Source organism: Lissotriton vulgaris, chromosome 5, assembly GCF_964263255.1.
Source record: "Lissotriton vulgaris chromosome 5, aLisVul1.2, whole genome shotgun sequence".
Taxonomy (NCBI): Eukaryota; Metazoa; Chordata; class Amphibia; order Caudata; family Salamandridae; genus Lissotriton; species Lissotriton vulgaris.
In genome coordinates this window covers 286,976,392-287,120,570 of record NC_141693.1, presented here as the reverse complement: position 1 = coordinate 287,120,570, position 144,179 = coordinate 286,976,392, and the positions used below count along the sequence as shown (strand labels likewise).

Sequence of the window (144,179 nt, the reverse complement as noted above, 5' to 3'; positions counted from 1 at the left end):
CTTGGTTTCCGGTGGCAATGAGCTTATCATGTGCTCCCCCGGTTCGGATCAGGTCATTCCCAGGGTTGTTGACGGATCCAGTGGGCCTTCATCCTCCCTTAGTCCTGCAGGGTCAGTTGCATCTCATGGCATGGAGACTTTCCGGCGACACTGGCAAGTGCCGGGAATTTCACAGGACACTCTCTTTATTAGGTCTCGTCCTATTCCATTTCGCAATAATTCAAATTCTTTGTCGCGTTAGCTAGAATTTTTTTTATTCCACAGACACTTTCTGGCTCTATGGTGGACTCCACAAGCTGCTCAAGTGCAGTAAGGGCAGGTGCCCTGTTCCTTCCTCCTCCTCCTGTCTGGCTGGCTTGTTTTTTGTTCTCCACCATCTTCTTTTTGGTGATGCTCCTGATTTCATACCACCTTTTCTTAAGCACTTCAATGTCCCCGGGGGGTCACTCCGATGGCATTCACCTGTGCCTGAATTCCCTTCCAGATCTTCCTTTTTTCTGAATCAGCCACTTGCAGGGACTGCTTCCCAAACAACATGGTATGTTGTTTTACCACCTCCTCAACCAGCACCTGCAGCACCCTTTCGCTGAATTTCAGCTTCCTCTTTCCTTCACCTCCTTCTCTTTCTGTGTCCCGGCAAGCCGTTGTGCAGGTTTTGCAGGAAAAGTTCACCCAGTGGCTCAGTTGTTCTCTTCTGCACTCCCAGTCTCTCCAGAAGGTTCTGATTGAGTGCACCTGCATGGGTGTTGCCACTTCCTGGTTGGGAAGGGTGGTGGATGCACAGGATTGGCTGTTTTGAATTTCCGATTCGGTAATATTTACCGAATCGGTAATACAGATTCGGAAATACCGATCGGTATTGAGGATTTAGTAAATGTTTTCCGATTATTACCGATTCGGTAAATATTACCGAATTTTTACGTATATCGGAAATACCGAATTCTTAATACCAAATCGGTAACATTCGGTATTAAGAATTCGGTATTTGGAAATTACCTACATATGGCCCTATATGTCATGTCACTAGCACAAGAAATTAATTTCTGGCCACCTTGAGTACAAATCTATGGCAACAAACAAATCCGGAGTAGATCCTCCACCCTGCCAAAGGACCCAATAAAGTATATCTTTAGACCTGAAGTATAAGTTTAAACCTGAAGTTGCACAAAGGCAAGCTTGTCTGCGCCCATCTGTACCAGGCCAGCCTCCAGCGCCAGTACCCCTAGTCATTTCACCTCCAAACATACAGAGTTAATTACCGACTTCCTGCAGGAACTTTATGCCTGCCGCAAACATGGTACGTGTTCCACTGCTACTTAATCTTTCACATAGCAATCATTCATCTTGGATGGCCCATCCTCTCGTTGGTGTTGGAGGCAAAGTTTGAGATTCTTATCAATATCTCTACTCGGTGCCTAGGAAGGAGTCTATTGCTATCTCATGGATGGTATATCCTTGCCTAAGCACTGTCTGAATATTTTTGGTTTTACCACCCATAATCCAGATGTGATATTTGTTGTGATCTTTCAAAGTCATACTGCATGCGCTGGTAATTCCATCTCCATGGCAGCATCCGAGTTAGTCAGTTTAACTCCAGGAGCATAGCAGGCTGGAAGCAGGAGTTGGTGGTCTGCACTACAAAACAAAATAAAAGTCTTAAACCTCACCTGATTGCGTCTTTGTAACACTGGCGACGGAGGAAAACTTATAGCTGCCTTATTGCCTGCGCTGGAACTACGTTTTATTACTTTATATTTTCCTCACCGGAATTGTCATCAGTCCTTCAAATACTCGGACTTTGGAAACAACGAACTGTGCTCTCTTCTATTTGTGCAACAATTTCGCCGTGCTCTCTACTATTAGCGCAACAATTTCGCCACCTAGTGACCTTTTTGAGAATTGCATTTATTCAAACTACAACTCATCTTTTATTGTTTTCACCACGTTTCTTTCTGTAATTTTCACAGCTTTGGATTTACCTTAATAATAATAACAGAATACAACTTGACTTTGCAACTAGTTCATCAACTCTGTTATATAATAACATTATGGAAGAGTGTTTTGCCTAACTATCTTATACACATACTTCAATGTTAGAAACTTTACAACTGTTTTCCTGCATTTTACCTGTTATCATTTGATCTTCTGCACTGTTTTCGCTATACAATTCATAATACAATTTTATTGTTGTCATGTCTTCAACCAGCATGAGTCAACCACCTCCTTTCCTTTGTGAAAAGGGTAACTGCTTTTACCCTGGAAGCGGTGGAAATTGTTATTTGACTCGTACCTTGTAGCGATGGGTGGCGAAACATTCTCAGCTATCAGAAAACAAGCAATTCTTCTCCATAACCTAGGGATTGAAGGACACAATATCTTTGAAAGCATTGATGTAATTCCCATTGGTGATGCTTCAGATGTTTTTGATATGTCCATGAAAATGTTAGAAAAATATTTTGGACCTCGCATTAACGTCGTTTTAGAAAGACAAATTCTTCATGAGAGTCCAAGAACGCAACGAAAAAGCGGACAACTACGCAACATCACTCAAAACTCCTGCTCGCACTTGCGAATTTGGTGATTTAACTGATTCATGAATTTGTGACCAACTTGTTAGATGCAATAATAGCTCCAGAGTGCAAGAGAAACTTCTTTCAAAAAATCCTTCTCTCAAAGAAGCTGTAGCTATTGTCGAAGGAATAGAAAATACGTCTGGTTGCGTCAAAGAAATGAAATCCCAAAAATCTACTCCTGATGACACTCCGACACCTAGTAGTATTCACGAAGTTACCCAAAAAGAATCTTGGTTTTGTCCCAATCATTCTCATGAATCTGTTGAAAATGTATCCAGAATTGTCCATGGTCCCAAACCAAAGACATTTTCGGATTCTTCAAAAATGAAATGTTACGATGTAGGATGTAGTAGTAACAATCATTCTTCTAATTATACCCAATGCTATGCTAGAAATACTACTTGCCTTAAATATGGTATCAAGGGTCATTATGCAAGAGTATGCAAGTCTGGAGGAAGGGTGTGCACTATCGATGTCACGCATGAGAATATTGGCACTAATGTTTCAACTAAAACGGCAAAGTTAAGTGTAAGAAATGATGGTGCAGTAGATGCTGAATATATTCACATGCCAGAATGTGACGTACTGATTGGGGATATATTGATTGTTGTTTTAGCTGATTCGGGTACTCCATTTACTATGATTGGGAATGACATTTGGGACAAGACATTTCCTGATCTTGAACTGTTTCTTCCTGATATAAATCCTGTGAGTTATGGAGGTTATCTCATAGATGTAACAGGGTATGTCATTTTGAAAATCCATTTTAACGGTAGAGAGACAATAGGGAAGATTTATGTAGCTAAACGTGGTGACAACCTCCTAGGTTGGAGGCACCAAAGAGATTTGGGCATAATCTTAAACCCCAATGCTAGATGTCCTTCAGAACAAGTCATGCTGGTAGACCACAACTTATCATCCAGTAAGTTTTTTGATGAATTTCCTCAAGTTTTTTCTGATAACTTAGGTCTACTTAAAAACTTTGAGCACCAAATTATACTTAAGGAAAGAGCTTTACCTGTAGTACATAAAGCCAGGAAGGTTCCCAATATGATGTTGAAACCTCTTGAGTGTGAACTCAATAGATTAATTTCCCACAATATTATTGAGGAAATTGAATCATCAGAATGGTTGGCCCCGGTGGTTTTGGCCCCTAAGGATGGAGGGAAGAGTATTCAGATGTGTGTTGACTGGAGAAGCCTAATTAAATAGATATGGGTGGATCACCAATCACTTCCCAATATCTCCGAATCGATTGCCATACTTGATGGTGCAAAAGTTTTTAGAGTCTTAGATTTATCTTCAGCGTACCATCAAGTTCCTCTCCATCCAGATTCTAAACACATAACATCGTTCGTCACACCACTTGGGGCCTTCCGATTTATCAGAATGCCATTTGGACTAGCCTCTGCGGCTGCTTGTTTTCAACGCATAATGAAGCTGGTTTAGAAAGATGTTCCCAATGTCATGTTTTTTCAAGATGACATTTTAATATACGGCAAGGATGATCTTGAACATGATAAGACTCTGAGAAGCACTTGTAGCGTTCTAATCTAGGACCCTGATCGATATTGTGACCTTATGCCCCTATTCGGCTATAAATCCATTTATTCCCTATATTGGCATAACCGTTCAAGTGCAATATTCAGAAACTCATCTCTGGCCTCACACGAACAGAGCCACATTCCAGAATAGCTTTCTCTGCCACTTCCTTTGCAACCAATTAGTGCAATGACAGAGCAGAAGTCACTATCTGAGATTCCTAGATTAACACTCCGAGTTCTTCAACAAGATAAAAACTCAGCAAACCTGGAAATCCCTGCTTGCTGTGTTTTGATTAGTAATAGAACTCTAATGAGCACTGATAAACGATCACTTCCTAGTGACATCTTTATTGACGTCTTATGTCCAAAAACTTACGTCAAACAAGGCACCTTTCAGGTATAAATATTACCAACGTTGCCTTAAGCAAACGCTGAAGCTATCACTGCCATAGCTGCTGTGTTGCTGTCTCATTGCTGTTGGTGAAGCTGATGCTGCCAGCTATCTCGCTGCTGCTGAAGAAGCTGTCATGCTGATGATACCATAGCTGCTATCGCTACTGCTATCGCTGCTAACTAGCGAACGATGGTGTGGTGAACTTAGGAGCTGAACAGCCGTCCCCTGCAAGAGCCCAGCAGATGCAAGCTGCCTGCAGACGCTGCCCCTCCTCCTCGACGCGCTGAGAAGAGACGCTGCCTTTCTCCTGCAGAGAAATCCAGCTCCGGCGTTTCTAGTCTACCCTTGCGGCTGACTGGGATATCGAGCCCTGAGGGAGATACCAGACCTCCATCATTCTATTCCAGAGGTATGGTGTTGACTAAACCCTTAGAAGAGAATTCTTGAAGCAAACCTTGGCAAAACCAACTTAACTTAAAGCTACTTACTTACTCCCCTCCCAAGTATTAGGCTTAGGTCAGGTACACTGGGGTAGGCGTAGTTAGAAGCACCAGTTGAGTATTTTAGCCTAATGTATATATGAATGTATATATGTTTTATTCCTTTTAAACCATTGTATGGCTAAGAAACCATGTCAATGCTTTTACAGTATTATTTCGCAATACTTATCTTACTGTACGTACTTTTTATAATAACAAGTCTTGCAATTGTGGCAATTCATTTCTCTTGTACGAGAAGAAAGACTGTTCAATAAATGTTACCTTTTATTGACAAACGCCCGTCTCTCTATTCTCTACATATTGTGAAAGTAAACTGCACCAACCTGACTGAGTAAAATAACTGTCTATTGTGTCACACGACCCTAGAGATTGACTCTTGATCTGAGGAGCAAAGTTGTCATGTTGCACGGTTGTTGGAAAACTGAATCCCTTCTTGTCTGTGCCAGGGAAGCTGATCACTTCCTATTTCAGTCAAGAAAGTTTCCAGTGACCTCTGAGCTAGTTGGTAACAGACCCAATTAAGTTTAGCATAGTCAGTGGAGGCCTGGAAGATCCGCACTTCTACGTCGATACTACTGTTTATGTTATTCCAATGCGCAGGGCCTATTGGGAAAATAGGAACTACGCTACATGGCGCCCAACGTTTGGTAAGGCGATAAACTAACGCAAGACGTTAGAGTAACTCAGTCGTGCATATTTCACACAGACCCCTTTCTCCCGTAAATACTCCAATAGACGTCTGGAGTGGGTGAAAGGTTAAAATCCGCCCAAACTCAGTAGGAAGAGATTCCTATGTAAAGCTCTGGTTTATTCAACGTTGAAGGATACAGTGTTCCAAAATATTGTGCACCTAATCTTTGTCTCCTTGGAGACCTACTCTGCAAAGCCTGCATTTATAAAATGTCAGACTTAGAAAACGGAACCACTGGGGGCGCAGCAGATGCGACGCAGCAGGGTCCCGACGACACAGACCCGGATGCAATTCTCATCCCGGCACACTTAAGAAAGTCTATAACTTTAAAACTTATAGAAAACGGACTGACACCACAAGGTGGTACAGTAATTTTCGTGATAGAGGCACACGAATATCGTCAGACAGAGGTATTCTATTCATGGATAAACTTTCCAGCAGCAAACGCTAGAACAAAAGAGTTTCACTATTACAAAATAGAGAAACCTCCGGAAGAGTACGCTCCTTTCGAGGAGACTGAAATCCCACTAAAATTCCAAGAGCACCTGCTCTGGTTTAATGGCGCCCTAAAACATAATGATCATATTACCAGGCTCGGTCCACTAGGTAGACCAGGAGCAACGTGGCCGGTTCTAGCCAGCTACACACCACATCCGGATATTGGAAAAATGTCTAGAGAAGAGCTGTTAGTACAGCTAAAAACCCTTATAAAAATACATAGGCAATTAGTCCAATATGTAATGCGGACTGCAACAGTCCAACCAGCTGTTAATGTACCACAGCTGACCCCTCATCAGGGGAACACTAATAAAATTACACCACAGAACATACAGTCATGTCTTGGTAAAAAACACCCATAAAACGGGAACAAATTCCTTTCTGGTTAGCACAGAAAATCACTCAAATAGAGGCAGTATTTCCGGATACTACCCCTATTGGTAAACACAGAATCTTGACCATCTGCCTTCCTATGGGAATCGCACCACACGTGGAGGACTGTGACACTTGGGGTACAGTCTTTGCTTCCATTTACACAAAAACACGCGGTGTTCCGTCTATGGCGGTAACACCAGAAGTGCTAAAACAGATTCAAAATGAATACGGTCCAGAGCCCGCTTTAAATCTTGGTATGAAATTACTGAAAGACTTCAAGCAGGTCTCGGCTATATTATTAGCCAACATCAAGGGAGAAGCAGCATCTGTGGCGATCCGCCAGAAGTTGAAGGAAACAGATATAACAGATCAGCCAATTGAGCTTGCCAGAATCATAGAAAAATGCTATGAAGAATTAGGTAGAGACAGCTTGGGTGGGAAACCAGTAAAGCCCCAACTGCTCGAAAATCCTGAAAAATTATTTATTAAAAATAATTCAAACGCTCCTAAAAAGAGCTGGGATGGAAATAAACAATCCACTCCCAAGGAAAAAGTTTTCCAGTCCAGAGGAAGGTCTCCTCGACGGAGGGAAAGAACTCCAACTCGAGAACACCAGTCTCCCCAGAGGGAGCCCTCTGAGAAAAGATACAACCTTAGAAATAGGGATAATTTGAAAAAACCTGATAGATATCAAAGTATTGATACACGTCCCTCTCGATCTTTTTCGCAGAAATCGGAAAGAAGAGGACGGTCAGACCCAGGAGAGCACACCAAGTCCAAAGACAAGGAACCTGCTCAGAGTCAAAAATCTCAATTTCCAAAAAAGAAGGTAGCCAGTATTAGAGTAATCAACCATGCCGAGAATACTGAGGACACAGTTGAAAAACGGGGAGTGGGCATTGACAATGTTGGACAGTGCAGCAGAAATCAGTATAGCCTGCAAGATCCTGATGAGTCATCTGGAGACAGTGGACACAAATGAATACATTCAGGTTGAAACTGCCGACACCAGACTTAGCGAGCCCCATAAAATATACGAAATAACATTGCGTATAGAGGGTGATAAGACTAGGAAAATAAAGGGTCTATTTTGGGATAAACTCTCAAAAGGCTATGATATTCTGTTAGCTGAAAAAGATTGGCCCCCAGAGTTTGTCAGGAAGTGCCCTCGTGGCGAAGAAATGATTATGCCTGCCTTCTCGAATCACATTCCGATTCACAAAAAATATACATATGCAAGGAAATGGGCAGTAGCCCAGGCACCGGCATTATATAAAAATCATGTAGGATGGGATGAGGACTCACCTCCCCACAAAATACAGTTAAAAAGTGAACCAACTGCCCAACGGCAGTATCCAATTAAGCAAGAAGCTAAAAAACAAGTCAGGGAGATCTTAGATCAACTTGAATACCAGGGGGTGATTGAAACGTGCACCTCTCAAATGAACAATCCTTTGTTTCCTGTCTCCAAGCCAGACAATTCATATCGTCTAGTTTTGGACTACAGACACCTTAATACATGTTGCAAAACTTTTGCAGTACAAAACTCGCATAGTGCAGCCCTAATGAATAACATAGTTAGGAAAAAATATAAAACAACATTAGACATATCTAATGGTTTCTTTTGTCAAAACATTGCACCAGAAAGCAGATACTTGACCGCTTTCTCAGCATTTGGGTCGCAGAAAAAATTCTGTCGACTCCCACAGGGGTTCAAGAACAGCCCAGGACTATTCTCAGCTAGGGTAACAGAGTTACTACAAATATATGATGATGAGGCATTATCCTACGTAGATGATATTTATCTCACAGACGACGACTTGGATACTCACTTGAAAAGAGTGAACACCATTATACTTGGGTTCGCAGCAGAGGGTTACAAATTCAACTTTAAAAAGTCTCGAATTGCCCATCTGACAGTACTATTTTTAGGGTACGAATTATCAAGTGAAGGAAAAAGCCTAGCGGACAACTTCTTAGAGAAGTGCGCTGTACTCCAAGCTCCAAAAACGCTGAAGAATTTACACTCCAGACTAGGTTTTCTGAATTTCGGAAGAACATACATTCTAAATTACGCAGAGAGGGTTAAACCTCTCTACGAACTAATTAAACCTGATTTTAAACAAATCAATTGGACTCAAAAACACACAGAAATTTTGAGATCACTGCAAACAGACATGTTAGCTAAAACTAAATTAGATACATGTGACAATACACGCGATCTTGTAATCCGAATCATCCCAGGAAGATGCGGATTCACGTACCTAACCTCTAATGAGGGAGAAAAGGTACCAATTTCAATCAAATCTGACTTGTACACACAAGCAGAAAAAACATTAAGTCACACAGAAAGAACTGTGAGAACAGTGCAAATTGCATTACCAAATGAAAGAGAACTAGCACATGGTAAAAGGATTAATATCCTCACAGCGGAATCCGCCTTTGAGGCGCTATTCAGCCCAGTAAACCTGCCTACAGTGTCACTGGATCCGAAATGGATACAGTATGTAGATTCTCTAGGAGCGGAAGATGTGAAATACTATTTCGCCCCGCAATTCGAAGAACTGAATGATTTAGAATATGAAGAAGAATATCCTCTGCCAATCGAACTTCTGCCTCTCCCACAATACGCCTGTATAATCTATACAGATAGATTTGTACAGCATTACAACGTAGAGAGCAAATCCTACGATGCAGCATGTGCGATTGTTAAAGGTCGTTGGCTGTGCGGTAAATTCAGACCGAAAGTAACAAAAACTGAATCAGTAAGAAACTGTTCGGCTCAGAGAGCTGAAATCAGATCTTTAAAGATGGTGCTTGAAAATGCAGAACGTGAATTCCCCACACTTATCGTGTGCGATTCTCATTTTTGCGTCAACTCTTACAATAATAAACTGCAGAGCTGGATTGAAAACGATTACAAAGATGACACAGGTGCCACAATAAAGCATAAATTGCTCTGGAAACAGGTAGCTCTTTTACAGAAAGAACTACAAAAGACTCACGTGATGCATGCACAGAGTCTTCAACGTGATGGCGTTCACGTTGCAGGGAATTCATTGGCTAATACACCCATAGCGGAAGCAACTAAACCGGCTTCCGTAGCCACAAAAAAGCGTACAGAAAAATACATAGACGGGGAAACTATGCTGGCAGTAAAAACGACCATAAAAGGCGACTGTGCAGCACTACCCGTGAACTATCCACTCAATTATGCATACGTAATTGATGCAAACTCCGTTCCTTTTGCTCGAATCCCTGGAGTGGGGGATAGGGTAATTCCAAACACGAACAGGAGAATATTTTTAATAGCAGACGCACACATGGGTTTGAGTCCTAGGCACAGAAAGATCAAGGAATCCCTGACTGAATTACAATCAGTATACTGGTGGCCGGGAATGAGTGTACAACACCAAATATATGCAAACAATTGTGAAAACTGCAACAGGGATCGCAGTAGTGAACCATGCTACCGGCTACTAATCAGAAACAGCGTGACGCTGTCTACACCCCATCCTGCGTCCTATTAATCGTTAAGGCTAAACACACCTAAAAAATGTGGCCTCCAGCGCTCGGCTGACGCTAGAACAGTTATAAAAGATCTGCGAGTCTTTATCGGCACATACGCAATTACCACGTTCTATTCTGACCAGGGTCCTGCTTTTAGCTCTCGAGCTTATAAGGAGGCCATGGACAGCATGGGAATTGGGTTGCGGTATTCTTGTCCGTCGCACCCCGAAGGGAATCGTGTGGTAGAAAGAATAAAACTGGACATAAAGCTATCTATAACAGCGAAGGTATTAGGTTCAGGCGCTGGGTGGGTCAAACATTTAATAAGTGTCCAGACCAGTCTTAACAATTTGCCAAGAAAATCTCTAAAAGGTTTCAGCCCATACGAACTATTGTTCGGAATTAGAATGACAATTCAGGACTTTGATAGTCAGGTATCAGTGGGACAAGATAAGAAAACAGACTTTGACATCAAAGATCGTTTGGCTGTTTTACAGGAACTGAATGAAACAAGAAAATCCTTAAGCAACATAAAGTTAAAGCAACAGCCAGATACCACTGACGAGGCACCACAAGCAACAGCCCCAGCAAGGCCTGTCTGGATTCCAAAGATTGGGGATCTAGTCAGAGAAAAAAACGCGGTGAAGAAGGAATTTGGGCCTTCTTACAGAAAAGCAGTACCTGTCTTGGCAGTCACCGGAACAAGATCAGCAGTACTACCGCCCCTTGCTGGTAAAAAGGAGAACAGAGTCGTATCTATCGACCTGGTAAAACCACAACCATGTGGCCTATAATCAACAGTAGACCCAGTGGACTCCCAAGAAACAACAGAATACCCAAACTTGCAACAATCCAAGAGGTTCAAACTGAAAGACTAATCACATTCGATCAGCCTGCAGTGCACAGAGAAGGACTATGCAATAATGCCATGGAACTCGTGCCTCTTGAGACACAGATTGAAACAGATCGTCAAGAAACACCAGTCTACAATAATGTGGCATCAGAAAGTGCTACCGAAAGACAGATTGAAAGAACAATCCCAACAATTGACAGAACTGCCTCTGGTTATTTCATCGACTTCGACAACTTTTCCGAGGATCAAAGTAACCCCGAAGTTATGCCAGAAATAAAAAAGTATTCTAAAGAAACTACAACGGAACTCTTTCAACAAACCAAAGAATTATATCTGGATTCACCGTTGATTGAGCATTGGATTATTTCAGGAGTATTCATACTCCTACTATGCCTAATTTTAATTTTAATTTTAGGAAAGTTTATTACAATTGAATGGACACAGCAAGTCAAAACATCAACTTAGTCCTGAAACCACACAGATCATCCCACGTGAAGAAAAGGGAACTGTCAACAGTAAATGTCACAGCCATTCCAATACCTGGTGGGGTAGTATGGGAGAAAACTGACTATGAGATCTATGGTCCGGTCGAGATCCTGAAGTATCCTCATCAACTGAAGGTTTCCTTAAGTGACTTTGTAAAACCTAGTACATTCTCTGATGATTGGGACTTTAACAGTATTAATGACATGATGTCTGATTTAGTAATGTCAGCTAGATTCACAGAACATGATTATTTACAAGGTTCATCTAGTTATGAGCAGACATTCTGCTACACACATTATGGCGATCAGTATTTGCATAAATCTGCACAGCCTAGAATTTTTTTTAAGTATAATCAATGGGAACATTGTGCTACACCACCTAAAAGCAGTTCTAGAACATTTTTTGAGAAATTCAAGTACTTCTCAGGGTTTAACACCAGTGATGCAGAAACGTTTTATTACAAACTGTTAGATAAAACAGGAATGAAAACAATGCTAACAAATTCTAAATTGATATATTCAGAAGCATTTTATGACAAAATGATGACATTTGGTTTTGATTATTGGAAAAATAACATTGAAACAAAAACCATTTGGGGTACAAAATATTGGCAGGTACAAGGCCTTGAAGCACTATTCAGAACCTGCATGATACCAGAACAAATGATGTTTTTAAATGACACAATTCACCAAACATCCTGTCTTGGCCTAGCTAAGATCAAAGACCTAAACAACCCGTCTATTCCGAAGCCAATACCTGATAATGCAACAACAGATATTGAGATAGACGTAACTAAAATTTTACATTTTAACAGAACACATCCTGATTGGAAAAAGTGGTTAATCTGGCCTACTGACACAAACAGCTGTCAAGATAGATTCCTGAACAAAACACAGGGGTTAAAAATGACCAGACAAGACCCTAGATACTCCCAGAGACAACATCCAGGGATAGTAACAACATACAGTGTAGGGAAACTCTGCCTCGAATGGCTAGGATCATCCACACTGGCTGAAATTAAGCAACACTTGTCTTTACTAAAAGATGGTGCTGATTTGCGCGATTTCATTCTTGGACCACGCAAGCAGCGTCAAAAGCGTTTCATAGCGGCCAGCATCTATGCTGCGTACAACGAGGCTTGGAAAGTCACACAAATTGAAACAGCAGAAAAACTACGAGAAATTGATTGTATTAATTTGGAAAAATCACTTTCTGTAGTGGACAATGGGTTAATGACTCTGTCCTCCAGAATATATTTGTTGGACAATATTGTATCTTCTGCCTTTGACATAATAGACAGAGACTTGCTAATGTTACAGCATGGCCAATCTCAATTACGTTCTATTGTACAATTAGGCTGGACGCTGCAAAATCTTCGTTCAGGCTATGTGCCTTGGCGTTTAATCAACACAACGTCATTGTTTTCTATCTTTAACCTTACTGATAAACAAATCAGTTTGGCACAGAAAGGAGCAGACTATACAATCCTGAGCATCGAAAAACTTGAGAGATTACCATTGACAATGTCAGAGAGTCCTGTCATTGAATGGATAATACACGGAATTATCACTATTCCGATAACAACTTTCCGATTTAAAAAGTGCCTTGAATACATACCTACTGGCCAGTATGAACGATTGGGTAAAGGTTATATAAAATCAGAATGGAAATTACCATACACACATTCATGCTAGAGTGACAGCGACAAAAATGTATTTCTTAGTGGTGAAAACTGTAAACATTCACTAAGCGGTATACTTTTGTGTCAGGGTATTAATTTACACGGAGCCTGTGAAGGTAATTCTAACAACCTTTCATGCCACCAGCTTGTCACACCTGCAACGCAGATAGAGCCCTTCTTTATGCAACTTTCGAATGGGAGTTACATTCTTAGAACGGATCACAGATGTTGTGGCCTTGTTCCAGGGAGAAGTTATCTCGTAAGCGTAACATCCATGGTCAAATGCTGTATGCAAGCATTGTTCCCTAGCGGGCCTGGAGACACAGAGACTCCCATATGGCCTCATCTGCATTTCTCTTCTATACAAATTGATACTTTAAGCAAAATGAAATCTGTGCTTTTACAGACAACAGTGCCCATAACGTCATCAAAAGAGACGTATGATCTTCTAGTTGCAAGGACAGCTACGGAGGTTCATGACCTTTTATCAACAAATTGCCCCGTGCATTTCGTAGAAATGTTGAGCCAACTCCTTAACATGTCTAGTGCCACAGGCATCCCAGGCATATTTAAGATGATTTTTACGGGACTGCTAACACCATTTCAAGCAATTCTGGGAATCGTTCCAAATTTTGTCCACTCTGTTTTTGGCGGCATACCCCTATTTTTGGGACTTGTAGCAGGGATTTTATTTTTGACCCTCCTGCTTCGTTATGTCAAGCCTCAGCTCAGACATAACTCCTATGGGAATGGAAGAGACAATCCTAGCAATCCGCTACCGGGACAGAATAACTAGAGTCCTTGGATTGGCCAGGCTGAGAGATCTAAACATGACCTGGTTCCTTTCATTCAGACCGATATGGCAATCCTGCATCTTACCTGTACTACGATGTATGCTATGCGGAGATGAGTGCGTGTTGGACATCTGTCTTTCACTTCCATCAGCAGTACCAATGGATATCGATACTTTGCTCAGTCCGATAACGGCTCACGCATTGTGTTGTCCCCAGCGGCTACCAATCCTGATGACGGCATTCGTTGAGACTCCTGTGCTACGACTAGGTGGTAACAGTGGAGCGAGTGACAAAAGCAGCATCACCCAGGTACGACCATCTGTGAGCATTGCTTATCCCGACTATGATGACAGCAATCATTCTCACACTTGCCAAGTTACAGCACTATCAAATTTGGTCGAACTGTCACCTGATTTTGTAGACCAATTCTTTGAGAGCCTGTCTGATATGATGTTTTCACCCGAACAGAAATAATAACTTTAGAGAAGCATTCCGACACACAGCGTTCCCATGAACTCTGAATTCGGCCTTCAGTTTTGAACAACAAAAACTGCTAAAAGCGTTGGAACTCTAATTTCCCCGTTCAAACATTAATTCTTTTGAATTGAACACTTTTTAATATTCACCCTTCTTTGGCACGTAAAATTGTTTGCTTAAAGTAAAACTATTCATAGAGAACAGAAGCTTCTACTTCTATTTCTACATACATCTAGAGACATAATAACTTTATACCAGCCTCTAGCACATTTTATTGCAATGCCTTTATATGTGATGAAATTATCTCGCCCTTCTTCTGTTTCAGAGATATTTCATGTGTAATTCTTTTTGCATAATCGTTCATTGATTTCATATGCTATAATTTTTGAATGATTTCTATGCTTGAAAAACGTACAGTACCTAAATTTTCACGTATTACAATATACGCCTATTTCAAATGCATATATGTATTTTGGGGTGGGCAACGTTACACATGCATCTTATTGCTCTAGTTTTAGTAATTTGATGGACATGAATTCGTGGAGTGGGTGTAGCGTTCTAATCTAGGACCCTGATCGATACTGTGACCTTATGCCCCTATTCGGCTATAAATCCATTTATTCCCTATATTGGCATAACCGTTCAAGTGCAATATTCAGAAACTCATCTCTGGCCTCACACGAACAGAGCCACATTCCAGAATAGCTTTCTCTGCCACTTCCTTTGCAACCAATTAGTGCAATGACAGAGCAGAAGTCACTATCTGAGATTCCTAGATTAACACTCCGAGTTCTTCAACAAGATAAAAACTCAGCAAACCTGGAAATCCCCGCTTGCTGTGTTTTGATTAGTAATAGAACTCTAATGAGCACGGATAAACGATCACTTCCTAGTGACATCTTTATTGACGTCTTATGTCCAAAAACTTACGTCAAACAAGGCACCTTTCAGGTATAAATATTACCAACGTTGCCTTAAGCAAACGCTGAAGCTATCAATGCCATAGCTGCTGTGTTGCTGTCTCGTTGCTGTTGGTGAAGCTGATGCTGCCAGCTATCTCGCTGCTGCTGAAGAAGCTGTCATGCTGATGATACCATAGCTGCTATCGCTGCTGCTATCGCTGCTAACTAGCGAACGATGGTGTGGTGAACTTAGGAGCTGAACAGGCGTCCCCTGCAAGAGCCCAGCAGATGCAAGCTGCCAGCGGACGCTGCCTCTCCTCCTCCTCCTCGACGCGCTGAGAAGAGACGCTGCCTTTCTCCTGCAGAGAAATCCAGCTCCGGCGTTTCTAGTCTACCCTTGCGGGTGACTGGGATATTGAGCCCTGAGGGAGATACCGGACCTCCATCATTCTATTCCAGAGGTATGGTGTTGACTAAACCCTTAGAAGAGAATTCTTGAAGCAAACCTTGGCAAAACCAACTTAACTTAAAGCTACTTACTTACTCCCCTCCCAAGTATTAGGCTTAGGTCAGGTACACTGGGGTAGGCGTAGTTAGAAGCACCAGTTGAGTATTTTAGCCTAATGTATATATGAATGTATATATGTTTTATTCCTTTTAAACCATTGTATGGCTAAGAAACCATATCAATGCTTTTACAGTATTATTTCGCAATACTTATCTTACTGTACGTACTTTTTATAATAACAAGTCTTGCAATTGTGGCAATTCATTTCTCTTGTACGAGAAGAAAGACTGTTCAATAAATGTTACCTTTTATTGACAAACGCCCGTCTCTCTATTCTCTACATATTGTGAAAGTAAACTGCACCAACCTGACTGAGTAAAATAACTGTCTATTGTTTCACACGACCCTAGAGATTGACTCTTGATCTGAGGAGCAAAGTTGTCATGTTGCACGGTTGTTGGAAAACTGAATCCCTTCTTGTCTGTGCCAGGGAAGCTGATCACTTCCTATTTCAGTCAAGAAAGTTTTCAGTGACCTCTGAGCAAGTTGGTAACAAACCCAATTAAGTTTAGCATAGTCAGTGGAGGCCTGGAAGATCCGCACTTCTACGTCGATACTACTGTTTATGTTATTCTAATGCGCAGGGCCTATTGGGAAAATAGGAACTACGCTACACACTCTTCATAGATTAGCCGACAGTGGTCTAACTGTCAATCGTAAGAAATGTAAAATAGGTGTGTCTTCTGTAACATACTTAGGGCATGTGATTTCGGGAGAGGTATTCAACCAAAATTAGACTTAGCAAAAAGTATCGTTGATGCTCCTGCTCCAACCGACAAAGATCCTTCCTAGGGCTTGCAGAATTTTATTCGAAATTCATTCAGGGTTTTGCCTCCATTGTGGGACCCTTAAGAGTTTTACTGAGAAAGGGTTACATTTTTATTGGTCTGCTGAGTGTGTTTCTGCTTTCAATCTTATCAAACAAACTATTGCTAAAATGCCGACCTTGGGTCATTTTGACTCCAGAGAAAAAACTATCCTTCCTACTGACGCAAGTCTGAGTGGTCTTGGGGCTGTGCTGTCACATGTGGAGAGTGCTGAGGGAAAAGTTGTAGCATTTGCCTCCAGGGCATTAAAGAAACCAGAACAGTACTCTTGCATCGAGAGGGCAGCCTTAGTCATAGTGTGGGCCATCAAACACTTTAGATTTTACTTGTGGGGCATTTCTTTTGTGGTTAGATCTGACCATCGACCCTTGGTGCTAGTGTTCTCCTCTACGGAAAGTAAAAGACTTACTCCAAGATTAAAACGTTGGAGTGAAGTTCTTGAAGAGTATACCTTTTCTGTGGAGTACCTCCCTGGCAAGGCTAACAAGATGGCAGATTGCTTGTCGAGATTACCTGTTGAGTGCACTGAGAATTTGGTTGACAATGAAACCTTCAGTGTTGCTTGGGTTAAGGAGTCCACCATACCTGAAGGTGAATGGGAGAGTTTCAAGTTGGAAGATCCTTTGTTTCTAACATTAACACGTTTAGTGGTTGAAGGTTGGCAGGACAGCAAAAGTGAAGATTCTGATCTGCTTCCTTATTGGGCAGTCAGGTCTGAACTCACTCTTTCTCATGGACAACTCATGCGTGGTGAAAGAGTAATTCCTCCTGATGGAATTAGACCTAAGCTAATTAACCTAGTTCATGAAGGACACCTGGGAAGAAGTTTTACTAAGTCTCGGTTACAAGAAAGGTATTGGTGGCCAAGAATGGATGGACAAGTTTGGTTAAAGAGTGCAGTGAGTGTAGCTCTTGTGACAAATCTAGGATTGTCAGCAATGGCCCACTTTCTCCTGTTGATGTTCCCAAGAAACCATGGGTAAAATTAGGTTTAGATCTGATGGGTCCTTTTGAGCTGTTAAGCCCTGGAGATAAATTTGTAATTTTATTAGTGGATTATTCATCAAAATGGGTTTCTACCAGGTGTGTCAGTTCAGTGAACACGAGAACAGTGATTGATTTTCTTAAAGACGAGTTTGTTACTGAAGGAGTTCCTAAGTACATTGTCACTGACAATGGCCTTCAATTTGTTTCTCAGGAAATGCATGAATTTTTGAATGGTTATAGCATAATACATCAGAGAACTGCTCTGTGTTCGCCTCAAGCCAATGGATTGGCTGAACACATGAACAGAGTAGTCAAGGCATGAGTGCAAAGAGCTGTGGTGTCGAGACTTCCTTTAAAGGGAATTTTAAGGGACACATGGTGGGCTCATTGTACTGCTGTATACAAAGGTCCCCATTTCAGATATTACGTGGCAGAGTTGCTTCTTCTAAACTTAGCCCAAGTTGGTTACCTCCAATTGAAGGTCCCATTTTGAGTGAAGAGGTGATGGGTGGTAAAATCAAAATGCATCAAGACTCGTATAAACAAAGGTTTGATGTAAAAAAAAATCCACCAGGACTGTAAAATGGGAAATTGGAGATTGGGTTTGGATCAAAAGACCACGATGGCACAAGAAAGGTAACTCAGATTACATGGGACCTTTTGTTATCACTGCTGTTTTCAGAAATGTAGTCACAGTGCATAATGGTGGTAAGTGGAGTATGTCTCAGTTGGTAAAGTTTCAAGGTGACAGATCTGTTTCCATCATTCCCAGATGCTTCACCAACTTCTGAGACTCTCCACCTCACCCTTCTAGAATGCATTGTCTTCCAAAAAGGTATGAGGATTATGAAATGTCCTCATTTCTTTATTTATTTGCTTTGTATGAAATTACATTTAAACTGCATTATCTTCTTCAATTGTACAACCCATTACATGTATTATGCATACTGTTGTTTTAGTTAAATTGTTTTTATTGTTTCCTCTGTAAGGGGGATGTGTTGTGATCTTTCAAAGTCATACTGCATGCGCTGGTAATTCCATCTCCATGGCAGCATGGGAGTTAGTCAGTTTAACTCCAGGAGCATAGCAGGCTGGCAGCAGGAGTTGGTGGTCTGTACTACAAGACTAAATAAAACTCTTAAACCTTACCTGATTGCGTCTTTGTAACAATGTTCTTCACCTAAGTTTAAATAAAGGACTCTTCGCTACTGGTCTTTGCCATGGCAGTTACCTTAGGCTACAGTACTGTGTATTATGTCTACCTACTGCATGCAGGCATTGGGGGGGGGGGGGTAACCGTCATTTACCAATCACACTTCAGATGCATAGTACTTTACAATACTGCTGTAAAGGACGAGGACCACTCTAAGCAGGTAAGGTAATCTTCTTTATTTCAGGCGGAGACACAAACAGAAACGTACACTTCTCAGCTGGTCAGAGAATAAACTGACCCACCAGGGAATGTCCAATTTGAACAAAAAGAACCTTCAGATCATCAAGTTCCAACCTAACTGGAATGCACACCTCATAAAAGAATAAAACAAATAGTCTTGGTGGTAGAAACACTGATTTTCATGTTACAAAATATTCTTGTGTGCTCCCTCAGGCGTGTTACTTTAATGTCCATCTGTATATCCAAGTAACTTTATCAACTCAATAGAAGATACTGTTGCCCTTTTTACTCTCAAGTAAGCCAACTTCTCTGTCAAGTTGGAGATTTTAATATTCACATAGATAATCTCGCCGATCATTCAACCACATCTCTTCTAGATCCTATGAATTTGTTCAATTTGCTTCAGTTTGCTACCCATCTGTGTCAGTTTAAGATATTATCTTTTTTAACTACAATAATAAGATGTCTCCTCCTTTACCTCTCATCTGATTGAACCATGTTGGAATTTCATTACAATTCCAGCTTGGTTCTGACTCTTTATTATGGATTACCTGTGTTAAACTTTCTCGATCCTGGACTTATTCAACCATGATAATTTGTCTAAAGATGTTATGTCAGCTCCTCTGGCACTGATGGTGATGTATCCCTTGAATGGTACTACCTTTAATCCTTTGATCACCTCGACTCTTGACACAATTTCTCTTCTCAAAACTAGAACATCAACCTGTATTTGTCCAGGAGTTCTGTGGTTTTCAGATTCCTTAAGAGCTGCCAGAAGTGACTGGAAATTTCTCCAAAGGAATTGGTATCAAACCTATAGCATTGACGCCAAAGCCATTAACAAAGCTATGGTAAAACAAAGTAATAAAAACTCATTAGGAAAACATGGGTTAACTTCTTCTTGGACAAATGCCAGATGAATGTACGTTTCGCTTAGCTATTTCCAAATAGCAATTCCATCCGAATCGCTTGTAGGAAATCGCTAATGCTAATGTATGAAAGTACACTTTCCATAATTTGTGAGTCGCTGTCCCTATCTGGGAACAGAATGATGATATTAATATGAGGAAAGGATCAAATGTATGCCCCTTCTAGTTTTCTGTAACATAGAGGAAGTGAGCTCTGTAGCATGAGGTAAACTGTTGACCCTTGTGGTAATATTTGGCTGCAGACAAGTACAAATATGTCCAGGGAAGAGGCAGATAAAGATTTTGCTGCTAGAAAGCGCACACTGAAGTTTTCAGAAAAGAAGCTGGAGGTCCTCACCAAGGAATGTGTTGCCCATAATGAGGAGCTGATTGGTAGGAGCTCTTTCACTGTGACAGAAGCCCAAAGAATTAAATCTGGAATGACATCTTGGAGAAAATCATTTTGGTTGGAATGATGCAACGTACCATCTAAGAAATCAGGAAAAGATGGTGCGACTTAAGATCTGGTGTACGAAAGAGAAGATAGAAAGTCACTTGGCGCAGGCATGTGGGACAGGAGGACAATCTCAGCAGCCACCACCAACCCAGGATACCATGATTGAGGCAACAATTTAGCCAGAGAGTGTTATTGGGGTATCCAGGGTATGCCCAGACGTGGGTCCCTTCCTCACTTTGCCACTCGATTTAAGGTAGCCTGGCTAATGAAGCGTGTTACCCAGAAACCGGTCCCAGGATGCTTGTTTCTGGTTCAGGGGAGACCTGGCTTGGCAGTTCGGGTTGGACTGCTCCCATGAGACACAGGGTCAAGACAGATTTGCATACAGCCAAGTATGAACTGAGGTGGGGAAGTGAGCTAAAGAATGAAGATGGATTCAACCCAGATCTGTGGCTGGGGGTGAGTGTCTGAAAAGTTTTAGTGCTCCATCCATCATCTCCTTGTGTTTGCGCCAATAAGGAACAGTCCAGCCCGATCTTCCAAGCCAGGTCCTCTCTGAGCCACAAAACAAGCAACCAAATACTGGTTTCGGCTTGATTGAGCCTCATTAGTTGGGTTCAACTTGGTTCCAGTGAAACAATAAGTAAGGGATCCACATCTGGGTATACATTTGGCCACTTATGGAGTTACAATAACAACACAAAAGGTGATAGTAGGAATGTTTGCAATTTTTCTAACCACTGGCAGTCCCTCTGAGTAGCATTTCACAACCAGTATTTAGCATGGGAGGATTTTATTCCTGTGAGCCATTGGATTTTGATGTGGAGGAAAGTCAACAACGTGCTGAAACCCCTTTGCACACTGCCTATTCTGGTGGTTCGCCAGCCAGAATCTATGCTTGAAGGAAATAAGAATATGCAAGTCATAAGGCTCCTGCTTAATAGCAGCAGTTTTCCTCTTGTTGCCCAAAGAAAGAGATGAAGGTCACTTGGAGGCATCTGATAGGCACAGGAAAGCCTTCATAAAGAGTGTGTACACTTTGCGACCTTTATTCTCCACCCAGGAGGTAGACAATACCAGTGCAGATGACAACTTCAATAAGCCAACTATTTCCCAGCTTGGGGGTGAGGTGGCACCAAGGAGGGTGGAACAGGAGGGATGATAGGTATACATCTGATGATGACACAGATCGGAGCAGACATTGGCACCCATTTCCTTCCCCACAAGGAGATTTGAATGAGGTGTCAGAAATGTAATTCCCACCCCTAAACTTAAGACAGGGTCCAAGCACCTAAAGTGGCAGTCTCTATACCCAATAAGATCAGGAAACTCCTCAACAAAGAGGTCCATGACCAGATTTAGGAAGAGACTCCCCAACCTTCTTTGGCAGACAAAATTACCCTAATCCTTGAGATTGATATGAAAAATGGGCAGAGTGACTGAATAATTCATTAAAGGCCCCCAAGAATGGGACTAATTGATCCTGGTGGAATGTCAGGAGAAGCTCATTGACATGGTAGGCCCACTCATAAAGATTTTAGACATTGCAGAGGAGGCAGAGTTATCAGTCAACATCTGTGTCTCCATCCATCATTACATGTTTTGCCCTGAGGGGCATCTGCTGTCTGGGTAAAGATAATTGAGCACTCGCAGACTACTCTACTCATAAAATTGGACAAGATGGCAGACCTGGCTCTCTCAGTCAGGGTGGTTATTCAGCGTTGTTGGGTGAGGTTCCTTGATTGAGGAACTAAGAACTTTTTTTACAACCTTCACATCCTTAGATAAGAGGCCGCCTTGAATCAAAACAATCTTCAGGGCAAGGTTTTCACAGGGCCAATCAAAGGCAGGTTGATCCCAACAGGCCCATATTTCCTAAAAAGTTCCAATAAAGGTCAGAGTAATGAACTCTTCAATAGCTAGTAGGATACCAGACTGTTTAGGAGCTCCTTCACTTCCACAGGAGAAGCAGCACAGATGCCTTTAGAGGACAGCGAGTTTTCACCAGTAAGGATTATTCCTTTTTCCTTAATAAAACTAGGGAGTTTTAGGGATGTTTCTTTCTAAACACACACAGTGGGTCCACCTAGATTTCTATGGATCCCCATTTCAACACTTAACACCCAGACTTTTTTCAAACTATGAAGTCAGGCTAACAGATGTCAAAATATCAGAAATGGAGCTCAAATCGGTCAAACTCAAGACTCGCCTCCACCTAAGAGGGTTTTTTGAGCAATTTTCCTTGTAGAAAAGCACAAGGGACACAGACCAGTAATACATTTGAAAGATTTCAGCAAGTGGGTAGTATTTCAAAATGGAGGGTACCCATCTGCAGAGACATGTGCTATTCCTATGGGACTGGATGGACCAGCTGGAACTCAAGGATGCCTATCTGACTATTAGCTTAGTTTCTCCACATCATTGCTTCCTACAGTTCTGCTTGAGGACGCAGGTTTTCATGTTCAAGGCCCTTCTATTCAGCCAGTGATTGGACCCATAGTGCTTTACTAAACTGCTTCACCCCGCAGTGAAGTATGTAGGGTTCAGAGGTATTCGAATGATAATCTAGCTAGACAATGTACTTTAAAGGATCAGTGTCAACATCAACTGAAGAGTCACAGGAACATGGCAACTGAGCTTCTTCAGGATTTGTGATCAATGAGACAAAGTCAAAGATAACCCCAATCGTACTTTTAGAGTTTTCTGGCCTTAGTCAGCGCCTTCCTCAAGGTTACTCACAGTCTCCCGACAAGGAAAGTGTTGGGGACAAAAAAAAGAATAAGGGCTGTTCTGGGACGAACTTTCACTCAAGCAGCTTGGCCAGACTTCTGGGATTACTTTTATCCTCTTTCATGAAACCTACCAAAGCAACCCCCATCTCCCTCTTTTGCTATATTTGTGCATGGGTTAAGTAAGAAGCTGGTATTAATGTGTCCACTTTTGGTACATATTCGCCCACAGGAGCATTGGCCTACAAATCTTTTTTTAAAGGTGGTTGTTTAAAGGAGGTTATGAACGCAGCAGACTGGCCATCTAAATCCACCCTTATTCAAGAACAATGGTAGTGGGAGTGGCCACTCGGGTGACGAGTGAACTTAGAAAATGATTAATCCTTACCTCTGGACCAGACATAGAATGTTTTATTTCCTAGTGATCGAGAAGGAAAGCTTAAATTCTTTTAAAGACATGGGGGAGAGGATGACCCCATTCAGTGATAATTTCATGTGTCTTGAACCTGCCCATGAAGAACTAGGTTGCTGAAGTAATTGATTCTCAGGGTTTATCACATTGTTGTTGTTGAGGATTATCTTTGACAGATCCTTTCTTTATTCCAGACAGGCTTCAGGGGTCTTATGGAGGCTGTTAGTTTTTTCTGCATAAGCATGGCAGAGAAACAAAACTCAAATCACATGGTGTCTCAGAGCAGAGCTTCATAGAAAGAGGAAGGGGACAGATTACCTCAGGAGTTTATGGACTGTGAGAGATAGTGATTAGAGGAGGCTTAATTCACTTTTCCCAAGGGTCCATGCAGAATATAGCATGTGCGCATTTGAAAGGCTGCAGGGTCAAAAGAAGAGAAAAAAAAAAAGATGATGCATAATCCTAGTCTCAGTGTCTTTAAAAAAAATTTACTTTCATGCTTGACAGCTAGGATATTTTGCATTCAAACTGCCTTGCATTACTTTTCAGGCCATGTACAATCAACGTCTGTGAAAACATACTAACTTCTCTCATAATGTCAAGTAGAAACAAGAATGCCAGAGCACTAGCTTACTATGACCAGAAACCACAAATTTCAGCTCTTTGACAATTTTCAAACAATCTTTCTGTGGAAGAGCCCTTCCAGCCGGAACTTGCTTCCTACTGACTAGAGATCCTCAAAAGAATCCCCTTCCTATTACCACAAACATTACATGTTGCACCCGATGACTGGCATTCGAGACCCATATATCACTCCTTTATTTTATTTTAAGAATAGAAACAAATTATATTAAAAAAATACCAAGCCTTCTTATTCAGAGGGTAGGTAATCTGTATATGACTTGCTGGGTATTTGTATCACCGAAAGCCTGAGCCCCATGGATATCCAGTAGGGATAAGATGTCTTAATGCCCATTTTGTCTGGCAGGCAGCTAGGCTTTCATTTACCATTAGAAGAGATAGAGTTCTGGAATACTGGCACTCAGCCAATCAGCATTCCTTTTAACGGATCCCATCACTATGGAAAATGAGTGAAGACCAGCAATTGGAAGACTGTACTCTATGCCCAGGCTGGCTGAGAGAATCCTGGGCTATTCCACAAGAAAAGCATTGCTTCCTATTGAAGGCCATCGGGGTGGAGGGGTGGTTTTGCTTCAGTGGTGGGCACTGTGCTCCTGTTGCCAGTGGGACTCCAGGGTGGATGCAGATACACCACTCTGCCCCTGCATTTCCCAGAGAGAGGCTGGTTTTCAATTACTGGATACCATGAGACCGACCTGGATACACTGCAGTTGAGGAAGGAGGAAGACAACACTCTGTGCAGTGTGAAGAGGGCCACCCATCACCTCCGTGTGTTTCCCCATTTGAATCATGTGTCAGTGCAAGGTGGTAATTCACCAGTATGGGTGAATGTGTTTTTGCATGGTGTACACAGACACATTGTGAAATATACGTGTGTAGACTGTGCGTGTTTATCAGTTGCTAAGTATTTTATAAAGTTGTCTCAGAATTTCATAAAACTAAATGCAAAGAAGGAATTCATACCATTTCTCAAGAATTCGTGGACAAACTGTCAAATCATTACACAATCAAAGAAGACAAATTGGACTCCTACTTAAAACAAAAGAAAACCAGCAGTACCAACCCATTTCCCCAAATTCCCTCCAAGAGTAGACTAACCCAGCCCTTTGCATTACTTGAAACAAATATCACAAAGTGAATTTATGGATCTAGTCAAAGCAAGCAGGCCTGCCTGCAGCCCTTCTGACACTTATCCACCACAAATCTTCAAGTACATTATTTTAACTACCTCTGCTGCCACACCAGTTAGAAGAATTATTGATAATTCCTCAACTATGGGAATCTTTCCAGAAGGCCTAAAAAGGGCATACATACGCCCATTATTAAAGAAAACTATCCTAGACTCGATGGACCCCGAGAAAAGACCAATTTCAAATGGGCCTTTTCTGGGAAAACTGATAGAAAGAGCAGCATTCGCCCCCAGATCTCCCAATTCATTTAAGATAACTCCATACTTTCCAACTTCCAAACATGATTTTTGTCCAAGAAGAGGCACAGAATCTACCCTCATCGCCACCTGGGATGACCTTAAAAACACAGTAGACCAGAACGGGATTGCTGCACTACTACCCTTGGACCTCTCAGCTGCCTGTGGCACAGTTGACCATAACGCTCTATTACAAAGACAATACAAAGCTGGTGTAAAGGGGCCTGACCTCGACTGGATTACATCCTACCTTTAAAACAGAACAAATGTCCTCCATTCTCACCCTTTCTCATCCAAACCGCACTTCACAAAAGCAGGGGTCACTCAAAGCTCTATCATCTCACCTATGCTTTTCAACATCTACATGAAGTCACTACCAGCAATGATCAATGAATTTCAGCTCACATGCCAGAACTATGCAGATGACACACAAATACTCCTTGATCCGGAAAGGCCAAAAGACATTGGAAACTCACACATTTTCAGTTGCCTCAGAGCAGTTCATCAATGCATGACATGAAGCCATCTCAAATTGAATGCTTCCAAAACGGTAATACTCACATGTGGGGATTGGAAAAATTATGACCCACTCGCTGCCTGGCCTGATGATCTGGGACCACCACCTAAAGTATCTAGGAAGTAAGAAACCTTGAAATTACCATGGACTCTAAGCTATCAATGAATGCCCAAGTGAACAAATTACCAAGATCAAGCTTCATTACTATGAAAACTCTGCAACGCATCTCCCCTCACCCGGGATTTTCCCATATGGTCCAGGCTACGATCTTTTTTGTACTGTCTAAACCTGATGGCCTCTACCACGGATCATCTTTATCAACTATGAAAAGACTGCAACAGATTCAGAACTCTGCTGCCAATGTACTCCTAGATCTAAAGTCACAAGTCCACATCTCCCCTGCCCTTAGGGCCCTACATTGGTTACTGGTTGCCAGAGGATCCACATTAAAGCTGCTTTGTGTCACCCACAAAGCAATACATGGAACAGAACCCCTTTTCATCAGGAATAAAATCTCCAAATACACTCAACAAAGGAACCTCCGCTCCAGATTGGCACCTCACCTCAAAATCCCACTATACAAGAAAATAGGGGGCCATCCTTCACTGTCCAAGGAGCCAAACTAAGGAATTCATTACCCCCAAACATAAGATCTAGGGATACCTATCTTATCTTCAGACGACTACTAAAGAGTTGGCATTTTCCTACAAAACCACCATACTCAAAAACAAATGTAAAGCATATCCCTGTGTATATAAGCATTTAATTTGATTATATGTATGTATCTAGATATGTGTATTCCTTTGTATAAATATGTATTGTAATTATGTTTTTGAATATGTAGATATTCTTTAGGTCTGCTTAACAAATGAACATATTACTTGTGGGTAAAATACACCATCGAGTCCTCGAAAGAATAAAATGGTCGACCAACCTCAGCCACAGCCTGTCACAGTATGTAGCCAGTAGGGAGGCAGAACTAAAGTCACAAGACATAAAGAACATCACATACTTATGAGAAATACTGACCGTGGATTTACTGAAGAACTTGGGTAACTCCAACCTACCAAGAAGCTGTCAAAACAACACCAGGCCAAGACGCAAAAAACCACAGAGTTTGACACAAAGCAAGAAAGCGCTTAACAAAGTAATCAAGGCAAAAAAGAAAGGCATTCATCTGCCAGTGAAGACCTCTATCTCTGCCCTGCGAGCCAATTACAAAAAGATAGTCTGGGAGCTGAAAAGGCAGTGGTCAGAAAAGAACTGGTTCAAAGTGTTTTCCCTAATTAAAGAAAAAGACAACAGCAAGCTATGGCGTTATATTAATAGCCTGACCCCCAGAGGCGAGCACAAGGAAAACAGTGTTGCAGGGGTTGTGTGGAAAGAATACGCAAAGGGGCTGTACACCAGTGGGGTAAACCAGACTGCCCATGCAGTTTAGAGTGGTCCAAAGCAGCTGCTGTAACTATAAAAACTCAAAGCACGCCGAAAGACTTTTCAGGGCCCAGCCATTCCGTAAAGTACACAGAGGAGGAGATTTTAAAGTACATTAGGGCTATAAGAACAGATGGGGCTCCCGGCCCAAATGGTATTCCTGCCCAGGTCTTTGAAACTGCCCCTGCCTTTTTTGCAACCATACTCACCCCGCTATTCAATCACTCTTTCACCACTGCAATCTTGCCAACATCTTGGAAAGGCTCGGTCTTATTTCCTATACATAAGAAGGGTGACCACTCGAACCCGGCTAACTACAGGCTCATAGCGCTTCTAGATATAGAAGCCAAGGTATACGCACACCTACTACTAAGGGACCTGGAGGCCTGGGTGGATAAGAACGGTATTCTCCCGCCCTCACAGACTGGCTTTAGGGCCAATAGTTCCACCTTGGACAATATCAAAGCGCTCTCTTACCTTGCGAAGCAAGCTAACATGAGGAATAGGTTGCCCCTGTTTTGTTGTTTCATAGATTATTCTACCGCCTTCGACCGAGTAAATAGAAGTCGGTTATGGGCTAAGCTTGAGACCTGGGGGCTCCCTCAAGTTCTGCTTAAAGCCATAAAAGCTCTTTATGAGGGGACATGGGTCCAGGTGAAATTAAGTCCAACAATCACAACAGCAAGAATCGACACCAACTCTGGTCTAAAGCAGGGGTGCGTTTTGGCCCCCCTACTTTTCAACTTGTATACAGCAGACATGGGGCAAGCCTTGAAAGATGCAAACTTAGTACCTCCAAGACTGGGGAAGATGGGCTTGGGTACCCTCCAGTATGTAGACGACACGGTGGTCATGGACCACACCAGGGTGGGTCTCCAAAGAGCTTTAAACAGTCTGGCAACATACAATAACGAAAATGGCCTTTGGATCAACGAGAGCAAGACAAAGATAGTAATTTTCGGTAAATACCCCCATAAAAAACAAGCAACATGGACCTTGGGGGAGTACCGAATCAGTACAGCCCAATCCTACAATTATCTGGGTGTCTGGGTGTCAGAGAGGGCCATCGCAGTCAAACATCCAAAGGAGCTAAAACCAAGAATCGACAAAATAATTCTGTCCCTGAGACGTTTAAGCCATCGCCTAGCCCGCCCTTCAGCAGGACCTATGATGACTGTACTTAGGGCAAAACTGATTCCCTCCATTACGTACGGCCACATAGCCTATCCAGGAGCATTTGAGAAAGTGATCAAAGCGGCCCAGGTGAAAGCGTATAAACTTGTGCTACAAGCCCCAAAACAGGCAAGGAATAACAGGCTAAGGCTAGAAATAGGCCTGAAACGCCCAGAGCTGGTACTACAGGGGGACCTGTTAAAATATTACATCAGAGTGCTGAAAGCGCCCGAAAATAACCTTAAACACTTTCTAAAAATAATATTTGGACAAGCGGGCACCCCATGGCACGCTAAGGTGGAACAAGGTATTGCCTCTCTGCAAAGTGAGGGCAAGAGCTTATCCCTTCATGAAAATCCCTATTCAGCCTGGGCCCAAGCCGTAAAGCGCCAAGTCCAGACCATCTCGTTCGAGCTTGACTGCTCATCACTTCGGCACAATTCACTAACTCTGGCCCTGGATAAGTCTTATATTCCTGGCAAACCCCAACCATACTTGCAAGACTCGCTATCAATTCAAGTGAGGAAGAAAATTCTGTATCTGCGCCTCTTGGCCCTCAAGATTGTGGACTTTAACCCAAAATGGGCGCGCACGGATTGTGCCATTCCTTGCCGGCTATGCAACTACCGCAGAGAATCCTGGTTGCATCTTCTGTGCTGCTGCACTAAGTTGGACAGCGATCGACATCGTCTGCTGCGCCCGGCCCTACGGAACCTAGGCTACAGAACCTGTAAAGAGGCCTCGGACTGGTGCTTTTCGGAAACTACGACCTGCCTACTAGCTAGGGTCGGTAAGTTCATCCACCAAGTCAGAATGGCACTTGAGCTCCACCTAACGGCCACAGATCCCAAGGGTCCTGACGTCGTGCAAGGAGGACCATCTGGTACCCCAACCACGCTAGCTGATAGTTAATTTAGCGTGCAAAGTAAGTGGTATTACCGGACCCAGAAATCAAAGCAGGGTTGGTCAAGGGACTTATGAAGAACTTTCCTATTGACAATTGGCATTGTGTTAAGAACAACCATGCTGAACTCCCATACAATCTCTAAATTCTCGAAGGCGGGAAGATAAGGAACAAATAAAAATGTTAGTTTTTTTTTAATAGAAGTTTTAATGGACATAAAGTAGTGAATGCATTCGTCATGTTATCTTAAAGTTGTACATAGGGTTTTATTGGGTGAAGGGCATTCCGGAGGGGGGCGTTCATGTGTTTTATACTGTAAAGATTTTAAGTAATCGCACAGTCAATAAAGTGAATACATATACACATTCTTAACACATATAGGTCACTCATAGTTTTCATATATGTTATTTGATTAGATGCTATGGTTCGTTTATTTATCTATCACAAGATGTATATTTTATCATAACTATCTAAAATTGATTCACTATTGAATTACTTTAAAAATATTTAACAAAAATATTTTGCTTTAAGTACAGCAACACTTGAAAGTCTGAATGTATTAAACACAACTTACACATTGTTATATTACCTTTCTTGAGTCTCTACAATGCACTACCATATGTTTTACCCTACACCTCTCTCAATATATCCTCTACCTCCACTCTGACTCAACCCAAACCCCATTCAACTGCTATGATCTCCAAAATAACCATTTCTAGACTATTCCCTCTTCTATCCCTCCTTGCATCATCCCAAACCTCATTTTACTACTAAGATCTCCAAAATATCCCTTCTTGATTCTTCTTCTTCTGATTTTAGGTGTTTTTTGTATTGCAGACATGATATTCCTTCTCCCTCTTTGTTGCCTATATCCGATCCTTCCTACCATCCCCTCCACCCTGTCCCTGTTGCTTTGACCCCTCTCCACCATGAAATACCATTGTATACAACAGGCCATACCATGCCATACTATACAATACACCGACATTCCACATTATACGGACAAGCCTTACCACCCTATATAATGACAGGCCATGCAACACTATACAATGAAATGCCAATACCATGACAGGACATACCATGCTATACTATGGCACGACATACCGTATCATACCATACCATACAACAGGTCATATAATAGTATACAAGCCACACCATACAATGATAGGCTATACTACACAATATATCAAACAATGTGCAACAATGGGTCAATGCAGGAGTGCAGCAAACTATGCGACTGTGTGTGGGAAAGGGACACAATTCCTGAATCCCAAGTATCCTTGGTGAAAAAGTGTTCCCATCAGATACCCGTCCTGTACCGCCCTACATCACTTGGGATCCTTCACCCGAAGGAAGTGGAAAAGACCACTTAGGATTAGGTAGAGTGTAACCTAATCAAAGTAGGAAGGAATATAAAGTGTGTGGGTTTGAACTGAGTGTAGGTATCAGGGGGTACAAAGATTTAACAAAAAAGCAGTGCATAAAGTGCTCAATGTGGCAACTAGAAGTGAAAAAGTTAATATTGGGTTGTAGGAGTGGAAATTAGAATTTAATAGAGTCCTACCCACACCCAAGGTTAAAAAACAGTGCAAGTAGTGGTAACAAATAACTACTCAGATGGTAACTGGGTCGACATGTTTCTGCAGTGAGTTGGTTCAAGAGATACCAGTCTGCTTCATCAGGACCTTAGTAATGTTCAAGTGCAACTGCTGTTAACAATGATTATAAATGTATGAAAAGAGTCATATCACCCAAGTTCTGGGGAATGCGTTCTCCACCTCACCCGGCAACAGCTCAGGTACAAATGGAGCACCGCTCTGTCCGTCGGTACTCCTCGCCTTCCTCTAGGCTGACTCCCACAGCCTAGAGGAAGGCGAGGAGTACCGACGGACAGAGCGGTGCTCCATTTGTACCTGAGCTGTTGCCGGGTGAGGTGGAGAACGCATTCCCCAGAACTTGGGTGATATGACTCTTTTCATACATTTATAATCATTGTTAACAGCAGTTGCACTTGAACATTACTAAGGTCCTGATGAAGCAGACTGGTATCTCTTGAACCAACTCACTGCAGAAACATGTCGACCCAGTTACCATCTGAGTAGTTATTTGTTACCACTACTTGCACTGTTTTTTAACCTTGGGTGTGGGTAGGACTCTATTAAATTCTAATTTCCACTCCTACAACCCAATATTAACTTTTTCACTTCTAGTTGCCACATTGAGCACTTTATGCACTGTTTTTTTGTTAAATCTTTGTACCCCCTGATACCTACACTCAGTTCAAACCCACACACTTTATATTCCTTCCTACTTTGATTAGGTTACACTCTACCTAATCCTAAGTGGTCTTTTCCACTTCCTTCGGGTGAAGGATCCCAAGTGATGTAGGGCGGTACAGGACGGGTATCTGATGGGAACACTTTTTCACCAAGGATACTTGGGATTCAGGAATTGTGTCCCTTTCCCACACACAGTCGCATAGTTTGCTGCACTCCTGCATTGACCCATTGTTGCACATTGTTTGATATGTAGTTATAGGGACTGCAACAATGCAAGGTCATTAAACATTTTCCCATCCTTGCCCCCCTTATTGTATTATACTACACAATAGCATACTATATAATGATTGTGGTGTCCTGGTCAAGGGCAGGCCTGGGGCCTTGAAATGAGGGACACAGGACACACGTGTTGCTCGTGGTGGTTAGTCGCTAACTGACCACGCCCAGCGCTGCCGGGCTCTTTATTTCTAAACTCACGTTCGTGCTCACATAAGGGCTATACCAAGGCCCCTCTACGCCAGAGGGGCGACACATGCCTGGACAGTGGGAGGGGGCGTGTGCTGCAGTGGTACACCCCACTGGCAGCAACACTACATTCCTCCTTTACCTAGGGATGAAATAAAACAGAACAGGAAAACGAAACATCAAAGTTCAAAAGTCTATGAGGTCAGCAAAACCGTGCTGTGAGATTTGACTGCGGAGTGCAAACAGAAGTCCGCTCAAAGTCTCTGGACCAGCTCCTGCTCAAGTAGTGGCCAACATAACATTTCAAAGATAAACAAAGAGGAACAGTCTTACTTTAATCTCGGCGGGGTCAGCGATCTCGGTCAGCTCAACGCCAGCACTGTGCCACAAAGTCACGATACCTCTGGGAAGGTTTCGGGCACGGACGCAGGCTGTATCTTGTTTGGCTCCGGCATCCTCCTGTAGCCGGGGGTGACCCATCTGCGTTCTCGCTGTCGTGGACGGTGGACTCTTCATCTGTACTCTCCGTGGTTTGAGTAGTCGGGGTGGTGCCTTCTGCTCGAGCCGTCGCGGTGCCAGCCTCCGCTGGTCCCGATGGTGGCATCTGGGAGGTTGGGTGCCACTCATCCTGGTCAGAGTCCGGGTCCGGTACTTTCTTGAAAAATGAAACATTTCTTGTGACAGACTCCCCACTCCTGACAGCAGTGATCATGGTTCCCTTGATCTCGGTGACAGTCCAAGGATGTAGCTCAAAGGGCAGGCGGAACTTTCCTCCGGGGTGGCGGTCTTTCACTAGAACCTTGTCCCCGACTTGTATCGGGCTGTCCGCCGCTCTTCTCCGCTTGGATGCCTCTTGGTTGGTTCTGGTGCGTTGCTCCATGGACCGGTTTCTCGGGTTTGTGGCGAGCTCCCATGCTGGGTGATGTGGGATGGTGTCTGCCATGACACGGTTGAATGAGAGTCGGCTCGGGGAGACTCCTGTGGTGCAATGTGGGGTCAAACGGTATTCCCGGAGGAATTGGTAGATGGCTAACTCCAGGCACTGGCCGTCGGCGATTGCAATTTGTATTGTTTTATTAAGTGTCCTCATTAGTCTCTCGACCTCTCCATTGGCTTGAGGCCATCTTGGCGTGATTCGTCTGTGTTTTACGTTTTGGCTCTGGAGGTAGTCTGTGAATTCGTTGCCATTGAATGGAGGGCCGTTGTCTGTGCGGACTTCCTTCATGAGGCCGTGGGTGGCAATTATTTTCTCAAATTTTGGTATCACCTCTGAGGCTGCTGTCGACGATATGATTTCCACTTCCGGGTAGCGGGAGAAATCGTCCACCACAACTAGCATGTACTTGCCCCCAGGAAGACTGCCGAAGTCTGCACTCACCCGTACCCACGGGGATGTAGGGCCATCTTCGGTGGCCACAGGCGCCGGAGGATTGGGTAGGCTTGTTGCAAGACACACTGGACACCTATGGACCACTTCTTCGACTGCCCTGTCTAGCCCGGGGAACCACACCTTGCTCCGGAGCCTACTCTTGGATTTGACGATCCCTTGGTGCGATCCGTGTGCCAGTAAGGCGGCTTGGTGGGTCAGGCTGCTGGGCAGTACCAGGCGGGGACCTCTCAGGAGACATCCATCTGTGGAGACCGACAGCTCGTGTCGGACCAGGTACAGGGCTTTCAGAATGGCTTGGGCATCCGGGGTGCGAAAAGACGCGGGGCTCTGGAGTGCCTTCCAGTCTCCGCACTCGACAGCTTGGATCGCGATCTGGAGGCAGTCATCGTCTTTGGTGGCTCTGGAAACTTCTTCCAGGGACATGGGACGTGGCTTGGACCTCTCGATGACTAGCCGAACGTATTCCTCAGTGGCTGCTGCCTCGGCGGCTTCGTCCTCTGTGACGGTACGGGCGTGTCTGGACAGGTAGTCGGCAGGGTTACGTGTGCCGGGCCGATACTCCACGGAGAACTGGAACTCTTGCAGCTGCAACACCCATTTTTCAATCCTCGGGGGCGGTCGGGAGGACAAACCTTGGAAGAGCGGTATGAGGGGTTTGTGGTCGGTGATGACTGAGAAAGGGTGGCCATAGAGGTAGATGTGGAAATGGCGGCACCCCCACAGAATGGCAATGGCCTCCCGCTCAATCTGAGAGTAGCGCTGTTCCGTAGGTGTGAGGGTACGGCTGGCGTATGCCACGGGGGCCCATTCTCCACACGACTGCCGTTGTGACAGGACGGCGCCCAGACCGGTGGGGCTGGCATCTACTAACAGTTGCAACTCGTTCCGTGGGTTGAAGTACGCCAGTGTCGTGTCGGCTGACAAAGCTGCTTTTGTGTTCTCGAAGGACTCTTGCTGCTCCGGGCCCCATTTCCAGGTGGTGTTTGATTTTGTGAGGTCGCGGAGTGGTCCCGTCAGGTCGGACAGGTCCTTTATGAAACGCCCGCAGTAAGTCACCATGCCCAGGAAACTGCGGACTGCTGTTATGGAAGTGGGCGCCGGCGCATTGTGGATGTCTCTCACTTTGTCGGGGTCAGGTCCCACTCCTTGGTCGGAGAACTTGTACCCAAAGAAGCTTATGTCCTTTCGCAGGAACTCGCATTTGGCCTTGTGGAGCGTCAGCCCTTTCTCTTGTAAGCGGTTAAACACTGCTTGGAGCCGTCTGAGGTGTTCTTCCAGAGTCGGGGCATGCACCAGGATGTCGTCGCTCACGTTCAGAACTCCGTCGAGGCCTTGGAGGACGGTGTGGATGATGTTCTGAAACACCTCGGCGGCGCTTGAGATGCCGAAGTTGAGCCTCGTGTACCTCCACAGGCCGGCATGTGTGGAGAAAGTCGTGATTGGGCGCGAGTCTGGGTGCAGCGGGATTTGATGGTACCCTGACCGCAGATCCATCTTGGAGAACCATTTGGATCCTGCGAGCTCCCCGATGATGTCGTCGATGGTTGGAGTCAGATGACGCTCTCTTTTGATGGCCAGGTTGGGGAGGCGCATGTCCACACATATCCTCACTGCGTCGGGTTGCTTCGGCTTTTTGGCTACGACGATGGGGGATACCCACGGGGTGGGTCCAGTCACTCGCTCGATGATCCCCGCTTGTTCTAGCATCTTAAGTTCAGCTTCCACTTTGGGTCGGAGGTGGAACGCAATCCGCCTGTGCCGGAGGGCTACCGGGGCCACGGACTGGTCGATGTGGAGTCGGACGGGAGGGCCTCGTAGACATCCAATGCCTTCAAACAAAGAGGAGTGGTCTGCGACCAGGTGATCTAAGCCTTGAGCCTGTACTGTGAGGGCGAAATGAATGAGACCCAGTTCACGTGCGGTCTTGCAGCCGAGGAGGAACCCTGAGCCTTCATGGGATACATAAATCTTGGTCTGCAGCTGCGTGGAGTTGTGAGACACGGTTGTTCGGAACACACCGCATAGGCGCAATGGGCGCCGAGTCCCGTAGGCGAAGACTTGCACTCTGGTGGGGTGAAGCGTGGGGGCATCCTCCAGGCACTGGTACACACTGGCTGCCATTAGGTTTATTGTCGCGCCGGTGTCGATGAGGGCTCTGACTGCTTGGCTGTGGACATGGACGGTGCACATTGGTTCATTAGACGCTGTGGCCGCTAGGGTGTTGAGCATGCGTACTACGTGGACCGACGCAGCGTCTTCCTCGTCGTCGTCCATGTCGCTGCTGTTGGACGTGTTGGGTAGTGGCGCTACTTGTCGCGCTTTTCTGGGCGGGCCGCTTTGCTTCTTCCGCTGCGATGACAGGCAGACGCTTGCGAAGTGATTGGCCTTCCCACATGCGCTGCAGATTTTACCTTGGGCTGGGCAGGCGCCTTTGTGTGGGGTGGCGCCTCCACACCAAATGCACGAATGGTCGCGGGAGGGCTGGGACTGATGAGGTCGGTCCTTCTTCTGAGGCCTCGCACGGTTGTCTGGACGTTGTGACTTGACTGCATACACTGGTTCTGTCTTGACCTTGACTGCCGGGCCTGGCTCCATGTGGGCCGCTCGGGCCTTGGAGAGCTCTTTAGAGCGTCCTAAAGCGAGGATGTCGCGCATGGGCATGGCGTCCGTTTCCAGCACTCTCTCTCTCAGCTTTAGAGATGAACACCCCTGTATGAATTGGGCGCGAATCTCGTCATCCGCGTCCGGGAGTCTGCACGTGCTGGCTAGCTTCTTCAAACACGCGTAGAATACATCTACGGACTCTTCAGGGAGCTGGCGAGCTTGCCGGAGCAGGAACCGTTCATAGTCTGCGCTCGTGAAAGGCTCGAAATATCTCGTGATGGCGTCTCGCAGGGTGGCGTAGGTGTGCGGCGGGTCTCCCTCGGTGATGTCCTTGGAGATGTCATGAATGGCCTCCCCTCCTAGGTGTAGCAGCATGGCACGACGCCGCGCCACTGCGATATCCGCAGCGATGAAATAGTTCTCCAAACGCTCGACCCATTTGCGCCATCGCGTAGCCTGCGAGGGGGGTGTTCCCGTGACAGAGAATGGCTCCAGGGGAGGTACAGTGGCCATGGTGGCCGAAACTGGGCACTCTTTGCAGGCAAGGAAGGAGGCTGCGTGGTGTCCACGATGCACAGGCGTGGAAATGAGGAGTCAGCAGGGCGTCTGAGCTTTTCCAGGCAGGCAGGGGGGGCAGCTGTAGTCCTTCCACCCTTGTGGGACGGGGGTGGTACTTAGGGACAGTACCCAGGCGTTAATTTGGTGGAGGCGTGAAGATCTGGCAGGGGCCTGCAGGGCCGATGACACGCGAAATGCGTGGGAAGATGCCGGGCCGGCGGGAGCGTTCAGCCGGGTGTCTACCGCGCATGCGCGGGATTGCTGTGGAGGCCGCGGCAGGCCGGCAGAGAGTGGCGCGAAGGCCGAGGAGCAGGGGCCGCTGGGGCCGATGGGCACACTCACGAGGTGCAGGGGCCGCCGGGGCCGAAGGGCGCACTGCAGCAAGTACCTGGTCGTGACACGCCGGTCACGTCGAGGGAGGCGGCAGACGAAGGACTCCGGAGGCAGGCAGGAGCCAAATCGGAGCTGCCGGTGGGCTGCGCAGGCTGCCGTCACTGAGTAAGCGGGCCGCTTCCACTGCTGTGCGGACAGGGTGAGTCCGAGAGGCGCGTCGGGGCAGATGGAGCCCGGGCACCGGGTGTGGCGTCGCGAGTGGGTCACTCGTTGGGCTGCAGGGCAGCGGGGCGCCGGATGCAGGGCGCGCAGGTGCAAGGTGCTTTGCACGCGGTGGGGGTGGATCAGACCACCGCTCGTCGCCAATGTGGTGTCCTGGTCAAGGGCAGGCCTGGGGCCTTGAAATGAGGGACACAGGACACACGTGTTGCTCGTGGTGGTTAGTCGCTAACTGACCACGCCCAGCGCTGCCGGGCTCTTTATTTCTAAACTCACGTTCGTGCTCACGTAAGGGCTATACCAAGGCCCCTCTACGCCAGAGGGGCGACACATGCCTGGACAGTGGGAGGGGGCGTGTGCTGCACTGGCAGCAACACTACAATGATAAGTCATACCAAACTACACAATGACTTGCCATACCATAGTATACGATAGGCCATAGCACGCAATGCTATTCAATGAAAGGCCACACCATACCTTATGATAGGCCATGCTACACCTTATGTACAGCAGTCACACTATTATGCAACATGGCAAAAAAACATAGACACAACCAAAAGACGTCAAGAAAGCTCCACTATTGGTTTTGCCAATGATTGTTTAGCTGTGTGATTCGCTAACGGGGGTGGGACCTTAGGGGTTTCCTTATTTTTTTGCTGCTTGGGCATATACCGCAGCTAGCCGAGTGGGGCCAACCTTATTTTCCCCCACCTCCTCCCTCGCCCTCCCTTCCTCTCCGGTCTCTTCCCATCTAGTAACGTAGGTAGCGTGCACTTTACGACCTCTCCAGCCTGGTCCAGCCAAAACACGCCATTACCACTTGCTCTGTGACTAAACCAACAAAAGTAGAAGAACTCCAGCTAAGCTCAACTCCGTAACCTCTACCGCGCATGATTACTGTAAGGACACATCGGGAGAGCCGTACAGTTTCACCGCCAATCAGCACTCGGAATTCTGTGCTGCGTACTTGGATTGGCTAAAAACTAGCCGGTGCTCCAGTCCTAGGTAACTTTATACATTCACAGATCTTCCCATTTTCAGAATATGTTCCGCCTTGGGATTGGTGGTTATGCGACCCGGAAGTGCTGAATGTATGCCTGCCAAAAGATATCCGCTAAAAAGTCAACCGCTGATACCCGAAATTAAGCTTATGTCGTGGACGAGTCAATGTAAGTAGTGCACGTGTGACATCTTATTGAGACTATGTTGTATTCTGGAAAGGAGTATTGTTTGCCGGGTTGTTGGATGCCTGAATTGTACAATCTCCGTTAGAGGTCAGCGAGGGTCACTGTTTTTAGGCTAGAAGGAAATCGTCATTGTGTATGATTGAAAGGAAAGGCAAAGTTCTTAAGAGTGCTGGAAAAAGGTGTCATAACGCCCCCTCCACCCCCATCATGCTAAATATAATGTCCACTTTCTCTGCTTTAGACCTTCGCATTCTGTTATTGTAATGTGTTGTCTCATCTTGATCTGGCCTTTTTTTATTCACCTTTGTATTTTGAAACCTAGAGTTCTGCGTTTATTTTGGGATAACTACAAGTACCAAAATGCAAACAAAGGTGATTCTTGTACTGAATGGAAATACATAACTTCGCTGCTTCAAAGGTTCACAAATTGTGACCCCTTTTAAAAACAAGCATTTGCAATGCAATAGGTCTCGCATTATTAAAGATTGAGCTATTGGTGATGCATTATTTAGCAATGGCAATAGCTCAAACTTTAATAATGTGAGACCTATTGCATTACAAATGCTTGTTGTTTTTCTTGTTAAACTCGTGCCGCAAGGGACGTGGCATGAATGCGCTTCTGCACCCAAAGGCATCAGACCCAGGAGGGGCTTATCAGTGCTAACTGTGCTAGACGATGGATTTAGGATCCGAGGAAGAAGTTAACTGATCTGGCACAGAACTACTTGCCACTGTCACTATAGCAGCTACTAGCTACTACTGCGCAGGAGCAGCCAACTAGTAGTACCTGGCTGCGTGGAAGGCCTGTTCTAGGAGTAGGGTGCACAATGCTGATAACGTGAAACCTTGACATCTTTAGGGAATATTTCTTAAAACTGTGCAAACTTTAGCGTCTTTACAAAGTTGGTGATTTTTTTTTTTTTTTTTTTTTTTTTAAGAAAGCACATCCCAAAACATTTTTTGAGGGAGGAAAGGGCCGTGCAGAATGACTTTTTATAGAAGAATTGAAAACTCTCCAACAAAGGCATGTGAATTTGGCAAACTTTTCAACAAGAGCAGACGACTGTTTCTTTAAATTTTACACCTACCTATGTGTAGGGGAAAAATGAACGATACAGTAAAATGAAGAAAACCGGTATTCTGCAGAGGTTCCATCAAGGAGGAAGGAGGTGGTCCTTGGCCGGAAGTGAGCCGTACCGCCCTTTTCTTGACTTGGTTTGTTCCACCCTGGGAATTGTGTCCAAGACAGATCCTTGCCAATTTATACTAATACATAATCTAGGGGCAGTCCGAAACCTTTTAGGAGAGCTAGGGTTGATTGCATTGTGGACTGATCCTGCAAATTCCATCTTTGCATCAAAAGCCGTGCTGAAGGCAAAGTATTGGGAATCGCTTCGAGTAAAAAACGTAAGGCAACAAGTGTCAACTTCCCTTGCCAGCCAGTTTATGGATCATAAAGTCGCCCCGAGGTTGGACGCAATTGCCAAACCCAAGGATCGCAAATTGTACTTTCAATACAGGGTGGGGACACTCCCAGTAAAATCCTTCACGATGAAGTGGTCATCTCAATCACTAACTAGGTGTCCGGGGTGCAGTGTCACAATTAAGTCTACGGCACATATTCTCTTTGTCTGTGTTGCCTATGCTGCCCCACGTCGGGCTTGGTTGACACCGATCTGTAGGCTCCTAGGCACAAGGGTGGCGGCGGAGACTGAACGCATTTTGCGCTCTGATGCCACCCCACCCATTGCATTAGCTATGGTGAAATTCCTAGGTTGGGCATAGATTTTGAGGGCTCGCCTAATTGCACAGTGTCCTTGATATCAGATTAATAATTTTTTTATGATGTGGTATGTGCATATGTTCGTATGTTTTTATCTTTTTAACTGTGGTTTTATCGTCAGTATTTTTTTGTATTGTATTGTATTGTGGCATACTTGTATAGCGCAACCTGCCACCACAAAGGGCATCCTGGCGCTTTGACCCGTACTCAGTGAGAAAGCATTAGCTCAGCCTATCCTGGGAAAAAGATACGTTTTTAGAGCCTTTCTGAAAGGTAAGAAATCTCCAAGGCTTCTCAAGGATATAGGCAGAGAGTTCCAGAGTTTGGATGCCGCTACTCTAAAGGAGCGGCCCCCCATCCTCACTCTCTGGAATCGCGGGACTACCAGTAGCCTGGATGACGAGGAGCGTAAAGCTCTAGCTGGACAATACCAGGCAAACATTCGCCGCAAAGGAATGGGGCCCAGATCATGAACAGCCCTAAACACAATACACGCTGCTTTGTAGCGCACTCGTAGATGAACTGGCAGCCAATGGAGTTCTCGCAGTGCTGCCGTAGAAGAGCTGTGGTAGGGGCGAGAAAGGGCGAGTTTAGCAGCAATATTTTGCACCCTTTGCAACTTGCCCAGGAGTGTTACCGGGGCCTCCAGAAGTAGTGCGTTACAATAGTCAAGTCGACTTAGGATGGTACAACGCACTACTTCTGGTCGGGCTTGCACAGGGAGGAGAGGAAGGACCTTACGCAGCATGCGGATCAACATCATACATGTTGAAGAGATCTTATTCACATGTAGATCCAGCTGCAGGTTGGGCCCAAAAGTGACGCCCAAATTGCGCGCTGATTGTGCCGCAGACACTGTCTCTGAGAAGGACGAAGGCCAAAAGTCCACTGGAAGATCGCGAGGAACCCGATCCGCGGAACAGTGTAAGACCTCCGTCTTCGTTCCGTTGAACTGTAGCGAGTTCAACCGGAGCCATTCCGCTGTCGCCTGCATGCACCTGTGAAAGGTCTCCAATGAGACTGCGTCCTGTCCCTCCAGAGAAAAGACCAGCTGGGTATCGTCCGCATAATTAAATGCGGAGATACCAAAGGTTTTGATGAGCTGGACTAGGGGGCGGAGGTAGACATTAAAGAGTATGGGGCTGATGGCCGAGCCCTGAGGTACTCCTTGTCCCACTCTCCGCTCCTCTGAACTGAAGGGGGGTAACGAGACCCGTTGCTGACGGCAGTCCAAATAGGAGATTAACCAGTCCCTGGCTTTGTCACTGACCCCGCACTCCTCCAGCCTGGAAATCAGGGTGGGATGGCTGACCGTGTCGAACGCGGCCGACATGTCGAGCAGCACCAAAAATGCTGCCCGACCACTGTCGACTCGCGCCCGCAGATTGTCTAGCATTTTTTTAAGGGGATGTGCCTAAATTTATACTTGATACTTGTTTTTAAAATGGGTTTTTGATGTATTTGCAGTATTTGCACATTGCTTTTATGAATGTAAAGTTCGAATAAAGCTTAATGAACTTTAACTTGAACTAATATATAATCTATCATTCCCTGAGGGCTCCTCAGCATAGGAGGCGATGAACCATTTATTCTCTTCCAGTCACTATGCCTCGCTTGACCCGCATCTCAAACAATTGGTGGCATTAGGAAAGGACACACTGATGGCTGAGCCAGATTTTGACTCTGCTGACGTCACGCTGCTAGGTTTCCAGTTTGCATGGATGTGTTACTTTGACAGATGTTTTGACAATGAGCTGAGCGGTGCCTTATACTTCCAGTGACCCTGGAGTGGGTGGCCAGAACAATTGCTGGTTCAAAATAAATATTTAATTACCCTGATAATTCCCTCTTCTTGGCAACAAAGGGGATTTTGTAGTGTGCAGGAATAGTAGAGGTTTTCGTGACACAAATGTAAAAGTTTGGGGTCCCCCAGTTCCAGAGGAAAGAAGCTATCTTTTCTAAGCCTCAACCTTGACTTAGTGCAAGGACTTTATCTTGTTGCCTGATGATAAAGCAGGGGGATTTCTTGAGCCTGATGTCCCCTGCTTGCAAGAAAAGGGCACATTACGTCAGCGACAGGAGGTGGTGGGCCAATTAACTGTCTCCTTTGGTGAGCCATTTCACGCTCCATTGTAAGAGCAATGCCAGGGTTCTAGATTACCAAATCAAAGTAGAGAGCGAGGACTAGATAAGCTAGTCCGGATCCCCAGGATTATATGTCAAAATCAAAAAGGACTAGCTATGTTAGGGGGAAGGGGGACTCAAAGAAGTACGCATGCCGGCAAACCAATTGGTTTGTTCATGAAGCCCTCACCCACCAACTTAGTTGGTGGCATGCTTCATCATCGGGCCCACCACAGTGACACCGAATGTGTCCCGGGTGTGCTTCGACGCCAGGTTACTGCGGAGCTGGTATGTTCGCTGAGTGTGCAGTGTAGTGAGTGAGAAAGTGAAAGTTAAAAGCTATACAGTGGGTCCCAGTACCCGAGGGTAAATGGATAAACTTTAATAGCTGGGCCCCTGTTAGCGATTAAAAGGCAGTTGGACGTGTTGGAGTACAAATTAAGACCTCCAGCGTCCTGTGTGGTCTACATGTTTCAGCCAGGCCTTTTTTTATTTAAAACTGGCTTTCCTCAGGACCAAGTGAGTATGTGAAAAAGGTGCAATTTAAATAAATATACTAAATTATAGTGATTGTGTTATTGGCTATGTGTCGCACTCCCTAAGGTGCGATTATATGTAAGAGGGGGATTCCCTCTAGCTTTACTACATACAACATAAAAAGACATAGACAGACGTACAGGGAAGAGTCATCTTAGTATGACCTGATAAATTTCACATCTTATAGTCGACTTGTAAGGTGAGTGATCGACCTATATGCGGCTAGGGTGTGGTCATTACTGACCTGCGTGGGTTTTATTTCAAAACTGATTGTAGTGGTGAGCTAAAACAGCGGATATTAGCAGGGTGAGATGCAGGTAAGTAAAGTATGATGTCCTCACACAGGCTATTTGCTGTAAAAAGCTTCCTTGGGTCATCTGGCAGAGAAAGAGACCCTGAAAAGAGGTAGTGAAAGTATTAGTTTACATCCAACCTGTAAGGAAAAAGGTTTAAGTAGCTTACCCCAGTTGTAGCGGTGGTTTGCTGGAGTTACTCACGAAATTGCCGGTCTAGACCCTCCTTGGACCTATTGTCCTTCTGCGGTGCCCGGAACGAGTGAATGAGGCTCGTCGGTCGGGTTTAAGTAGCCCCGATTATTGGTTCCACCTGAGTAAAGGTGGAAATAGAGGGAGGGATGCGCTCGTGCTGAATGCCCTGTCATTGTTGTTGCATGCGCTAGGGAGCGGTGGTCAACGCGCATGCGCACGGAGGGCTGGCAAGTGCCTCCGAGGCGGCGCATGTGTGGGTAAGTAGTGCGTCTCTGGTTAGACGGTCTGGGGCACATGATGGTGGGGTAAATCTGAAGCGCTAATAAGCGCATGGGTCAGGAGGACAGCCTGAAGTGCACTGTCAGTTGTCATTGGCGCAATATGTAATATTACAGAGGGTTACTCTGTTTTGGCTGGGTAAAACTGTTAGAGAGACAAAGGAGTTCAGATTGAGACCTAACTATTTTTCAGAGGTTAAGGGAATTCCACAGAATGGAGTCATTCAGGCCCATTGTGTGGGTAGACAGCCTGTATATCCAGCGTTGTTCTTTCTGGAGGAGGAATTTTTCATTATTATTACGTAGAAAGTCGTAGTTGTTAGACCGTTCTGGTTTGATTTTATGTTGCGGTCTAGAAAAGCCAGTTCGGTTGGGCTGCTGGTGCTTGTGAAGCGTAGGTAGTTGTCCCGACTGTTGATCCAGAGGAGGAAGTTTTCTAGAGTCTCCTGGGAGGGCGACTTTCTACAAACCAACAGCAAGGAACTCCCTTCTCAGATTTGAGAGTTTCCATCCCAGACCCTTGAGGGAAAACCTCCCCTATGGACAATTTTTGCGTCTCCGACGCAATTGCAGTCACATCCAGGACTATAAACAACAAGCCACCGCCCTAGTCCACAAATTGGAGGACAGAGGATATCCCACCAGGATCATAAAAACCACCTGCAAAAGAGCGCGGAATCAAAATAGGGAGGCATTGCTGGAAACAACCATAAAACCCCCAGAGGAACCCAGGCTCACCTGTGTGACAACATACAACACTGCATCGAACCAGGTTTCCAACATTATCCACAGAAACTGGAAGATCATTAATTCAGGCACCAGAAATTGGGAAAAACCTCGTTTCGCCTATAAGAGAGCGAAGAACCTCAAAGATCAGCTTGTCCATACAAGACCAAGACCTAACACCGCCCCGTCCAACAACACAATCCCCAATGCTTGGGGCCTACCCAAACTAACAGGCCACCAACCGTGCAACAACTGCAGAGTATGCCATTTGACATTACCATCTAAAACCCTCGATCTAGAACCAGGAAAAACATGGACACAACGACAGTTCACCAACTGTAACTCGTCCAACCTAATATACCTCATAACCTGCAGATGCGGCCTCCATTACATCGGGATGACTTCCAGGAAAGTCAGAACAAGAATGAAAGAACACAGGAGCACCATCAGATGTGGCAAAAACATTAGCAGACTGACAGACCATTTCTTATCCCACAACCACACCCCTAATGACTTCACGTGGACTGTCATTGAACAGTTTGACCCAACAGAAAATAATGAAAAATTCCTCCTCCAGAAAGAACAACGCTGGATATACAGGCTGTCTACCCACACAATGGGCCTGAATGACTCCATTCCGTGGAATTCCCTTAACCTGTGAAAAATAGTTAGGTCCCAATCTGAACTCTTTTGTCTCTCTAACAGTTTTACCCAGCCAAAACAGAGTAACCCTCTGTAATATTACATATTGCGCCAATGACAACTGACCGTGCACTTCAGGCTATCCTCCTGACCCATGCGCTTATTAGCGCTTCAGAATTACCCCACCATCATGTGCCCCAGACCGTCTAACCAGAGACGCACTACTTACCCGCACATGCGCCGCCTCGGAGGCACTTGCCAGCCCTCCGTGCGCATGCGCGTTGAACACCGCTCCCTAGCGCATGCGCACAACAACAATGACAGGGCATTCAGCGCGAGCGCATCCCTCCCTCTATTTCCACCTTTACTCAGGTGGAACCAATAATCGGGGCTACTTAAACCCGTCCCACGAGCCTCATTCACTCGTTCCGGGCACCGAAGAAGGACGATAGGTCCAAGGAGGATCTAGACCGGCAATTTCGTGAGTAACTCAAGCACACCACCGCTACAACTGGGGTTAGCTACCTAAACCTTTTTCCGTACAGGTTGGATGTAAACTATTACTTTCACTACCTCTTTTCAGGGTCTCTTTCTCTGCCAGGTGACCCATGGAAGCTTTTTACAGCAAATAGCCTGTGTGAGGACATCATACTTTACTTACCTGTACCTTACCATGCTAATATCCGCTGTTTTAGCTCATCACTACAATCGGTTTTAAAATAAAACCCACGCAGGTCGGTGATAACCACACCCTAGCCTTATATAGGTCGATCACTCACCTTACAAGTCGGCTATAAGATGGGAAATTTATCATGTCATACTAAAATGACTCTTCCCTGTACGTCTGTCTATGTCTTTTTATGTTGTATGTAGTAAAGCTAGAGGGAATCCCCATCTTACATATAATCGCACCTTAGGGAGTGCGACACATAGCCAATAACACAATCACTATAATTTAGTATTTTTATTTAAATTGCACCTTTTTCACATACTCACTTGGTCCTGAGGAAAGCCAGTTTTAAATTAAAAAAGGCCTGGCTGAAACATTTAGACCACACAGGACACTGGAGGTCTTAATTCATACTCCAACACGTCCAACTGCCTTTTAATCGCTAACAGGGGCCCAGTTATTAAAGTTTATCCATTTACCCTCGGGTACTGGGACCCACTGTATAGCTTTTAACTTTCACTTTCTCACTCACTACACTGCACACTCGGCGAACATACCAGCTCCGCAGAAACCTGGCATCGAAGCACACCGGGACACATTCGGTGTCACTGTGGTGGGCCCGATGATGAAGCATGCCACCAACTAGGTTGGTGGGTGAGGGCTTCATGAACAAACCAATTGGTTTGCTGGCATGCGTACTTCTTTGAGTCCCCCCTTCCCCCTAACATAGCTAGTCCTTTTTGATTTTGACAGGGTTCTAGATTAAGCATCGCAGGGTCCCCTTGTCAGCAGACGTAAGTGCTGGTCTAAATATCCGGGATGAAGCCCCCAGTAGTCAGATGGTTCGGTAATGTTGACGTCACTTCCTGCAGGAAGCTAGGCGTGTTCTCCGACTCCACCGGGAGTGTGGGCTCTGGCTCTGTCTTTATAGGTCCATGGCGCATGCAGAGATGGTCTGCTGCACAGGGGGGGTCGGTGTGGGAATGGTGAGGAACGTGACAGTCCTGGAGTTGTTCCCCATCGTCGGGCACTGCCAGTCTGTAGGCAGATCAGGTTAAGGACAGGAGTAGAGTTTTATTTTTGTCATATACTGTGGCTGTGTCACAGGGCTGTAAGTGGGCCGGGTCCTGCCTGTTCTCCGCTCCGGCAGTTCTGAAAAAGCTGGTGCTGAGACGAGTCCCTATCGGACTCGCCATGTTTGGCCTCACCCTCAGGAGGGAAAAATAAACTTATCTGCGGCAGTACCACCCTTCACAGCCTTTGATGAAACTTCGAGGAGGCTCGTTATAGTACTGTTACTGTCTCATAATTTCATAACTGAAGCATTTCCAATGTTATATACAACAAAGCCAAACTTGTTGCTCATTTATCATACACAACTAACAACCATTGACAAAGCCAAAAGTCCAAACTTGTTGTAGCTATGATGTTACTTGTCGTATCATATATCTGAATGCAATGACAGAAGCAGCAAAATACCAGTCTGGCCGCGCACGAGAGCTAAGCACAGATTTCTAGCTTCGTTGTTTTTAAGCCACGTCCTTAATTACATCGCACACGTCCCTTTGAGAGGACCCCCTCCAGTTTTTTCATTGCACTTAAAGTCTTCCTGTGACAGGTGCAACAAGTACCCAGAGGGCGGCTGGCCCCGTGGCTCCTGAAGAGATTGGCAGTGGTCTGCTTGAAAAGGAATATGACATTTAGAGCAAGGTGTGTACCCACCATATACATTATTACCGCTTGTGCTCTGCCTCGTGGGAAGCTCGAGGTTCGTACCTTACCCCTGGGACGCCCCAGAAAAGATGACTGGACTGTCCAGCGGATCTATGGAAGAATGGTGCTCAGTACTCTGCGGTCTCAAGGCCCCCTAAAAAGAGGGGCTTATGAGTCCGATTGCCTTCACTTTGAGAAAGAGAATCCTTAGAAAAAAAAATAAAGGCGCACAGGCATGTGTGAGGTTGGAGGGGGAATAAAGGACTTCTGTTTCTGTGCAGGGCGAACTGAGCATATTTAAAAGTTAACAAGACGTCGGCGCTTCTTTCCTTACGTTGCTTCCCTTAGAAATGGATCCAAAAATGAACAATCCAGCGAGTGCTGCGCGCGCGCCACAGGAGACGTGCTTTCAAATATCAAGCCCGTGTCTGTGCACGATATTTGAAACCACATGGCCTATTGGTGTCTATTACGCGCACCAAGCGCGTAATAGACACCAATAGGCCGTGGGCGGAGCAACACGCCCACATTTGGCCAATTGCGTGCAGTCTTTTATAAAAAGACGCACGCAAAGGCCAATGGGGTAGCACTAAAGGAAGTGTGCGATTCCTAGGTAAGTGCTAAAACCCGGTTTTTCACTCACTAAAGGTCTTGTGCTGCATGCACTGCTGCGCCGTGCAACGCAGTAGCGATACCTAAAAATATAGGGTCACTGTTTTTTGTAGGCTACTCGTTTGTTTGGGAAGTGTCGATTTTAGAACTGCTTCATTCATAGTTGCAGGGTGTCACTCAACCTTCAATTTCAATGAAGACGTACAAGCATGCTAATTCAGAACGTCTACATGAGCCATTGTCTTTCTGGCTGTCCAAAAGATAGTGCTGACGAGTGCTCCAACAGTCATGAAAGTGGCGTGTCATCGCAGCACCTCACACTGATTAAGGAAGGCAGCGGCTCAAGCTGCGACAGAACAAAGTTTATAACTGTTGCAAGCAAGCACGACTCGTTTAGGTTGAAAGTATTGTTTATTAAATACAATTTGTAATGCTGCATACAAGCAGCACACGTCCTCTCTTTCATGCCACCCTCAGGCAACTGCACTTTTTTCCCTAGCAACCTAGAATGTTATACCCCACATTCTACTATTTCATATGCCACATTCCGCTTCTACTAAAACCCATTACAACCCCCCTCTTTTTATACAGCTCAAAAACTAAGACTTACTATATAAAAAAATAAATACACTTAATTCATCATATCAACATGCAAGAAATATACAATAAAAAATATATACTCTATACGTTTTCATGCACAGTCTTCTAACCATTTAGGTGGTTTTCTAATTCTCTTATTGCAGACATCTTCATCAATGTTACCACCCCCCACATTTTCCTGAGGATGACCCTGTGTAACAATACTGTCAACTGAAACTTCATCCAAAGTATCAGGCGGAGACACCACTTCCTCATTTGTGACCAGGTTGTAGGACTCAACACTGATCACCATCAGAACCAGAAGGAACAGAATACTATCATTACAATGAACAGTGTCATTTATATGTTCCGTGAAATCAATCAATGGATCCTGGACATTCCTGGAATGTTCATTACCCATCTCCTTCCAAGCATGAGAGTGACCAAGCGCTATTCTTTTGATATTCCATACTTTTCCACTGCTAAGTCTCACAGAATTTTCAAAAATTTCTTTAACCTCCTCAGGATCATAACATGTATTCTCACCCTTTGTAACACAACCAGGTTTCTTAACTCAGACCCAATCTCCCATCTCATTCTCCACAATTTTAGCACCATTTTTGGAATCATAGGACAGCTTATTTTTTTCCTAGCAAATTTTTACATTCCGCCTCACTTCTTCAGAGGACCAACTCTCTACGCCCATACGAAGTAACCATCTCGGGTTATATTTGGACCTGGGATTCCGCCCTCTCATCATAACAAAAGGAGATACACCAGGAGACTAATTTGTGGTAACCTTCTGGACCAAACGGTTTTCCTGAGTTTGGTCACCAAATCATTGCTACAAGCAATGGCCATTTGAATAACTCCCTTTATGACCTGATTGAATCTGTCAACCATGTCATTACTGCTTGGATTATAAAGTGAAGTAGTTGTGTGCATTGATTCCCACTCTGTCAAAATAAGATTTTGCTTTATGAGAAACAAACCGGACACCATTGTCAGTTAAAATGGTGGTGGGAATCCCTTCAGACACAAACACTTGTTCTAAAACAGAGTCCGTATCAGCATGGTCAACAAGTTTGGGCACAGGCCACCTAGTAAACAGATCAATGAAAACCAAAACATACCTTTGAGGCATACCAATTGGTCCCATGACATCCCCGTCTACAGATTCTCACTGGTTTTGAGGAATGCCAATAATACACATGAAGGTCAGGCAGTAATTAAATATTTATCAGCTCTGATGCAGTTAGTACAATCCCTCACAAATTACTCAACGTCTTGATCAATACCAGGGCACCAAAACAATTTTTTCTACCACTCGGGACTCAAAAAACAAGAAATTCTTACTAGACCTAACTGTAAGGCACTTGACCTCTATGAGAAAATGTGACAATTTAACAAGATTTAAAGGCATTTTTATTGCTCATTCATTTTGTGAGCAATAAAGATGCCTTTACATCTTGCTTTCTTGTCACATTTGCTCTGCTTTCAGAGACAGAGGTCAAAAGTCAATCTTCCTGCCTACTCGCCCAAAAGAGCGAGTAGGACCTAATAGCTCGCCCTAACTAAATCTGACTCGCAAATGCGAGCCGGCGAGTGGATTTGTCATGCCCTGCCACTACTTTCGTTCTTGATATACCAAAGTGACCTTCATGAGCCAAGTTAATGACAGTTTTACTTAAACAAAAAGGAGAAACCACCCTTTCATCTCTTAAGTGTGTCATTGTCTTCTGTCAGTTCAGATCTGACTTCCCAAAATGGCCGAATAGACTCTGCAATCTTACTTTTATTTGACCATTTACTATTAACATACTTGAACACCTCTTGTACACAACTATCATTTCTGTATTCGGAATTCTGCTCATCCACCTTAACAGCAGGTGCGCCACTGTCATGCACCAAATCTACTTGAAACCCGTTCCAAATCTCACCCTTGCATTCATCCATCTGAATGGGCATTCTAGAAAGGAAAGGAAATATGCCATAACATATTTTCCTCGCCTGGAACATTTGTAATTGTAATCTTGCATTTGCATGGATAATCCAGAAATCCTAGCTGAAGATTTAATAGTACCCTCTGTAGTTAACAATTTCACTAGGGGTTTATGGTTCTATCTAATAGTGCAAGGTATCCCCCAAACGCCCAAAAATATTTCAGGGCGCAAGCCAAAACTTCACGTTCAATTGTACCATCGTTTTCTTCAGAAGGTGATCATGACCTCAATGCATAAGCAATTATATTTTCACTTCCGGTCATGTCAACTTTTGATAACACCACTCCTAGCCCCTCACTGCTAGCATCTGTGGTGAGAGCGTTGCCAGCACAGGGGTCAAAACTCTTCAAAGATGAAGCTTTTGCAATAGCAGCCTTAACATAAGGAAATTCTTCCTCGCACTGACTAGACCAGTCAAATCTGTTTTTGTTCTTCAACAATTGTCTCCTGTGGTAAGTTCTTTCAGAGAACTTAGGAACAAAATTCAAACAGTACTCTACTATCCCCATAAAGGAACGTACATCATTCTGACTATTAGGACTAGAGACATCGTTGATGATCCTGACTAAGGAAGGTTTGGGTCTTACACCATTCCCATCAATAACATGACCAGGGTAAGTCACTTCTTCTGCAAATGTGCAATTTAAAAATTCAATAGTTAAACCCCTTGAATCTAACATTTCCAGCACATCAATCTTTTAACATGTTCTTCTTTGGTGTTTCCAAAAACTAAAATATCATCCTGGAAGAATTACACTCTAATTACCTCAGAGAATACTCTAAACATTAAACGTTGGAATACAGCTGCAGTAGAAGCTAATCCGAACGACATTCTCTTGAACTGGAAGCGTCCTTCCGGAGTAATGAATGGAGTATAGTGTTTTGATTCAGTGGACAAGGGTATCTAGTGGTAGGCGATGCTGGAGAACCATTTAGCCCCTTCTAATGAAGCAACAATCTTGTTTATCCTCGCAAGAGGCAATTCGTCAACTACAATATTGTTTTTGAGATGGCGCAAGTCAACACACAATCTCAATTTGCCATTTTGGCATCTGGCCACTACTAATGGAGAAACCCATACCAAGCTTTCTACTAACCCAATAACCCCTGAAGACACCATTCTTTGTAATTCCTTGGAAACTTTATCACGGACCAAAAATGGCTGCTTTCTGACTATGTGAATTTTTGATCCCGCGCAACTCTTTAATTGTATTTTGTGCTGGAAACCTTTTAGTTTCCGTGACTCCTTGATATAAACATTGAGTTAACCGAACAGAATAGTGTCACCAATTTTCTTTCCCTCATCCATAATCAACACCTATTCTTCACTGTTGGGATTAAGAATTATGTGTAATTTCGTTTGATCAAACCAACCCAACACAGGAGGTCCCTTTTTTTTGAAAGATACAATTTGCCCCCATGGATCTATTCTTGAATCTAAATCTGAACCATCTAAACCCAATCATGTCAATTCGTTCACCACTATAGAAATTGAAATTTACTATTATTATGCATGAATAATTAAAACCGTTGCATACATTAAAACTTATTATAAAACATCTATTCATATATATTTAAAAGTTAGTGTTATATAGTCCTCATTTTTAATTTCAGTCACTCATTAAAAAAGGCGAAATAAGAGGTGGAGGAGGGCAGTTGCCACAGTTATTTAACTTCTTCTGGGGTGCCATTTAGCCTTTTTCTAGTGGGTCGCAGTTTTGTTGTTAAAGAGGGCCTTGGCTGATAAAGGGAGACTCCTCAATGCCATTGCCTTAACTCTTGTTTTCCGTCAACAACTTTATACCACTATATTCTTCTGGTTTAACGTTTTTTGGCAACCATTTTTCTCCTACCTTGCACACAATACTTTTTCCATAAGTCCTCATTGGGAATTGTAATAGGAGAACCTGAGTCCGCGTAAATTGGTAATTGAACATCACCAATGACCATTGGACATTCCGTTTTTTTCCCCAACCGTATCATGAATGTTTAAAACTAGGTTGTTGCACAAACTAGCTACATTGTCGCACCCTTCTGTATTACTAGTAGATGACGCACCACCCTCATTATTTGGATCCTCGCATACACATTTTTTACATTTCATCTTTTTCCTACATACTTTTGCATAATGTCCCAGAATCCCGCAATTGCTACATTTTTGCTTGATAGCTGGGCACTTTTTATTAAAAGCATGATATTCTTTACTATCACATCTGTAACACCTGAGTTGCTCTTTAGTTTTTTTTATCCTTCTTGTAATTCGTAGAACTATTTATAGGCTAATTATGTACTTTGCAAATAGTTTCGCCTTCATTGGGATCTTTTTTTTAAAGTAGACACTTATTTACTAGATAATTCAGTATTTTGCACAATTGCAACTACCTCATTCAAGGAAGAGTGACCATTTATCCATAGACACGCCTGAATTGCAGGATTGCATGCATGCATTACAACCGGGTCAAGTATAAACTCATCTTGCAAGGTACCAAACCTGCAATCCATAGCTAGTTTTTATTAACTCTGCAAAATACTCACCAATAGATTCATCCCTTTACTGTTTTTGTTGGAAAAAGTTGAATCTAGTGATACCCATACACACTTTGGGTTTAAAATAAACATCCAGCTGGTGAATAGCAGCATCAAAGACATTAACCTCCCCTATGATTGCAGCTTTGGTAAATTTGTGAATACACTTTAAGACCATGAGGACCAATATAGTATCAGAGAATTCACGTTTTCTGTTCTGCAGACATTTTCTTCGCATCGTCTATAGCCGCAGTGTAATAAAAAAAATATTCTTTCCATTCTCCCCAGGTCAATAAAGGTGTAGAACCTGATGGCCAAAATGGTTGAGGTGCTGTGATGTTGTAACTTTGACCTGACATTTTGATTCACAATTGAAGATGCAGGCAAAAGAAAACAGAGGCTAATAATCTGAATGAGTGGGATTGTTCAGTGTCGAAACTTCACCATGAATTATGGGCTAGTCCACAGTTCATCACCACACAACATGAAAGAAAAGCAGAAACATCTGAAAATGACCATCTTGGAGAAAACCTCACCTTAAAGATCACAAAATCGTAGCAGAAGTTCAACTAGATACGATGTAAAAAAAAAACTGTTTTGTATTTATACGTACGTACAATCTTTTTTTTAAAAAAAAAATGTTAAAACCTTTATTTAAAACAATGCACACAGCTATTCAGCCTTACATCCGGGAGGCGAGGCAGCAGTACGAAACAATAGAACCAACGTGCAAGAATCAGTGCGTCAGGACAAATGAAGGTTGATTTTCAAGTTTATACATAATTAGTGTAAAAAAAAGAGGGGAAAGAAGAAGGAAGCGCCGAAACTGGCGCAAAGAAAGAGGCAATGGAATGTAGAATACAGTGAGGGGGTCAAAAGGGCACCGTGAACACAGACATGTCAAGCAGAGTATGATACTAGAAATGGGGAGGGAGGGAAACACAGAATGGCAGCAGAAAAATTCCTAAGTTGGAGTCAAAGGCTACGGTGAGAAGTGTTCCTCCTGTGGTGCGGGTTCTGGAGGTATGCAAATGTCCCCTCTGTATTCATTCCAAGCCCCCCACAGTTTCTGCCACTTTTTGGGTTTACCCCTGGCAACATACACGATCTTTTCCCGGAACATGCACCAATCCATATTGGCCTTCCACTGTACAACCTTCGGAGCCGTTGTAGCTCCCCACTTCTGTGCAATGTCCCGTTTAGCTACCATATTACCAAGGGTCACCCATTGGGTCTGGGCCACGTTATGATCTGTCGGACCCCAGATGTTGAGAAGGCATCTCCTGGCTTCCGCATGCACTGCCACCCCAGTCACCTCGCTCATAATCGAGTGCACTCGCCGCCAGTAGGAAGTTATTGCAGGACATTCCCATAGGATGTGCATGAAAGTGGCAAGGGCGCCACAGCCGCGCCCACAAAGGCCATCAACAGAATAGCCCATGTGCACGAGTCTGGGACCAGTGACATAAACTCTGTGCAAGATTTTGAGCTGCACCAGTCGAAGACGGGAGGAAATAGCAACCTCCTTAGGGGAGGACACCGCACTCTGCCAGTCCTCGTCATCAATCTCTATACCATCTCGCACCCATTGGTCCCTCACGCCCAGGAGGAGATCTGTACGGACGTTGATGAGTTTTTTGTACGTCAGTGAAATGGCACTGTCTGGCATATGGCCGTCCAGCACCCTATCTTCCAAGGGAGAACTGTCGGGAATCGCCTCCCCCTCCGGCTTGGCGGACAGCAGTGCATGTCTCAGCTGAGCATACCGGAAGAATTCCGTTTCACCCAGCCGAAACTCTGCCTGTAACTGTGCGAAAGTTTTAACCTCGCCACGCAGCAACATGTCCTCCACCCTGGAGATGCCAATTAGGTCCCATTTGTCAAAGCCCTTGGTATGCCATAATTTGCCCAGGATGTCAGAGTCGTACAGTGGGGTCGCCTTCGTCAGTCCTTCCTTCCATTCCTGCGCCTTAGTAATTGCCCTCCAAATATGGACCGCGGTTTTGGTTGGGCCGGACATCCGCCTGTCAAGAGACCTCGAGTAGAGTGCCCTGTAATATCTCCCGCCGCCCAGCAGCCATCGGTCCATGGCATACCCGGGTTGTCCGCCGGGCCGTATAAACCATGGTTAATAGCCGCTAACTGGGAGGCCCAGTAATACCTCCGCACATCAGGCAATGCTATCCCCCCATCGTACCACGGTAGCGTGATCTTCGTGATAGCGATGCGAGGGCGGCCATCCCAAAGTAGGGTGCGTAGTAGGCTCTCGATCTCACCGAAGTAGCGAGCCGGGACCGGGTCTTGAGTATTTTGTAGGGCGTAGAGAAACCTGGGCAGGGACATCATTTTAAACAACGCCGCGCGCCCAAGCAGGGAGAGCGGGAGGTTACGCCACCCCTCTACATCACGCCGAAGGCGGAGGAGAGGGGGAAGCAAGTTGTGCTCATAGCGCGCTTTGGGGTTGGTGGAGATGTAGATTCCCAAATACTTGAAGCCCTGGCCCACCACCTGTATACCGCAACCCCTCGGAAGGCGAGGCGTTCCCCCCCCCCCCCCCTTTCAGGACGTACAAGTATGACTTGGACCAGTTAACGTACGTACAATCTTAAGTAGTGAAAACTGTGTGAGGAAATGCAAATGATAACATTTCAGTAAAACCAAAATGGCAGTGTGCAAGGTCAACCAACGTGACCTTGCGTAAGGATTTTCCTCGTATTTCCTGCATCAGACACGTAACATCTGTGTCGCATATCCAGCACGTCACCGCAGCTCCTCCGGAGACGGTTTCAACAGCGAGCCGCTTACAAGTATCTGAATCAGTACAACTCAGCTCGGTAAGTGGCGGCGCTTTGACTGTAGCACTTCCGGTTGAAGAAAGCTTTAGCGTCACAACATTTCCATGGTATATTCCTCTACGAACATCTTGGTCGCAGTGTTGTTTCCAAAATTGCTCCGCAGCACTACTATGGACAGGTAGGTAACTCCATGCAAGAGAAGAATTCCAATTAAAGAGGAATGGTGCTTCCAAAATAACGAAAGATTCACTAGGCGGGTTCTTTTAGCCAGCTCGTCGCCAATTGTTGCAAGCAGGAGAGACTCATTTAGGTTGGAAGTATTGTTTATTACATAAAAGTATTTAATGCATAATACAAGCAGCACACGTCCTCTCGTTCCTGCCACCCTCAGCCAACTGTACTTTTTTCCCTAGCAACCTAGAATGTTATACCCCACATTCTACTATTACATATACAACATGCCAACGATTAAAACCCATTACAGCATCACCCATTCAGCTCCTGGTACTGTTGCTCATCTCACTAGTACTGTCTTGTGCCAGAAGTAAAACCGCATACCTAGTAAAAAATATTTCTTCAATTTGACTTTTATAACCTCTGATGGAACCCTCATTGCACAGATTGAATCATAGTGAAGTCGGAGGATATTCCAGTGTGGCCAACGATGTAATGGTTCCCAAATATCAATATCACATTAAAGTGTTCTCAGACGAAAAGTTTTTGTGACAACAATTAATTTCATGCATTTCACCACTTGTTAAAAATCATATAATTAAATGTTTTTTATATTCAATATATGATGTAGGCTGTGCAAATCTGTAAATGTTTCTGGCGTCACCAATAAATAAATAAATAAAACATTTATATGTGATATACAGGTATTTTGTGTTCCTTCACAAGAGACTCATACATATAGGAGTTTCCCTTACAAAGTCCTCACTTGCGGTGGTTGGGTCAACTGATTTCTGTCACAAGCAAGGACCGACGAAACACCACTTGAACTAGGAACAAACACATAAGACCATGAGAATCAAGCCCGCTACCTCAGAAACCTAACCTTGACCCTTCAGTGTGTACTGAGAGAGCAGGTGAAAAGCAGAAGCTTTGCACCCAGTATTTAGTCCTAGTTCTGACGAAGGTCCTAAATTTAAACTGAAAGGGTTGAAACATATGCTTCCCACACTTCTCCACCAGTGGCAGGCTATAACTACACCATCAATTCACCACTTCTCCAAGAAAAAGGATGTTGTCATCTGCTCTTGATTTCGGCATTAGCGACTATGTAGAGGTATATTCCCCCCGAGAAAATTAAAATCACAAACCTTTCGAGAAATATTCCTGGAAACCTGTAACTGACGGCGGTTGGCAGGCATATTTGTGTACTCCTTTGTGATTATTGAAAGTCGTGAAGCGAGGAGGGAAAACTGGTGGTGGAGATTTATAACTTATTTATGAATGAGTCCCTCACTGCCCCCATGCTATCGAATAATAACCACTGCTAATTGCCCTCCCGTCTTTATTCACCTTCACCATTGTCCTTAATTGCCTAATTAATAGTTGTTAATGCTTAAAGTCCTGAGAAGGCACGAACTCTTAATTGTAGCAGTACAGCTGCTCTAATGAGGATCATAGTTCTAATTTAGAACTAGTGAGTTGGTTACATGTATGAAAGATCAAAGGCAAGGCAGTTGGGGAGGCAGGGCTGAGTGTGTCGAGGAAAGATAACCTCCCAAGATCTGTAGACTTCACTTTGTAGCAGATGCTGAGCTAATAAGTACGCACCTTTACTACGGTCAGTTATATTCTAATTTCAGCAAGTAGGGATAAAAAGTGGTTAGGACAAGTTCACCTATTTTTATGCCTCAGTTATGTGACATTGGGCAGGCTGGCAGTTACGATTCCTACTGGCCTCGTGTTATTTGGCATTACCAGCTGTCAATTATTAAAAGTGAGACAGCCGGGGGAGACACAACTGACCCGGAGAACGAGTTACCACGATCTTTCAAGGTCTGTAAACTCCCTTGAATACCTAACAATATATTTTATTATACTGAATGAGAGATACCGAGCGAGTGATCAAATGCTGAGCTTTGCGATGGTGACTTCTTGATTAAGGCACATGGAGTCCTGAAGGAAAGTGAGAAAATATGTTTTCCTCCTGAGAACCAGTTACCGGGGAAGTAAGTAACAGGGGTGTGGAATTTATTAAAATATCTACTTGTCCATGGGGCAAGTAGCTTCATAAATCTATGTGTCCTGTAAAAAAATCCACTTGTCCCTTTGGTGCCATGTGGTTCGGCGACAAATTATGGCAGCAATCTCATTATATAAGAGCTCTTATATAGCCTCTCTGATTATGCCAGGGCTCATACCATAGTAGTTTTTGAATACTAGCAATCTTTATGTTGCCACGTTTCTGCAGATCTACATACTGGGTCTGAAGGTAGTGGTAAGCAATAGTTCCAGGGTTGGAATGCCCTTTAAGTCTGTACACATCTACTAACTTGGATGTTTTAAGGGTTTTCAACAACTCTTCTCTAATCTTTTCCCATACAGAGAAATGTTGGAAATGTACTCCTGACAATGGCAGGCGTAAACCTTTTTCCAGAGTTGGGAAAAAAGTGGTTGATGGGAAAATGACCTTGCAAACACTCAGGTTTTCACATGAGCAAATCTACACATGCATATTTGCTCATGATAAACTGCAGTTCGCAAATATTTTCCAGGAGTACATTTCTTCCCCAACTTCTATAAATTCTTATAAATTCACGAAAGCCATACAGCTGCCCCTAATTTGGTCTGGCGTTAACCACAACCTTTTGTGTTTGTTAGAATTCTCTCTACCTCTCTCTGTGTCGGCTGGCTTCACTGTGAGTGACGGCATTAAGCACTTTCACAAGGAGTATATTGGCACACAAAGTAGTTTTGTTCAGTGGTAGTAACTAATGTGGCAGTGTGCTTTTTTTAGACCAATTTTGTTTTGCTTTTGCCAATGTTTGTTATAATGGTGAGGGCCCGGCAGCTCTCACATCAAGTAGGCTTTACAAAAACCATGCCAAAGAAAGTCACGTATTGGCAAAACTAAAAAGCTGATCACTAATTTCAGACCTACTGACTTTGCCAATGCTTGTTTATTTTTATGTTTCTCATAATCTTATTGAAACTGGTTACACTGATTTTCCAATATGAATATTTTTGCGAAATACTAGCATGCATCAACACATTTTACTAAATGATGCTGCAAAGAAACGGTACCTGAAATGTCACAGTAGTTTAGCAAAATGTTCTGTTTTCCTACTTTCATTTTTTAGGAACATTTTATATTGAAAGCACATAGTCATTAATCCTGCTCTCAAGCTTCTGCAAATATTTGCATCTAATCAGAGAGCATTCTGGGAGCATTATGCATAGCCTCATATTGCTAAACTTTGAAACCGTGAGTACACATTTTTATACTGTAACCACTGTCAGTAGTGCGATCAGAACTTACATTTACTTAGAGCGCTCACCCTAATAATAAAGGCTTTCATTTATTGAACCATAAATACAAGTTTGAACAGCATTAACATAGGCAAACAAATAATAGTTTAACTTCAGGCAGTGCCCTTCCCTGGCCCTTAATGTGCTACTGCAAACTTGCAGCCAAAGGATTTGTGCTGCAGGGGGCTGGGCCTACTTGTCCCAAGGACAAAATACACATTAAAACTTGTTGCCCTTGACCCCAAACAATATGTCCTGGGAGTCGGGCTATAGGAATTCCACATCCCTGAAGTAAGAGTGAAACCATATGCTGACGGTGAACAAATATCAGGTTTACTGTTAAGTGCAACTGCTGTAGTGGAGAAGTGTGGCTCAGGGGTTAGAGGCGGCAGACCTGGAGCTTGAGTTCGGCCCTGGACCAGGGTTCAATTCCCCGCCTCGGCGGGTCTTGGGCTCAATAATTCCACGGACTCGATAATTCTCGCTCCGGTGCCTTCTCGACTCACGGGTTCACACTCTGCGACTCTGGGCAATAGCTTGCTTAATCTCCACATCGGCCCCTCGCGGTGGGATGCCTGGCTTTCACCTTGTGGATACCCTGCCAGGGTTATCTCACAGGGGAATACCAGGACGGGTTCCCTAAGCAAGCGCGGAGATGCCCCAGGGTAAGTCATGCGCTATATAAGCTTCATACATTTACATTTACATTCTGTCGATTTAAAAAACGTAATCTACTGGAAGAGGTAATACACAAAAGACAAACCATTAAAAAATGAGATATAATTTCTTAATGAAATATAAAGTATATACCAGGTTCTGGGAGGTGGAGAACTCCCGGTTTAAGAGGAGAAATAAGGAAGCTGAAAAAATTGGCAGTACAACAGAATTCCATTAGTACATTGTGAAGCATATAATTCGTCCTATATAACAAGGTGGAAATGTTGGATAACAGGAGCTAGGAAAAATGCGTTGACTCTTAACTCGGAAGACATTCAATGAATTTTATTCGAAATGTTGTTTCCCAACAATTAAGGATTGTGTCTCGCAGGAAAGCAAATACAGGTCATTAGCAAAGTGCTTTCTAGTTACCAGAGCTATGATTTTTTTGTATAATATATACAATGTACACTCAGCAAAAACCTAACCTTTACACGTCTCGTAATGAGAGCATTCTTTTTAATATTAGGAATCCTATCTATATATTTTACAACCGTCTTCTGGTTCTCGGTTTGGGATTTTTTCCACTGTTTACTATAGGTCCTCCGCAAGGGCCTCTTTCCAACTAGATGCCACCGTGCAGAACATTACTATACACTACTCATGTATTTATTACGTGTCAGTAGGATGCGCTTTGTAATTTTAAACATGAAATCTAATAAAAAAAAGTGCAGAGCATCTTTAAATTGAGTGCTTCTTTGAAATAATTGCTGCTTTTTAAGTGTAAAGACGAAGTTCCATGCACAGCAGAAAAAATATTATTATGATTAAATGAATCATTCTTCCCAACATGAGGAATTGAATTTAGATTACTCATGTTAGTGTGCCTTGCTGTAGACAAATGCCCTGTCAACAGCTAGTGAACTGGGTATAACAACACAGTTTGGGCAAAAGTCCAAACTCTTTCCTGGTGGAAGGTGAGTTTTGCATTCCATGTGCTGTGTTTTAGCAACATTTGGTTGGTTTGAAAGAGAAATCATTTTTTTGGGAAAAATGTTTTAATTATGTGGCAGGCAGCTGTTTATTATACATCAAGCTTGACAAATCAATAACGACATTAAACTGCTGATTCTGAATAAGACAATTCTGTCTGTCCTGTAGTGTATGTGAATAAACCTAATTAGCTCTGTGCCTGCTTTGGCTATTACATTTAAATATGGTCTCATTATATAACATTTAAAGTGAACTTGGCATTCTGAATGCCAAAGTGCATTTGATTCAGTAGTACCACCATTTTAAATTTGTAAAGTGTGCAATTAACATATAGTATATGTAACAAAACATAAAATCCTACCTCTTAAGGCCATGATTTGTTCTTGTGTGCTTGCTGTAAGAACCTTATCCTAGCAAAAGCAAAGACCAGTGTGGCAGTTATAGATAAATGCATTGACGTATCCAAGACGTTAACATTTGTTTACAGTCTGAAACATTTTGCATATTTACACAATTGGCTGGCATATTCTAAGGCTGAGTTAGCACTTGAAGTTCTTTATGAGTTATCTGTGGTGACAATATAGGAAACTCGAAATCCCACTTTTGTGAACCTTGTGAGTATTGTGATGCTTGATATACTACGATATACTTCTTTTCTATTATGAAAAATTCTTGACCTTTGTTTACAATTAAATTAGAGGTCAGCCATCATATCCTCTTCAACACACAAAGATAAACTCTTCTTAAAAGCCTTGTCTGCACTGAAAATGTCCCACCTGCTCCTACGCACCGTCCCCAATGATCATTTTTAGTGTATACATACAAATGTAGAGAGGCTGTTCCTAAAGTGGAAAGAAAGGTGAGGTTGATATGTCAATTAGTCCCGGGGAGTCTTCCTTTTTGGAATATAAAGCCCTCACACACCTGAATGGGTGTCATGCTTCTTCACTGGGCTTTTGCTCCTCTTGGGGCCAACGGTGCAATTCCCCATGGGCACCCCAAGAGGGCTCTTTATCGGAGAGCTTAATTTTTTGCCGTATTGGTGAAAGCAGGAATGTGAAAGTAAGGTAGTTTGTGTAATAGTGTATTAAAACTACGAAAGGTGTACCGTAACATTTTAATCAAGTGGTACCTTTGGTAGGGATAAATACAAAGATTTGAATACTATCATTAGGAAACTTATGAGCTGTGACAGTCCCACAGTGTTCAATATTAGTTTTTTTTCTTCTACTGAGGTCGACATGTTTCACACCTTTTATGGTCCCAACGGGATCTGTGGTGTTTCTTCAGGACCCGAACATAAAACCTCTACTCTACACTCCAGTGGGATATGCATTTGAGGTATAAATGATGAAAATTAGATTCACTATACCTATATGTATGCTGATTCTATATCTCAAAATCCAACTCTTCTGGTGTTGTAATGATTGCCTCTTCGATCTGGGCAGAATACCTCATCCTAGCTGCAGTATCAATTAGTCCTGCACGGTTCTCCGTACAAGACCTACCCTCTCTGACTGTTTTTTTTTAGTGTATAACGAGGGTCGCCTACCTTTTTGGCAATAAGAGCTACTTATGTTAAATGAAAATTATACCTGTGGGAAGCTGGCCTTTTTGTTTGGTAGTGCTAATGTAAGGGCACACCATGCAAAAAATACAGACTAGCCTTGTTGGTTTACATGCCTTAAATTAATAATCCCAAGTACTCTATTTGTGGTAGTGTGGGCGAGCAGCTTAGGTTTATCAGAGGGTAGTGTGAATCATTTGTTGTACTTGGGGACAAGCCCAACAGAACCCAAAAGGGGGCTCTGGAGCACAGGGATACAGCTTGTTTACATGAACCCCAGGCTGGGGAGTCTTGGGTATGGACGCTTTTAGTCCGGCGGGTCGTTGTAGGCTCTCACTTTGCTTTGGTGACCTAGAGAGGGAAAGAAAGCAGTGCAGCAGGACCACTGTCTGATGGCCTCATGGAGCCTGAAGTCTCTTAACGGCCGGTTGGAGTTGATGCTGCCTGGAATGGATACACACCAAGCTTTGCCTGCAGCATCTGCTCCGGTACCCAGGGTTTTGGTGCTGGACGTCTCCTGGGTGACCTGGCATTTCCAAACTCAGCAGAAAGATGGATCTAACCTCCCAGAGCCACAAAGAGATCTTCCTGAAGTGCTTCTCCCTCGGTGGGCCCGATGGCCAGCAACACGGGACCCGCGTAGATGCAGTTGTTGCCTGCAGGGGGATGGTTCCTCCGCCCCAAAGAAGATGTTGCTTGGTTGTTCAAGGCGAGAACAGTCCTTCACAGGTTTGGGGAGACTGTTCAGCTTCTAAATGAGTCGGTCTTTGTGATTGTCGTGGTGCACGCAGCCAGGCAGGGTTTGGTGCCAATTTCGGTGCAGGTCCTCTGTTCTCATGACTTTTGCTCTTCTTTATCCTTCTTTTGGTTCCCAGGAGATGAATAGGAGTTCCTGGTGTCAGAGGAAACCCCCTAAATACTGTATTTAGAGCTGTTTTAGAGCTGTTTAGAGGACTGTGGGGTAGTAGTCAATGGCCTACTTACACCTGGAGTGACTACACCCCTATATGACCTAGAGGTTTCCAAGATGGGGAAACCTTCCCTCGCCAAGCCTGTAAGTGTGACACGCCTTATCACTATCTAATTTTTCCACTTGGGCCTTAGGGCATGGTCATGTTCCCCAGGTCTGGGGGAAGCCATGATTGCATATGAAAGGTGGCAGGGGCTTTGAAGCCTTGATATGATTATTTTACTTGCTATCCTGGTGGAGTAGGTGTGATCATCTTCCTCCGGTGCAGGCATTGTTTCTAGCCTCTGTCAGTGCTGACTCTCACCTACAGGGGTTTGAAACCGGTCTGTGGTGGCAGACTGGACGGTAGCAGTTAGCCAACACACTAGAGGACTATAAGGTCTTCAGGGGGCATCTCTAAGGTTCCCTCTGTATGCATTTCACAATAAATCCGACACTGGCATCAGTAAAGATTTGTTGAGACGAGGTGTTTGATTCCAAACACCATTATTTTCACTGCAGCCATTATGTAGCTGTATAACTTGTAATGACCAGTGCCCATTACATACCTTTAACATAGTTGCCTGATCATTTGCAATGGCCTAGTAATGGGAATACGCATCATAGGGGCATACCTGCTCATGTAGATATGCCCTCACATGGATTATAATGCACCCTGCCTTAGGGCTCTAAGGCCTGCTGTAGGAGTGACTTAGTGACATGCAGTGGATTTGGGTATTGCACACAGGGAGTGTGCAATATCGTGTATTAGAACATTGGAATGTTGGGAGCTCCATTGAAAACAATGGAGTGCTCTGGGCTTATAATGGCTGGTATAAGCCCAGCGCTCCAACATTCCAATGTTTCTTTGTTCAGAGCTCTGGCTGTGAACAAAGGCTTCAGGGAACCTGAGGGGATTCCAGTCTGCATGAAGTTTTTGTGGGGGTCCCTTTGGGTGGCATAATATAAGCTGCAGCCCACAGGGACTCTTTAGTACTGATGCCCTGGGACTTTTACCAGGTACTTACAGGGGTGCTAAAGTATTTGCCAATTGGATTACAATTGAACACATGTTGCAGTTTTTCGAGAAAAAGCACTGGCACTGGGGCCTGTTTAGCGGGTATCCAGTGCTCATCCAGTCAAGAATATCGGTGCCAGAGGGCAAAAAGTTGGGGTGACCATGTCAGAAAGGGCTATTTCCTATAATACCGAGGTACTAATATTATCAGTGTGGTGGTAGTGACCAAGTCAGACTACATTACATTATTGGCCACCCAAGCAAGATTACCAACTGTGATTACCTCAGTGCACCAGGCAACGTCGCGAGCAATAATGTGAAAATGGCTTCAGCTATTAATAATGCATGTAGAGTGTTAATACATGAGTTAAAGCTGCAAAGCTTCTGGCACCAAGGAAAGAACTTTACTAATGCTTCCTCAGTGCCTCATTATTTCTCTCTCAAATATCAGCTTTAAATATAGTTTAGAAATCCAGTCATTTGTCATCAAGCATGAGTTAAATGTATGAGTTCTGAAAACGGAAACATTTTGTTCAAATAAACACTTTTCAATTTTGGGATGCTTACAATAATTCAACCAAGCCAAAGCTTTTACTTTAGTATGCTGGCCTGCACAAAGGCAAGTTACTTACAGCTAGTTGGAGAGCTACCAGTAGCTCATAAAGTATTTGTTGGAGAAGCCTAAGCTAGACCCTCTGAATTGCATACTGTGCTGGACTGCACTTCTGGGAGCTACTTCTAGGGTAGTGGTGAGCTACTAGTAGCTCCCGAGCTGCCTGTTTGAAGCCTCAGAATAAAGTATAAGAGGCAGCACTCGAAGCAGGACAACAATCTAGGGTAATCGTTATATCAACAAGATCTACAGGCCAACTCCTAGTTTCAAATATATTCATTCCCCAAAACTCTAAAGGTCGCGAAAGAACCATCATGCACATTTTGTCTATCTATGAGATTGCAGAGTTGGCAGCAATTGTTTGCTGCCAATGGGTTAGGGGATTAGCAAGAAGTGTCTTCTTAACTTGGTGTGTGCATTGACTGCTAGGGCAAATCAAGGTGTAGCTGAGGGCACCCCAGGTGTAGCAGTTAATACCACTTTCTACCGTTAAGTGATTTGAATATAATGAAAGCTAACAGGACAAACATTACATCCTCCTGTACGTAGCTCATTACAGGGCCAAATTAAAAAAAAACATTTTCTCCAAAGAAGTCTTAGAAGATTCTTGGGCAAAACCGAGCAAACCAGAATTTTCAATTGTATGACTTTGCTCAACCAAAGTCAATAGTGCTATTGTTATAACTTATCTGTTATGAATATTGCAGTGGGGGTGAATATATTTTCTTTGTGGTTCAAGAATGGGATTTAACAGTTGTTCTTGTTTTGACAGACGTATCTATGAAAGAAGCTGAATGAACAAGTTAAAATCATGTGGCTCTCAAGACTAGGCGCTCATTTGGCAAAATCATCCAGATTTACAGGTAATGAAAGCTACATTTTATATTCTGTCAATCAGTGCTAGATATACTTCAGTTCTTAGAATAGCCAATAAGTTCAGTACAAAAGTAAATTTACAGATTTCTTTTTTAATTCAGTAAAATAAATCATTTTTAAATTACTTCTTCAGAAAGTTCTAAATTCAATATTGAAAAGCTACTGTGATTCAAAGATCATTTCATTATTATTGGTTAAATATCCTTTTCTGTACAAATGCTGCTGTATCTAAAATTTGGAAAGTGTAAACTTTGTGCGTAACCTTCTAGAGTACTGACAAAATAATAAAAATGAATATTTGCTTGTATTGTCCATAGGATCTCCAATCATAAATGTCTACACCTTCTTTTCCAGCATCTTATGTACTGACCAGTTGGCAGAACACCCTAATCTAGAGTAGAATGAACACATGCACAGTGCAACATAAATAATATTTCTTTCCCTGTATGACTTGATGTGTAAATACTGGAAGCACATTCTATTGCTTCTTGCACCTGATGAATGTATCATTGGTACCCATTCCCAGTAATCATCTCTGTCACACTTTTTAGGTCTCAGCCTGCGAAGGACTGCGCACATGCGCAGTCGGGCTGGAGAGAGTTAATGAGGTCGGGAGAGTTTCACTAGCGAGGATAAGCCCCGCCCCTCTTCTCCATTGGCTGGCCTCCTAAACGGTGGGCAGCCATTGGGGAAGAGGTCCTAGTCACATTCTTCTTTCTCTTTTAGCCACGTCCTTTTCAGACTGGGTTCCTTGACTTACTACTAAAGTAAAAGGTTTCTCATCTTATTTATGAGTGCAGATGGCCCCATAAAGAAGATCAGGAACCTTTTAAGTCAGCAGGAAGTCCGGGAGCCCAGTCTGGAAAGGACGAGGCTAAAAGAGCAACTTCTTTCAGACAATAGTTCATGTTATATAATCATGCTACACTGGTAACCAACTAAATTCAGCAGTTTATACAGAATGCACATTCTGCTAAGTGGAGGGAGGGGAGAGTTGGCACTGCACAGGTACTTCCGAAGGCATGAACTGGGGAGACTCTTCTCAACCTTTAAATTGTGCACGACTGGTAAACGTCCACCAGCGCTGCTAGATTTAAAGGGGAAGTGACGCCTTTTGGAAGTATGACATTCGAACGTGTGCTAGTTACGACATGACTAGAAGTGTCTACAGCTCAGAGCGATAGACAGTGTGTCACGTTGGTACTTTTGTTCTTCTATTCCAACACTGGGTTAAAGCCAGCCAGGCACAGTGTAAACATGCATGCATCAAGTCCCTTGGAGCTGATCTGAAGGGAGGGTAATGGCCTGCCTGCCTGGCCGTGCTTTGAAAAACTCCTGTTTTATAGACAGGGAAGAAAGACTGGCAGATAACGGTACCTGATGCCGTCAGCATTGAAGACAGACTAGTGGGGCCTGCTCGGCCCTCACAGACGTGGCGGTGTAGCGTGTCGTCACTTCCACGCCCTGGCAGCCCCTCCACCCTCAGCTCCTGGATTCCTGGCGCTGAGGGAGAGAGCGGCGGCCGAGCTCAGCGAAGAACTGGGCTCAATGCATGGAGCGGCGATCCTCGCCCCTGGAGGGCAGTGGAGTATCTGAATAAGGTGAGTATACAATACTCATCCAGGAGGTGTGTACGTACTGCTCCTCGAAGCCACAACATTCACCGCCCCATTGGAACCGATTCTACACATCCCCTTGCCCAACCTCTAACATCCGTTTCCCTCAGTTCCTAAATTGCTCCTACAACTCACCTTTGGGTGATATGCCACTCCTTCGCAATACTTTTACTGCTTTGTGGTGGAACATCACGCTCCACCCCGATATCGCCCAGGAATCAATAGCGGCACACTCGTTATCCCTGTGACATTTACAACAATCCACATCTGTCCCATAGCGTAAATGCCATTTTAGGATATGTGCAGCCCCGTGCTTAAAGGAGACCACGTCATGTGCACCACCCCCAGGAGTTGTATCTCTCTCTTCTACTTTATGACAACCCATACCTCAGCACACTTCCCTTTGAGTACGTAGACTCAACCATAAAATATACACCACATTTCCATGACATTTTTTTGTCCCTTGCAGTTTTATATAGCGCAAACTCGACCAAGCGCTTTACATGAGCACCAGTTACGTTACACAAATACTCATTCATTTTTGGTAGGCATGGGTAGATTGAGTGATTTGCCCAGAATCGCAGAATGCTGAGCCGACGCGGAGGTTGGAACCTGGAACCCCAGCTCCAAAGTCGGCAGCCCTGGCCGTGAGGCTACACCCTGATGCTTCAGAATCCAGGCCATGTTCTTTTCTGCACCGATATGGATTTAGTGGTTAGGTTTATTTGCCTGAGCACCTATTCCATCTACCCAGCACCCTCAAGCCCCGTTACGGACTTTCAATGCATTTTTTGTTGTTTTTAGCGTTTATGCAGTTCCCACCTTCTGCTAGTGTACATCTAGAAATCCATAAATAATTAGACTAACCCTGCTAAAAGCAGCGATCCTTTAGCTGAATCTGCTACCCCTAAAGGGTCTCCCCCCCTCCTCTCCCCCATTGCGCCTGGTGCCACATTTGTCACCTATATTCAGAAGGAATTATGCGATTCTGCAACTGCATTGTTTTCCACATTATTATAGATTTGACACACTTAACCTCTTAAACCATAATTTGTTAGATAACTGGTTATTTCATTAAACCAATCGGAAATTTGTAAAGGAAAGTCCGAATGACGTTCAGCCCAATGTAAGGAAGGTTAATAGAGATAACTCTAATTTTAGCTGCAGACCGCTATATCTAGGGACTAAAAAGTTTGTTTTTCCATCTCTTGTTACCCTCTCGAATCTATGGAGTTGCATCAGTTATACGGGAAAACACGCTACGTATGTATTTGTAATTTAACAGTGTGGAAAAGCGATTTGTTTCTCATCATGAAAATGTTTTCTTTAAATATGAATGCCAGTTTATGTTTACATCACATGCTGTTGTCAAAGCTGCAGTTTATTACTGTTCCTCCAGCTACTGTTAGCAATTCCCTATTTAATAAAGGGTACTTAAGACTGACTTGCCAGTATGCACCACCGCTGAAACAGAGGTGGCATCCTTGGACAACCCCCCTTTCCCCCCCCATTTTCTGTTTTTGATAATGTCAATTTATGGTGTGATTTGGACGGATTTCAACCTGATCTCTTTGACTTGATCGCAAAAAAGGCAGAAAACCTGTCCAGTAGTGAACTGTAGGCTTTCCTTCCTTTTTAGGTCTCCTGGCGTTTAACAGCGCGTCAGCGCTGTGTCCGCCAGGAGATCTTTTGTCAGCGACTCTCAGTCCCAGGAGACAGTCCTGGCCGCGCGCATCCTTCCAGGCGATTTGTAACTGGAACGCGCGCTGTGGCCAGGCCCTGTCTCCTGGGAAGCGCAAGCACACCACACCACACGCATGCGCATACACACACACAAGCGCCCATGCACGCATGCACATACATACATACAGAGACACCCCCCCTGACACATACACACACGCGCACACACACACACACACACGTGCACCGAGGCCCCCCCCCTCCCTCCCTCCCCCGCCGTCACCGTCGCACGCATACATACACACACGAGCATGCACGCATACACACACACACAAGTGCACCAAGCCCCCCCCAGCCTTTTTTTGAACTTACCTGGCCAATGTCGGGGACTCTGCTCAGCACGCGGCGCCCAACCTCCTGCTGGCGCGGCCCCGGGGCTCCACGCCGCTCACAGGAGCCCCGGGCCGCGAGACGCAACGACTCCGCCTGCCTTCTCTTCTGCTCTGAACGTGGCTCCGCCCCCGTCACAGGCGACCGTGCCTGACTTCCGGGGCGGCCGCGGCGGCATTCCGGGGGCATACTAGCTAGCATTGTAACATTGTAAAGTCTATGGCAGTAGCCAAAGCCTGAAACCAAATAATTTCTCCTCTTCATAGAAAAGCAATTGTAAAAACCGAACGTGGGTCCGGAAATGGTTTGGCCATTTTGCTGATGCTGGGAAAATATAACGGAAGCCCCTTTTAGTAATTCCACCGCTATTTTCTAATTACAAAAGTTAATGCCATCATGGCATTTGGACACGGTTATTACAAGATGATTTTTGGGATAATCAAAGAGGCCACAGAAAGAAAAACAGTTTATTTCTGGTAATGAAGAGTAGTCACTCTACATGATGGCGAAATAATTAATATTAGCTGAAGTAGCCTGCACTTCAAGCACTAAGCAACCAGAGGCTACACGTCCATCAAACCACACAAGCATTGAGGCAGGTTATCCGAAGCCTGAATTTTGCATCATGTTTTAATAGTGATTATGACTTGCTACATTTCTGCATTCAGTTTTTGGGATAGTATAATGCCATACCTTTGAGTTCTATCCAACGACTAGTGTAGGCATAGCTCAATAACAATAGCTATAGGGTTGCTCTCATGCAGTGGTATTTCCAACTGATTCCACAATACAATGCAGGCTGCAAAATTAGCTAGATTAAAAATAAGGACCTTAAACCTCCCTGTAACATCACCTTCCCATCCTTGTAAAGTACAAACTGCATTGGTGATGACCACAAATTAGATGCTCAAGAGTAGTGAGTGCAGAGTAGTGAGTGCAGAGTGCAGTGTAGTGAGTGCAGAGTAGTGAGTGCAGAGCAGTGAGTGCAGAGCAGTGAGTGCAGAGCAGTGAGTGCAGAGCAGTGAGTGCAGAGCAGTGAGTGCAGAGCAGTGAGTGCAGAGCAGTGAGTGCAGAGTAGTGAGTGCAGAGTAGTGAGTGCAGAGTAGTGAGTGCAGAGTAGTGAGTGCAGAGTAGTGAGTGCAGAGTAGTGAGTGCAGAGTAGTGAGTGCAGAGTGGTAATGCAGAGTGGTAGTGCAGAGTGGTAGTGCAGAGTGGTAGTGCAGAGTAGTGAGTGCAGAGTAGTGAGTGCAGAGTAGTGAGTGCAGAGTAGTGAGTGCAGAGTAGTGAGTGCAGAGTAGTGAGTGCAGAGTAGTGAGTGCAGAGTAGTGAGTGCAGAGTAGTGAGTGCAGAGTAGTGAGTGCAGAGTAGTGAGTGCAGAGTAGTGAGTGCAGAGTAGTGAGTGCAGAGTAGTGAGTGCAGAGTAGTGAGTGCAGAGTAGTGAGTGCAGAGTAGTGAGTGCAGAGTAGTGAGTGCAGAGTAGTGAGTGCAGAGTAGTGAGTGCAGAGTAGTGAGTAGTGAGTGCAGAGTAGTGAGTGCAGAGTAGTGAGTGCAGAGTAGTGAGTGCAGAGTAGTGAGTGCAGAGTAGTGAGTGCAGAGTAGTGAGTGCAGAGTAGTGAGTGCAGAGTAGTGAGTGCAGAGTAGTGAGTGCAGAGTAGTGAGTGCAGAGTGGTAATGCAGAGTAGTGAGTGCAGAGTGGTAATGCAGAGTAGTGAGTGCAGAGTGGTAATGCAGAGTAGTGAGTGCAGAGTGGTAATGCAGAGTAGTGAGTGCAGAGTGGTAATGCAGAGTAGTGAGTGCAGAGTGGTAATGCAGAGTAGTGAGTGCAGAGTAGTGAGTGCAGAGTAGTGAGTGCAGAGTAGTGAGTGCAGAGTAGTGAGTGCAGAGTAGTGAGTGCAGAGTAGTGAGTGCAGAGTAGTGAGTGCAGAGTAGTGAGTGCAGAGTAGTGAGTGCAGAGTAGTGAGTGCAGAGTAGTGAGTGCAGAGTAGTGAGTGCAGAGTAGTGAGTGCAGAGTGCAGAGTAGTGAGTGCAGAGTAGTGAGTGCAGAGTGCAGAGTAGTGAGTGCAGAGTAGTGAGTGCAGAGTGCAGAGTAGTGAGTGCAGAGTAGTGAGTGCAGAGTAGTGAGTGCAGAGTAGTGAGTGCAGAGTAGTGAGTGCAGAGTAGTGAGTGCAGAGTAGTGAGTGCAGAGTAGTGAGTGCAGAGTAGTGAGTGCAGAGTAGTGAGTGCAGAGTAGTGAGTGCAGAGTAGTGAGTGCAGAGTGCAGAGTAGTGAGTGCAGAGTGCAGAGTAGTGAGTGCAGAGTGCAGAGTAGTGAGTGCAGAGTGCAGAGTAGTGAGTGCAGAGTGCAGAGTAGTGAGTGCAGAGTGCAGAGTAGTGAGTGCAGAGTGCAGAGTAGTGAGTGCAGAGTAGTGAGTGCAGAGTAGTGAGTGCAGAGTAGTGAGTGCAGAGTAGTGAGTGCAGAGTAGTGAGTGCAGAGTGGTAATGCAGAGTGGTAATGCAGAGTGGTAATGCAGAGTGGTAATGCAGAGTGGTAATGCAGAGTGGTAATGCAGAGTAGTGAGTGCAGAGTGGTAATGCAGAGTAGTGAGTGCAGAGTGGTAATGCAGAGTAGTGAGTGCAGAGTGGTAATGCAGAGTAGTGAGTGCAGAGTGGTAATGCAGAGTAGTGAGTGCAGAGTGGTAATGCAGAGTAGTGAGTGCAGAGTGGTAATGCAGAGTAGTGAGTGCAGAGTGGTAATGCAGAGTAGTGAGTGCAGAGTAGTGAGTGCAGAGTAGTGAGTGCAGAGTAGTGAGTGCAGAGTAGTGAGTGCAGAGTAGTGAGTGCAGAGTAGTGAGTGCAGAGTGCAGAGTAGTGAGTGCAGAGTAGTGAGTGCAGAGTGCAGAGTAGTGAGTGCAGAGTGCAGAGTAGTGAGTGCAGAGTAGTGAGTGCAGAGTGCAGAGTAGTGAGTGCAGAGTAGTGAGTGCAGAGTGCAGAGTAGTGAGTGCAGAGTAGTGAGTGCAGAGTGCAGAGTAGTGAGTGCAGAGTAGTGAGTGCAGAGTAGTGAGTGCAGAGTAGTGAGTGCAGAGTAGTGAGTGCAGAGTAGTGAGTGCAGAGTAGTGAGTGCAGAGTAGTGAGTGCAGAGTAGTGAGTGCAGAGTAGTGAGTGCAGAGTAGTGAGTGCAGAGTAGTGAGTGCAGAGTAGTGAGTGCAGAGTAGTGAGTGCAGAGTAGTGAGTGCAGAGTAGTGAGTGCAGAGTGGTAATGCAGAGTGGTAATGCAGAGTGGTAATGCAGAGTGGTAATGCAGAGTGGTAATGCAGAGTAGTGAGTGCAGAGTGGTAATGCAGAGTGGTAATGCAGAGTAGTGAGTGCAGAGTGGTAATGCAGAGTAGTGAGTGCAGAGTGGTAATGCAGAGTAGTGAGTGCAGAGTGGTAAGTGCAGAGTAGTGAGTGCAGAGTAGTGAGTGCAGAGTAGTGAGTGCAGAGTAGTGAGTGCAGAGTAGTGAGTGCAGAGTAGTGAGTGCAGAGTAGTGAGTGCAGAGTAGTGAGTGCAGAGTAGTGAGTGCAGAGTAGTGAGTGCAGAGTGGTAATGCAGAGTGGTAATGCAGAGTGGTAATGCAGAGTAGTGAGTGCAGAGTAGTGAGTGCAGAGTAGTGAGTGCAGAGTGGTAATGCAGAGTAGTGAGTAGTGAGTGCAGAGTAGTGAGTAGTGAGTGCAGAGTAGTGAGTAGTGAGTGCAGAGTAGTGAGTAGTGAGTGCAGAGTAGTGAGTAGTGAGTGCAGAGTAGTGAGTAGTGAGTGCAGAGTAGTGAGTGCAGAGTAGTGAGTGCAGAGTGGTAATGCAGAGTGGTAATGCAGAGTGGTAATGCAGAGTGGTAATGCAGAGTGGTAATGCAGAGTAGTGAGTGCAGAGTGGTAATGCAGAGTAGTGAGTGCAGAGTAGTGAGTGCAGAGTGGTAATGCAGAGTAGTGAGTAGTGAGTGCAGAGTAGTGAGTAGTGAGTGCAGAGTAGTGAGTAGTGAGTGCAGAGTAGTGAGTGCAGAGTAGTGAGTGCAGAGTAGTGAGTGCAGAGTAGTGAGTGCAGAGTAGTGAGTGCAGAGTAGTGAGTGCAGAGTAGTGAGTGCAGAGTAGTGAGTGCAGAGTAGTGAGTGCAGAGTAGTGAGTGCAGAGTAGTGAGTGCAGAGTAGTGAGTGCAGAGTAGTGAGTGTGCAGAGTAGTGAGTAGTGAGTGCAGAGTAGTGAGTAGTGAGTGCAGAGTAGTGAGTAGTGAGTGCAGAGTAGTGAGTAGTGAGTGCAGAGTAGTGAGTAGTGAGTGCAGAGTAGTGAGTAGTGAGTGCAGAGTAGTGAGTAGTGAGTGCAGAGTAGTGAGTAGTGAGTGCAGAGTAGTGAGTAGTGAGTGCAGAGTAGTGAGTAGTGAGTGCAGAGTAGTGAGTAGTGAGTGCAGAGTAGTGAGTAGTGAGTGCAGAGTAGTGAGTAGTGAGTGCAGAGTAGTGAGTAGTGAGTGCAGAGTAGTGAGTAGTGAGTGCAGAGTAGTGAGTAGTGAGTGCAGAGTGGTAAGTGCAGAGTAGTGAGTGCAGAGTAGTGAGTGCAGAGTAGTGAGTGCAGAGTAGTGAGTGCAGAGTAGTGAGTGCAGAGTAGTGAGTGCAGAGTAGTGAGTGCAGAGTAGTGAGTGCAGAGTAGTGAGTGCAGAGTAGTGAGTGCAGAGTAGTGAGTGCAGAGTAGTGAGTGCAGAGTAGTGAGTGCAGAGTAGTGAGTGCAGAGTGGTAATGCAGAGTGGTAATGCAGAGTGGTAGTGCAGAGTAGTGAGTAGTGAGTGCAGAGTAGTGAGTAGTGAGTGCAGAGTAGTGAGTAGTGAGTGCAGAGTAGTGAGTAGTGAGTGCAGAGTAGTGAGTAGTGAGTGCAGAGTAGTGAGTAGTGAGTGCAGAGTAGTGAGTAGTGAGTGCAGAGTAGTGAGTGCAGAGTAGTGAGTGCAGAGTAGTGAGTGCAGAGTAGTGAGTGCAGAGTAGTGAGTGCAGAGTAGTGAGTGCAGAGTAGTGAGTGCAGAGTAGTGAGTGCAGAGTAGTGAGTGCAGAGTAGTGAGTGCAGAGTAGTGAGTGCAGAGTAGTGAGTGCAGAGTAGTGAGTAGTGAGTGTGCAGAGTAGTGAGTAGTGAGTGTGCAGAGTAGTGAGTGCAGAGTAGTGAGTAGTGAGTGCAGAGTAGTGAGTAGTGAGTGCAGAGTAGTGAGTAGTGAGTGCAGAGTAGTGAGTAGTGAGTGCAGAGTAGTGAGTAGTGAGTGCAGAGTAGTGAGTGCAGAGTAGTGAGTGCAGAGTAGTGAGTGCAGAGTAGTGAGTGCAGAGTAGTGAGTGCAGAGTAGTGAGTGCAGAGTAGTGAGTAGTGAGTGTGCAGAGTAGTGAGTGCAGAGTAGTGAGTGCAGAGTAGTGAGTAGTGAGTGTGCAGAGTAGTGAGTGCAGAGTAGTGAGTAGTGAGTGCAGAGTAGTGAGTAGTGAGTGCAGAGTAGTGAGTAGTGAGTGCAGAGTAGTGAGTAGTGAGTGCAGAGTAGTGAGTAGTGAGTGCAGAGTAGTGAGTGCAGAGTAGTGAGTAGTGAGTGCAGAGTAGTGAGTAGTGAGTGCAGAGTAGTGAGTAGTGAGTGCAGAGTAGTGAGTAGTGAGTGCAGAGTAGTGAGTAGTGAGTGCAGAGTAGTGAGTAGTGAGTGCAGAGTAGTGAGTGCAGAGTAGTGAGTAGTGAGTGCAGAGTAGTGAGTAGTGAGTGCAGAGTAGTGAGTAGTGAGTGCAGAGTAGTGAGTGCTGAGTAGTGAGTGCAGAGTGCAGTGTAGTGAGTGCAGAGTAGTGAGTGCAGAGTAGTGAGTGCAGAGTAGTGAGTGCAGAGTGTAGTGAGTGCAGAGTGAGTGCAGAGTAGTGAGTGCAGAGTAGTGAGTGCAGAGTGGTAATGCAGAGTAGTAGTGCAGAGTAGTGAGTGCAGAGTGGTAATGCAGAGTAGTAGTGCAGAGTAGTAGTGCAGAGTAGTGAGTGCAGAGAAGTGAGTGCAGAGAAGTGAGTGCAGAGAAGTGAGTGCAGAGTGCAGTGTAGTGAGTGCAGTGTAGTGAGTGCAGTGTAGTGAGTGCAGTGTAGTGAGTGCAGAGTAGTGAGTGCAGAGTGTAGTGAGTGCAGAGTGAGTGCAGAGTAGTGAGTGCAGAGTAGTGAGTGCAGAGTGGTAATGCAGAGTAGTAGTGCAGAGTAGTAGTGCAGAGTAGTGAGTGCAGAGTAGTGAGTAGTGAGTGCAGAGTAGTGAGTGCAGAGTAGTGAGTAGTGAGTGCAGAGTAGTGAGTAGTGAGTGCAGAGTAGTGAGTAGTGAGTGCAGAGTAGTGAGTAGTGAGTGCAGAGTAGTGAGTAGTGAGTGCAGAGTAGTGAGTAGTGAGTGCAGAGTAGTGAGTAGTGAGTGCAGAGTAGTGAGTGCTGAGTAGTGAGTGCAGAGTGCAGTGTAGTGAGTGCAGTGTAGTGAGTGCAGTGTAGTGAGTGCAGAGTAGTGAGTGCAGAGTGTAGTGAGTGCAGAGTGAGTGCAGAGTAGTGAGTGCAGAGTAGTGAGTGCAGAGTGGTAATGCAGAGTAGTAGTGCAGAGTAGTGAGTGCAGAGAAGTGAGTGCAGAGAAGTGAGTGCAGAGAAGTGAGTGCAGAGAAGTGAGTGCAGAGTGCAGTGTAGTGAGTGCAGTGTAGTGAGTGCAGTGTAGTGAGTGCAGAGTAGTGAGTGCAGAGTGTAGTGAGTGCAGAGTGACGGCAGAGTAGTGAGTGCAGAGTAGTGAGTGCAGAGTGGTAATGCAGAGTAGTGAGTGCAGAGTAGTAGTGCAGAGTAGTGAGTGCAGAGTAGTGAGTAGTGAGTGCAGAGTAGTGAGTAGTGAGTGCAGAGTAGTGAGTAGTGAGTGCAGAGTAGTGAGTAGTGAGTGCAGAGTAGTGAGTAGTGAGTGCAGAGTAGTGAGTGCAGAGTGGTAATGCAGAGTAGTAGTGCAGAGTAGTGAGTGCAGAGTAGTGAGTAGTGAGTGCAGAGTAGTGAGTAGTGAGTGCAGAGTAGTGAGTAGTGAGTGCAGAGTAGTGAGTAGTGAGTGCAGAGTAGTGAGTAGTGAGTGCAGAGAAGTGAGTGCAGAGAAGTGAGTGCAGAGAAGTGAGTGCAGAGTAGTGAGTGCAGAGTAGTGAGTGCAGAGTAGTGAGTGCAGAGTAGTGAGTGCAGAGTAGTGAGTGCAGAGTGGTAATGCAGAGTAGTGAGTGCAGAGTAGTGAGTAGTGAGTGCAGAGTAGTGAGTAGTGAGTGCAGAGTAGTGAGTAGTGAGTGCAGAGTAGTGAGTAGTGAGTGCAGAGTAGTGAGTAGTGAGTGCAGAGTAGTGAGTAGTGAGTGCAGAGTAGTGAGTAGTGAGTGCAGAGTAGTGAGTAGTGAGTGCAGAGTAGTGAGTGCAGAGTAGTGAGTGCAGAGTAGTGAGTGCAGAGTAGTGAGTGCAGAGTAGTGAGTGCAGAGTAGTGAGTGCAGAGTGGTAATGCAGAGTGGTAATGCAGAGTGGTAATGCAGAGTGGTAATGCAGAGTGTGAGTGCAGAGTGCAGTGTAGTGAGTGCAGTGTAGTGAGTGCAGTGTAGTGAGTGCAGTGTAGTGAGTGCAGTGTAGTGAGTGCAGTGTAGTGAGTGCAGTGTAGTGAGTGCAGTGTAGTGAGTGCAGAGTAGTGAGTGCAGAGTGCAGTGTAGTGAGTGCAGAGTAGTGAGTGCAGAGTGCAGTGTAGTGAGTGCAGTGTAGTGAGTGCAGTGTAGTGAGTGCAGTGTAGTGAGTGCAGTGTAGTGAGTGCAGTGTAGTGAGTGCAGTGTAGTGAGTGCAGTGTAGTGAGTGCAGAGTAGTGAGTGCAGAGTAGTGAGTGCAGAGTAGTGAGTGCAGAGTAGTGAGTGCAGAGTAGTGAGTGCAGAGTAGTGAGTGCAGAGTAGTGAGTGCAGAGTAGTGAGTGCAGAGTAGTGAGTGCAGAGTAGTGAGTGCAGAGTAGTGAGTGCAGAGTAGTGAGTGCAGAGTAGTGAGTGCAGAGTAGTGAGTGCAGAGTAGTGAGTGCAGAGTAGTGAGTGCAGAGTAGTGAGTGCAGAGTAGTGAGTGCAGAGTAGTGAGTGCAGAGAAGTGAGTGCAGAGAAGTGAGTGCAGAGAAGTGAGTGCAGAGAAGTGAGTGCAGAGAAGTGAGTGCAGAGAAGTGAGTGCAGAGTAGTGAGTGCAGAGTAGTGAGTGCAGAGTAGTGAGTGCAGAGTAGTGAGTGCAGAGTAGTGAGTGCAGAGTAGTGAGTGCAGAGTAGTGAGTGCAGAGTAGTGAGTGCAGAGTAGTGAGTGCAGAGTAGTGAGTGCAGAGTAGTGAGTGCAGAGTAGTGAGTGCAGAGTAGTGAGTGCAGAGTAGTGAGTGCAGAGTAGTGAGTGCAGAGTAGTGAGTGCAGAGTAGTGAGTGCAGAGTAGTGAGTGCAGAGTAGTGAGTGCAGAGTAGTGAGTGCAGAGTAGTGAGTGCAGAGTAGTGAGTGCAGAGTAGTGAGTGCAGAGTAGTGAGTGCAGAGTAGTGAGTGCAGAGTAGTGAGTGCAGAGTAGTGAGTGTGCAGAGTAGTGAGTAGTGAGTGTGCAGAGTAGTGAGTAGTGAGTGCAGAGTAGTGAGTAGTGAGTGCAGAGTAGTGAGTAGTGAGTGCAGAGTAGTGAGTAGTGAGTGCAGAGTAGTGAGTAGTGAGTGCAGAGTAGTGAGTAGTGAGTGCAGAGTAGTGAGTGTGCAGAGTAGTGAGTAGTGAGTGCAGAGTAGTGAGTAGTGAGTGCAGAGTAGTGAGTAGTGAGTGCAGAGTAGTGAGTAGTGAGTGCAGAGTAGTGAGTGCAGAGTAGTGAGTGTGCAGAGTAGTGAGTAGTGAGTGCAGAGTAGTGAGTAGTGAGTGCAGAGTAGTGAGTAGTGAGTGCAGAGTAGTGAGTAGTGAGTGCAGAGTAGTGAGTGTGCAGAGTAGTGAGTGTGCAGAGTAGTGAGTGTGCAGAGTAGTGAGTGTGCAGAGTAGTGAGTGCCCAACCCACTCGCGGTAGCTTGCCTCGCTTTATGTCTCTCTCCACACGCCTAGCGGCCGCCACTTCTCACCTCCTTTGCAGAGTAGGCCTCAGCTAGCTTCGTGCTCCATCTACCAGTTCGGGCCGAATTTGCAATCGGCACCCTGGGCAGTTCTTTAAGGGCTTGCGGGTAGGTCTCTGTGCCCCACGGGGGGGTGGGGGGGAGAAACACCAACCTCAGCGAGCAGCTCCGACTTCACCCGATGGGCACACCAGGCCGCAGGTTGCCTCCTGGCACGGCCTACACCTCCTCGGGCTCGCGTGATGTTCCCAGGCGGAATGTCAATAACTCAAACTTTAATGCTCCGAGATCTATTGCACTGCAAATGCTTTTTTTTGTACTCGTGCGTGGTGAGGTGCCCTAGGGGGAGGAGGAGGCCGTTGTTTTGGGTTTGCGGACAGTCGCAGAATCGAAAGCAGACTTTCAGTGAGTGTTTTTTTCATTTATTTTTTAAATCGATTGTTATGACTATGCTTTTGTCCCTGCCTGTTCAGCTTCATTACAATAGCGATTGCGAAAGCTATCAATTTCAGTGCTACTTTTTCTTGCAGCATTTACCATCTTTATACAACAATTCAGAGTTTGATAACAAATTAATGTAACACATTGTAATATACAATGCCAATAGCTCAAACTTTAAAGCTGGGAGACCTATTGCATTGTAAATGCTTGTTTGTGTTTGTCCCTCCCCTGGAGCATGGATGCTTTACCTGTGACTTTCCACTGCATATTTTTCAGGCACTACTTTTGTGTTTTGTTGAAGCGTTCTAAGCGAATGTCGTGTGTTCCAGCTGTTTCCCTCGTGTACATCTCTCCCATCCTTGTTTCCTTTTTTTCTCCCTCCTGTAACCGTCACTTGCTTTCCCACCACTTCCTTGTTCTTTTGGTTACCCCAGTTTGCTGCACCACTATCCATTGTGATTTTGCTACCCCAGCCACTCCCACGTGTGCCCTCTGGTTTCAGTTTGCACCTCCAGCCTCTGCAGGCCACCCTTCATTGTCCGTGTGCTTCCACAGTTCCTCCCGCTCATACTCTGTTGTTGGCGTGCTTCCACCATTGTCCCTCCCACCACCTGAACTCTTGTCCAACACCCGCCATCCCTCTATGTTGACTCATCCTGCAACCCATTGCCCTATGCTTTTAATTGAAAAAAAAGCTCAATGGTCTGGCTGCGTCATGGTGCTATTTATTAAACAATTTCTTAGCGATTCTGCTCAGCAGCTGCACTTCTCTGCAATATGGCTAAAATCATTGCAAAGTAAATAGCTCTAAAAGGCGAGACCTATAGTGTTTGCCAATGCTTGTTGTATATAAAGACAATTATGGTGGTATGTCAATATTGGGGAGTAGTACCTGTTGCAATAATGGTGTTTTCAACTCTAACTACGAACCATATTCCCATTACAGAGACCCATTGAAACACATGTAAAGGAATGTAGTTGGGGCCCCAGGGCCTTCCTCAGTTCATGAATTGTCAGAGACAGTTCACTTCCTTTGATGAAAACCGATGTATCAACTTTAGCAGTAACATGCTAAGTGAAACATTTATCTCCTTTGGGATTGTTGAAGAATTGTCTGTGAAAAAGATTGTCCCCTAGGTATTTACTGAAATCCCATTGGTGGGTGGGGAAGGAGAACATATACCCTGTTTACTAACGACACAGTATTCCAGAACACACCAGCATCCAGTTCTGTCAGGCTATAGTTCATACCGGTGAAGTATAAATTAGAAGAAGTTCCTCATTATACATTGTAGCTAAAACTCACATTCGCAAGAGTCAACGGACTACAAATAAGTAAAGAGTCGGAGTCCAATAAACTGTGGAACGGTTTATCCTGGGTGTAGCTTTTTCCATCTAGGTGTATATTTTGTAATCCCAGAAGGCAACCTTACTGTGTGAAACTCTGTAGAGGCAGTGGGAAAAGTCAATTCATTCTTTACTGTGGACAGATAGGCATGCTGCCAGGGCCCAAAAAGGGCAGGGTAAAATGTATAGTATATACTTGCTTATGGCCAGGACATTTTGCACAAGTTCCTTGAAGGCAAATTACTCTAAAATTTGTAAGAAATTAAAGAAAGTTCAGGTCTCCTGTTTCGGAGTCCAGCCATGCGCCAACTAACCCTAAGGGTTGTTTTAAGAAAGGACCCTTTGTCACGGTGGATGACGCTTCTGATAATATTTCTGAATCCGTACCTCCCATAGTCAAGTGTACTCTCACTTGAGGGTTAAGACACCCAGGACTATTGTAACTTACTTCAAGCATACTCTTTTAGTCCTTCCTGTACCCTAAAAGTTCACTGTTCATACAAAGTTATTCTCTGGTAACCTGGTCTCAGCACAAACTACCTCCTTCCCACTCTGCTCCTCCCACACTCCTACTCTTTGGTTGACCGTCCCGGTTATTGTGTTATGCAAATCTGGCATATGTAGTTCTAGTTCTGCGCAAAGTGTGCTAATACCCACCTTAGAAAAACACAGTAAATAGAATAAATAATTGAAATTCACTGAAAGTCCTGTTAGGTGGGCGCAGCTGTATAGTGATTATTATCTTCATTAGCTGGGAATGTATGATGGGATAAGAGGTTTCTGATAGGGATTTACCCTTGGCCCCAGTCAGCTCGCTTTTGGTGACTGTAACTATTTTCAGTTTCTGAAAACAGTTAGAAGGTTTCTGGGTCAGTCTAACTGGGATGTAATTTGACCATTTCTTGGGAACCACCCCTATTGTGTTTTTTTCTTTCTGTCAATAATTCAGGTTAGTTGGATCATTTTTTCTTCATTTGTTTAAACTTGTTTTTAGACCATTCAAGTGAAGTTAATGTGACTGTAGCTTTAAAATGATTTGGAGAATGCAAAGTAACTCCCTTTCAGGCAGGTCAATCACATCAACAAAAATAAAATTGCAGGTAAATGATTTACTTTGAGTTCAATGCATTAAACATCTGGTGTTGCTATCGCCAGGGTTACTGAGCCAGGCAAGCCTCATCCTGGCTATAACTGGTGTTGGCTTATGGACACATGGCCTATAAATTACTTTAATAAATTGGTAATAAGTAGGGAACAACAATAAAACCTATTAGTCATGCATATCTAAAGCCGTAATCCCCGAACAAAGCCGAAGTGTGGTAAAACCACATGGCTGCCTTTCACTTTGTAAAGGCAGCCATTGGCCAATCATATACTGGCTTATTATCAGCATGTACTGCAGTATACCGCAACGTTACCGCGGTATACCCCGGCGCAATATATATAACTAAGGGACAGATTTATATTGTATTTTTACCCTTTGCGTCACACATTGTGTTGCAGGGGCAATGCAATACTTAATTACATTTTACGAAGCATCGCAAGGCCACCACGTGTGCTCCTGTGTTGCTTGGATAATCTTGACTAACACAAGGCATTGCAAGTCTCTCCACTCTGCTGTATTCACTGCTGCCATTGGGAATGTTTATTTTATCACTGTTGGATGTTGCCTGGGTGTTTGTAGGTGTTTCTCGGAAAGAATACAAAGTGGCCCACTGTTAAAGTAAAGATGTAAATGGAATGTACGATAAAGCAGCTCTTCTTTGGGTTAAGTTCTCACTCAGAGACCAGTAGAGCATGCGTTTAGTACTGAATGAAGAGTCACTGAAGCAGCAGTGTCTGGTCAATGAACCAAGAAGGTTAACAGAAGCTTAGATCGGGCAACCATTCTGTCTGCAGAGAAGAACTGGTATTCCATGTCATCCATTCGCTATATGGTTATGAAGAACAATCTTCTAGTCTCTCACACAGCCACATAATTTACTTATCTCCTTCAAAGTCTTTTCTGGTGCGCCATACAACAAATCGACAAGCAAGTTCCAATAACTAAGACTGCTCTGAAGTTAACATATATGGGGAACACTCTTCCTGCTTGTACTACATACATGGATTATATTATTTTCCGTCACACAGGACTTAGTCAGCCTTCAATACGTTCCAAGCTAGAGGCAAAAGCTAGATACTGAACATCTGATGCACCTGTGCAGCTACCTTCTAATTTCCATCTTTTCTTGGAGGAGCATATGGGAGATCTGGTGTTCTCCTCTGGGCCAATAACTTAAAATAGGAGGAACAAACTATGCAACTTATAACAGATAGCCATATGTATGTATTTATTTACGTGAGTGCTACCAAAGCACCGTATTGCCATTTCAGAGTGCTAGCCCACTAGGCTGGATAGATAAGAGCTACAGTTGTTCTGTGGAGTGTTCTGCGATTGTTTGGGAATGTCCCAAGGAGGAAGTCAGTTGTTTCCATTTCAGTCATGTCTGCTCTGTAGGCTGTATCTCGGTTTTCCAGTCTGTAAAAATTGAGAGAGCTTATAAGCAGGCTAAACTAGCAATGTTAACTGATATAATTTATTTGTGCGCTTTCCAGCAGGCAAATAAGCAGTGTGAAAATGTAAATTGATACTTGTATAGCGCACTACTCACCCGCAAGGGTCTCAAGGCGCTTGTACGAATACAGCTGTGGAACCCGTCCTGGCTTTCCCTGTGAGGCGTCCACTCCTGGGCACCCCAGGGTGAAGGCCAGGTATCCTTAGCGTTGTGGGGGCCGTTGTGGAGATTAAGCAAACTATTGCCCAGAGTTGCAGAGTGCAGGCACCGAGGCGAGAATTATCAGGTCCGTGGAATTTTGAGCACAAGGCCCGCCGAGGCGGGGAATTGAACCCTGGTCCCGGGCTATACCTCTGCATCAGGGTCTGCCGCTCTAACCATTGAGCCACACTTCTTCTACCCAAATCCTACATCTTGACTGTTCTGACGAATGGCAGCTTAGCTGATTTGATTGGGTACAAGATTAAGGTATTCTTTTAAAAAGTAAATTGCTAGACTGAGATATAGCAGTTATTGGTATAGAATTTTGATATAGAGGTTGCACCACCTGCTGTTTAGCAAATTGACAGAAATATACTTTATTTTTCAATAAAAAAATTACAGAAATAAAAAAAAAAAAAAAAAGCAGGCAGTGTATGGGAATTTACCCCTTTTCCTTAAACCCTGGTTGAATATCTGTATAGAGTACATATGTATATTAGCTCTCTGAATCACCTGATGCCCCTATGAAGTACTACTGGCAAAGTACATTTCTGCTTTAGCTGTTTATCTTGGTAACCACCTAAGACAGTGGTTCTTAACGTGTGGTCCGGGGATCCCTGGCGGTCTGCAAAGACTACTCAGAGGGTCTGCGTCTGCTTAGAAAAGTTAGTAATATTAACAGATCAATAAAGTGTGTACAAAAAAGAAAACAAATGTACATTTTAAAACGTTCTGTAAATGTGAAGGAACTTGAAATGGGAGGCTCAACATTGTTTGTATCCTCAGATTGATTTACGGGAGCAGTGCAAGTGTACCAAACAGAAAATCGTATGGACAATGAGTGGTCTCAATTGAATTTAGAGAAGTTCCAACCTTCCTGATAAAATGTTGATTTTTTTTATATGGGTTTATTTGTAAATGTATTGTCTCCTGTTTGATGAATGATTGTTTCTGTATTTATAGTGTATTGTTTTGTGGTTCAAATCAATCAAAAATGCTTAGGGCGATTTGAGTAATGATTCATTGCAATAAAAATATAGTCTGGTCCATGGGTTCCACTAGTGATTAAGTGGGGTCTACTGAAGTCAAATGGTTAAGTTCCACTGACCTAAGACATACATGGCAAAGGCAGGACAGGTGGAGAGGCCTAGAAATTGAGTGAAAATGTAAGATGCGTGGATAAAAATGTTTCTGGTAAACCTCCACATTACCATATAGTAAGAATTAAGCATACCAAATCAAACACTATGGTTCTTATTCTCCTTCGCTTTTGTCCAAGATCTACCCTTCTTCCAGTGTAGCCATGGTTCGCAGATGCTGGCCCTATCCTGCGTTTTTCCTTGTTACAGTAGTAACTTAACAAGAATATCCTCTGAATGAAGTAATTTATTAGAATTGACTAAACATGAATCCTCCTTACCTAACACGCTGCAATGATAAGGCAATATGCACATAGAGATAGGATTGAGTTATCAGTTACATGGCATTCCTTGATTAAACATAACTGAGTCCTTCTTTTTTTCCCTACTGCTATAGGTACATTTTTGTCGAGGCCTTTATCTTCCAGCGTACTGTCTTCTAATGGTGCAGTGAGTTACAGCACACAGCACACCAGTAAAGGTGGAGGTCCCCCACAGAGATGGTATGCACTTGATCCAGAACTGGAAGACATGCTTGTGCCTCGGAGGCTCTCCATCACACCCCTAGAAAGCTGGCTCTCGATTCGTTACGCTTTGCCCAAGGTGGAGGTGTTGGATCTTCATGAAAAGATCGCTTATGATCCGAGTGTTCAAGCTCCTCTCTTTGACTGCCCCCCTGCTGAGCCTGCAGCCCCTCTAGATGAGGCAAATGAGGAGGCACATAAAGGCGGTATGCACTGTAAGAACATTTTGAAAATCCGGCGGCGGAAGATGAACCGTCACAAATACAAGAAGCTGCAAAAAAGGACAAAGTTCCTGAAGCGGAAGATCATGGACAACCGGAAAAAAAGAAAACAGGTGAGGGCCTAGGAAATGCAGATCACAGAAAACTCCCACGTTCCGGATATTTGAGGGCACTCTATCATTGAGAATTTCCATGAATGCAGTTTTTATTCTTTTAGCGATACCTCTAATAATGGACATTGTTATTATTGTCTTTTGTTTTTCTGCACTCGCAAGACCTCTATCTTTCATTTCAATGAGATAGGTTATCTGGGGTTCTGGTGTTCCCAATATGCTATCTCATCGAAATTAAGACAAGCCTTTCCTTGAAGACTGCTCGGCAGTCTAAAAAAGCCTCTTTGTTAATTTTTTTGTTTCTTGATTTTTTTTGTCTTTAGCTGTATATTCAGTTATTGCAAGGCACCAACGAGTTATATGGCAATATAGATAAAGTAGACCAAGGTCTAATTACCTTATAAAGTCACAGAGCTCTAGAATGACTCTTTTGCATATAGTATTTACATTCATTCCTCATGCACACACCTCACCCTTCACAGTACTCTTTTTAAATTATTTGTGGCCTTTTCTCATACAAAGCTTTTTTTGTCAGTAGATTAGAATATGCAGTGACGTGCATATTCCTGCTACCCCTTATTAAATGCCAGCATTTGAACGAATGAACAAATGAATGAATACATTTTATCTCTTACTCATTACAAGTGATAATGATGTTACAGCTAACACTGCAATAACCAAAGTAGACATTTTAGCCCGTTTTTGCAGCTATACATCCATATGTTGATCATTTTAACCGTTTCTAGCACAACACACATATTGGATCATTTGTTGGTGATCCTACCTCACCCAAAGACCATCATAGTTTGGAGAAGCAGAGCACATTTACTGAAAAATAGGCTTGTATTCTCTTACAGATCTCACGATGTTCCTAATGGGAGTACACATTGAGGTTTGACTGCAACTTTTCCTGCTTTTTAAGACACGTTGTACAAACAGATTTGTCATGATATTGGACCAAAATCTAATCTGACAAACATTAGATTGCCTGGAAAATTACATGATTTTTTTCATATTTATGATTATTAGAAAATTGAGTCTGGTGAACATTCTTAGTAGTATCTACAACAGGTCTGTGTTTCTGAAATTACGGAAGCATGATTATACTGAGTTACAAGGAGGCCGAGCCTGATGGGCAATGCCCCAGCTCTATCCGCTTTTTAAGGGCAAGGCCTTTTGGGAATGTCACATTTTTTTTCTGTAGATCCCAATCCAGTTCATGGTGTGTTCTGCTGATGCAAACCTGATTTAATCCCACCAATTAACACGTGTAATAAATACGTGCAGATCTAGAAGGTTGACTCTCACAGTGCGAGTAGATTCTTATTTTATGTGCATGGTCTGTTGATGGGGTTGAAGTTTCTGTGAATATCCTGCTTGTGCAATTTAGATTGCATGCACCGTCAGGATATTTTAGGAAATTGGTTAATTATGTTAAGCGTTTTTTTTCTGCCGTGCAGAAGGGGAACTGCAGTGTGAATACTGTTTTATTGAATTGTATTTTTAGTGCAAGAGAAATTAATGATCCATAAAAGAGAATGAGTAGGCCTTTGGCAAGAGCAAGGGTGCTTGGCAACGAAGAGTTAATGTCATCTTTCAGTCCGACTGGAGCCACAATTTCTGGCTGCATAAATGACACTGAAGCAGCATTTGTTCATGAAGTTTAATCCTTCAGGGCAGGATGAAGAGCACTGCGTTCCTGGGTCAGCAACGTCTAATAACATTTTTTCAGAAGTGGTGGCTATTAGTAAATGATAAGTTTAGACGTTTGGGGGATGGACGTAATTACAAGTAAATCGTTCAGAGGTGGCAATAATGAATGCTGCACAACAAAATCTTGAGGCCAGAATGTCACAAGTTAATATACCAACTTCACTTCTTCTCCAACACCAGTGTGCTAACTCAACCTTAACTCGTACCACTGTCATCACTTGTGAAAGTTTTATGAGATGTGAATGAAAGACTGAGTGAGAATGTTTCATTATGTATGTATGTTTATGCTTGTTTAACAAAGTAGCTGGAGTCATGGGAATGTTAATTGTAGACTAGTGTTTAGGGTAAGCCTACTGGACCGTGCATGCGCTGTTACAAGGCATATTGTGGCTTATGAGGAGGGATTTGGACCCTGCCCATTGCTTACCATTGGTTGGCTGTCCTGTCACTCATTTGTTTGCTTCTTATTTGTGTCCCAACTTGTCAGGCTTATGTTTGACCCTCCCATGGAGCACTACCTCTTTACCATCTCTTTTATTGAAAAGCAAGTAGTGGAAGCAGAAATGCCAACCAATCACTGCTTTTTGATTTTGCGCTAATGCCTCCATGAGGGTGTATTTGTGTTCGATCTGGCTCTCTAGTGTACTTGCCTTCTTCTGCACTCCTGTTGCTCTCTGTCCCCCAGTGCTTCACCCCGTTTGTGCTTGCCTATGTGCTTCTCCCCATTGCCTCCATGCGTCCTTGTTGTTCGTTTTTTTTTTTCCCACGAGCCCTCTTCTTTTACTGTTCCTCCCCCTGCCCCCAGCCATGCTTTCCATGTTACTTTCCCAAATCCTGTGTTGCTTTTGCCTCCCTTTTGCCCACCCCGTGTAAAATACACCTCCATCAGCGCCCTTCTAAAAAAACCCACAGCTCAAAAACTATCGCCCCATCTCGCTCCTTCCATTCCCGGCCAAAGTCATCGAGAAAGCTGTCAACAACCAGCTCGCCGCCTTCCTCGACACCAACAAATCCCTCGACTCCTCACAGTCCGGCTTCCGAGCCAAACACAGCACTGAGACCGCACTCATCACAGCAACAGACGACATTCGAACCTTACTGGACAATGGACACACAGTCGCCCTCATCCTCCTCGACCTCTCCGCAGCCTTCGACACAGTCTGTCACAGCACCCTGCTACAACGCCTCAGAAACATCGGAATCCAGGGAAAAGCACTGGAATGGATCACCTCGTTCCTTGCCGGAAGAACCCAGAGAGTCCGCCTTCCACCATTCAAGTCAGAGGCCACTGAAGTCATTTGCGGCGTGCCACAAGGATCTTCACTCAGCCCCACCCTCTTCAACGTATACATGAGCCCCCTCGCGGCCATCGCACGCCAACACAACCTCAACATCATCTCCTACGCTGATGACACTCAACTGATCCTCTCACTCGCCAAAGACCCGAACACCGCCAAAACCAACCTACATGAAGGAATGAAAGAAGTAGCCGAGTGGATGAAGCACAGCCGTCTGAAACTGAACTCAGACAAAACAGAAGTCCTCATCTTAGGTACTTCCCCCACCGCCTGGGATGACTCTTGGTGGCCTGAGGCCCTTGGAAAAGCACCCATCCCGACGGACCACGCACGGAACCTAGGCGTCATCCTGGACTCCTCACTCTCGATGAACAGACAGGTCAACGCCGTGTCATCATCCTGCTTCAACATTCTTCGCATGCTCAAAAAAACATTTCGCTGGATCTCCACCGAAACCAGAAAAACGGTCACCCACGCACTGGTTACGAGCCGTCTAGACTACGGTAACACCCTATACGCCGGTACCCCCGCAAAACTCCAGAAAAAACTCCAACGCATCCAGAACGCATCAGCCAGACTCATACTAGACATCCCGCGTAAAGACCACATTTCTAGCCACCTGAAAAACCTCCACTGGCTCCCCGTCAATAAGAGGATAACATTCCGCCTCCTAACCCACGCACACAAAGCACTTTACGAACTTGGACCCGAATGCCTCAACACTCGACTTTCCTTCTATACCCCCTCCCGACAGCTTCGCTCCTCCAACCAAGCCCTTGCTACTGTACCTCGCATCAACAAAACAACCATGGGAGGAAGATCCTTCTCCTACCTGGCGGCTAGGACCTGGAACTCACTTCCCACTCACCTTCGCCTCACTCAGAACCACCTGGCATTCAGAAAGCAACTTAAAACTTGGATATACGACAAGTAATTCCCCTCCCCTCCTCAAGCGCCTTGAGACCCTCTGGGTATGTAGCGCGCTATATAAATTATGTGACTTGACTTGACCCTTCCAGTGTTGCTTCTGCGTGCCCTCTTCCTCCCTGTGTTGCATACATCCCCCCCACCCTGGGCTAGCTCTTTCTATTTCGTTTTAGTTATCAAGTCAATTCGGATCTGTCGCTGTAGATAAAAAAAAAATGGCACTTGCGTTAATTGTTAGGCATGTGCGTGCAAGCGGAGTGCACCTACAAAATGACACAGGCGGCCATGTCAAAGGTATTTTTTAAAGAAACTTTAGCCATGCTGCACAGCATTGGGGATGCTGTGCTGCATGGCTAAAAACCGTTGGCAGAGCAAAAGTCAAAAAAGCGAGACCGATTGGATTTGCCAGTGCTTAGGTTTTTCTTTCCCTTCATTTTATTAGTGTTCTGTAGAATTACCTAACTTTGAGGACGTTATTGGTGATCGTGTTATAGTGGTCATTATTCAGATGTGATAATAAACCTTACATGCCAGTGTATGATAGTACTTTGTATATTGTTTAGTGGTGGTAAGCACTTTTATGGTTTTGAACTTGGTTTTAAGCCATATGCAACTAGTGTGCACAGTGTGTGTAGGCCTCTGATGTTCGAACTGAGTGAGTGTCGGATTGGCAGGGCAACCAATGGTGGTGTGCATTTGTGTGTCATGCTGCCGTTTCGCAATTGTGACTTGTATGCCGGGTTAGCTTTTCCTCGGGCCTTTGTGGAGCAGCGCAGCTCAAAGTCATACAGCACACTGTTAGGACGGCAGACAGACTTCTGGGCAGCTGTGAGCTGCACTATTCTCCTGTGGCCTTCATCTCCTATCTGTTTTAATCCCACATTACCCTTCGGCAACTCTGAGGAGATGCAGATGAAAATCACCTTACCTTAGGCCAGGTCGGGGGTTTCCAGGTGGGTCTTCGGACAGTTTGAGCTCAGGAGAGCAGTTCACTGCAGCAGGCTTTCTTTGTTCTTTTCCCCGTATGTCCTGTGTGCAAACGGGGCGCAGGTTGAAGGGGGTGTAATGAATTTATGTGACTTTCTTTGGACACTGGAGGATGAGACAAACTTTTACCCCGCTTTTGGGCAAGGCACTTGGGAAATTTCGAAGAACTAAAAATATATTTCGGGGATGGAGGGGAGCAAGTTATCCTGCATTCAATTCAATTCAAATTCTTTATTTATGTTTTGGAACTTCTAAGAGATCCACATAAAAAAAAATACAACATATATTTGTGCATACACAAACTTTGCATAAAACGAGATAAAAAAGCAAATACTGACAAGCATTTGATTCCCAAGCCCTCTAATAGATATCTAAAAAACATTTTAAAAAGTTGAATATATTAAAGCAGAACATTTCATTGGGCGGATTATACAAAGCATTTAAAAAAGAGCTTGCCGTCAAGAGACCCAATTTTAAACATATATGTCTAAACCACTTTCTACGTAATATCCGCAAGGCTGGGCATATAAAGAGGACATGTACAATATCCTGGGTGGACATATTACAAAGGTGACAAATTGCAGGGGACCCATACCATCTAGATGTTAAATTATTTAGAGGGAGGAGGTCCTGCCTCAAGAGGAACCAAAAACGCTGTATACCGTGAGGTATATTCCAAGAAACGTACAGTTGCATTTTCTTATATAGGCAGGAATCAATAAGTGGAGAGGGGCCTTTTTTTTGCAAGAATTGCCTCTCTGTCTAGGCTAAAACTCAATTTCCAAGTGGCCAGTTATAGAACAGCCTTCAACTGGCCGGGGGACAATGTAAATAAGGTTAGTTCGTCTAATTGCAGGTATTCAACCGCCTTTCTAAAATTCCTCAGAATTCTAGAGCATTCTTTTAAGGATCCCAACAATTCTTTTTTCATAAGACTTCGCATGGTCCCTGAGTCCCCCCGGGCTAGGCACGACACCCAGCGAACGATCCCTGCTAAAGCCTGCACCCAACTACTGCGGATTCCAAACTGTAATCTAAGGGCAGCCGCTGTGCAGGCAGTATTAACTGAGGCTAATTGTCTGAGGATTTTTCCCTCTACAGTATGCAGAAAACTCCATTGCCCCAAATCAATTAGTTCAACACCATAGAGCAGGGATGCTGAAATCTTTGCGCGAAAAACCTCTAGCAAATAAGGGAAATGTCTTTTCCCCGTCGCGCAATAAAAAGCACTCAGACTTTTACCCTGAGCCAGAGCCTTTCGAGAATTGTTAGCAACATGATCCTTATCGCTCAAATTGGCAGATATTATCTTCCCTAAGAACACATAGGAATTCACCACCTCCAGCCAAGTTCTCATATTTCGTCTTTCTCCTACCATCCATACACATGATTTTACTTTTTGCTTCGTTTATTTTCAGGTGATGATGTTCTCCATATGCGTGGAGTGCTTGTAGACGATTGTTCAAACCTTTCGGTGTTAAATCCAATATCAGGATATTGTCCGCATATAACATACAGACAATCGGAGAGCCCCCTAGTACTGGGGCATTACCATCACTTGAAGACAAAAAGGTAAGTCAGAGATGTATAGGGAGAATAGTAATGGCGCTAATAGACATCCTTGTTTCAATCCATTTGCAGTGGGTATCGCCTGGGCTAGCCCTCTTTCACCACCCAATAAAACCCTGCACCAGGTATCAGAATGGAGATCCCTAACTAAATCCAAGAGCAGTGAGGGCATTCCGAGGGAGGATAGCTTCCTCCACAGCAGGGGGCGATCGACTTTGTCTGTGGAGAAATCTATAAACGCAGCATAAACTCTTCCGCCTCGGGCCCCTATGTATTTATCCGAAATTATCTGCAGGGCGGATAAATTATCCATTGTGCTGTGTCCCTTACGGAAACCTGTCTGCTCCAATGGCAGCAACCTACCCCCCATCTGCCCAGTCAGAAATTAGTGTTAAAAGACATTTCGCAAATACTTTCCTTATAGCGTCAAGCAAAGCTATTTGTCGATAATTTTGGGGCACATTCCTATCCCCCTTCTTGAACAGGGGTACCAGTATACTCCCCCCTCCAAGAGGGGAGAACAGTTCTATGTAGGAAGCAAAATCTATATACTGGAAATAGGATTTTGCTCCATGATTCAGCATCCTGTTTTAACACCGAAACCGGGAGCTCATCAGGGCCCATAGCGCCGGAAGAGCGCAAATCCTTTATGGCTGATTCAATGATCTTTTCAGAGGGCGGCTCAAACAACGGTCCGACATCGCCCAACCTTCTATCATCCTCAACAGGCCCATTACCAGCATATAATTGCGTAACATAACCCACCCAAACTTTCTCGAAAAGGAGGAGGAAGGGACCTGGTTCTTGTTCCGTAACCCTCGCCAATGAGAGACCAAAATAGTCTTACATTCCCTCTATTTACAGCCTCCCTTAACTTTATCCATAAGGAATCTTCCCTCTCTTTTTTAATTTTTAACTTTACTCTACTTCTCCTTCTCCTTTGTAAGGTTATTTTACGAGACCTTTCTGTGGACCTATTCAAGTATTGTTCCCTAACCAATGTGTTTATTTCTTTATTAAGCAAGCGTAGGAAACTGGGGACAGGACTCGTATTTCTATGCGAATTAGATTTTCTTGCGACCAGGACTACCTCCCTCATGAACCCCGCAAAATACAATATTTCCGACCCTTTCCAACTAGGGAGTTCTTTTACAGTTTTATCCAGTACAATAGACAAGCCCCTGCATTCGAGTAATCGGTTGGCCAGTAGACAACCCCTACCTACCCCTCAGCAATGCGTGGGATGTGGGAATTCACGTTTTCAGTGGAAGAGAAAGTATGGCACCTTCCCTTTTAAAAACAATGTTTTAAATACCTCTCTTGTCCAAGCGCAGGTCCAGGTCATATATTAAACCCTGCCCATGGGCTAGGAAGAGAGTGTTTGCAATAATACTTCTTCACACTGTTTACCGATGGAGGAGTGAATAGTGACTGCCTGCGTTTGGACATGGTTGAGGTGTATCTATTCCCTCGCTTGCGCGCACACAGCCCGTTGGGCATGGCCAGGTAGTAGCAGGGGAGATATAATAATATATATCACTCATATGTTCCCCCCCTCCCTGTTCTTTCGTAATGCCTCAGTGGGACTTGAACCTTGTACTTACTTTTCTGATGTGCGCTCCCTTCGAGCCACGTCATAACTGTCCTCTCCGTCTTCTTACCCTTAAGACTGCTTTCCTGGTTGCCATCACCTCTGCCAGGAGAGTGAGTGAGCTCCAGGCTCTTTCATCCAAGCCTCCCTTCCTTTCTGTCCATCCGGACAAGGTTGCGTTGCGGACAAGACCCTCTTTTCTGCCCAAGGTAGTCACAGCCTTCCACATCTGGCAGTCCATCACCTTGCCCACCTTCTTTCCGCCTCCGCATCCCTCTAAAGAGGAAGAGCGGCTCCACCGTCTGGACCCAAAACGTGCGCTCTCTTTCTATTTGGATCGCACACGCCAGTTCCGAGTGGATGACCAACTCTTTGTTGGTTACGTGGGCACTAAGAAGGGACGGGCGGTGCACAAACAGACCATCTCTCGGTGGGTCGTGTTGTGCATCAAGGCATGCTACTCTTTGTCTAAGAAGGAGCCGCCTGTTGGGCTGAGGGCCCATTCCACTCGGGCCACGGCGGCTACTACTGCCCTGGGCCGGGGAGTCCCCTTGCAGGACATCTGTCAGGCAGCTACGTGAGCCTGGCTGCACACGTTCGCAAGACACTGCTGCCCGGACAGCCAAGTCCGAAGGGATGGCTTCTTTGGCCGTTCCGTCCTCCAGGACTTTCTGGTGTGATTATTGGTTCGCAGACACACCACAGGGGTTGGTATTGCTGGGGTATCTATTCTAAGGTAAGGAATCTAATACTAACCTGTTTCTTTCAGATGCACAAGTTACTTACCTTCGGTAACAATATATCTGTAAGAAACAGAAGTTAGAATTAGATTCCTTACTGCCCCACCCATCCTTCCTGTTCTGCGAACCGATATCTAGGGTTAAGGTCATCCCCTTTCGGGGCCCTAGTTTCATGGCACCAGTGTTGGTTTTTATCATGGCTCTGTGTTTCTGGTGTGGAAAAGTTGTGTATAAGAACTGACGTCAGCGCCCGAGGGCGGCGTCTAAGTACTCCGGCGACGTCATCCCGGCGCCGACGACTGACGCGGAGCCGCAGACAACGCCTACCGACGTGCAGGTGTACTGCTATGCAAAAGTTTCCGGATCCAGTCTGACGCCTGGGGATATTCTAAGGTAAGGAATCTAATACTAACTACTGTTTCTTACAGATATATCGTTACCGAAGCTAAGTAACTTGTGCATCTGGACTTGCGTAGTCCAGACGCGTTCCGATTCCCCAAGAAACAAGCCTCAATGTTCTTACATTACGGATGATCGCGCAATCGTGCCTACGCAGTCATCCTTTCGAGCATATCTCGCAAAGGCACGGGATATTTGTTTATTTTTAAATGTAAATGGTGAGAAATAATTTACCAATTCCCATAAAAATACAGTTATCTTAACTTCTAACAAATGCTATACTTACCAAGAATGCTTAAAATAAACTGGAGGTCAATGTGTCCAAGACAAAGCTAATGGCATTCAACGCTCGTAAGGCAAACCTAGATCGCTAGAATCAGTTAAAGAGTTCACTTATCTAGGGGTGAACTTTCAAGGAAGTATGAAATGGGATCGCCAAATTGATCTAGCTTCTCTTAAACTCAGGCAGATTTCAGGGGTTCTCTGTCAGGAGCATAATCTCTCTCATTTTAAGCCTGTTAGCCCAGCCCTAGAAATGTATAACCTGAAAGCTGTTAGCTCAGCATTATATGGCTCGGATGTCCTGGAATGCGAGAACCTTCTACCTCTTACCATCTCTAAAAACCGGTTCCTAAGAAATATTACCAGACTACCCAAGAGTACCCCTATGAGTCAGTTGTTAATTGATCTAGGCAAGAAACCTATTGCAGCAGCTAAATTGCGACCCCTTCTGTATTTGAGGAGACTATGGATTACACCAGAACTTGCAGGCTATGCACAAGGTTTCCTAGAAATAATCCGGGCTGACGCATTACATCGTATTAAATGGCTATGGGTAGTTCGAAACCTTCTAGTAGATCTAGGCCTGATTTCGCTGTGGGTATATCCTGTAAACTCCCTCTTCCCATTAAAAGAGGTGCTGAAGACCAAGTATTGGGGTTGGTTTCAGGAAAAAAACGCAAGATAACAAGTGTCAACTTCCCTCACTAGCCGTTTTTGGACCATAAATTCGCCCCGAAACTGGAACCTTACTGGGATGCTATTACTAAACCCCTGGACCGTAAATTGTACTTTCAGTTCATGGTGGGAACGCTACCGGTGAGATCGTTTACCATTCAATGGTCAGCCCAATCTGCAACTAGGTGCCCAGGGTGTAGATCCTGCAACGAGTCCACCGCCCATATCCTCTTTGTTTGTGATGCCTATGTAGCCCATCGACGGGCCTGGTTGTTACCAATTTGTAGGTTCTTGGGCACAAGGAGGGTAGTGGAAGCTGAACGCATCCTGCGGACTGACACATCACTACCTATTGTATTAGCCATGGCAACATTTTTAGGCTGGTCATGGATTTTGAGGGCTCGCTTAATTTCTCAGAGTGTGTGAAAACAAAAAAATTAAATGATTTCTACCTAATGCTGTGACTTGTACATATTTTAATTGTTTTTATCTTGTAATTTAACAGGTTTTAAAATTATTTTACTACATGTACTTTTACCTATGGGGATGCGAAGCAGTTTTATTATATAATCATGTATGTCTTTTTTTATCACCGATGATTTTGTATAATCAATTCCATTTGTTTTATTGTACATTGCTTTTTACTGTAAATGTCGAATAAAGCTGTTAAAATGGAAATGGCTTAAAATAAACTATTTCTTATTAAATTACCTTACCTAAAACTACAACATTTTAAACCCTATGAAAAATCCCCTGAAAATTGGGTTATTTAAATTAAAAACCTTTACATACAATAAACATCTAAAATTTAGAGACTAGTTAAAATCATCGAATCAACTTGTTAATAAAACACTAATAATACATTTAAAGGGTCAAACATTTTCAATAAAATGAATACTTATCTGCTCAGAAGCAGCAAACTAAAGAGGAAGAGCATAGAATGTTGTTGGGTTATGTTTAGTTTATTTATTTATTTTTTATTTATTACTGTGTTTTATAGAGCGTGAACTTGACCCGTTAAGGTATCGGAGCGCTTTACAGGAAACATAGCATTGTACGAAAAGGCAAAGAATAACCACATAAGAGATAAAAGAGCAGCCTGAGTGTTCCACTTGTGTTGCTTTCTTGCCCCTGTACTTCTCCCAACCCAACTCCACGTTGCTTCTTCTCTACCCATGTGCTTTTCTTCCCCCTGCGCTCTATGTTGCTGTCTCTCCATGTTGTTGCATCTCTTCCTCCATTGCCCTCCATGCTGCGTGCCCCAAACACCCATCTTTGTTGCTTTCCTATCTTCTCTGTTGTTTCTGACCCTGCTCTCCATGTTGCTTCCCCCATCCCTCTGTATTGCTTTCTCCCATTCCACCACCCACAAAAAAGAATGCTTTTGCGCTACTTTATCGCTTTTCATTTACCATTGCAACTCTGATCGTTAAATAAAAAGAATAAAAACAACTACGTCATTTGGTAGGTGCTTGTCTACAAAGTGACGTAGCCCACAGTGTCAACGTTTTTTTTTTCCTTCTCGTCTTTTGTAGCCATGCAGCACAGCATCGAGGATGCTGTACAGCTTGGTAAAACAACATTTTTAAAAGAAAAGGCAATAGGTCCCAAATGCGAGTTTTGTTGACTTTGCCAAATGCTTGTTTTCATATAATTTGAAGAGACTGGCCACCAAAAACGCATTAATGACTTGTGAGCTACTCTCAGAATCGTTGACCAAATTACAGGATTGTTGGCTCGCAAGCACCCTTTAAGAAGGCACCTTTGAAGCGGCCTCTCTAATGGTGACATAGAGCTTGGTTGTGTAAAGCGTGGGAACAAGAATTCCTAAAATCACTAAATTAATTGTGGCCGTTTGTGGGACTGGAAGCAAGTTTTAACATAAAGTGACATAAAAGTGATTATGGCCTTGGTCTTGATATCTGATGGGAGATTGCCATAAGTGGCGTGGTATTGTGGATGTAAAATATAGGAGGTGGTGGTGTGAATTCTATATTTCTGCTCCAATTTTTGGTCATAAGACCATTTTGACGGGAACAAAGGGTTTCAGTAGCACACTGCTAAGTTTGCAGGCGACTAGAAGTGGAGTTTAGTTGTTGCATTGCTGCTCCGTGGCTGGCAGAGGGCAGTCCTGAACCACTAATGGAATGGATGTACTCCCATCGCCGTAGTTTAGTAATGTGATATTTTGTGGTAACCGAGAAAATTGTTGACGGTGGCGAAGTGGTGCCAGAGGTTTATAGCCTTTAATATTGACTGTGCTCGAATACGGTACATCACGAACACGTGGAACAATGTAACCTATGCTCTTTATGCCCTGGTTTAAGCTGTATGTTGGTGGCGTACAAAGTGCCCTTAGTGCACTGTACATTGTTCTCTTTACTGTTTAAAAGTTCCCCTACACCTCCTCACTTCCCTACTCCTTCTTCCCCACCCCTTACCCTCTATTGATTTTATGAAATGTAAATTATATCCCCTTATGGTACTGGTAATGTTTCCCCCAATAAGCCATCACTGAGGATTACCCCACAAATGGGCACGATTTATTTTTCAAGATATGTCTTGCTATATCGCCAGTTATAGGACTGCTTTCCTCTTTTAGGGCTTTTTACTAATAAAATCCTGGGTGTGGTTTTGCCACTCAAAGTCTCACGTTGCATTCAGCATACCTATCTTCTTGAGAAAAAGATAATATAACGTAAGGCCAAGTACAAAGTGATAACGACTTGTATAGAAATACAGCACTTTTTAATTTTTTTTATAAAGCTGCTGTAAACAAACAGTAAAATCTCACTTTTGCCAGCTCTCTAATTGGGCGTTCCGTGGGTGTGGGAAGGACACCCAGACATACAAAGAACTTGTTTTCGGCTAAAGGAGAAGGAAAGTCTCAAGAGGATCCTAGGCCACTATATTGGATAGAGTGGCTTTGGTTACTTAAGCAATTTTTAAAGAAGGGGGCTCTTAAAGCATGCCTATGGGTATCGAAAAGGCAAGGATGAACAAAATCCTACCGCTCAGGTAAGGCACATAGGACAGCAAGAAGGGATGGAAACAAGTAAGTAAGAGGCTTATTTAGTGGGAATTCGTAGATCCCTGTCCTTGATAAAGAAAATTAGGATGGAATCCAAATTCTGCTATCGGAGAAGGACCTTGAAGGATTTGCTGGACTCTTCAGCCATTTTGGAATCCGATTTCTCTGTGCCTTTTGATCTGCCCTTTATTGTGGCCAAGGATAATAGATGAGGGGACAGGTTGAAAAGGAGTAGGCATGGTTTGCTCTTTGATGACAATGCCTTCTATTTATCTATTTTGCTAATTAGCACTAAAAAAAGGCATTGTCATTTACAATACCAATATCTCAAACTCTTGTAAATACAAGACCTTGTTTTTTGCATAGAAGCGGCCGCCATTGTCCCGTGCTGCTTGGAAAGTGAAAGCATGCATGGCGTGATGAATGTTGCAGGAAAGTGCCTGCAGTAGGAGAAACTAATTTGAAAACCAGCATTAAATTGTGCTGTGCACCATAAGACCTGAGCGTGCACCAGGCTCTGTGTATGCAAACTATCATTAGTGTGTGCTGTGCAACGTGAGGCATGAGCTTGCACCAGGATCCATGCACGAAAACCAGCCATGTGGGAAATCAGCATTAGGGTGCTTTGTTATCAGTGCGAAACATGATCGTGCACCAGGATCCTTGCATTAAAACCAGCATCAAAATGTGTGCAGTGCCGCACGAGACATGATCGTGCACCAGGATAAGTGCATGAAAAATACCTCTGTGCAAAACCAGCATTACAGTGTGCTGTGCAGCGTGAGACACGAGCGTGCTCGAGAATCTGTGCATGAAAACCATACATGTGGAAAAGCAGCATTAGAACGTGTTGTGCAGCATTGGACACAAGCATGCACCAGGATTTATGTAGGAAAGCCTGCCCTTCCATGTGGAAAACCAGCATTAGAGTGTGCTGCGCAGCATGCACCATTAGCGTTCACCAGAATCCCTGTAAGAAAACCTGCCACATAGGAAGCCAGCACCCGAAAGTGCGCTGTGAGCCACCAACGTTCACCAGTATCCCTGAACGAACAAAGGCAGTAAGGGAACTAGTTCCAGAATGTGTGCTGTGCAGCCTAAGGCACGAGTGTGCACCAGTATGTGTGTACGAAAACCAGCCATGTGAGAAACAAACATCAGAATGTGCGCCACCAGCGTGCACCAGGAGCCATGAATGACTAGCATTTGGAATGCAATAGGTGACACATATGGGAGAGTTTAAGTTATATGCACTGTAAATGGCAATGCCTTTTATTTATCTGTTTTGCTAATTAACACACAAATCAAGGCATTGTCATTTACAATGCTCATGGCTCAAACTATTGTAAATGCGAGACCTATTCAAAGAAGCGGCCGCCATTGTCCTGGGTTGCTCGGAAAGTGAAAGCACCAATGGTGCACTGAATGTTGCAGGAAAGCATGTCGTGCCTGCAGTAGCAGAAACTCATTAAAAAAAGTGCTTACAGACTAAAAAAGACTTACCGTGTTACAACCGAAGTAAAAGGTAACAGCCAGTCCTCATGGGAGGTTACAAATGAAGATAACTTGTTACTGAGGAGGGACTAACAAGCCTATTAACGAATTAGAAGCCAGAATTTCCAATGAAACAAACCAATGACAAATATGGGCGGGGTTCTATTCAATACTCCAATACAGCATGCCGCATAGCAGCACAAGCGCTGCCCAGGTTCGACCTAAAAAACCTGGACTGCATATGTGACTCTCACATGGAATGAGAAATCGGGAGTAAGAGAGAACTTCTGTACTGCTGGAAATGGTCACCTTTTTTGTAAGTCATTGCAATGATATGACATTCCCCCTCTTGTAGTGCAGTTACTTTTGCTACATTTTAGGCCATACCCCGACAGGAGAACTGTATGAGGGGACCCGCTGAAACAAAGTAATAGCCATAGGTTTGTGCTGGAATAGTACATTTTTGAATTTTTTCTGAGGCAAACATTTCTTGGCTGAGGCCCAAAAAAACGGCTGCTCACCGGAGTTTAGGTGTTAAGGAGATTTCAAACCAGCCCCAACATAAATAGAGGTTCACTTAGATTGTCCTACGTGAGTTATACTCCCACCTTTAGAGCACGGTATCACTTCTTTCCTCCCAGGTGTATTTTTCCATCATAGACTTTGTGTTTTTTTAAATTGAAACTCCTGTAGAATAACAAAAAATCTACCATCACTTGGAGCAGTGGGAAAGTAAGACACCCTTTAAAGACAAACATTTGCAAAGTCGAAAGTTCTAACTTCAAAGTATCAACTCATGTACATATAGGCATTCACAAAGGCTGCGTCCATCAATTGTATATGTAAATGTTGTTTATCTTATTAAAGCCTGTCCTGTGTTGGAGGTCGGACGAAGGTTTGGAGTGGGGGAGCATGACGGCCGGAAGCTAACGGCCGTGACGGAGCTCCTCCCCCTGTGTATGGCACTGAACGCGGAGCACTGCAATCTGTATGCTGAAGCGGCAGTGAAACCGCCTCCAGAACTGTTTTCTCGTTTCTTTGTCTTTCAAGAACCTAGCGGCGAAAGTTTCTTCATTACGCGATCCCTGCACATGGTATTCGGACTCTGTTGCAGAAACGCGAATGGTAGGTGTAATGATTGAAAGTATGGGCCCTGGGCCCTCATGATAGGCGCAGCAAGGATGGACACAGACACCAGGAAAGAGTGGTAGAAAAGGTCCTGAGCACGTGCGCTCAGCCTCTTTTATTGGCAGCGTCATGTGACACCATGACGTCTGTGGTGGGTGGGTGTAGAGTGTGTTGCATTACATAGAAACACTAGAACGTGTCCACGCCAAGACACTACATCACTCCCCTTTTTAATCAATGAAAAGACCAAACTTAATAATTCACATTTGGGGAATTAACTTATCTCAGGATGCAGTGAAGTGTTCAGTTCCACCACTATTTTCTATCCGCCTCAGCTTGGGAATGGGCAGATGGAGTTCAGTCTGTTTCGGGGAACTTTTGTCCGCTTTAGCACAGGTTGGTGGTGCTAGATGGAAACAGTCTGTAAACGACTGGGTAGCCCCTTTTACCTCACAGTCCTTGTGTTGTTGGCTTCCGTGGTGACGGGTGCGGTTGGAGTTCTTGCAGCTCGCCGTGAACTGGATGGTTACGTACCGGTTAGGCCTCGGACTAACAGTGGGGACCTATTTTGCACTGACATCTTCTTCACTCCTAACTGTGGCAACGGCCACGTGGATGTACTTCTTTTCTGCTCTTCAACTGTGGCAACGGCCACATGGAATAACTTCCTTCCATTCTTAACTGTGGCAACGGCCACGTGGATATTCTTCCTTACGCTCTAACAGTGGCAGGGTTGCCACCTGTCTCTCCTTTTCATCCTATCTTTTCACGGTGGCAAACGTGCCACGCAGATCTCTCCTTTTCTTCCTTTCTGTTCACAGTGGCAGACGTGCCCCACAGCTCTCTCCTCTTCTTTCTTTCTTTTCGCAGTGGCAGACGTGCCACACAGCTCTCTCCTCTTCTTCCTTTCTTTTCGCGGTGGCAGACGTGCCACACAGCTCTCTCCTCTTCTTCCTTTCTTTTCGCAGTGGCAGACGTGCCACACAGCTCTCTCCTCTTCTTCCTTTCTTATCACAGTGGCAGACGTGCCACACAGATCTCTCCTTTTCTCCCTTCCTGTTTTGCGACATCACTCGGTCCGATCTTGCATCTTCTCTCCTGACCTGGCTCCTCCATGCAGGGCGCGCCCGCTGCATGTGTGATCCTGGTTTGTCCCCGACTGGAACACTTCCTCCTTCTTCCTCTGCTTCCTTAGTTGGTGTCGCGAACCCTCTTCTCTAGATTCTTGTTGGTGACGTTCGTGGGGTGGTGTTCAGAGACCTCGACTAGGTCGAACGTCCTGGACCATTTGGCGGTCCACACCTGCTGATGTTTTGGCAGGTTCCTTCGGTCGTCCTGTCGGACTGGGTGCGTTAGCACTTTCTGATATTGTTTGAGGGGACCCGTCGCGGGTCATACTTGGTACGCGATCTTTCTGTGGATCGGCTTCTGGGGGTGCCACACTTAGTGGTCTTCTTCGGTAACTGTTCTGCACTGTGGCGTTACCTGTGCCCTTCTTCCATCTCGTGGGGGCTGTGCCTTGCCACGTGGCGCGTTATCTGCGCCCGTTCTTTTCAAGGCTCTCGGACACTTGTTGCGTGTCGTCGGTACTTGCAGCTTTGGCTGGCGTCGTTTTCTTGCTGCTTTGGCTGACGTCCAGTACTTTGCTGCTTTGGACCGTCGGGTACTTGCTGCTTTGGATGGCGTCAGAAGTTTGCTGCTTCGGACCGTTGGCGGGAGTAGTTGATGCTGCGGTGATCTCCTGTGGCCACTAGGAGTCACTGCTCTCTCCGTCTTCTGATCTCGGCAGTCTTATTCCCTGATCGTTCCTCCAGTGCTTGGCAGTCGTTTTCTCCAGACGTTTTGTCCTTGCTTGGATGCTTGGTGAGGTGTTGATGTTGAGTGAGACATTCGCGCCTCTTCCCACGTCGCTTCAGAAGTGGCCGCCGCCGACTCCTTGCTGGTGCGTGTGGGTGTCTCCTGCGCAGAGCGCGCTTTCTGGATTCGGGCGTTAAGATGCTTCCCTTGGGGCGCTACTCCGTTTGTTGCCTCTAGATGGTGGTAACTTCTTTTGCGTTGAACAATGCTTGTTTCCGTGCTGGTGGATGCTAGTGCACTATTGCTTGTAGCCACTGGGTGGCAGTGTTGCTGGGTCTTTTGAGCAGCCTGTCTTGTCTTTCCCGGGTGTGCACTCTACTGCTTCAGTGCACAGGGGTTTGGAGCTGCTGCTGAGAATGTGTGAGTAGCCTTCCCTTGCTTTATGTGTTCACTGAATGTACTGAAGCATACATGTACTACAGGACGACATTACAAAAGCACAGTTTATTTCCCTTTGGTGTTGTGCAGGCTTTGATGCTGGGGGCAAATGTGGCAGTCTTTGTAGGTGCACCGGTGGTTCCTCTTGTTTAAGTGTCCCGGTGGGGCTTATGTAAAGTTTTGGCGGTGTGGACCACTATGCCAGCCTCTGCCCCTCACGGAGCACACAAGGAGGGGGCTCTTATGCTGATGGCGGCGCTGCGTGCAGACGGTCGCTTCACCCCTGCATCCCTGCACTCTGCTCCTCACACGGAGCACATGAGGAGGGGGGGGGGGGGCGCCTTCTGGTCTTGGCGGCGCTGGCCTCCTGAAGACGTTTGCTTCTCCCTCGCTCTCTCTCTCTTCCCGTCCGCAGCCGCCTCGGCAGTACTCACGCGGGCGGGGGGTGTGTGTGCCGATGCTTCCTTCAGGCGGGGGAGCGCGTCGCTCCCGTCACTCCTCCGTGGGCAGGGGCGCTCAAGGCAGGCCGCGGGTAGGCTCCGCCGGCTCTGCCTGTTTCAACGCCGGTGGTGATTGTCCGACCCTGCAGGCCCCCGCTCTCCGGTCTCCCGCCGCAGCAGCTTCTTGCACACGCTGCGCGGCGGAGACCTGCCATGAACCTCGCAGGCCGCGGGTAGGCTCCGCTGGCTCTGCAGTGTCCTCACACGCTGGGGTGCCGTCGGCAGGCCGCGGGTGGGCTCCGCTGGTGCTGCTGAGACTTCCTTTTGCTGGGGCGCTACCGGCGGGCCACGGGTGGGCTCCTCTGGCCCGGGTCACACTGCGAGGGGGGTCGGGAGGCGGTTAGCTACTCCGCTCCCTCCCCTTCGTTGATTCAGTTAGTTGCGGGTCTCACGCACTCTCTCACGCCGTCTTCAGTCTCTGTGCCCCGCCGCTTCTAAGCACACACGCGGCGGGGGCAGGGGACGACTCGGGCAGGCCGCGGGTAGGCTCCGCTGGTCCTGCTTATACTTGGGCACAGTTTATTAAAGTCATTCCGCCCCTGGGGCTCACCTTCGGCCGGCGGGCCTGACGCGTTGTCGCGGTCGTGGCGGGTGGGCTCCGCCCGGCCCGTGCACCTCTCCGGTGGGGTTATCAGCCACGCGGCCGTCGCAGGTGGGCTCTGGGCGGTCCGCTGTTGCTTGGTGGCACTCGTTGGTGGCGGTCGACGCGGGTGGGCTCCGGTCGGCTTGCTGGGTGGCTCCCGGTCACTGCGGGGCTCCGACGTGCCCACCGGCTTCTCGGCGCTGTGCCTTGCTGCAGGGGATGCCCTTCAGGCGGGCAGCTCTCTCCCCCTTTTCCTCAGTGTTTGGTAGTGGCACGCATGGGTTGCACTACCGACCTCGTCGCCATTGTAATGATTGAAAGTATGGGCCCTGGGCCCTCATGATAGGCGCAGCAAGGATGGACACAGACACCAGGAAAGAGTGGTAGAAAAGGTCCTGAGCACGTGCGCTCAGCCTCTTTTATTGGCAGCGTCATGTGACACCATGACGTCTGTGGTGGGTGGGTGTAGAGTGTGTTGCATTACATAGAAACACTAGAACGTGTCCACGCCAAGACACTACATCAGGTGAAACCTCAAAACCGGCTTGGTTCCGGGGACTCTGAGCAGCCAGGGAGTGGCGGCGAGATCCAAGGCGGGTGTCTCTTGGACCTACCGGATGGACGACGCAATTAACATGGTTTGATGCAAAGGTGGTAAGGACTATTCCCGGTAAGATCACCTTTGAAACGCCAGTTGCAGGCAAATGTATTTGGAGTGGAGGTAGCGGCGAGTCACTTGCTATTGCGCGGAAGACCACTGAGACCACTAAGTGTTGTGGGAAGGATATCATCGCAGTGGGTAGCAGGGAGCGAGTAAGTTCCGAGGAGTATTTAGATTGTGGGGCATTCTCCACACCGGTCCCATTGTGTGCAATACAGGCTTTTTGCAGTAGGGAGCAGGTGCAGGTTTGGGAGCCCTGCATGGAGGAGAGTGGTAGTACCGCTGTTAGCCTGTATGTGAGTAAACCTAGTTCCCCCTTGAAAGTACCTACCGTTAAGGTAGGAGTAAGCCGCTACACTCTACCAAATCGAGCTGCCAGTATGGTGCCTGTACCCCAGAAGCCATCGGTGACACCACCAGTAACACAAATTCAGGCTACATCTCGGATAGGGAAGGGGAACTACAGTAGCAATCGCACTCCTTCGGTGAAAGGGAGAGGGAAAACAAGTATAAAAAACACTGTATCGGCTGCATCTAAGGTTACCCCCTCCTTAAAATCATTCTATAAAGAACTCTCTAGCTGTCTACCACAGACAGAGCTGGAAAGATGGCCTCTAACAGTACCTCAACCAGTATGGGACTGGGTACTGGTGCTAACATAACGACCACGCCCTCCCAGCTAGCTCAACCACTACAGTCTTCTCCATCTCCAGTGGAAGATAGGGTTCATCCATCAATAGAACTCTCAAATAGTTTCTCCGCTTTAAAGATTTAAGACTCTGTGCAGGAGGATGTAAATGGTGCACAAGAGGACGATGGCCCTCAGATAACTGTGAGGGCATACATATTGGTGCTACTTCATCAATAGCGCCTACTCCTGTTACTCTGGCAGATATTTTGCTGGGATTAAAGGAGGATATAGGGAAGAGATTTGAAGAGATGAGGAAAAGATTTACAATCTCAGAGACCAATCAGGTCGCCATCCAGGCATCCTGTGAGGTGCTGGCCAGGAAGGTGGAGGAGGCTTCATTACGGACAGAGGCCCTAGAAGCGGAGCTGCCCAGGATTAAGGAAGTACTAAGCACCACTTCAGCCCATATGGACAAGTTGGCGCAGCAAAATCGGGAGATGAAAGATGATATCGAGAGGCTTGAAAATCACACTAGGAAGAACAATTTAAAATTCTTGAATGTTCCCGAAGATATTGAAGTAGGGGACATTAAGGCATTCGTGGTGGCATTACTTAAAACTACAATCCTGAAGGACTCCACTGATGCCGACTCAGACCTACTAGCGGATATTCAGAGGGCCCACCGGGACCCATACAGGCGGAACCCAGGGAGAGAGCGCCCCAGGAAGATCCTGGTGAATTTTCTGACATACTCTACCAAAGAGAGGATTCTGTCCATGGCATTAAAAATCGGTGCCATCAAGTCAACTTCCTTCTCCAGTCCGTTCTCTTTTACAATTCGTTCGGACATCTCACATACAACTGCTACTAAGCAATGGGAGATGGGCAAGAGACTTGCACTATTCAACTCATTAAGAGCCCGCACCCAGATGAAATTCCCTGCATCACTCCACATAATGTGGAGTAACCACATGTACAACATACAACAGATTGAAGAGGCAGATACCCTCATGGAAAAGATCAGGGCAGGCAGGGGGCGGCGGAGAGGTTGCAGAATAGATTGGGCAGCAGACTCTGATGTGACAGTGGCCTATAAGTAAAGGAGGATTTAGCATATCTGAAACATTTGTCCTTTCTTAATTTGATTCATTAATTTAATTATAGGCACACCTGGGAGGCAGTAATGATCACTGCCATCAGGCAAAATTTAATATGAAACTAATAATGTATCACATTTAAAATACACAGAGGGAGGGGGGTATCCGTCTAAGGGCGTATGCTCGAGAAGGAAGGGAGGGCTCCCCATGGGGGGGTGGGAGAAGATAGAGGTGGGGGAAGGGGGGAGAAGGGAAGCACGGGTGGGGTAGCAGGGGGAGAAAAGGAAAAAATGTGTCCTCATTTTATCACAATCTTCAGGGATTTCCTGATGAGTAGACAGGTGTTTGGTCGGTTGGCCAAGGAGGGAAGGACGGAGACTATTAATGGCCCATAATAAGGTATTTTTTATTTCGTGGAATGTGAATGGGCTTCAATGTCCTAGGACACAGCTTTCCAAACTTTTCATGTTGGTGACCCACCTTTTTGCAAAAGAAATTTCAGGGACACGGTAACGCGAGCGAGCCCAAACCACCTAAGGCGGGTGGTTTGCATGGTTAAATTGATGCACCGGCGGCACAAGGGACATGTAAATAGCCCCTAACTGTGTAACAAACAACCCCACACACACACACAACCCCCAACACACACACAACCCCCCACACACACAACCTCCCACACACACAACCCCACACACACACAACCCCACACACACACAACCCCACACACACACAACCCCCCACACACACAACCTCCCACACACACAACCTCCCACACACACAACCCCACACACACACACACACACACAACCCCACCCCCACACCCCACACATACACACACACACACACACAACCCCACCCCCACACAACCCCACACACATAACCCCCCCCACACACACATAACCCCACACACTCACACACATAACCCCACACACTCACACACATAACCCCACACACTCACACACATAACCCCCCACACACACACATAACCCCACACACACACAATCCCCCCCCACACACACACAACCACACATGCACAACCCCACATACAACCCCACACACAATCCCACCCACACACAACCCCACATTCAAATGTATTTTTTTTTATATAGCGCGAACTCGACTCGGTGTCAGAGCGCTTTACACGAGCACCAGTTGTGTTACATTCATTTTAGGCCCCGGGAGATTAGGTGATTTGCCCAAAATCACAGAAAGAAAAGTAAAAAAAATACAATTTTTAAAGACACTGATGACGGAATTAAACTTATGAATTATGCTTAGATCTCGCACATTTTACAAACATTGATTGATAAAGTGCATAGCATTCTCCGACGCCCGGCTACAACAAGGCACTGGACAATGTGCACAGATCATGAATTTGATTTCTTTCCTGATGTCGATGGTACGGATGCCATGTTCCAGCAACCGAGACGTTGCCCAAGTACGTGATTTCTGGAAATAAGAAGCAGATACCTGCTTCGTAAAAAGCAGGCTTTTCTCACCTCGGTGAGTCGCTCCTACTTCTGACGGGCGATGACTATTTTAGATTGAAGGAAAACCTACTTCTGTGCAGAGCGCGCTGACCAAAGAAGTTGAGCAAAACAAACGATTACAATTCTCCTTGCTCTCTGTCACAGGATTCTCCCTTGTTGCAGCCATTAACAGGAGGGTCTGAAGATGTTTCCTAGGAAGGATTCTATGCCATGTTGATCAGACGGGCAACTAGAGCCAAATATCGGGGGGGGGCTAATTCTTCCAGCTGTAACCAGAGTTGCTGTAAAAAGGGATGAAAACACAACAAAAGCCTCATTTACAAGTACACAGTCTTTTAAAGACCTGTGAAGTACTTGGGTGCCGCTGCAAGTAGACGTCGCCAGCACGTGAAGCTGTCGCAGCCCGGGCTGACACAAAGAGGAGGGGGGGTCAGCCAATGGGTGTTGCTAGCCTGATGCCTGATGCAGTGCTTTAAATGGAAAAAAATAAGCGCAGGTACTCACCAAAAGGAACAGTGAGTGGAGTTTAGGGCGGGGCTAAGGGGAACAAGGATCGGGGTTAGCTTTTTGACCGTGCCACGGTTGTATGCACGAAATCTGCATGCATTTTATCACCCGCCTAAGGATTACATTGCTGCTTCAGCCTGCCTTAAATCGAACCGGTGGCCTACAGCCCACTGAGCCGTCTGTCCAGTACTGGTACTCTTTTGTAACATGCACACGTCACTTTTCTCTTGTAACATACTGTTTGCTACCTCTTACATTTTGGTTGCTCTCGATACTTGTGCAAGTGCCACCATTGCCTCATGTAACGTTTGTTCTTGTATTTGAGTGTCCTCCATTTATTGCAGTATTATACCTCTACTTGTAATTTGTACGCTTTTGTAACCTGCGCACATCACTTTTTCCTCCTGTAATGTATCGTTTGCTACCTTTTGTATTTTGTTTGTTCACAATTGTCACTATTGCCTCATGTAACGTAACGTTTGCTTTTGTAATTTGTTCACTTGTAATTTTCTCCTCATGTATCATTACTGTTCGTATTGTGAAGTGCTCAGACACCTTCGGGTAAAGTCTGCGCTATATAAAATCGCAAAAAATAAATAAACTAGTCTCTCCTAGAACATTTGTAAACCGGAGTTAGGGCCAGAGCTGACAACGTCTGTACTGGGGAACCAGGTGCCAATCTCCACATTTTTGATTGGTCTTAAGGTCTGTCCAAGGTCGATGAAATAGGAATCAGCGAAAGTGGAAGTGTGCAAGAAAGCAATTCATATGAGTGGCGACTGTAAAAGCCTTTCCATACGTTCTTTTGTTATGTCCTGAATAGTGCCTCCCACCGCCACCCATTAGATTTTACAGCCCCCTCTTAGCGCCCACTGTGAAAGATCTTTGGATAAGCAAATGACTCAGCAGACACACCCCTGGTCTGATTTACAAAGCAGCTCACGCTGGGTCCTGGTGACGAGCTCCATTGCTTCCCCTTTGGAAGTCGCCGCAAGTGGCCTGCAGCACCAGAGATTAGTCACGGATCCCCGAGACACGCCCCAGCGCACGCCTCGAGGGGGCCTGACTGGCGCGACACACCTATGTACGGGGCGCGACACAGTAACGTGTCGCGCCACACAGTTTGGAAAGCTGTGTCCTAGGAGAAGGAGATTGATAATGAGTTTTTTGGAACAATCTCTGGCCAAAGTCATCCTACTTCAGGAAACCCACCTAAGCTCTACTGAAAGTAAAGAGATCTTTGGGAAACTAAGATGGATAGGTGCATTCTGTTGTTCTGGGCAGACTGGAGTAAACGAGGGTGTTGCAATTTAGATTAAGGCCGGGATTAGGGGGGTCTATAAAGTCAGTATCTACAGACTAGTCAGGGAGATGGGTTCTGGTTCAAGCTATCTCAGTGGTAGCGAACAGACTATTGTTTCCTATTATGGTCCAAATATAGATGATCCTACCTGGCTACTCAGAGTTCAGTCCAACATAACAGGGGTCACCTCTCTTGTGATTATAGGGGGGACTTTAACGTTCTTCTCGATCCTCGACAGGATCGATCTAATTATAGTCAGCATGTCACCACCCCGCGTTCCAGACGAGCCATGGTTAATATGATGCATGAGGTGGGTCTTATTGACCTTTAGAGAATCGAGGGGTAGGGTGGACCCGGTTTTACGTACTTCAGCAAAAAACATGGGTATACCTCAAGATTAGACTATGTCTTGGTAGATAGGTTGGGTTTAGAGGCCATGCATGATATAAAAATACTCCCTACCATTCTTTCAGACCACACCCCCATTATATTTACATCTCTGATTGGGAGTATAAGTCGAATTCCTATACCCAGATGGACTCTTAAAAGGGCCGTACTTTACAATCCGGATATAGTCGCCGCAGTCATCACAGCAACTAACAACTATTTCTCAGACAATGCTGATTCCGCCCCAATCAAGTTCGTTTGGGACGCATATAAGGCTCATGTTAGAGGTCAGATCCATAGCCTCACTAGCTCCAGCAACAAGGAGGAGGCGTTGAAATTTAAAAAGCTAGAAGGTAAAATGTCTCTGTTAGAGAGTAAAAGACAGCGTTCATACAATCTGCCACAGGTTTTAGCTGACTTAGAACACCTCCGGCTGGAATATCGCGGGTTGTTGGATTTAAAAGTTAAGGCACAATGGGCTGTACACGCTATGGAGAACTACGAATATGGAGAAAAAGTCGGGGCTATCCTGGCCAGTAAAATGAGAGCGGATCAGGTCCGGAATAATATAAGCAGTCTAATTATTGATGATCAGGGAACTATATCATGCCATCAGGAGGATATGGAAAAGCATTTACTTTCACTGTTTTCTAAATTATATGAGGAGGATGAGTCCTCACCAGACTCTGGTAATACCCTACAGTGGCTGGAGAGCAAGGCTCTGCCCAGAATAACAGATCAAGGTCGAGATATCCTTAATAGACCCTTCACAGAGGAAGAAATTGAAGTGTATTTTAAAAACATAAAGAACAATAAAGAGGCCGGCCCCGATGCCTTCCCTGGAATGCTGTATAAGGTATTACAGGACACTTTGGTGCCACGGCTTTGTGAACTGTTGAACTATGTCCATAGCCCGGCGGGCAGGGCACCTCCCTCGTGGAAGGAGTCCACAATTGTGCTTATATTAAAACCTGGAAAGGACCCCCTTAAGGCAGATTCCTTTAGGCCCATCTCCCTGCTAAACGCGGACTATTAGATCTTTACAAGCGTTTTGGCAGGGAGTCTGGCAAAGTTAATTCCGCAACTTTTTAATTCAGACCAAAAAGGTTTTGTTCCCGGAAGATATATACATGATCTAACTCTTCAGCTGATTGGAAGCATAGATCTAGCGGAGGCACGGTCGGAACCCTTGGCAGTGGCTGCTTATGACACGGCGAAGGCTTTTGACCGTGTCAACTGGGGCTTCCTGAGGGACGTATTGAGTTCGATGGGCTTTGGTGCAACCTTCATTCAGACACTGAAGGGATGCTACGAGGGCGCATCCGCTGCAATATTATTAAACGGCCTTTTGACACCACGCTTCAGTGTAAGGAGAGGAACTAGGCAGGGGTGCCCCATCTCGCCCCTCCTATTTGATCTCTACATAGAGCCTTTGGCACAAGCGCTGCGGTTGGTTGATCGGGTCACACCCTTTAGTGTTGGAGACTAGCTGTAAATTGGCATTATATGCTGATGATTTGCTAATCTATACTAGTAATCCGACTGAGGTTTTACCTAGAGTGGAAGAGATAATGAAAGATTTTGGCCATTACTCTAGGTACATGATCAATAACTTAAAAACTGAAATAATGTGCTGTGGGGTAGATATTTGGGAGGGAGCTCGAAGTAGTCAGTTTAGATATCTGGGTATAATAATATCGGACCTTAACACCACAGCACAGACCAACATAAAGAAGGTGGCTAAGGACATCGATCACCTTCTGCTGAGATGGCAGAATCTTCAGCTCACAATCTATGGCCGTGTCAATCTGGTCAAAATGGTAATTTTGCCGAAACTGACATATCTGTTTAATATGATACCACTGACCTTTCCATATAAAGCTCTGGCTAAAATTCGGGGGGAAATAGGCTGCTTCATCTGGGTGAATAAAAACTCCAGGATTTCCTGGAAAAAGCTAAAAAGAAGACTGATGAAGGGAGGGCTCGCGCTTCCTGACATTCTCTGGTATGCTTTTTCTTTTCAACTGAAAAACATTTGATGCCTCCTTACCAGCCCCGATGATTCCAACTGGGGGCGGGTACTGAACACAATGGTGGAACAAGAGGGTGGCGGTCCGGGTTTCCTTTATAAATTTGGTGCGCCAAAATTTTACAAAAAGGTACATCTAAAGTTATTGAAACATGCACTTTCAGTATGGTCTAGAGTTAAGGGGAGATGGGGCATAAAGTATTATTCAGACCTCGCCCCATCTGGGACTCCCCGGGTTTGCCGTCATGTTTTGACGATAGTCTCTCTCTCCCTATTAGGAGAGCAGGGATAACAAGATGGTCAGATATAGTAACATCAGAGGGGGTTTTCCCATGGGAGGTTTTGAGATTGAAGATCAGGGATTCCTTCTCTAGATTTAAGTACATTCAGATCTGTTCCTGGTTCACCGCTGAGAGAGAGAACATAGGTGGGAACTGGCATATCGAGTCTGCTCTTCAATCCCCTAGTCCAATGAAGAAGGAAGTGGGATTCTGGTATAGAAAAATGCTGGAGGAGGAGGGATTGGAGCCCCCCCCCCCCCAATGTATCAAATCTGGAATTCCTCTAGGCTGGAAGATGCATCAGCTGCTCTTTATGATACATCTCTCCATATCTTGTACAAATATGTTAGATCATCCTCCCTGAAGAAAAATCATTTTTTCACCATTAACAGGCTTTATTACACGCCAAAAAAGATTGTGAAGTTTGAGAATCCCCCCCCATCTTGTTCAAGATGTGGATTAGTCGAAGCAGATGACATACATGTTTTTTATGATTGCCCTATTCTGGGTCCTTTCTGGTCTATGGTGGAGGAGGCCCTGGAGGGCATTTTAAAGACGCAAGTGAGCTTGAATACAGCTAGAGTTTTTTGGGGGCTGGACATTGATCTTGTTAGTTTATTAAGGGGGGCACAAGTGGCGTTATTTCTTAGTCTTATTTTAATTGCGCGCAGAGAGATATGTAAATTATGGAAGGACGCTAGCCCACCTCTGTATGAAAGTACTGTGCGCTTAGAATCTGGATTGGCACAAAATGTAAATAGCACGGTGTGGGATCCCTTGTTGGAATGGGGAAGAGAAATGAGGCTGGTCTAAGGCCCTGCTAGTCCTATGATTACACCATGCCTCGGAATAAAGGGGCAGGGCGGGCCAGCCCAGGCTAATGCAAGAACGTCAGCCCCGGGCGCCCACGATGGAATGGGTTGAGAAAGTTTATTTGCACAGCTTTTGGTGGAATGAGGACAAAAAAAATTAAAAATAAACCCTGTCCTGTGTTTGCCAGTGCTTGGCAAAAGTGGCAAAAACATTGCTTTCTGTGTAGAATTCATACAGGACCTAAATGGCTGATTGTGACAAACAGCATAGTTGACTTTATTTTTCGGATTTAAAATAATCCCTTGTGTGTTCTAATAAAAGCGCTTCCTGGGAAGTGGGATGATGCATCATCAGCTGATAACATAGGGTCAGAGAGTAGAACTCGCCTAGGTGGAGGCCAAGCCATAGCCCAGTCATGCATATTTTAAAGATTCGCTAAATACGTCATCCAGAGCTGTGCTGTCAAGTCAAACCTAAACAAGCATTGGCATAGCCTATGGGTCTCGCCTTTGGGACCTTATAAGTGTTTAGCCATGCACCTGTTGATGTTGTTGCACCAAGGATATTGTGCTGGATAACTAAACACTTCTAAGGTCCCAAAGTCGAGACCTATTGGCTATGCCATTGCTTGTTTTTCTTTAGCATGCAGCTAGCTCCCTGCTGGCAGAGCACCTCGAAACCCCGGGTCTTGGGATAATAGACTTGGCTTCACTACACTGTGACTGCCCCATCACACCGACAGGAAGCACCCAGATGAATTGCTTTGTGTCCTGAAAACACGCTGAGGAGGCAAAAAACACAAACTGCAGGCAAACGTGAAACTGAATAAAAATGAGGCAAGTGGACAAGCTTGTTTATGTTGACGTTTGGTGGGCCCGAGGGGTCCGGGCCTTCTACTCTACTGCAGATATCTAGGCAGTGGTGTAAGATGGGTGGATCCCACATCTACCGCTAGGAGGACAGAGGCAGAGCTGCTTTTTAGCACCTATTCCCAAAGCAGATATCTAGGCACTAGAGTGAAATGAGTGGAGCCAACATCTATCGCTAGAAGGATAATGGATAAGCCGCTTTTTAGCACCTACTCCCAAAGCAGATATCTAGGCACTAGTGTGATATGAGAGGAGCCCTCATCTATCGCTAGGAGGATAATAGATAAGCTACTTTATAGCACCTATTACCAAAGCAGATATCTTGGCACTAACGTGAAATGAGTGGAGCCCTCACCTACCGTTAGAAAGATAGATGCCAAGCAACTTCATAGCGCCTATTCCCAAAGCAGATATCTAGGCACTAGTGTGAGATGAGTGGAGACCTCATCTACTGCTAGGAGGACCGAGGCAGAGCTGCTTTTTAGCGCCTATTCCCAAAGCAGATATCCAGGCACTAGTGTGAGATCGTTGGCATTCAGTCCCAGGGTAATTGTGGCTTAGTAGGCCTTGCTACTCTATTTCGCCTACTTCCAATGCAGAGATCTGGGCAGTACCACTAGATTGCAGCCCTTGTGAATTAAATATCCCTCTCTCAGCCTACTCGAAGTCTGGGTCATACTAATAAACAAGTGAAGAAGTTCGTACTCGCGAAACTAACCAATGTAGCTTCGCTCACAATGTTAAAGAGCAGATGATGCTAATAAACTACGTGACTTTTACACATTTCGTAACATAGACAGTAGAAGGAGGCGCGTGAGAGAACGAGTGAAACTACTGATGACAGTCGCTGGAGCAGGCGCCCCTTGTGCTCTCGTGAAACGGTGGAAAGACCTTGCAGAAGAGATTAATGGCAGACGTGTCTCTGGTGAGCTGACACAGGAATCTTAGCTCTCTTGCTTATGAGTGCCAAGGTGAGACCTAGGTTTGGGCTCTCGCAGGCGAGTGAACCCGCACTTCTTGGTGTAACCCAGGAGTACAGTGTAAATGCGGTTTAAAACACGTGCCTTATGGAAAGAAGCATTGTAATGTAGTGCTAATCATATGTTCCCAGATATATCTAGCCACTAGTGTGAGAGTCGAGTCCTCACCAACTCACAGGGTACAGGTCCTGCTGCTCCAAAGTGCTTTACTCTCAGTGCACAAACTAGTGTGAGATCAGTGTATGTCCAAGAATAAAGTCCGTTTGAGGAATGAATATTAAAGTGCCCTCAAAGCCCAGAATGGTGCACGCAGGGTCACTGCACCAGGCCGGGGCTCCAGGAGTCGATGATCTGCGTTCAGGCTGCAGGGTTCACAGAGCGCTGTCTCTGAGCCCGAGACATGATCCCACCACAGGAAGCTGGCAGGCGCATGTCACGCTAACCTGTCAGGTGCTATTTAGGACAAGTAGAGGTGAGGGTGAAGCTAGGATGAATACTTATTTCTCATAACTTTATTTTTTTTAAGTCCAGGCACATTTTGTAACCGACTGTACTGCCCTAATTATTCTGAGGCCACCTGGAAAGCTGGGAATTTGCACCAATCGATTGCAGTAGCCAGATGGCAAAAATGTTACATTTACACTGATCAGTCTTGTAAATGTCTGTAAAAAATGCGTCAATGAAGGTACAATTAAGCAGAGAGCAGTAGGAGCGTTAAATAGATGAATAAACAAAGCCTTCACTAAGGCTTCTCTCAATGCAGACATCTAGATGCTAGAGTGAGATCAGTGGCTGCACAAAGGCTGCAGTCTGTAGCATGGCAATGCAATGTCTGTGCTCTCACCTCACTGCACCGGTTGAACTTTGAGGTGGAGCCTGATTTATTTTAAAAACCATTACCCATTGATTGCTTCAGGGCGCTAGAGGAACAAAACTACCCGAACAGATGAAGGAGGGAGGAGAACTTAAGAGTCCAATCAAATAGACATACTGTCCTATCTGATATTCTTTGAGTAAAACAAGCCAGACAGAAACGTTGCCACAGTGTCATCAGCAATGACAGCGCTCATAAACACAAGCACTGATCCAGCATCAGGAATGAGACAGACAAGACACAAGTACGGCACGTACTAACACTAGCGACAAAGATGACCAAATAGGAGGAAAATAAAACCTGCCCCAGGAGCAACATGGGCAATGGGGTGATCCTCGATGAAACGCAAGTACTGCCTCAATATCAGAAATGACATACACAGAACAAAGAGAAACAAGCATTTATAATGCAATGGTCTCTGCATTATTAAAGGTAGAGCTATTGGCATTGCTCATGACATTTTTTTTTTTAAATCATAAATAAATGGCATTGTCATTGACATTGCCAATAGCATAATTGTTAAATAAATGGCATTGTCATCTACTATGCCAATAGCTTAATCGCTCGCAAATGCATGACCTATTGCATTTACACCCACACAGAGCCACCCACACACACATACAGAGCCACCCACACAGTCATTCACATAGAGCCACCCACACACACAGAGCCACCTACACAGAGCCACCCTCACACAGACAGAGCCACCCACACATAGAGCCACCGACAAAAAGAGCAGCCCACACAGAGCCACACACACACACACAGAGCCACACACACACACAGAGCCACACACACGCACAGAGCCACACACACACGCAGAGCCACACACACGCAGAGCCACACACACGCAGAGCCACACACACACAGAGCCACACACACACACAGCCACACACACAGAGCCACACACACACACACACAGACACACTCACAAACAGAGCCACACACACACAGCCACACACACACACACACACACAGAGCCACACACACACACACACAGAGCCACACACACTCAGATTAGCGAATTAGATTGCTTAAAAAAGTGCCCCACATTTGCAAATCGTGGCAATATTGAACGTGGGTAGTTTTTAACTAGCGAAGACATGTATAGGTGTTTTACAAGACAACCAACTGTGCACTGCCTTTGACCATGTGTAAGTGGATGGTTATCGAGACTTAATTACAGGTTGCTTGTGAAAGCCATGCAATGTGAATATGGGGACCGAACGCCCAGAACCTGCAGTGCATGGGCTAAGGTTGTGTGCAGCTGGTTCAGCAACTGTGGGTGGTGGCCGAAGGCCACACCTTGAGTCTTGTTTCCACTGCTTACCGCTGAAGGTCTTGCTCAGTTGGCTCTGAACTTGCGATTTCCACAGTCATTGAAAAATAGGGACAGCTGTTTCAAACATTACCTCCCACAGCAGATATGTATGCCCGATGGTGGGATGTCAGGTGCAGGGGTTATGCAGCGGTCTGTGCCTAGGACTTCAATACTTTGCCAAAGGCTGTGTGCTGCTAGTAGAAGTGGGGCTGGGACTGGTGCAGTGCCTGGACACAGGCCAGGCCTTCCTCCAGAGCCTGCATTGCAGAGCTGTTTCAGAGCTACTGTCAGAAAAACCTTCATTAACTGAGATACTTTGAGTTAATGTCCGGGCAGAAGAAGGGAAAAAAAAAGAAGTGCACAGATCTCTTCTACTTTGGTGCAGCGTAGACAGCTGCATCATGACACAACCCCAGAGCCCCTGTGTCAGATACATACACACCACGCACATGCACGTACCTTTCAGGGGCACACCGCTTTATTCTGCTTGCAGTCTACAGATCCCGCCTTAACTCGGACCAGTGCGAGCACTCGGTGGCCTTCAGCTATCAAGCCAGAGAATACAGACGAGCAACAAAATACTATCCGTGCTAAACTATTCGGAAAGCAGGGAAGTAGGTCAAAAATTCAGTTTATATCATTATACTGGATAATAAATCTCGGGAGGGATCTTCGCTGATGCAGCCCTGTTTTAGCACGAGGCAAGGTGTTGCTAAGAGCGTGGCATGAGGTAAAACAAATATTTAATAGAGTAACCTCAGCATTTGTTATACCATTGGAGTGGAAGTTTGCAGTTGCTGTAGATACAGCAGTGAGAGAAAACGGGCGTTAAGCTGCACAATGTTTACGCACTTGATTCAATTGGATTGTGGCAGAAAATAAACCTGGCATGCGCTTCACATCTTTGGAACTTCTTGCCAAATGTCATCTGTGATGCAAGGGCCGAACGCGGTCGGGCAGAAATGGCTGCCGCAAAGCTCGGAAATTTTTTGAATCGGGGGCGTGTTTTTAGGTGAGTGACGGATGACGTCACAGATAGAAAGAACCTACAAAACACGCCCCCAAATCCGAAAAAGACGGGGCTTAAAGGAAGTGACGCCCCTCTCCTCCAATGGCTGGCCAGCATTTACGAGGCCAGACAATGTAGAAGAGGGGCGGGTTCAAACCCCCTACACTAAGAAACATAGAATCTCGGAGCTCCACCCACTGCTTACACAGTGCGATAGAGTCCTCGACCTAAAAACAGTACTACCCAAGTAATAAAAGAAGCGAAAGAGGGACTTATACTCTGATCACGCTAAAAGGGGTGAAGCTGAGCCAGCAGGAAACACATGTACTACCCATGTTTCAGTACCTAGGGTGGCAAAGCGGATATAACAGAATACCAAGAACAAAACTAAATAACAAGCAAGCGCGCCTCACGCTGCCTGCACACTGCTTAATAACTGTTTCACTCGTGCTTGTGCTGCCATGCGCCTTGCGGGAGCGAGCAGCAGCGACGAGAGAGACGTATGTTTTCAATTAGCATGCGCGCCCCTGCTCGCCTCCCGCAAGGTGGATGCCGCCACAAGCACGAGTGTGTGCTTCCAAAAAGCGCAGAGACACGGCTAAAGGTCCTCTTAATCAGCGCATGCACGCTTCGTAGGCGAGACCTAAAAAGGGAAGATTACTGTTCACAGTTAGGTCATTATTATGAAATATTTAGAGTAGTCATGCACTAATATTTGGTATATTTTATCAATCGTACTGCTTCTGGGGGTCATGTGAAAAGCTATAAATAAATCCAGGAAAAAGTGTGGAAAGTGGGTTTCAGGGCATTTAGCAATATTTTTCTTTAAGAGAGAAAGTATTGCGTTCCCTGCCTATTGGTACCAGAGCAGAAGCAAAAAACTGATGCTAATGTTACACTCTTAATAACAGAAAGAGAGAGGGAACATTTATTTTTACATTTTATCTCTAAATTTGGACTTATGTCATGATAACTGGTTGCGGTAGCAGTATTATCGAATTGTGTTATAACTGCGAGACATTCAACATTCTGTAAATGACTCCTTTAGTGGTGCAGTGCTCGTTTCTCCGAAGTGGCAATGCTGCACAGCGCCACTTTACATAAGCAGCAGAATGTAGTCCTGCAAGTGCTTCCAGTGACGCTATAAACACAATCTTAAAATTGTTGAGCTTTTCCATGTTGCTCAATGTCTTTAGGGGCCTTCTAACAAAGTCCCTGATATCATTTAGTAACTCTTCAGAGTTCCTGATAACGAGAGCATTGATAACTCTGGGGGCGTGGTGATTGAATTAATAGGGCACTCAAGGTTGTCTTAAAAATGAGTAATTAGCAGAGGAATCAGTCATTTTTCCCAGTATTTCACTTTTAGGCTTCACTTGCTTTCAGCTGGCAGAGTCCATGAGTGAGTGTTAAGGAGTTGAAGGGTTCAATAAATTGTAGCATTCAGTGGTAGTAAGAAGCTTGTAAGGCTAGTAATGTTTTTTAGGTTTCAGGAAAGGGTAGTTCTAATTGGTAGTAAATGGTTTTTAGGGTGCAGGGATAGGTAGCTGTAAGGGATGTTAAGGTGTTTTAGGGTTCAGGAACAGCTCGCTCCAAAGGATAGTAAGGGCATTTTGTGGTTCACAGAAGGCTGGGTTTAAGTGTTAGTAGGGGTGTTTCGAGTTCAGGGATGTGTAGCATTGTGTGGTGGTACAGGGTGTTTAAGGGTCAAGGAAGGTAGTATTAAGGGGTAGTTAGAGTTTTTGCAGTAGAAATGGTTAGCATAAAGAGATAATAAGCTGTTTGCAGGTTTCTGTGAAGGGTAGCCTTAAGGAGTTGGTAGGGTTCAAAGAAGGTATATTAAGGAGTTTGTAAGGTTCAAGGAAAGAGGAGTGTTAAGGAGTAGTAAGAGGATTTCAGGGTTCAGTGATGGGTATTATTAAAGAGTAGTAAGGCTTTCCAGTTCAGGGAATGGTAGCATTAAGGGTTTTAGGGTTCTGGAAAAGGTACCTGTAGGTAAGGATTCATTAGGATTCAGGTAAGAGCAGCATTAAGGAATGATATGTTTTTAGGGTTCATGGAAGAGTAGTGTTCAGCAGTAGTAAAGGTATTTAGGAGTCAGGAAAGTGTAGCTTTAAAGGATAGTATGGGGTTTTTAAGGTTTAAGGAAGGCTAGTGTTACTAGGTCGCAAGGCGTTTGTAGTGTTTAGGGAGGGGTACTATTAAAGGACAGTAAGCGTTTTTTAAGTTTCAGGGAATAGTCCTTAAAAACTGCAGTATATTAAATAAGTAATTTAATATAAACAATATATTAAATTTGACGTTAATTAAATGTAATAGTGCTGTAATTAAAACAATAGTAAAGTAATAATTCGATTAACTTTCAACACATTCCCCTTAACTGCCCCCCTCCTATCTCTACTACTGCCACAGAAGTACAAACATAGTTTTCTGATTTATCTAGGCGACCCATTGCATTGTAGTTACATGTGTTTGACCTAAAGGTCCAGCTCTGTTGTAGCATAATAGCTGAACTTGATAACAAGATCTGGCAACTTCTTAAACGAATAATTATAGTTCTTGAAGGATATGCACACAATTTCTGCCCAGTCAAAACATGTCCTCCTCTTTACCAACACGTGGGCATAGCCAAAACCCCTCTCTGTAGTACTCCTGAAAGCTCTTTATTTAGGTTGATCATATAAGGTGTATCACAGCTGCTCTGTCAAGCCATTCTTAAAAAGCCACATCTCATTCATTTTTGTGCAAAACACTGTGTACTTTTGCTTTTGAATTGTTATTTATTTATTGTTTTCATCAAAAATATCTGTGTTAACCGAATACATATTACTTTTATCTGAATTGTGTGGAATCTACAATGTTTGTTTAAATACTTTCCTACAAAACTGTGAGTAATGATCCATTGTTCTGTGTGACATAAGAAATGGTTATAATATTGTTTTGGTGTGATAGTAAGAGAGCTTTTGAGTTACCGTTTTTCTTTTACAAGAAAAATACCCACAGTAATCAAAACTATTGTTTTAAAACTATTTTTTTACTCCCCTGAAAACTGCTCCTGTCTGGAATGAAAATGAATCTTTCTGTGACTACTTCAAACAGTATGGAAGATATTATTTGTATTTCAAAATCTTCCTTGGAGTCCCGATTACAGGTCCAATTTATAAATTGACCCTGATCTGTAGTACGGAGAATAACAGTTTGTTGCACTTTGACTTGGAAGATTGTATCCGTGACTGCTGGACCTTTACATGGTTTATGATGCAGACTAAATTTTAGTTTCATTTTCAATAGTTATTTTTTTCCCACTCTATTATAGGTAAAATTTGAACGAGATCTGAAGCGCATTTGGCGTGCAGCAGGGTTGAAAAAACTTCCAGAAGGCTGGCAAGCCCCCAAGATCTACACAGCAAAAAGGGGTGGAGCAGAATGAGAGGCTTATGAGATGGAATTTACTATTTAACTTGAACTGTGAATTTTAATAAAGATTGTTTAAGTGGATCTGAGAAGTTTTGTTCTCTTGTGTGAGTTGTTAAATTCTCTTGTCTCTCAATTCACCTCAATATCTTGGACACTTTTCGCCCTATTTATGAAAGCTATTTTGAAGGGCCTAAAGCAGAAATACTTTACGTACATCAAAAGTATATAGGTCTTTGCTTCTTTTGCTCTTTATATCTGGAGTCCTTGCGTTGCAGTAAGTGCATGAGGCAGTATTTTTATATTGGAAGAGTTTACATCGAGAGTGCTTTTTACTCCTCATCATTGAATGTAAGTATATTTTAAGTATGTATTTGAGTGCATGTGTGTGCATATATATGTGTGTACTTTATTTGTAAACTTTTTGTTTTTAACTATTGTCATTTTTTAAATAGTAATTATAATAAGAATAACGGTACAAATAATCATAATTCAAATAATAGTTATATTTTTAATATTGATAATATAGTGATGTTTCATTTGATCATTTTTTAATTGCTCTTAACTATTGCAGTACCCTAAAACCTATTTCCCCCCCAAATTACCTTTTTTAACCCAAAAATACAGCCCATAGCTAGAAAAAATATAATCAAATCCTAAAACACAATAAAGCAATACCCAAACTTTGCCCAAAGCCCTAAAACCAGGGACGTACTGGGAACCTGAAACAGCCCTGGCAAATTTTGTAGACCATCCCCTATACGGTGCATAGCAAGCACAGCAAGCCTGACTGCTACAAGGAGGCTTGGGGGATGTTTATCTCCCCTCAAGAACGTTTGTGGGAAAATGGTCATTCTTTAACACAATTTTTCATTATATACATAATTGTATTAGTTTTTAAAGCATAGTAGATGATGACCTTACTGTGCACCAGGATATAGCAATCTTTATTGGGGCTCTTCAATGATTCCCACACTATCACCCTCCAACAATGCCTATCATCTCTCCATATTCCCTCTCTTTCATTTACTTTATAGCACCTCTCATTCTAGTGTAGGGTGTCTGAGCATTTTATATCACACACATACAAAGAAAGTGATTGATTTGTGTGTAATCAGTATATAAAAATGTTACATAAGACAAAGGGGACTACAGGGTGTAGGATTCACATATCTATACTGGTAGGCATCTTTTAAGAGTGCAAGGTCTGGGGAAGCACAGACCTCAGGATCCAGAACATAAAACAGTGGTTAGGGTTGACTTTACTAATAAGACTTTATTTCTACACAAGTAAACCCTTTTTAGCAAAATTAGGATAATGAAAGATTGAGGGGAAAAACATAGCTTTCTAACCTAGATTATGATTGTAATTTATTAACTGCACAGTAACAAAAGGATCCATGTGACAAAAGCAGCGACCCACTGAACTATGCACATAAAATACTGTTGTGTGATCTGCATAGTAAACCCTTTTTGCAACAGGCATATTAACCTGTGCGCTACTTTAGATGAGTCAAAACTACTACTAGACAAACCTCAAATCTCTTTCCAGCAGGTACGTTAATCACCAGAGTTATATTGGCACTTTTGTTATTGCCTGAAAGTTTTTGGTAATACAAGACACTCTGCAGTGCTTTTAAAACTGCTGCACTGCTACAGAAGCGGCCCCCCACCCTTCCAGCCTACTGGGGAAACGCCTATACAGCCATTCCAGCCTTGACTAAAACTCAAACCCATTCCCAACCCTGAACCCTAAAGCCCTTAACCCAAAACTCTACACATCCCTCAACTCTACAAATCTCAGTAATCATAAGTAAAAGACAATTGTATAACTAAAAAATTCCCCAAAACCTTTAAGCCTCCCCCTTAACCCTGAACTTGATCCCATGCCTGAACCCTAAAACACCTATACATATTTACGTACAAAAACCATATAGATGTATTTTCACTGGAAACAAACAAAGGTTAAAGTGACATTATAGTTAGGTCTTTTAATATCTTATTTTCCGTTAAAACAACTACAGAAATTTACTGGGGAAAAAATAAAGGTTAAAGTGACATTCTTGTATGGTGAAAATGTCAGTTAAAAATACCATTTCATCTTCAAAATACACTGAAAAAGACCAGTTATAGTTTACAAAAAAAATGTTTGTCCCTACCATGTACTGCGTATGACCTCACATTTTAAAACACTCATTACATGTTCAATTACATCGTTGCTGAAATCACTGAGATAGCTCAAATCACACAATGTTACATTTCTATAGTAAATTTCTAATTAAAAAAAAAATGCAAAATATGATCTAACTACAATTTCTAAATATAAAGTCACTGGGCTGGGGCATGCACGACCGGCCAATGAGAGCACTCATCATATTAGAAGGAGAGACTTTTTAAATAAGGTGGGACTACTGGCTTTATCAAGGGGTAATCACATCCATATATAAAAGGCAAGCCTGTTTGCTTTGTCAAGGGGTCACCTCTTAATAAAACAGCAACCATGTTATGATTAAACATTAAAACCAATAGAATACAAATCCATGTCAAAATGCATTCATTATTACCTAGCATTACACTGTTTCTCAATAAACATTTAAATAAAGCGTGTGAATCCAAACAAAATTCAAGAAATCAGGCTTTCCAATTGTACAGTGTACCCAGCACTCTGTAAGGCACATACATTAACAGTCCATTAATCAATATCAGTAAATCTAAATCTGGGGTACTCTAAGTACGGCCAGCGGTCCGCTAGCGACCCGGCAGGCCTTCCTTGGTGGCCCGTGGACCTTTCAGGTAATGTAGCCGTGGCCCCTCACAGAGAGAATGGAGAGAGAGAGAGAGAGAGAGTGGAGAGAGAGACCGTTAAGAGCGAGGAAAAAGGGTAGAGAGAGAGAGACTGACTGACTGTGAGGCTGAGTTACTGACTGACCGAGAGAGAGACTGACTGAGAGAGGGAGAGACTGACCGAGAGACTGACAGAGAGAGAGAGAGACTGACTGCGAGAGAGAGAGAGAGAGAGTGTGAGAGAGAAAGAGAAAGTAAGCGAGAGAGAAACTGTAAGGGAGAGAGAGACTGCCTGACTGAGGGAGAGACTGCCTGACTGAGAGAGATGCTGCCTGACTGAGAGAGCGACTGACCGAGAGAGAGACTAAGAGACTGACTGACTAAGAGATTGACTGACTGACTGGGACTGAGAGACTGACTGACAGGGACTGAGAGACTGACTGACTGAGAGAAAGACTGACTGAGAGTGACAGAGAGAGAGAGAGACTAAGAGAGAGAGAGAGAGACTAAGAGAGAGCGAGAGAATGACAGAGAGAGACTGTCTGAGAGAGAGTCTGCCTGACGGAGAGAGAGAATGATTGACTGAGAGAGAGACTAAGAGACTGACTGACTGAGAGACTGACCAAGAGACTAGCTGACTTAAGAGAGAACTGACTGGCCGAGAGAGACTGACTGACTTAGAGAGACTGACCTAGAGAGACTGGCTGACTTAGAGAGACTGGCTGACTTAGAGAGACTGGCTGACTTAGAGAGACTGGCTGACTTAGAGAGACTGGCTGACTTAGAGAGACTGGCTGACTGAGAGAGAGATTGGCTGACTGAGAGAGAGATTGAGAGACTAACTGAGAGAGAGACTAACTGAGAGAGAGACTGACTGAGAGAAAGACTGACTGAGAGAAAGACTGACTGACTGAGACAGAGAGAGAGGAAACTGACACTCCTGAGGCAGAAGCCGGGAGCAACGCTTGTGTATTTTTAACAAATCTGTATGTTGTGTTTACTTTTAAACTTACCTGACTGCTCTCTTCGCTGGGCACTTTCCCCTGGGAACAGCACATAGGAAACTCCCGTGCAGCGGATGTTAGCGCTGCCGCGAGTCGGCTAATTAGTCGCCGCCATCACCGACAAGCCCACAGGCCATGCCCACTGATGCGAGGCCACGCCCCTTTTTAAAAAAACGCCCTACAAAAGCTGCGCTGATTGCAAGCCCGCGCTTTGAGGAAACTGACACTCCTGAGGCGGAAGCCGGGAGCAACGCTTGTGTATTTTTAACAAATCTGTATGTTGTGTTTATTTTTAACCTTACCTGACTGCTCTCTTTGCTGGGCACTTTCCCCTGGGAACAGCACACAGGAAACTCCCGCGCAGCAGATGTTAGCGCTGCCGCGGGTCGGCTAATTAGTCCCCGCCATCACCGACAAGCCCACAGGCCACGCCCACTGATGTGAGGCGACGCCCCTCATCTCTCCTATAAATGTGCACCTCCCGGACGCGCAGCGGACGAGCGCAGCGGGCGCGCCGTCACCGCGCCTAAGGCAAGCCTGTCTGCGCTCGTCCGGGACCGGGCGGGGCCAGGGGCACAACACCACGCCCATTTTGTCTCTTACCCCCCGGAAACATTATGTGCCCACCAAGGCCCCTGGGACCTGAACCAAGTCGCGCTGGGCCACAATACAGAGGTCGGGATTTTAAACACTCATCCCTTGCCCTCTCTCCCAGCCTACCTGCCTTCGTTAACACGACCTTCCATCTGCACTAGCTCCTCCACCTTTCAAGTAAGTGTCTCACCAACAATCTCTGCTTACCTACTTAACACCCGGTCGGCAGTAAAACACCATCTCGACCTGTTCACTCTCCTGGACACGCAGAAACATGATCTACTGTTACTCACGGAAACCTGGTTCTGCCAGGATTCCCTGCCCAACCTGCTCGCTGCCCTGCCCTCTTCTTACTATGCCCTCCGGGCCGATGGACCCCCCGGCAAAGCAGGAGGGGGAGTGGCTCTGATCATCCGCTCAGACCTACAGTTCCAACTATTACCCCACCCCCCTATCCCAGAAGTGGACTATTTAGTTGCTCGCTCTAACTTCTTCCAGACACCTATCACATGTGTCCTGATGTATCGACCTCCCAAAAATATGCCGCACTTTCTCTCAGCCTTCCTGGACCTACTAGCCACATTAGCCGTCAACAACTCGGCAGTCCTGGTACTTGGCAACTTCAATTTCTGGCCATCCGATCCGGCAGAAGATGCCTCTTCCAAAGACTTCACGGAATCACTTCAAAGCTTGAATTTTATATCCCACATCCACATCCCTACCCACATCCAGGGCCATATATTAAACCAAGTTTGGTCCCTCAACACCCCTATTCATACTCTCACTGTTACCCCTTGCCTGTGGTCTGACCATCACTTAATCACCTTTTTCTTGGACTCAAGTCTGACCATCAAACCCCTCCTGCCCAAGAACACCTGGGCCCGCAACTGGGGCAAAGTCGATATCCCACTACTCTGCTCCTCCCTATTAGCCTCTAGTCCAACCACAGAGAACCAGGCCACACCGCTTCAGGCAGAAACCCTTAATAAATGGCTATCTAACGCCTGCGATCAGGTGGCACCCCTAAAACGCATTAGAGTAAGAAGCGCTCACGACGTCAGCAAATGGTTCACTCCGGAACTCATGGAGAAAAAACGCGCCACCCGCCGTGCAGAACGGGCGTGGAGACGCACGTACTGCACTGCTACCAAATTACTGTACTCCTCTACCCAGGCTGAGTACAAGAAAGCCATCCTAGATGCCAAAATCTGCTACTTCTCGAATAAAATCCTCCGGGCAGAGAACAAACCCAGAGAAATCTTTGCCACAGTTTTCGAATTGGCCTCTTCAGACCGGACCACACCCAAGCCAGTACCCTCCCAACCCCTGTGCGACTCACTGAACAACTTTTTTATTAACAAAATCGTAGACATCAAGGCCAACATTCCTCCTCCCTCCCCAGCCTTCCTAAACCCTGATTCACCTCCGAACACCTCCCACCTCGACCTTATAACCCCGCTGTCTAAAGACATCTTCCTTTCCTTACTCCCCTGCGTCAAATCTGGATCTCCTTCCGACATCTGTCCGGCTCACATCTTACGAGATATCTTCCTCACCTGCCCTCTCCCCCCCTCACCTTTCTCAACGAGACCCTTAAGACAGGTACCGTTCCTCCCAGCCACAAATCAGCCACCATCATTCCAATCCTGAAAAACCAAGCGCAGACCCGACAGCGCTGGTAAACTATCGGCCGATTTCTCTCCTCCCCTTCTCGAACGACACGTTACCAAAATCTTAAGTTCTTTCATTGAGGACAGCGGCTATCTCTCTCCATGGCAAGCAGGGTTTCGCCCCCTCCACTCCACCGAGAAAGTGGTGGTCTCTGTTTTAGACACACTCAGAGAGGGACAAGATGCCAACCTCCCACAGGCACTGGTTCTCCTTGACCTATCGGCCGCCTTCGACGCGGTGGACCACACCATGCATTGGAGGTCCTGCCCTTGCCTGGATCAGCTCATTTTTGAGCGACCGGTCACAGGCAGTCCATCTGGCGAACTTCTCCTCCGAGGCCCACAAAGTGCGATGGGGCGTCCCTCAGGGATCTTCTCTTTCCCCCTTCTCTTTAATTTATATATTTTTCCGCTTATTTTTGCCCTACAAAAGGATGGAGGTCACGGTGTTTAATTATGCCGATGACCTCCAGCTCATTTTCAACCTCTCCGACTCCCCTGACTCTATCAACAACTTCCAGTCGGTGATGGTCTTTATCAGGGATTGGATGAGCTTTAACCATCTTAAGCTCAACTCTGACAAGACCGAGCTTCTCCTCACTGGCAGTAAACTCAACCCTACCAGTTTCTGGCCCCCCTCCTTTGGTCCCCCCCCCTCTCCCTCTCCCTCTGTCAAGACATTGGGGATCTCCCTCAATCAACAACTCGCCCTACACTCCCAGATTAGCACGGTGGTTTCCTCTTGTTTCTTCACCTTACGCACCATTCGAAAAATGTCACGTTTTTTTTCTTTCTCAGCCCTCAAACTGATCCTGATGACCATGGTCCTCTCCCGGCTAGATTACCGGAATGTCCTGTACACTGGGGTCCCAGCATACGCCTTTCGGCGGCTCCAACTGGTGCAGAACTAAGCTGCCCACCTGGTCTATGGTTTACCCAAATCTCACCACACCTCTCCCCTTCTAAGATCCCTCCACTGGCTCACCAGCAGAGAAAGGGCCCTCTTTAAGATGGGTTGCATTACGTTCCAGCCCTCGCAGGAACAGCCCCATCTTTCATCACTTCCAAAATCAGACCCTATACCCCCAGCAGACAACTGAGGTCTTCCTCTCAATCCCTCCTGGTGGTGCTCAGGTTCAAGAAGAGCAGAACGGAAGGCACGACGTTCTCCGTCCTTGCTCCACAATTTTGGACTTCTCTACCTTTCCAATTGAGATCAACATCATCCTACCTGGAGTTCCGCAGCACACTGAAAACCAATTTGTTCGCACAGGCTCATAAAATCTAAAACTACACCCTTCCTCTCAGGACTCACTCTCCTCAACAGCGCCATGAAACTGCCTGGTGTACGAGCGCTCAATAAATACTTTTAAATTCAAATTCAGAGACTAAGAGAGAGCGAGAGACTGTCTGAGAGCGAGAGACTGTCTGAGAGCGAGAGACTGTCTGAGAGCGAGAGACTGTCTGAGAGAGAGAGACTGTCTGACGGAGAGAGAGACTGTCTGACGGAGAGAGAGAATGCCTGACAGAGAGAGAGAATGCCTGACAGAGAGAGAGAATGCCTGACAGAGAGAGAGAATGATTGACTGAGGGAGAGAGACTGAGAGACTGACTGACTAAGAGAGAGACTGACAGAGAGAGACTGAGCGACTGACTGAGACACTAGCTGACTTAAGAGAGAACTGACTGACTGAGAGACCGACTGACTGACTGAGAGACCGACTGACTGACTTAGAGAGACTGACTGACTTAGAGAGACTGACTGACTTAGAGAGACTGACTGACTTAGAGAGACTGACTGACTGAGAGAGAGACTGACTGACTGAGAGAGAGACTGACTGACTGGGAGAGAGACTGAGAGAGAGACTGACTGAGAGAGAGACTGAGAAAGAGACTGACTGAGAGAGACTGACTGAGAGAGAGACTGACTGACAGAGAGAGACTGACTGACAGAGAGAGACTGACTGACTGAGAGAGAGACTGACTGACTGACTGACTTAGAGAGACTGACTTAGAGAGACCGACTGACTGACTGAGAGAGAGACTGACTGACTGAGAGAGAGACTGACTGACTGAGAGAGAGACTGACTGACTGGGAGAGAGACTGACTGACTGGGAGAGAGACTGAGAGAGAGACTGACTGAGAGAGAGACTGAGAAAGAGACTGACTGAGAGAGACTGACTGAGAGACTGACTGACTGAGAGAGACTGACTGAGAGACTGACTGACAGAGAGAGACTGACTGACTGAGAGAGAGACTGACTGACTGAGAGAGAGACTGACTGAGAGAGAGAGACTGACTGACTGAGAGAGAGACTGACTGAGAGAGAGACTGACTGAGAGAGAGACTGACTGAGAGAGAGACTGAGAGAGAGACTGACTGAGAGAGAGACTGACTGACTGAGAGACTGACTGACTGAGAGACTGACTGACTGAGAGACTGACTGACTGAGAGACTGACTGACTGAGAGACTGACTGACTGAGAGACTGACTGACTGAGAGACTGACTGACTGAGAGACTGACTGACAGAAAGACTGACTGACAGAGAGACTGACTGACAGAGAGAGGCTGACTGACAGAGAGAGGCTGACTGACTAAGAGAGAGACTGAGAGACTGACTGAGACACTAGCTGACTTAAGAGAGAACTGACTGACCGAGAGAGACTGACTGAAAGAGAGACTGACTGAAAGAGAGACTGACTGAAAGAGAGACTGACTGAAAGAGAGACTGACTGACAGGGAGACTGACAGAGAGAGACTGACAGAGAGAGACTGACAGAGAGAGACTGACTGGCTTAGAGAGAAAGAGAGAGACTGTAAGGGAGAGAGAGACTGTAAGGGAGAGAGAGGCTGACTGACTTGGAGAGGCTGACTGACTTGGAGAGGCTGACTGACTTGGAGAGGCTGACTGACTTGGAGAGGCTGACTGGCTTGGAGAGGCTGACTGGCTTGGAGAGGCTGACTGGCTTGGAGAGGCTGACTGGCTTGGAGAGGCTGACTGACTTGGAGAGGCTGACTGACTTGGAGAGGCTGACTGACTTGGAGAGGCTGACTGACTTGGAGAGGCTGACTGACTTGGAGAGGCTGACTGACTTGGAGAGGCTGACTGACTTGGAGAGGCTGACTGACTTGGAGAGGCTGACTGACTTGGAGAGGCTGACTGACTTGGAGAGGCTGACTGACTTGGAGAGGCTGACTGACTTGGAGAGGCTGACTGACTTGGAGAGGCTGACTGACTTGGAGAGGCTGACTGACTTGGAGAGGCTGACTGACTTAGAGAGGCTGACTGACTTAGAGAGGCTGACTGACTTAGAGAGGCTGACTGACTTAGAGAGGCTGACTGACTTAGAGAGGCTGACTGACTTAGAGAGGCTGACTGACTTAGAGAGGCTGACTGACTTAGAGAGGCTGACTGACTTAGAGAGGCTGACTGACTTAGAGAGGCTGACTGACTTAGAGAGGCTGACTGACTTAGAGAGGCTGACTGACTTAGAGAGGCTGACTGACTTAGAGAGGCTGACTGACTTAGAGAGGCTGACTGACTTAGAGAGGCTGACTGACTTAGAGAGGCTGACTGACTTAGAGAGGCTGACTGACTTGGAGAGAAAGACAGACTATAAGGGAGAGAGAGAGACTGACTGAAAGAGAGACTGGCCGAGAGAGACTGACTGAAAGAGAGACTGGCCGAGAGAGACTGACTGAAAGAGAGACTGGCCGAAAGAGAGACTGACTGAAAGAAAGACTGACTGAAAGAAAGACTGACTGAAAGAAAGACTGAGTGGGAGAGACTGTAAGAGAGAGCAAGAGAATGACCGAGAGAGTCTGCCTAACGGAGAGAGAGTCTGCCTGACGGAGAGAGAGTCTGCCTGACGGAGAGATAGTCTGCCTGACGGAGAGATAGTCTGCCTGACGGAAAGATAGTCTGCCTGACGGAGAGAGAGTCTGCCTGACGGAGAGAGAGTCTGCCTGACGGAGAGAGAGTCTGCCTGACGGAGAGAGTCTGCCTGACGGAGAGAGTCTGCCTGACGGAGAGAGTCTGCCTGACGGAGAGAGAGTCTGCCTGACGGAGAGAGAGACTGATTGACTGACTAAGAGAGAGACTGACTGATTGACTGACTGACTGACTGAGAGAGACTGACTGGGACTGAGAGACTGGCTGACTGACTGGGACTGAGAGACTGACTGACTGACTGGGACGGAGAGACTGGCTGACTGACTGGGACGGAGAGACTGGCTGACTGACTGACTGAGACAGAGAGAGAGAGAGACTGTAAGAGAGAGCGAGAGAATGACAGTGAGAGACTGACTGAGAGAGAGACTGCCTGACTGAGAGAGAGACTGCCTGACGGAGAGAGAGTCTGCCTGACGGAGAGAGAGTCTGCCTGACGGAGAGAGAGTGTGCCTGACGGAGAGAGAGTCTGCCTGACGGAGAGAGAGAATGTGAGAGAGAGACTAAGAGACTGAGAGAGAGAGACTAAGAGACTGAGAGAGACTAAGAGACTGAGAGAGAGACTAAGAGACTGAGAGAGAGACTAAGAGACTAAGAGACTGAGAGAGACTAAGAGAGAGACTGATTGACTGACTGAGAGAGACTGATTGACTGACTGAGAGAGACTGACTGACTGACTGAGAGAGACTGACTGACTGAGAGAGACTGACTGACTGAGAGAGACTGACTGACTGAGAGAGACTGACTGACTGACTGAGAGAGACTGACTGACTGACTGAGAGAGACTGACTGAGAGAGACTGACTGAGAGAGACTGACTAAGAGAGACTGACTGAGAGAGACTGACTGAGAGAGACTGACTGAGAGAGACTGACTGAGAGAGACTGACTGAGAGAGACTGACTGAGAGAGACTGACTGAGAGAGACTGACTGAGAGAGACTGACCGAGAGACTAGCTGACGTAAGAGAACTGACAGAGAGACTGACTGAGAGAGACTGACTGAGAGAGACTGACTGAGAGAGACTGACTGAGAGAGAGAGACTGACTGAGAGAGACTGACTGAGAGAGACTGGTTGACTTGGAGAGACTGGCTGACTTGGAGAGACTGGCTGACTTGGAGAGACTGGCTGACTTGGAGAGACTGGCTGACTTGGAGAGACTGGCTGACTTGGAGAGACTGGCTGACTTGGAGAGACTGGCTGACTGAGAGAGAGACTGGCTGACTGAGAGAGAGACTGATTGACTGACTACGAGAGAGACTGGCTGACTAACTGACTGAGACAGAGAGAGAGAGACTGTAAGAGAGAGCGAGAGAATGACAGTGAGAGACTGACTGAGAGAGAGACTGCCTGACGGAGAGAGAGACTGCCTGACGGAGAGAGAGACTGCCTGACGGAGAGAGAGACTGCCTGACGGAGAGAGAGACTGCCTGACGGAGAGAGAGACTGCCTTACTGAGAGAGACTGACTGACTAAGAGAGATTGACTTTTTGTCATCGTTGTACTTGCTGTCCTGACCCGAGGTGCAGAGGAGGAGAGACTACATCTCCCAGGGGGCACGCTGACCAAGCCCACACCTGGAAGCACTCACGGGCTGACCGGCGCCTACTTAGCGCCTCGCCAGCCGCATCGTTGTACTTGCTGTTCTGACCCGAGGAGCAAAGGAGGAGAGACTACATCTCCCAGGGGGCACGCTGACCAAGCCCACACCTGGAAGCACTCACGGGCTGACCGGCGTCTTCTTAGCCCCTCTGCCACCACAAGGTCATTAACTGCCACATACCCCCAGAGTTCACTTCCGTAACAGCCTATCGCCACACTCTTTTCCTGATAGATCTTTAACAGAGCAGCAATAGGGCGTTTGCCCATTTTCCTGGCAAAATTAAAGATGGCCGCGTTTGCTTGGGTTATCTTCCCCCTTTTCCTCTGGACTGAAGGGCCCTAATTCAGCTGGTCATCAAAAAGGACGCCCAAATATGAAAAGGTTTTTGTTGTAGGGATCTTCTCGTTAACCCGAAATAAAAACGGCTTCTTATTACGTTGCCCTACCTGCATTAGGAAGGATGTTGTATTAGTAGATAAGTCACAGGATTTCATAAAGCTGTAAAAAGCTTCTAATAAAATTTGAAGCCCTCTTGCGGTCCTAGCCAATAAGATGGCGTCATCCGCGTATAATAAAACAGGTAACCCCTTACGCCCAACATAAGGGTAATCAGCACCAGTATTTAATAGGGACTACTCCAAATTGTTAATTTATATGTTGAAAAGGAACGGAGCCAAAATACAACCCTACCTGACTCTCCGGTGGACACAAAGTCCCTAGACACCCTAAGGTCCTGAGAGTACCTTACGTTGGCCCTGGTATCCTGGTGCAGGTCTGCCAAAAGGTTAACCAGATTTTGCTCCACACCCATGTTGCCCATGACCTCCCAAAGCTTGCCCCTATTAACACAATCGAAAGCTGAGGAGAGATCCATGAACGCCATATGGATGGTACCCTGGCGCGCTAGGGTGTACTTTCCTAAGACCATATATAAGTTAAGACACTGTGCAATTGTGGAGTGACCAGGCCGAAAGCCATATTGAATTGGGGAAATTATCTCATGCTCTTTTGCCCAGGCTGTTAATCTATTCAAGATTACTCCAACCACTACTTTAACCACAGAATCAATTAAGGATATCGGCCTGTAGCAGGAGGTGCTATTCCGGTCCCCTTTCTTAAAAAACTGGCACTATCGTAGAGGTCCCCCACGACCTTGGGCAGCCATGTTCTGCAGCTGCATTAAGCACAGCAGTAAGGACAGGCGCCCAGAGAGGTACCCTTGATTTAAAAAGGTCTGGGGGAAAGCCATCGGGGCCTGGCGCTTTATTACTTAACAACCCCGTTATGCCCTTATCAACCTCACTGACGGTAAAACGTGGTGGGTTTACTCTTTATTCGCCTCTCATAAATTCTGACTGGAATGTTACTGCTAAAAATAGTACTAAAATGGGGTACCAACTCATCTTCAGTTATGTTAGTACCAACTGAGGTATCACCTGGTGACTCAAATAAAGGTTTGTTAATAATACCCCAGAGGTTCTCTGGAAGGCAGAGCTCTTACATGGCTGTCCTCTTACTTAAGTGGACGCACGCAGAGAGTTGCCCTTACGCCATATGAATCTAAGTCAAAACAATTATGGTGCGGAGTACACCAAGGCTCTGCATTGAGTCCCTTACTTTTTAACCTCTACCTAGCTCCTTTGTTTTCGTTGATCGCCAACTGGGGGGTGAAAGCTAGTTCTTTTGCTGACGACACCCAGTTGGTGTTCTCTTTTATAGAGCAGACAGTGGTTGGTTTTAAAAATTTTAAGGGGTGCCTACGAGACATAGCTAGGTGGATGAATGCTAACCAATTTAAATTGAATGCGGAAAAAACTGAGGTGCTGTTCTTCGGCCAAGGCAATAAGCCAAAGTCAGAGCTCTGGTGGCCAGTCGAAATGGGCATTCCACCCATCCCAGCTACCTCAATCCGCAATCTAGGAGTGAAATGGGAAGCAAACCTGACCTTCTCAGCCCAAATACAACAAGTCTCGGCGACCTGTATCAGTAAACTGAAAAACCTCCGGAAAATTTTGCACCTCTTACCAAATGATTGCCGCAAAACAGTGGTACATGCTACAGTTACGTCCAGGCTGGATTATGCCAACGCTCTATATCTTGGCCTCCCGAAATACGCTATTCATCGCCTGCAGATGATTCAAAATGCGGCTGCGAGATTGATTTGCGGGATTCCTTTTCGACATCATGTCTCCGCATTTGCGTAAACTACACTGGTTGCCAGTGGAGAAAAAAATAATTTTTAAAACCATGACAATGGCTTATCGGGCTCTGAATGGAAACTGCCCCAATTATCTGAAGGAGAGACTCTATCCTTATAAACAGTATCGAGTGCTGCGCCCCAATTCCTACAACTGGTTACAGATACCACGCTTTGAGAAAGCATGGCTGGGCGGGCGTGCCTTTACAGTTAAAACAGCTACTCTGTGGAACTCCCTCCCTGCCCAGCTGCGCAGTGCCAAGTCCGAAGCCTGCTTTCAAAAATCTCTGAAGACATGGCTGTTTAAGACAGCAGCACTGCAGATGTAAACGCTGTCCGCTCCCCTTCATTGCCTTTCACCTAGTGTAATTTTCAGCGCCGGGACACCCCTGTGCTGGGGGTAGCTGTCGCGCTTAACAAATTACAGTATTATTATTATTATTATTATTATTATTATTATTATTATTTCTTGCTATTGCCAATAATTTTGGGGTCTAACAGATCTTGCTAAATACTGTCTTTCACTTCTGACTTGCTCTTAGCCAGAGCCTTTTAATATAAAAGGCGTGATGCCCTGATCTGTATCGGGTCCCTAGGGCTAATCTTCAGAGCCGCCTTTAAGTCACGACATGCCCTGGAGCAGGAGTGATCAAACCATTTGGGGTCACTACAAACAGAGCCCGAGGACGGTACAGTTAACATTTCACCTACTTTAGATACAATACCATCAAAAGCTTGAAGAATATCGGGGGGGGGGGTGGATACTGGGGACACACACAGTGATAACTCGGTAACACAAGAATTCTTGATCTTGTTATATAATTGGTCCGAGTTCACCTTAGCCCACTTTAGGCGTCGCCTTCCATCCGTGCATTTAAGAGCGCCACCATCTTGTATTTTTCCCCGTAGTTTTAGAAGGTTGCCACCCAATAGAATACAAACTGGGTTGTGATCACTGTGTTGGTTCTCCTGAATTTTAAAACCTAATATAGATGTGCAGAGGCCACTGCAGTATCACCCTCTATAGTTGTAACAACGGGTAATAACACAGGAGCTGACGGCTTAGCTATATTCCCCCTTGAGGAAGATAGTGCTTTGGATGAAAGCATAACGTGCAACACACCCCCCCCCCTGTACAGGTTTTTGTTGGCCAATACCCGAGAGCGACTTAGTTAACCTGGTATTGGCCACAATGTTCAATGTCACAGCCTCAATCTTGGCTAGACGGAGTTCGATTTGTAGGAGCCTGTCTTCAAGGGATTTAAAAGAAGACTTTAATAAAAAGCCAAGTTTATCGAGATCAAAGTCCTCCAATACCATAACTGTACCAGCACGTTTAGATGCACACGGAATCGGTGCAGGCGGCAATGAAGGTCCAGATGACCCTGATTGGTTCACAGACACATTTCCCAAATCCGTTGATAATGAATTGCTGTTACTAGCTTGTTTGGCGACTTTTGGCCTCCTTCCTCCACTGGGTTCATTAGCCCCCCGCTTCCTCTTCGGTATTGCTCCCTGTAGCTTCCCTTGCTGAAGTACTGGGTTTTTAGAACCCAGCGATGCCAGGGAACACACCCTAAGACTTCCAGTCCTTCCTGTTTCAGACTACAGAAACACAGAGTCTTCTTGGTGAAGTCAAAGATCATATATATTGGCTGCAGCCAGTAACAGGTATCCTAGAAGTACAACACGGTGTATGTTCTCAGGAGACTGCTCAATCTTACAAAGCCAGCCTTCTCCTTTTATACAAAATATTATGCTTTAGGCAAACATTCCTTATTTTACAGTTGACCATTCACATATTTTCACTACAAAGAAAAAGCAGAGTCATGATGACAAGCCCATATTTCAGTTTGTCCAGACCACAATCAATTACCCGGCAAGGCCCAGTATTTCCATCAGATACTGACGGGCCCCCAATAAAAACGGGTACCTCCTCCTCGTAAAGCGAGTCATAAAGAAAGAAACAGGGACAGGTGTGTGTAAGATTAGGCATGGTTTGTGTGCGATGAAAGGTTTATGACATGTTGTGCCTTGATACTAATCTCATTCGGCCACTGGGAAAGGAACTGGCCGAACAGGTTTGGCTTCACGCAGTGGAGTCAGCTTGCCTAGGTCACAGCGGAGTCAGTAAATGTGTACGTGTCCTTCAAACTCGTTTTTGGCCTTAGTCGTATGGCCTATGTGAGGGCAATCATAAAATGGCTGCCGTTCACAAAATGGAACCCGAGGGTTCAGGACGGAAACTCTGATTTCAGGGTGATTCACCCGAATATGACAAATGCTTGTGCATAGTATTCTAATCATTACAGGTCTGCTGATACCAAAATCGTCATGATACGACGATGTTTATAACACGGGTCCAGAATTTTCAGTACCACAGACCCTCCTTATGCCCTTACATAAGCAATTACCTATACTCCCGCTAATCTGAGTCCAGGTCTATATTCATAAAGTCATTGAGATGTTGCTGTAGCATCATCCTATTACTTAGCTTGTTTCTTGATACAGGTTTCCTTACACAGGATGTAGCACAGAGGCCACATATTGCAGGAGCACACTGTACACACTGACAGAAGAGGAAAAGAATGGCTAAGATCATCCCAATGACTATTAGAATCTTCCATCCCCAGGCGGATATCAGTTCTCAGAACCACCCTATCAATGAATAATCTCCTTTATCCACGTGAATAGATTCGGAGATCTTATGCGGTTTGGAAATGGCCTGGTAGACTGTCGGAGCGTTATCTGGGATGAACACACAGCAACTTGATTGGATCACTTTACATACCCCACCTCGGTCTGCAAGTATGACGTCTAACGCGACCCTGTTCTGAAGAGTCATAAGGCGATCCGACTGGAGCTCAGCAGTCAAATTACTAAGGGCACCGGCAGTTTCAACAACAGTGGATTCAACCACCCTTGTCAATTGCCTTATGTTCCTGCTGTTCACCATAGGCCCCCAAAACGGCAGAAAACCCTTTACAAAATCTACAAATTCTTGTCCTGCAGTGTCTTCTTTACTGATGACACCTCTAACTATCCTTGTCTTATGGTAATCTGCCGCGGCCGTGTAGGTGGGAGGCAACAGGAACGAAACAAAACATGTGCCCGAGAAATCAGGGGGCAACCATGTATAGGCTCTATCATAGCAGATGAAATAGGTACCCTTAGCTGCTAGAAACGAAGGGGAACTCCGAGATGCAAAAACATATGTTTCAGTACAGACACTTTTCCCTAACTGAGCTCTGGGATTCTTGCCATTACCTTGCAGACATAGGTGACCCTGATGGGGTACAATCCAAATCGGGGAAGATCTCTTTGCTCGCTGGTTCTCACTCAGAGTAACTCCATATCCTGTTACATTCCATCTATCATAAGCTTGTAACTCATCTCTGGGAATCGTTCTATACGAGTCGATGTTCTGCTCATATTTGTTATTCCCACTACCAATACCTTGTTGCTCGAGTTACTTCTCGTGGAACGTGGGGGATATGGTTCAATGGCATATATGAACATCGTCTGAAACGCCCACAAAGAACCATTGTAACTAAATGATAAGACCAAGTATGGGATACCCTTATCTGTTGTATGTGGCATAAGACCACACACCCAACAATTTGTTGTGTTCACTACTAATTGGTGTTGGTGTAAAAGCTGAACAAAGGAGTTATTGATAAACTCTAATCTTCTAGTGGACTCATGTTCAGGCAGAGGGTGAAAAGAATGCGAGGAAACAGTAGAAGGAGGTGTAGGCTGTGTAGTGGGTGCAAAGGTCACTTGAAAAGAGAATGAAACATATCCTGTTAAAAACGTCATTACACTAAGCAACATGAAAATACATAATATCAAAAATCGTTTCTTTGTCATCAATATACACATTCTGGCTTTAAAGTTCGTCTGTTTGGCAGGTCTCTCCATCTCGAGAAACTCCATCCTCTCTAAATTGCTGCCCGTTGCGGTAGGGTGTTCTATGCTAAGGGATGCTTCTGTCAGTCCAGGGCAACTCCCTTAGACCGACCAGGACTGTTGACCTAACGTCTTCAGCTGCACCTCAAAGTCTTTGGCAACCACGACCCTAGCAGCTGAACCCGGATGGCGGTTTGAAAAACAAAAATAAGAACGTTTCTCAGATGAGAGAGCTGCACTTTCAAAAATAGCAAGGAAAAAAAAAGAATTTTTTATTTGTCCATAGTTCTCGGTCTCCAATTATAACGGCTTTTTCCAGGTACTGTCTGATTTTGGAACAAGAGTTCAGGCTCTGTAGTGTTCAATCGAATTGACGATGGCACAGCTGCTTGCAAAATATTGTCACTTTCTCGTTCAGAAATTGTTCCTTTTACACGTGCATCGCTAAAAGGCAGAAAACGAGGCACAGTCTCAGTCTCAGAGTCAGCTATACCCTCCTGGACCCACCGGTCGTACGGTAGAGGTAACGGGACCCTCTTGCAGTGTACGCCGTGGATCCAGTGCTTTTTCCCTTCCACTCGAACAGCTGATCTTGTTGAGAGAAGGACGAGGTGAGGGCCGGTCCAATGGGGCTGATCATTCTTTGTCCGCTGGAAGTTCTTGACCAGTACCCATGATCCAGGATCGATAGGATGTCCTGGAGCTTCAGAGACCTGAGGCAGGGTATCGGGCACCTGTTGGTGTAAAACACGCAATTTAGCCGTCAATTCATACAAATAATCAAGCAGTACAGGGTGTTCGATTTCACTGAATTTTGTCGGCCTTGGTACTCCCCATATGTTGGCCGGACGGCCGAACACAATTTCATAGGGACTAAGTCCCACTCGCGAAGGGGCAGTCATTCTTGTTGATAGGAGTGCCAAAGGCAGAGCGTCAGGCCATATAAGACCAGAACTCGCTTGTATCTTGGCCAATTTCAGTTTTAGCATGACATTATAGCACTCTACTAGTCCAGCTGATTGGGGGTTGTTTGCAGCGTGGAATTTTTGTTGGATGCTTAGCCCCTCACATAGTTTCTTCATCACTCGACCCACAAATTCACTCCCATTATCACTCCAGACCATTCTCTGCATTCCAAACCTAGGGAAAAATTCTTTGACAAGGGCTTTAGCTGTGGATAAGGCAGTGTTGTCTTTCAGGGGATATGCTTCTACCCATCTTGAAAAGGCACAAACAACAACGAGTACGTATTTCAAATTGTTGCACCTTTCCATGTGGATGAAATCTAGCTGCAAAACCTTTGAACGGATACGTTGGAGGCGCAAAATGACCAGCTGGAGTTGGGGTTCCCCTACCAGGATTGTATTTCAGACACACCATGCAATTCTTGACCACATTCTCTGCACACTTAGGAATTCCAGCATTTTGCCATACTGGAGCCAACAACTTACAAATCCCTTTCACACTGATATGAGCCATTCCATGGGCCATTGTCACCACTGCAAGCACATACGCATCGGGTAACAACCATCGCTGATGTTCTGACAATTCAACCCAACAGCCATTTGCATCCAATTTACCCCTACTCTCTCTCCACACACTCAACTCTTTCTCTGAAGCTTCAGCTTGAATAGACTTCACACTCTCTATCGTATCTTCACACATTCCAACATCACCAACCCATCTTGCAGGGCCTGCAACATACATTCGATTCACTACATCTTTTGCTGTTTCTTTTGCGATTTCGTCAGCAAATGCATTTCCACGACCAACATCATCCGTAACCTTTCTGTGAGCACTGCATTTCACAATCGCAACTTGTAACGGCAAGGTCAGTGACTCAAGAAGCTCATTCACCAACTAACCATTCTGAATCTTAGCTCCATGCGAAGTCAGGAACCCACGTTCAGGCCACAAACGTCCAAAGCTATGAGCCACGCCAAATGCGTATTGGCTGTCAGTATATATGGTCACTCTCATTCCTTTCGACAACACACACGCTCTCGTAAGTGCAATCAATTCTGCTGCTTGAGCTGAATTATGTGGGATACGTGCAGTTTCAACAATCGTATGCAAAGTCGTAACAGCATATGCCGCAGTCGTATCACCATTCGAAGCTTGAAGCGTGAACCATCCACCCATAAGGTACCATCACACTCAGGAAGAGGAGTGTCCCTAAGGTCTACTCTCCCTTTCGTCTCTTCTTCAGTTCTCAGAAAACAGTCATGCTGTTCAACATCATCTGTCTCTACTGAAATCGGCAATAACGTGGCTGGATTCAACGTATTGCACCTCTTTATGTGTACATGACTTGCTAACAGTGTCAACTCGTAACCTGACAAACGAGCACTAGTTAAGTGCTGCGTCTTGGTCCTGTTTAACAATGTGTCCAAAGCATGTGGAACCATCACAATCAACATATTGTTCATCACTAACCCAGCAGACTGTCGAATAGAAACAGCTGCTGCCGCTGTGGCTCTCAAGCAACTCGGCAACGCCTTAGCTACCGGATCCAAAGTTGACGAAAAATACGCCCATGGACGCTGCTTGTCTCCAAAAGACTGTGTCAGCACTGACAATGCACAACCTTCTTTCTCATGGACATACAGTGTAAAGGGCTTACTGTAGTCGGGGGTACCCAACACAGGAGCCGAGCACAATGCATAACGCAATTCGGAAAAACTTTTCTGACAATCTTCAGACCACGGAATGGGATTCGGTGTGTCTTTACAAGTTAATGCCACCAAAGGTTTGGCCAGCAAAGAAAAATTCGGTATCCATTGTCTGCAATATGATGTAATGCCCAAGAAAGCACGTACTTCTCTGTGTCCTTGGCACACTCAATTTTGCAATTGCCTGAATTCTTTCTGGGGTCAGTTTCCTTCCCTCCTTCGATAAGAGATGACCTAAGTAGGTCACTTCTTGTCGACAATATTGCAGTTTTGAAAGAGACACTTTGTGATGCAGATCAGACAAATGACGCAACAACGACAACGTGGCTTCTTTACAAATCTCCTCAGTATCTGCAGCGACAAGCGAATCATTGACGTACTGTATAATGGTTACGCCATCAGGAAAAACAATTGTGTCAAGCAGTCTTTTTAAAGCCTGACTGTATATCGATGGACTTTAACAGTAGCCTTGAGGAGCGCGTTTGAAACGGAAGCTTCGTCCTCCTAAACTGAAGCCAAAAATATCCCCGCTCTCCTCGGCAATCGTGATGCTGAAGAAAGCATTCTTCAAGTCAATCACCGAGAACCAAGTGGCTGAAGCTGGAATCATAGTCAATAGGGCAGTGATATCAGGGACAACGGGAAACTGTGGCACAACTATTTTATTGACCTCTCTAAGATCAATCACAAATCTGTAAACAGGTGGCTGAGAAGGGTCAGTACGCTTCAAAACAGGCAGAACAGGACTATTACAAACGTTGCCTCTTGTCTCTTCAATTACATCTTTTTCAATTAGATCATAAATGATCGCCAACAACGCCTTTTCACCTTCGCTAGAGTTCTTGTATTGCGGAATGCGCGGCATTCTAACATTGGCTTTCAATGTCACAACATATGGCGGTATTTCCAAAAGACCCACATCATTAGGACCAGTAGCCCAAAGAGTATCCGGAAGAGAAGAAAATTCTGTCGGAAGTGTATCCTTCGACAAATACATCGGAGAGATCACTTTCCTACCCAGTGTAAGTTGTACTCCCGAAGGAGAACAATACAACGTTGCATATAGTCTTTTCAACAAATCCAATCCTAAAATGTTTTCCCCACAACCTGTCGTCAGAATAAGGGTTGCTTCAAATTCGTAAGGTCCAACAGAAAGAGACATAGGACTAGAAATCGGGTTCCTAACCGGGGCGCCAGAAAAACCTACTGAAACATTCATTTCGCCAGACAAAGGTGCGCCAGGGAGTTTTGAGTGCATAATAGAACTCTTTGTAGTACCAGTATCCAACAAAAAAAAGGCTCTGACACACCTGATGTAATCACCTCAACGTAAGGTCCATTCTGATCTACTGGAACTGAAACAATCCCCTCTCTTTGTCTACGGCTGTC

At 45.2% G+C, this 144,179-nt stretch overlaps 1 protein-coding gene across 1 annotated transcript; it reads left to right on the top strand.

Moving 5' to 3' along the window:
• Positions 1-38,262: 38,262 nt before the first annotated feature.
• On the top strand, positions 38,263-122,491 carry AURKAIP1 (aurora kinase A interacting protein 1). The gene is made up of 4 exons (XM_086921445.1): positions 38,263-38,672; positions 66,216-66,306; positions 85,129-85,589; positions 122,310-122,491. Exons 2-4 carry the CDS (start codon positions 66,255-66,257, stop codon positions 122,421-122,423), a joined length of 627 nt encoding a protein of 208 aa, XP_086777571.1. The 5' UTR covers positions 38,263-38,672; positions 66,216-66,254; the 3' UTR covers positions 122,424-122,491.
• Positions 122,492-144,179: the final 21,688 nt, after the last annotated feature.

Excerpts from the sequence above, each read along its gene's own strand:
- AURKAIP1 (XM_086921445.1), top strand. The coding sequence starts at position 66,255 with ATGTGGCTCTCAAGACTAGGCGCTCATTTGGCAAAATCATCCAGATTT. Across the intron at positions 66,307-85,128 it reads AAAATCATCCAGATTTACAG|GTACATTTTTGTCGAGGCCT; the intron begins GTAATGAAAGCT and ends CTACTGCTATAG. Across the intron at positions 85,590-122,309 it reads ACCGGAAAAAAAGAAAACAG|GTAAAATTTGAACGAGATCT; the intron begins GTGAGGGCCTAG and ends ACTCTATTATAG.